At 35.0% G+C, this 144,179-nt stretch overlaps 1 protein-coding gene across 2 annotated transcripts; it reads right to left on the bottom strand.

The window, feature by feature from the left end:
- Window positions 1–26,809: 26,809 nt before the first annotated feature.
- PKIA (cAMP-dependent protein kinase inhibitor alpha) lies at window positions 26,810–117,889 on the bottom strand. 2 transcript variants are annotated; one of them, XM_031441437.2, is made up of 4 exons: window positions 117,694–117,889; window positions 58,995–59,122; window positions 33,409–33,586; window positions 26,810–30,263 (listed from the first exon to the last, which is right to left on the bottom strand). In XM_031441437.2, exons 3-4 carry the CDS (start codon window positions 33,557–33,559, stop codon window positions 30,184–30,186), a joined length of 231 nt encoding a protein of 76 aa, XP_031297297.1. In that variant the 5' UTR covers window positions 33,560–33,586; window positions 58,995–59,122; window positions 117,694–117,889; the 3' UTR covers window positions 26,810–30,183. The 2 variants fall into 2 exon arrangements, with proteins under 2 accessions (XP_031297297.1, XP_010977708.1); XM_010979406.3 differs by lacking the exons at window positions 58,995–59,122; window positions 117,694–117,889 and adding an exon at window positions 40,076–40,158.
- Between the last annotated feature and the right edge of the window lie 26,290 nt (window positions 117,890–144,179).

Here is a 144,179-nt window from a genome sequence, read left to right as displayed (position 1 = left end):
TCTTTTTATAAGTCCATCAGTCTATTGGAGTAGGGCCACACTCTTAGGACTTCATTTAACTTAACTACCTTCTAAAGATCCTACAACCAAATATAGTCACATGAAGGTGGGGGTGGTTAGGGCTTCAGCATGTGAATTTGAGGGGAGGAGTCTATATATTCACTCTATAGAGCATTTATTTAGACATACTATTAAAAAGTTAAAACGTGACACAAAATGTTTATGGCACTGTGATTTATAATGACTAGAATAAAATGGCTATAATAATTGAAGATTAACCATAACTCCATGACTTTCTGACAGTTAAGGTTACCCCAACTAAGAAGAAATAAACTGAATCACAAGATCTCTTTATCAGATATTAAGAAGTATTCTGATTCTTCAGAAGACTGCCTCCTAAAATTGAATTATAAAAACAATTTATACTGGGACATGAGAATTGAAGGCAAATTAGAAAATTTAAGATGACTAGTTTGGAGGATTAAAAGAATGGAAATTCTAATGGAAGAAAAGAGAAATTGGCACAGAAGTTCATTTGAAACAAAAATATACATTTGGTAATTTATAATGAGAAATTTTACAAAATGAAAATAAAGCTAAATATGGTATTTTCAATAATGCAAGAGATGTATTTGTCCAAAAAAACTTCAATTTGTGTTGCTATTTAAAAATGAATTGTTAAAGTCACTGTATTTTTTATAGATATTTCTGTGGCAAGACATGATGTAGTAAAAGTTTTAGTGCTTACTAACTAACAAGTCAAACCATTTGTATTTGGGAAATTGTAGAATAAAGATAATGAGGTCTTACTAATTATCACATGATTGGTGGGTCAATTTCACCATCCTTTTACAGCAGGAGATTCAGCCTTAAGTGAACAAATGCGTTTTTCCAAATATATCCTAGTAGTACCAATGTAGCCATGATATTTAAAGTAAATTTTATTTTGAAATTTAAAATAAGGTTTAAATATTAATACTTTACGAATGGACCTTAGGCATGCAAAAATGAAATGGGACATTTTGTTTGTGTTAGAATTTTCTTTTATTTGCTTCCTTTACACAGAATGAACCATCTTCATAGCAAACACTTTATAAGTGTTTCCTTAGAGACAAAAACAAAGAAATTTCAAAATTGCTTCTTGTGCTCCAGCTCAATAACGAGCACTTTGCACAGTAATCCTGTGAAGTCTGGCTAAAAATTACAGCAGCATCATAGCAGTTACACAGCATTAAAACAGAATTGACCTATTTGAGGTCAGTCTGTCCTTTCAGAGTTTATTTAAATTGAATATTCTTTTCTGTGGGAAGTCTTAAGATTTTTGTCAATTTACAGACTTTATAGTCTCTTAGTCATAAGACTAAGACTTATGACTCCAAGGACATAGTTCTGCTGAATTATCAACTTTACCCCTGGTGCTTGGTCTCTTCCCCATGCTCCATGGTGGTCCCTTTGTGGAAGTCAGACTCTTTTCTTTGAATCCCTAAATTGCCGTTTTCATAAATGTCTGTATGTGCAATATAGCAGCTTTGTGAAACATATATTCTTGAGAATAACACACTGAAATCACAAGTTTTGGTCACAAAACCTAGAAACTAAAATATTAAAGATATAATTGAAGATTCTTCTACAAGTCTTTAGATAAAAAGTAGCTATTAAATTTTGGTTTTATATAACAGTGTTTAACAAACTTACTAAACAGATGAAATTAAAACAGATATCTCAGCCAGATCATAGATTAATAGCATTTTGTAATCACTGGAAATTTCTGTTTTAATTAAATCACTTATTCAAATTTTAAATTTTCATGTAAAAATGAAAAAGTAAGTATCTTCTCTTAATTGTTTTAGATGTATATCTGGATAGAACTTTCAAAATATCCAAATGATTTACAGGACTTTTCACATCTCAGTGTAATGGTTCACTCTAAAAAAGCAGTGTCATCTAAGACATTTTACCTTAACTTTTAGGAATATGGGATATAAAATTGAATGAAATAAAATACTATGTTTTCTAAGTAGAAGGGTAAACACAGGAGAAGACATGCTAATGTGGTAAAGTTTCATGTATCATGAATTGTAGGACACTAAATATCTGTAAATTGATAGGATTACATAAGAATACCATTTTGAAAATAAGATTTAGGAAAACTTTATAAAAGAATTGCATCAAATAATGTTTTCTCTAGGGAAAGACAGGTTACATTCACTTTTTTCTCTCTTCTCTAATTTGTCTTTACTATTTCTCAATCCCTCAGTTTCCTTTACTGTTTCTCAGTTTCTCAGGGCAGAAATTCTAGTTGGCTATTCAACATCAGTTTTCAATTTAAGTTTGTATTGATGTTAAAGAGCATTGCTTGAAATTTCAGGAGGTAATAGAGTCAGTGATCATTCCTGGGTAATATTTTCTGGCTGGCTGTATTTTTCTATAGAGATATTTGACTGGCTGGAAATTTATCTTGTTAGTAAATTATAGGAGTTGATATAACAAAAATAAACAGTGAAAAACAACATTAACAAAACAAATAATGACAAATCTCAAATTTTAAAAAAAACCCTCATTCTGACTTTAAAAAGTATACTTTTTTCTAATAGCATAATAATATAATCACAACTGATTCTAGTTATTTGTTGCAAAGTGAGGTCAAGTTCGTAGGTCTTGGTGGAAAGAAAAAAAGGTGATTTGTGTGGGGAAAAGAAGTAGTACAGAATAGTGGTTAGACCTCTGGTCTCTCCAGCAAGGCTTGGCAAACTACAGTCCATGGATTAGCTGCGTGTTTTTATAAATAATGTTTTATTGGAACACTGCCATCCACATTTATTTACAAATGTCTGCTTTTCTGCTACAGTGTTGGAGTTGAGTATTTACAACAGAGATTGCATGGCTCACATAGCCTAAAATATTTACCATCTGGCTCTTTAAGAAAAAGTTTGCCAATCTACCTCTGCACCACAAACCTTGATTTACACCCTTCGTTTCCTTGAAAAATGGATTGAGATCCTCTGAGCCACCCATTGCACACTTACAAGATATGGATAATAGCTAATTTATGAATTATTATGTAGGTTAAATGTGGAAGTTCAGGGGAAGAACTTAGTACATTGTGAAGTGTTAATAAATATTAGCTGGAATTATGAACTTGAATCAAGCCACACTTTCTTCTGGATTATCTCACAAACTTATTTATAGATGCTTCAGTTATTAGCCAACACAATTTGTAATCATCACTAATGTTATAACCAAAAAGTTGTTAACCTGTATCGAATATTTTAAAACAAAAAAGCCATATTCATAAAATTTAATATATCATAATCAATCATTTTTCTTAACAAGTGGCTTTATTCTGATTTAAAACATTTTGAAAAGCCTTCAGTACTAGTTAAGATAGAGTAAGGACATTCCACCCTGTACCTACCACTGAATGCAGCTAAAATCCCTGGACTGATGGTATGGAACAGCTATCTGAAGACATTCACCAAGACAGACGATATCAGTAGGAAATTTGAAAGAATTGAAATTATCGAACTATATCTCTGACCATAATGAGATTAAATTAGAAATTAATTAAAAAGATATATGGAACCCCTCCTCATAGTTGGAAATTAAACAATACATTTCTGAATAACCTGGGGAAAATGCAAAATGAAACCACAATGAGATACCTACCACTACACAATATTATACATTTCTTAGAATGACTTAAACAAAAACAAACTAACAGACAGACAATACCAAGGGCTGGCATGGATACAAAGCAACTGGAAGTGCTGTATTTTGTTGATGTAAATGCAAAATGCTACAGCCACTCTGAAAAAGTTTGGTGATCATTTATAATGTTAAATGTAAATTTAACTATCTGACCCTAGGAATCCCACTAATATTTATCCTGAATAAATGAAAACCTTTGTTCATACAAAATCCTACATGTGACTTTTATACAAATTGTGTTCATAATTGCCAAAAATTGGAAACAACTGAAAAGCTCTTCAGCAGATAAAAAAGATAAACAGTTGAGACACCAATAAATAAATAAAATGGAACACTACTTAGTAATATGAAAGAACAACTATTGGTATATTCAGCAACATGAATGAATCTCAAAGCCATTATGCTGAATGACAGAAGCCAGTCTCAAAAGGTTACATTCTGTATTATTTCATTTATATGACATGGAAGAGACAAACCTACAAGGGTGGGAGGGGGAGAGTGTACAACTATAAAGGACTGCACAAGGGAATATTTTGTGGTGATGGAAATGTTCTGTATCCTGATTGTTATGGTGGTTACGTGAATCTATACATGTGTTAAAACCCAAAGAACTGTACACCAAACAAAAAACAGTTTGGCTCCATCTAAGTTTTTAAAAATTATGACAGCAAACCAAGATGCCAGTTTGTGCTTTCTTTATTTACTGCATCAGTTAGAATAGCAGTAAGTAGGAGGCAGCAGAAAGTAGGTCGAAGAGGAACTTGTTGCTTCTTCAAGCAGTATAACAGACCTACTTAGCTGACCATTTGACAAAATGTTGGCATTAAAAGTGCATTTTTAAAATGGCAGAAGAGACAAAGCCATGTGAATAACTTCTACTTGATAAAATTTTTCTCTCTCGTGGTTACATTTGGGGTTTCTTGGTATATATGCTTTTCCATTATAATTCAAATATTTTGTAAAGATTACAGTAAAATTTTCTTTTTAAATGTAAGGTTCCTGCCATAGTAGTTTGGACTTGACTTTTTAAAGATGTTTGCCAAGAGGTTCAACATAAGTGATTTTGCTCCTTTTGAATTCCAATAATTCTAGTCCAGGTTCTATCACCAACTAGCCATGTAATCCTTGAGCAAATTGTTGAGCAATCTCTGCTTTCAGTTTCTTCTCTTGTAAAACAAGCATTTTAATATTAACTCTAGGACCCTTTCCATCTGAAAACATCACATTTTGTGATTCTACTAGTATTCTGTAGCCATTTATGGAAGGAATAGCTCTGGGCAGGTTTTGGTCCAACCAAAAACTTCCTATTAAAGGCTTACCTATCCCTTGCCTGATGTATTGCTACATCAGTCAGTATAAAGCCTCATTAGTGTCAAGTATCATTAGTAATGCCTTGACTCTGAGCCAAATTGTTAAGGTTGGGCACATTCGCTATATAAAAAGGCTTTGTTGATTAATTGCTAGGTCTCTGGATACGGACAGATGCATGTTAGCATCATCACCTTATCTCCTATCGCCAATGACTTTCAACAGCCTCATCTGTTTCTGTTTCTTAACCTGTAGATAGAAGTAGTAAGATCTTTTAAAAAGGTTGTTGTGTAGAGTAAATCAAATAATACATGAATATTTCTAATACAATGCCTGGAACATAATTTGCAATTATTAGACGTATGTGAATTCTAATTTCTATTTTTTCTTGAAATTGCATAAATGAGAACTCAGAACAGTACTCTGCATTTTCAGCACACCAGACTGAAAAGCATAGCATTGAAGTTTCATCAGGAAACGCATGCACCACCACTTCTATATTTGTGGGAGGAGGGGCCAGGACAAATATATCTGTTAAAATGTGATGGAACTGAGAGAAAAACCAGGTGAAGAAATCAGTATCTTAAACTGTGAACGTTAAATCACAATTTCATTATTGGTGACATGTGTCACCAACAGTGAACATAAAAATAAAACCAAGGAAAATCTAGGAGCATTTTGGAAAACTTATCTGTCACTGACATTTCAATTAGGCCGTCTCCATTCAACTGCAAAATTTTGCATTAGTCATATTAGCAAGACCAAGCTCACAGTACTCACCATTGTGACAGGCCAGTAAATTGAGAGACGGGGTGTTGGAGCAAGGAAGAGCGAATTTATTATGAAATCCAGCAGACCGAGAAGAATGTGGACTAGTATCCCAAAGAGCCATCTTACCCGAGTTAGAATTCAGGGTTCTTTTATACTAAAAGCTTTGGCTGGTTATTGCAGACTTCCTGGTGCTGGCCGGACCGGGGAGGGGATGTGATAATCCTTTGTTTTTGCAGCCGTCCACCTAGTTTCTGGTCAGGATGCTCCTGTAAACCTCAAGAAGACAAATGTTACTCTATTCTGCAACTTTTTGTCTTGATATTAATAAAAACTGTTATACCTGTAAAGGTCAAGCCTGGGGGGCAGAGCCCTGAGATAGGGTTGTACATTTCAAGCTACAGGCAACATTCTTTTACAGAGGTGCAGAACCTGCATGACTCAGCACAGGCAACAGAGCACAGAGCTTAGCGCTAAAGGAATAGATCCAATATGGAGTCAGGTGTGTTATTTGTTACACTCAGTATACACATTTCTTATGTAAAGCTTTCAGTTTTACAGCTCTAATCATTTATGTATTTCTGGGCAATCATGATGATATGAAAGGAAGTCCCTTTGTGTCTATTTTCTAGGCTGCTGTAAAAAAAAAGTTACAACCTAAGTGGCTTAAAACAACAGACATTTAATTTCTTTTCCTCTCCTCTCCTCTCCTCTCCTCCTATCAACTACTCTAGCTCGTTCTCATCTTTGAAGATAGAGACCATGTTTTTATATTTTATTTCAGTGCCTCATTGAATCCAGCATAGTGCCAGGCCTTGAGTGTGGGTTTATAATCATTACGGTTCTATTTTATGATTCCAAAATGTTTTGTTGCATTAAATTAAGTGTCCAAAGTCCTTGAAATGGAATATTTTGAGACAGCTATAAAGGAGAATTAGAAAACTAAGAGAGGAGGAAATGATATATACTAGAGGAGGGATTCTATATAATAGTAACTCATCTGTCTGTGAGACATGGTAGGAGTACTGTGAGGATGATGCACTTTGGCCAGACCACTGCTCAAGATGCAGAGCTTCTCCCTTAATAGTAATTCTACATTTATTGAGCGGAAGCTCTGTGCCAGGCATGCTGCTTAACGCATCATCCACAGTATCTCAGCTAATCCACTGAGCAATCCTATGAGAGAGGAACTATTTATTCTCCCCACTGTAGCTTAGAGAGGTTAACTAGTTTTCTCAAGGTCACACAATTAGCAAATGATAGAGCTTGATTTCAGAGCTCAGCAGTTTGACTCCAGAAGCACATTCTGCCTGGAAAATAAGAGGATGGCATTGGCTTGTTTATTTATAATAGCCTGTTTCATGATTCAAAGTCTGGGAGAATTGACAAGTAAATTTTTTTTAACCACTTCTCTTTCTTTTTTCACTGATTTAAATAATAAATATTTATTCCATTTTTGGAAATAAAAGTCTTCCTTATTATATAGTTGATTATTGTTTCAGAAATGTCCATAGATAATTTATATTTTCACAAATTTCTTATTAAGCTTCAGACTATTGAGAATGGAAATTATTAAAACTTTATTTTTAAAGATATAATTTTTCTATTTGTGATTATTAAAACATATTTTATTAAATTTTCTTAAGCTTCAGTAAAAAGTAGAATAAAACAAAAATTTATCTCTATGCCAACCAGTTGATTACTTTTCTCAAAATAGACTTAATGTTTATTGTTGTGTCTGTTAAATTAGCACATAATTTTTCAAATGCTAGGAAATGTTAAGCCTCGTTTCCATGTTACATATTTTATTTTTAAATTTATAACTTATGTAATATATAATCCCAGAGGGAATAAAAAATGCACTTCTGTAAACAATTCATTGTTCACATTTGACCTTTATTCAGATTTTAAGATTGCAACTCTTTAATCAAATGCTTTAAGTCCAAACAAAATGGGGGCTTTGGAAATACTTAAACCTCTGTGACTAATTTGTGTTGGATTAAATTTTGTTCAAACATTTCTAGTAACTTGGAAAATCTCCAGGAATACCTATAAATTAATTTATAGTGAAACATTTATACAATGTTAGTATTATCTAAGTACTATTAGTAACCAGAGCAAGAGAAGAAAAGGAAATGGTGCTTGGTTGCCCCCTAGTGGTTTCTCATTGGGAATTAACTGGAAGAAACTGCACTAGCACAGGAACCACACAAAAAGAAAATACAGATGTATTCACATGTATATGTAAATATATATTTAATTATGTATGTAAAATGACAGTTATTGGGATCACTTGATTATATTAAACCTTCATCATATTCTAAGATGTCAGTAAATAACTGTGGAAATAAATAATAACTTAAAAAGAGCTTCTCAAAAAGTAATTTAAATTTTTCTTTTGGAAAATAAAATGTATTTAATAACTACTCATAAAACTGTCATAATCTTACTCTAAAATTACAGTTATTATGGGGTGTTTATTTTATTTTACTTTTCTTATTAACAAATTAATACATTTAGGAATTATGTTTATATTTTAATAATGTAACCAGATTTGATAGTGTCATTATTTACTGGATCTACTGATTTTTCATGCTGTTTTTTAATGAATAAATAATCAATTTTCAATGTCATTTTATACATGTATAAAATTTGAATTTTACAAATCTTATTTCTGATCAAGGTATAAAAATGCCTGAAATAAATTTTTAGGTTTTGAAAGTGAAGTAAAAACCTGTTGTATCTTCCAGGATGAAACGCTTACATTTGCCTATCACTTTATAGTTTTTGATAGGCACTTATGTTCGGCAGTTAGGAGAAAAGTTTGATTTTTGAATTCTGTTTTGGCCAATTACCAGTATGGTTTGAGGCAAGTAACGACATTATATCTCTGTGTCTGTGTTCTCATCTGTGAAACAGAAATGCATATCTATAGTGAGAAGAAGATATAATAAGGATCAGATACTTTGTACTTTCAAGTAGTCAAAGGATACTATTACGACTTTTTTCTTGAATGTATTTCTATCCATATTAGCATCAGCTTAGTTTTTTTTAAGCAAAGAGATTTGCTTTGTTCCTTAGAATTATTTAATTTTTTGATTTTCATTTTTAATTAGTGTTGTTTAGCCTATGCCCAGTGAGAACAATGAAAGATATTTATAAAATGGATAACTTGTGTTCTGCTATGATTTAGAGTTTCCAAGTTCTGCAAAAATACTCTTGTTTCAAAATCTGAGAACTTTCTGTGAAATGGAGATTTGATTTAAAAAAAAGAGTGCTTGAAGAAAGAGCGGAGGATTGTAGATGTTAGGAAAGGGTGGTAGAAATAGTATGTAACCTTTGCCAATATTTGTAAGAAAAGAAGAAAGGTGGGAAAACTATTTAGATGCTATAGTTAGAGCATTGTTCTATTCATTATTTTTTACTTTAGGGCAAAAAATTGGCGCCTGGGGTTAAAAAGAATATAGATACATCATAGAAGTATATTTCATATTTTATTTTTAGTACAGAAATCCAATAGTGGTACAGAAGATGTTTAAGAAGTGTAATCTTTAAAACTTCACATATGCTGAGTTCTCACGGTTAGGTTAAGAGTAATCATAATGCCAGCATAGTTGTTAACAGAGCTCTAGGCATTCCCATTTCTGATGGCCTGTAGGACATTTTCTCTTGAGTATCCTGTCATGATCTTAAACAAAATATATTTAAAATTAAATGTATCAAAATCCCCTCAAAGTCATTCTCATTTCAGAGTTTCCCCAATTTCTGTCAGTGATTAGTACCATTTTTCAGGGCTAGCGACCACAATCAACTTCAGTCTGTTCTTTTTTCCCTTGTGGTAAACTAATTTCAAAATAAAATTTCAAATCTGTGAAAGGTTTTAATTATGCATTTTTAAAATCACACTTGATGTAAACTTGCATTTATAACAAGGAGACCATTTGATTTGGAAGACATGTAGCTGATCCTATATGTGAGATGGTTATTAGGGGTAATTCAAATTTCTAAGTAAATCAATTTGAATTACTACTAGGAAACACTGTAACTAGCAGTAAAATTCATACTGGGAGAGGAAAGTTACTTTTTTCTACATGAAGAGCCAAAATTACTGAGTTAAACATTTAAAAATAAAAATCCTGTATTTCCATAATCCCTTTCTCCCAGCACATGGAGGAAAAACAGGAGGCAGCATCTTTTAGAATAACATGACAGACTTAGACCTTTTCCTCCCTACCGAAGTTTTCCTCCTTTAATCACACATGCTATAAGCATGGCTGTGAGGATAGTTTCAGGAACTTTAATTCAAAAACACACCAGAAAAACTGAGTGGATCTGGGAGGGTTCAATACTGAAAAGCCTAAGCAAAAGAAAGAAACAAAACACAAGGGCTATGTTGCTAAAAGCTGTCAGGACACACAGTATACTTTATTAAAAAAAAAAAAAGATATTACGGTTGCTGCCCTCAAAGGAAATTACAATTTGGAAGATGGTTGTATTCACAAATGTACAAAGGAATAAACAAACACATGCTCACAGGAGGAAACTGAGGGAAGAGAGGAGGGTTTTGGTGGGGGTGTTTTTTTCCTAATAGGCTTTTAGACTGTCAAAGCAAGATATATCTACTACAAAAATATGAATTCTTCACAAATAAGGACTAGATGATAAACTGGATATCATTTTGGTTTCCTATTGCCCACATTATTGCTCTGTTATGGTGTGTTTAAGGATCCTCCCTGGATTCCTTCTAATAAGGCCTGGGTCTGTTGTGGAGACACAGTGGGGGCACTGAGTTGAAGAAACACGGGCAACAGTTGCTGCTAAATATAAACCTGACGCCTATGCAACCATTATACCAAGGGTAGGGGGAGTTGTTTAGTTCCTCTCCATGGAGCATGTATCAGAATATTTCTAACAAACTGAATTTGAACGTACAATACCAAAAAATCAGCCTTTGCATCACGAAAAGCAAATTCAAAGATGGAGGAGAGTTTGGGGAGCAAAGAAAAGAGCAGCTTTATTGCTCTGTCTGGCTAAGGGAGTCACAGCAGGCCTTAAAGACTGTGAGCCCCTGCTGGGGTTGGTGCTTGGCGATTACACAGGCAAACTGATGGAGCACATCAGAGATACCGAATAACGGAATCTTTGTTATCTGTGTCATGGGAACTTTTGGTGGTCCCTTAAGTCATTGCCTGAGGCCTTGGTGTTATCTGGTCTGATCCTTCTGGTGTCACAGGGGCTCCTGGAGGATCTGTTCCTTCAGGGTTATTGTTTATGACCTTCTTTTTGGAAAATAGCTCCTAGGTTTAAATACAAGTTAGTTACGGATAGGGTTGGGGTTGCTAAGCATGTAGTCACTCAGGCAAATTAAATGATAGCAAGGAGGAAAACAAGTTAGTCAATTAGAAGTAACTTAAAGCTGCCTTAATGTTGGGGAAGCCATTTTGTGACTCGTTCAGGAGCTTTAGAAAAAAGAGCTCATTTCTATACATCTTAGTGTCCACTAGCTACAACACTCAGGGCTGCTGTGAGGACCAGGTGTGGAGACCTTTCGCACATATTGGCCTCTCCTCTGCTTCCTGACTTAAAAATTATTCATTGGTAACAAACTTATTTTCTTAAAGTTGTCCTTGATATTTCACGTTAGCCTAAATTTACCTGCATGATTTAGGAGCTAAGAAGAAGAAGATACCCTGTAATTTGTCCAGCAGTACTCACTGGATGGCTCTTTTTATAGTTGAATTTTATAGTCTACAAAACTTGCAAAATATTTAATCTGTGACAATTTCGGAGCAGTGTTGACAGGGTACATTTAACCACAATTGAAATCAAATAATTGCCTCAGACCTTTAATACTATTTTATCCCAAATCCTAAGGATAGTAAATTTCTGAGGCAACTATTGATAAGAGTTTCTTTCCTAAAGGGAATGTTCTCTGTGGATTTGTAGCTTTGGATTTATTACTAAACCTTATATTATTCACAATCATGTGCTTTTTTTTGTTGTTTTTTATGAAATAAATGTGGTCATTCTCAACCAAGTTTATGAAAGAATAATAACTCTGTTATTCTTTAAATTAAGATGCTTTCTATTCCCAAGCAAATAGCCTATCCTAGTAAGCAAACTGGGACATAAAGGGGCCATTTGATGTCTTGCATCACAGACAAAGACAACTGCAGGACAGCCAGGAGATAAATTTAAATACTGTTAAGAATAGCAGGAAGTATTTTGGTTGTCAGCAGGATAGCACCACTTGTGGTTTTGTTAAGCACACAAGACAAGTCAGCTCAAGTCTGTGAATTTTTTGTGTGAATGGAAACAGCTTCCTCTGTCCTAGTACTTGGCACTGGAATGCTGACATATGCAAAGCTTGAGAATTCAGATCATTTTATCGGAATCAGCCAGAGTTTACTCTGGCAGTTGAAAAAAAGGAAACTATTTCAATAGTATACCTCAGTGTCCATTTTTATGTTAGCAGAAGGCATATAATAATATTCAGAAATGTGAGATTTGGTTATGTTGCTTTCATGGTGACATAAGTACAGTATGGTAGATGAAGAGAAGAGAAATCATGGTTAGCTGTTACATTTCTTAAATTTGGCAGAAGAACAATTAAGAAATACTATCCCTCATATTAAAATTCTAGAATGTAGAGAATTTATGAATCTTAGATTAAAATTCTTCATACATTTCACTAGTACTCCACAAATTTGAACCTTTCCAAGTCTGTGACTGTGATTGTGGGTCTTTCAAGTACTTTTGGGCTCTACTTCTGTTGACTGCCATGGGCACAAATGCTGCCCAGTGGAAAAAAATCAAGTGGAAAATAGAAGTATAATTGGTAATTAAGATAAAAGTAAAAATTTATTGAGCACAATCTAAAGATTGAGAATTATGTCTTATTTGGTGGACTTACTGAGGACTTAAGCCTGGGATACAGCCTCCGAGAGGTTCCAGGGAACTGCTCCAAAGAAGTAAGGGAGGGAGCCAGGATATTTATGAGTTTTTGCAAGAAAAAAAAAATCCAGATAGTTGGAATATCAGAAAATTACTGTTGGAAGATTGGCAATTTCTTACAAAATTAAACATAGTCTTGTCTGTTTAGCCATATAATCTGGTAATTATGATTTTAGGTATCTACCAAATTGAGTTGAAAATTTTTGTCCACACAAAAACCTGCCCCTCAAAATTTACAGGAGTTTTTCCATGACTACCCAAACTGGAAGCAACCCAGATGACCTTCAATAGGTGAATGGATAAGCAAACTCTGGGTAGGGTGGAATATTATCCAGCTATAAAAAGAAAATGAGCTATCATGTCATGAAGAGACATGGATAACTGCATAGTGCTTAAATGCATATTGCTAGATGAAAGAAGCCAATCTGAAAAGGCTGAATACTATACAATTCCAATTATATGTCATTCTGGAAAAAGCAAAACTATAGATACAATAAAAACTTAAGTGGTTGCTTGTGCTTCTGACAAATAGATGAAGCACAGGTGATTCTTAAGTAGCAAAACTATTCTGTATGATATTGTAATAATGCATATATGACATTATGCATTTATAAAAACCCATAGAATTTTACAGCACAAAGACTAAACATTAATGTATGTAAATTTTTAAAAATTATTACAAAGTTAGGAGATCCCAAGGAAAGAATGCAAAATGTGATGAGACTCTAACTATATTACAAATGTACAAAACAGCCTTATTGAAGGTGGTGGAGGAAATGGTGCTGACTTGAGTAAACTTGGAAACAAATGGAGTCTGTAAGGCTAAAGGCAAAAGGAACTATACATATGAGCACTGTAGTCTAGTTGATAAATTTGTGTCCCATGTAAATAACAATTCTGATAAAGTTATATATGTAAACTGGAATGGAACAATTAAATAAATGGATGGCGGATGGTGGGAGCAAGGTTTCTCTATTTTGGAATGGGAATTTATATATAAGCCAGGAGAGAAGAATAGGAAGATTTGTGTAGTAATGATTAGAGTTGGAGACCTCTGTATGAACTCATGTTTAATGTAATATATATACTGATAATTACGTCTACAAATATGTATAGATATGTGTATATACACAGGTTAGAATGCATCGTATATTTGTCTGCTGTCTCAGCTGAGAAAGGTTAAGAGAAATGAGACTACAGTAGCAACAGGCACATTTAGCACTCAGATCTTGGTTTCTAATCCCATTCTCCAATAAAAGAACAAGGGCTTCTTGGGGAAATGACCAATTCCGAGATGGGGCAGGAAATATACAAGATATCCCTGGGTCATCTTGTAGCGCCAGAAAGGAAGTACTCAAAACTAAATCCACATTGGTAGGAATAGGTCAAAGGGGCACAGGAGCCAACTGAGAGAGTCCCCAGTGGCCAAAACTGGAATTATATAAGTAACAAGGAAAGCGGTATTGTTTTAGATTGCATATTATATATTGTATTGTTTGGAATATAACCTAAAATATAAAATAAAAATCTATGGTCCATAAATGAGACTGAATAAATAGGGAAAAGAGACAAATCTCTATGCAGAATTCCGAATGAATTATGTAGATATTCCAGCCCTAAATAAGGGGTTGCATCACTCTCCACTCAGTGTGGGCTGTGCACGATGATTACATATCTTCTTTCTAAAGATCAAACATCTTCTTTCTAAAGGGCACAGTGTGGAAAAGGGAAAGGATAAGAGAAACTTTACAAAGGAGAAGCCTGCCTAAAAGAACTATCAGGAAATCAAAAACAACAACAACAAGACATCAGCTATATGTCACATTGCTAGTATGTATCTTTGATATGATGTAATGAAAATGGCACTTTATCTTTGGGATCTTATTCCCCAAAACCCATAACCTCAATTTATGTTGAGAAAAAGCATCAGACAAATTTCAGTTGAGGGATATTTTACAAAATATCTGACCAGAATTTATCAACATTACCAAGTTATTAAAAACAAGTAAATAAGCAAGCCATAAGCAAGAAAAACAAGCCATAAGCAAGAAAAGCCTAAGGAGACCAGACAATATACATATGTGGTAACCTGGAATAGAGTTAGGACATTAGGTAAAAACCAGGAAATATGAATAATATATGGACTTTAGGTATTAATAATTTATCAATATTTGTCAATTCTAACAAAGGTGCCATATTAGCGCAAGATGTTAATATTGGGAAAACTGTGTGCCACTTGCATACAGGAACTCTCTGTACTATCTGTTCAATCTCCAACTCTAAAACTGCTCTAAAGAATAAAATCTATTATTATAAAAAGGACTAGACACTTATCAATAATTAAAATACGCAGACCTATTATGAACCCATATTCAAACTAACTAATGATAGAATCATTTGTGAGACAGTTGTAAACTGGAACAGCGACTAAATATTTGATAGTAAGACTTTTTTTCTTTAGTTATGACAATGCTATTGTGATAATATATAAAACAGTCTTTATTTTTTAGAGATACAAACTGAAGTATTTAAAATTAGAACAATGTGATGTCTGGGCCTTCCTCAAATTAATCTAGTTGGGTTGTGGAGTGTGGTAGTGTAGATGAAACTAGATTCCCTAAGAACTGATAATGTTGAAGCTGGATAGTAACTAGATGGGAGTTCATCATACTACTTTTTTATTGATATATGTTTAATTTTTAAAAAATTAAAGTTTATATTAGCTGTCATGAGTAAGTGAATGTTTGTCCTTGTAAGTCAAATAATTTATTTGTTCTCATGAATTTATTGTTCCTTCAATGAGAATACAATCCTTTTATATTCCCAAAATGATAGTTAAAAAAAGAAAAAAGAACATTTCTGGTAGTGTTTAACAAAATGTTTTACATACAAGTTCGGTGATTTGGGATAAGTTAACTTACTATGTTTATTACTTATGTGAAAATGATATTCAATTCTTTCCCTTCTGCAGATCAGCACTAATCAAAGGAGCATTGTGAGATACGTAGAATAAATTGTAATATTTTCTGTATCACTTTCCCAACTAAATCTTCATATTGCAATCAAAGGTAATTTAGGTGCTTAATCAGTCTTGAGTTAATTTATGTAAAAATTTCAAAATTACAGATTTTTACAAATTTATCTCAGCTGTTAAGATTTTCTGTTGAAATATGTTTCTTTTATTCAAAAGTATTCAGTATCATAAGCTTATGAGTATTTAATTTAAATATTTATAGTGACATGACATACAACATATTTTACTATTATTTCTATGGAGGCAACCCTTTAAAAATTGACTTAGATTTTGATAAGTCATGGTTTTAAAAATCACCTCAGTAAATTATTATTTTGACAAAACCTCCTGCATTTCTAACATAGTTTTAGTAAGCAATGCTATATTCCTGTGAAGGCATGTTTGATACTTCCCAAAAGGTTTTATTCTATTGCCAAGTAAAGGAATTTAACCAAACAAAGGAGCATACATTTCTTGGCCATATCTGATTAACACAAGAGATCTTACATCAGGAGAGTGTATATAAAGAATGTTCTATTTGGCTAAAAGTAATAAAGGCAAATCATACTGTAACCTTAGGACTTTGAGTCTTAAGATATTTGTGATGAATGTATTAGAATTATCAGGCAAACATTTTAGTTTTATCAAAACTGGTTTTCCTGAGGACTCGAGTTTATGTGCGTGTATTTATGCCAATTGAGTGAAAAGGGGGAATTGTCGTGTTCCACAATGACCTTGGAAGGCATTCATCTCCTTGGCTGCCACTGCAGACTCTTTCCCTTCCCAAGCCAACCTACCATTGCTTTCCAGAGTGAGTAGCTTTCTAAACAAAATTCTAAAACAAAATCTATTTGTTGTGTTTTAAGAGATAAAGGCTATTTTTTTTCCTGTAAGAACTGCATATGGCCACCAGGAGGCAGAAATCTATTACTTATTATTTATCAATATTAACAGAAATACAGATTAGAAAATAGAAATATAGAAAAATATAAAGGTATATTTTTAATTTACATTTGAGATATATGAATGATGGTTTAATTTTGTTAAATAACTTGCTTTTCCTGTCTGAGAAATGTACCTTATTTAACACAGAAATATTTATTCAAAGACAATTACAGTAAATGTTGGATTAATCAGAATATATATTATATAGAATTTGCTTAGGATTAAGAGGAAAGTTTATTTAAAAATTATTATTTATAACAATAACATTTTAAAAGTCAACTTTTCTGGTTTAGTAAATAGCTTCATAATCCTGCTATATGCTGGCTGAAATTTAGAGGGCTTCAGGATCATTTTTTAAAAATCAATTAAAAAATACTTCTTAATGTTAAAAAAAAATACTCCTTTAGTATGTATAAATAAGGTGTGAAAATTATATTAATTATAAATTAATACTGTATGCTAGAAATAGATACTTATTAAAGTTAGCTTTCATGATATATCTCACTAGGGGGAGAAGAGTCTCAGCCTAGAATCTGGGATAGGAGGAAAAATCTATAGATGAAAAGGGATAATTTTCTGGGTAGTGTCTCATCTCCCTTTAGAAAATCTCGTGAGTAATCAGAGGGCCTGGAGATCCTGACTGAAGTTAACTAGATTAAAATTAAGAAACCTTCCTTTAATAAGCCAATCAATCTGTCCTCTCTCTCTATTGTTAGTTACTCTTTTTGGTTTCCTTGGTGTTTACTAGACTATTTGCCTAGTCTCAGTTTTACTAAGGGGAACCAAAAGAAATGAATTTTGTCTGCATTTAAATCCGAAGTTTAAAAAGAAACTCTTAGGGGTTCCAGTAAAAAAATCAATGTCATCAAATAACTGAGTCTGTCCAGTGATACCCCCTGTTCTTCTGGTGCCGAACGCCGATGGCTTTGCATTTTATCTCCTAATGAGTACTTATGTCCTCCCCTTCTACTATCTGTTGACATTGTGAAAATGCAAAGGTAACGGTTGTAAGATAAAGTTAGTTTTCTTCTCTCTCTCTCTTTCCTCCCAGTTCAAATTTTACTCCTCAAAATTTGACTTTCCTACAGTAGACTAGAAGAAATGCTCTAAGTATGTCAGTTGCTAGCATCCGATTAAACCAGGTTGTTTTAGTCTGTGAGCTTCACATGATCAGATATCGTCCCTGTGGTTAAACCATTGTATAGTTAGCATCCTGAAAGTATCTGGCATGTGGAAGGAACTTACTCACATTTGTACAATAAGTAAATGAGTAAAACCTCTGGGCCATTGTGTGGCACTACCCATAAAGAAGTAAAAGCCATTTGACTGTTCTGAGTTACCTAAGACTTTAAATACATATTTCATATAACCACAGCAATAACAATGTTAATAGCTAATATTTATACTGTTTCAGGCACTGTTCTCAGTGCTTTATATATATTAACAAATCTCAACATTTAAAAATTCTTCTTACCTATTACTGAACATTCCTAAGGGAGCTATCATTATTTCCTTTCACAGACAAGAAACTGATACCCAGGGTAGTTAAGCAAATTGAGCAAAATCATACACTTAGTAAGAAGTCTGGGTTCTGAGCTCATGCTGTTAAAATCATTCTCTCCTAAATGTATTTGCCAGGTATTCCTTAAAATTGTCAGGTCCACTGAATAAGCAGATGAAAAATCAAAATGTCTCTCTGATATTTGGGGACTTGTGAACATTTCTGACTTCTGGTGGTGGCACTGGGTATACTCTAACGCTTCTCCCATAGGTAATAAATGACTCATTGGAAATCTATAGTGATAGAGGTGAAAATACCCTTGCCACCAGTTTTATGCATCCCTCCCCTTCAATTTCCCTTATTCCCCTCCCCCTCCCCAATACCTAGGGCTTATTTCTATACCTCCAGCAAACTTTAGATTGATCCTAGAAACTTAGGTGTGGACCTCCTTTCCTTTTTTCTCTCTGCCATATGAAGTTAGGCAATGGCTGAGGAGTGCAGAAAGTGCTGGGCAGAGGGATTGAGGGGAAAATCTGAGATTTGGAGGATGGAAAATGACAGGCAGTTAATTGAGTATTCTTGAGGGTTGTAAGAACCATGAGGCGATAAAATGGAGGCAAGTGGTGCTAAGTGAGTAGGAGGAGAGGAATGTGGAGAGACACAATGTAAGTGAAGAAGCTTAAGTGAGAAACTGGTGGAATGAGGCAGGTGGGCCGAGTAGGATGGAGTCAAAGAGGAAGACAGCTGTGTTAGGATATTGTCAGATTGAACTATGAAGGGAGGAACAGATGGTCATGTTTTCCTATTTTCAGTTGCAAATGCTGTCTTTGCAAAGTCAGACTCATTCAAAATATTCTTGTATGGGCTGGAAGTACAACAAGGCACTGTTCTGAGAGCAGGGAAAAAACCAACACTGAAGCAATTGTGATTCCAACAAGTGGCAGGCCGAATATTGCTGGGTGTTCAACACATTGAGAATGTGTTTACTTAGGATTCATTGTAGCATGGGACTCAAGGATACAATCCGTTTTCATGTCTACTTAGGTTGGCTGGAGTTAGGAACTTTCTTAATTGATTTTTTTCCCCCTAATTAAGCCAATGAGGGAACACATGGAAGACACAAATTTCAAATTTTCTTAGAAATTTATTTTAAATCTCTCCAATCTGTGGAAGGTAAATGACTAACAGGAAGAACAAATGCCATTTCCAAAGAATTGAATTTATAGAACCAGAGGGTACATGTGGTAATGAGAAGGGCTGGAGCAAAAGTTTGGGGAATTAAGTACCAAGGAAAAGGGTATAAGCCTGGGACTTATACTAAATCTTGTTCAGTAGGAAAGTGAAATCTGTGTTACAGACTGCACTAAGTTGTATCCTAGTATCAGACAGCTAAGAAGGGCTGAATGGAGATGGAGCCACTGGTTCAGGGCTGAATGGAGATTGGATCTGCCTGGACCAAAGGATATAGTGGTTTGAAGAACCTGTGTTTTCTTGGGTTAAGATCATTTAAAAGACAGATGGGCTAGCATGTGGTTTATTAGTTCTGGGGCTCCAAGTTGACCTGAGAAACCTGAGAATAAAGCCCTGCAGAGAGTAACCTGCAGTGAGCAGTAATGTATTAGGTGATAGTTCTGGGCTGAACCCCAGGGTCTGCTCTGTAAGAACAGATGTGGATTCACCATTTTGTCAGTCTCATGGGATGTAGTGCTTTGCAGGGTGTCGTGACTAGAAGGGAACCTGATGGGGGTTTCTAAGGTGTTGGAATATTCTGATCCTTGATCTGGATGAAGGTTACTTGAGTGTGATCATTTAAAAAAAAAAAAAAAGAGTGCACTACTTATTACACTTCAACAAAGTTAAAACATATTGATGCCTGGACCTTACCTTGAAGTAAAATCAAAATCTAAGGAGATGGAGCCACGTTCTTAGTATGTTTAAAATTATTTTCCAGATAATTCTGACAGGAAGCCAGATTTGAGGATCACTGAGAAAGAACTACATACATATGTACCCTCTATACCCCTATGTCCCAAAAGTGAACCCTTTCTCTGCTTAACCCTTGGGAAGCAGAATAGGGTATATCATTTGTGATGGTAGCCAGACTACTTGAAATGTAGCTAGCCTGAATTGAGATGTGTGTAAAACAGACACTGGATTTTGAAGAATTGATATCAAAATTAAAAAAAGGAATGTATCATTGACTTTTACATTGACTATATATTAATGGAAATACTTTAGATATATTGGACTATTTTACTGCTTTCTTTTTATTTTAATGTGGCTACTAGAAAATGTAAAATTGCATGTTTGGCTTGTGTTCTATTGGACAACTCTGTTATAGTTAAAAGAGCATGAAGATGGATATAGGTTTCAGTCCTGGCTTTATAACACAGAAACCACATGGTCTTGAACAAGCAACTTGACCTCAGAGCCTTGGACTGGTCATTTATCAGGAGATGGTATAGTCATATTTCAGAGGGATTGTGAGAATCGGAGGTGTATAACCAAGCATCCAATACATGTTCAGAACAAGGATAGCTATTACTATCCTGAGAAAAGATCAAGAAGTCTTCCCGCTTCCTGTGGTGCTAAAAAGACCTTTTCTCCCCCTCATAGTTGCACCACATGTCGTCCCCTGAGAAGTAGGGTGCCTTTAAAAAAACTGAAGAGTACTTCAGGGCATGAATAGAAAGTGTGGATAAAGGACAGCAGCAGCTGCTTTGCCAGGCAGGGTCCTGTCTGTTCCTAGTGCTACGCATCTCTGCTGCTTCTCTCTTTTCCTCTGACGTCTGGCTTTTTCAGCTGCTGGATTCTTAACCTTGGAATAAGTCCTTGTGTCTACTTTCATCTCGAAGCCCTTAAACTGCCTTCTAAAACTTAACTTTCACTTTCAGAATTCGTTTGTTTCTGTGTTAGGCCCCTTGGTTTGGACTCCGTCTGTGTCTCAGGGTCTTTGTCCCTGGGTCATGCCCCAACGCCCACACTTTTCCCTATAAGTGATCTCTTGAAGCTGGTCTGCCAGCACTGATGGGCTGTCAGCCACAATCTTGAGTTCACAGTGACTTTCATCAGCTTCTGGGGCTTCCAGGTCCCCTTCCTTAGGGTCTCAGATTTCTACTCCTCTACCCGGCTCGGTGTCTCTCCTCTGACTTAACACGAATACTATGCTTTGTCTAACTTGGATTATTTAAAAAATATATGACCCCATGTCTTCCTACCTGTGAACATCAGTTTATTCATTTTTTTCTTCTGTGTTGAATGCCTACTCTCTGTTTCTTCAACAAATAAATATATTAAGAAATCATTCCAGTGTTCCCTGTGATCCCCAGAATCTACATGGGATATGCCATGTGCATCTATTATTGTTCATTATACATAGATATTTCTTATAGATATGTCTGTCCTTGTCTTGACATTACTGTAAATGAGTACATTTTAATAAACCGTAGGATCCCATGTAACCCTGTCTTTGTACGGAGCCACATTCAAAAGGAATCTCATCTAAAAACCAGAAATAATTGAAAAATATTCCCAATACTAAATGTACCTCTTTGAGATTATTAAAGAATGTCTAATTCACAACCTATAAAAATGCTTTTTTCTGTCCTTCCATCCATGCTATATTGATACATTTCTCTTTTTGTCTTCACTGAGGCCTCTTACTTGGCAAATCCCCTAAAGTTTCTTTTAGAAACCCGGTTTCATATCCTCTAATTCTTGCCTCTTTATTATACAAATTGAGTTAAACATGTTAGCGTGATAGTTGTTTTGGTCTGCATTCACCATTAACTGATTTCTTCCCAATAAAGAATAATTCTGGTCCTGTTTCTTCATGAAATAAACCATCTTTTTCCTCTTAGCACTCTAACCTGTGTCTGGATCTATCCTCCCACTTTTGTGTTACAAAGGCCTGGGCGTCAGCTGAGCAAAACGTAAATTCTCATTATAGAGTGAAATAGAAGAAAAATTCTTTATAATGAGGAATGGAGTGGTGATGGGGAAAGCTGGAAATACTGATAGAAAAAAATATGGTCACTATCACATATTTCAGTTTCTAGTGGTCAGAGATTTTGTGGTCTTTTTAAAATTTCACTTCTTACTGCACCTAGCACAGAGACTTATACTTACTAAATGCTCAATAAATATTTCCTAAATAAATCTGATGACTTACCAAATTTTATTTAGAACCATCTGGAAGGCAGGTTCTGTTTAAGTTGTCACTGCCTAGTGATAGCTATTTTTACATAACTTTTTGCTCTTAAAATTCACAGTTATATATTGTTTTATGGATTTCAAAGAGCGTGTGGGATAAAAGAAAACTTAGGAATTCAACAGGATAGTCATAATAGTCACACCATCCTACTCAAGTGAAATGTGTAAAATGAATCATGGTAGCCAAAGTGCAGACATGTGTTCTGTTAAAAATTACCTACATCATTACCTTGGCCATTCTTATTTCTTAGTTTCAGAGTCAAAAAGTATATAATACTTCTTTAGTCCTGTTAGAGTTACAGTGTTAATTTGATTATCACTATTTTTCTGTTTTTTCCAAATGATACAATATTCAGGAAAAAGAATTTAAGGTTCTATATATAAAACAATGTACTTTCTTCCTTGAGTCTGTAACAACATGTTTCTTGTATTATTTTTCCTTTTTTTTCCTATGGAGTCCTGCTATTGAAATTCATTATATTCTTATCAGAACTCCCATTTCTTTAGGCTATCAGAGTGTACTAGAGTACATTTCTGTAAATCATATTCTTAGAAACTCCAGTGTACCTTTGTTCAAGGCCCACAAATGTCTTCCCAGAGATTTTCCTCTCTGGCTAATGTGTTACTTAGGCCAGCAGATTAAGATACAACCTCCTTCTTTGGCTAGTGTGAATTCCAGAAAACTGAAGGAAATTTATACTACACAATGCCAAGAACCTCCTTTACCAAGGTCACTACTTAGCTGAATCGCATACTCTGACTTGCTCATTTGTTTATACATTGTACTATTGATCATCTCATCTCTGTAAGTCATATCAAATCTTGGTATGTATTTGTATAAATATATAGCATAGAGTTTGAGAATTAAATTTTAAAATAGTTACTCTATTGCATAGACCAGGAAAAAAGAGTGATAGAAATCAAGTGTTTATCTTCTGTAATGCAATATTATGCAGCTTTCACTATTTTCAAACATCAACTTTATCGGACTTGCATTTTCCCTAATAATAGATCTCTGTGTAAATCTGTCTCTTAACTATATTGTGAACTTCAGGAGGGCAGACATTTATTTACAAATATTGATTGAGTATCTAATAGACAACAAGTATACAAAGATTAATAAAAGAGGGCTCCTGCCCTCAAGGAGTTCAAATTCTAGTTGGAGAGATACACATGAAAACAGATAACTGTGATCTAGTGAGGTCTATTTGCAGACCAAGTCTAGTGGAGCAAAGAATATACAGCAGTTAATTTCCTAGGGTGGGCCTTGGGAATGGGGTTGCAAGTCAAAAAGGCTCTAAAAAAAGAGTGAAATGAGGCATAATCTGAAAGGATAAATGAGAATTTGCCAATAAGCCTGAAGAAAAACATCTTGGGAACAGGAAAACAGCTAACACTGAGCAAGGAGTTATATAAAAATAAAATGTGGCACTTATACCAAAAAGTGTTGTCTGGTTAAATTTAAGTTTTTTGTTTTTTTTTTTAATTAGAGAAGTGAAACCATCAGACTTATATATTAGAAAGATATTTCTAGTTGCAAGATGGATAGAAAGGGTGTCAGACAAGGCAGGCCATTGCTTAGACATTATATTGGATAAGTGATGATTTAAAGGGGTGAAGTGTAGGTAAAAAGAAGTGGGCAGCTTCAAGAAGTAGTTAAGAATTAAAACTGATGGACTGAAAAACAAATTGGAGGAAGAAGGGTTAAGAATTTTGATTTAACCTGCCAGTGCTACCATTATATGAGATCTGTAGCATATGAAGAAAAGCAGGGTCTGGAATGGTGTCATATACCGGATTTAGTGTTGGAATGTTTAATTTTAAGATGCTTTTGGGAAATCCATGTTGAGCTATCCAATAGTTCAGGTGATTAGGAGTGACTTCTAGCCTGAAGATGAGGATATGAGATTCATTGTGTAAAAATGGTGGTTGACGTCTGCTGTGAGCCTGAAACTAATCCTAAACAATAAAGTCTATTAATTAAATTTTTTTAAAAAATGGTGGTTGATGGTGTTAGACTGGAAGAGGAGTGAAGAATAGGATTGGAGAAGAGGAATAAGGATGGAAGTGCATTGAAGTAGTAGGGAGGTAGAGAAGGAGGATCTATCTAGTCAAGGAGATTGAGGAGTTGCCAGAAAGAAAGGGACAAAGGATAACTAACTAAATAAAAAAACAACCTGAAGAAAAAAAGGAAGACAAATGAAGCAATTCAATAACTGTTCCGTGGTGAATAGGATTAAATGTCATTGGTTAGGCTAATAAAACATATATAAACTATCCATTATATTTGACCATTGGTACTGATGCACTTGTTTAGGTCTAATTCAGAGAACTAGAGTGGGACCAGCACAAAGAAGTCAAGTGGTTTTGCTTGTATGTGACTGCTGTTTGGAGGAACTAGTAATATCACTGGCAGTCGTCTCTGGGTATGATGAAACACAAAACTCTAAAACATCACAAAATAATCTTGTCCATCTCGATATATGAGCCCAAGGTAAGTGCCTATATATGTAACAACCACCCCTATGTAGAAATGAGCACTGTAGGATCTGGGAATGTAGCAAACATAATGGGAAGAATGTGGTTAAAGAGAAAGGACACATCTATAACTAATGGAAGATGTGAACCTAGAGGAGAAGACAGACTTTTTCTTGAAATACATGGATTTCATCCTTAAGAAGACTTTATTAAGCAGCTATACCCTGTCATACTAATATCAACCTAAATTATATAATTATTAACCTTGATTTTAGGTAATGCTTGAGTCCTCTATAACATCATCAGTTATTAATTGCCACATTGTCCAGGGCTTCAGTGACAATTGCTGAGGGTCCAGGAGCTACTAATGACGTCATGATAATGAGAAAAAAATTACCTGGAAGTCAGATTGCAAAAGGATAAGAAATAAGGAAGAGAAGCATGGAAACAAGGAGCATAGGTTGCTATTTTGAGAAACTAAGTAGTGAAGGAGAGAGGGGAACTAGAAAACTGGAGCATGTTTTTGGACAAGGGTAGTCAGTGAAGAGAAAAGAATAATTAACACACCTCCTGTTAAAGTCAGAAAGAAAATGGTTTAAAAATCTCAGATGAAGGAATAATCTTAGACAGGAAGTGGTAAATGTCCTCTGTCCCCAGGGACATGAAAATAGAGAGCTGTACAGCACTTGTGTCTAAGCTAAGGTTGCAAACAATGGCTAAACATCGTTATACACTTTCTACAGTCATTCAGAAAACAAGTAGAGAGAAGGGAGATGGTTTGGTTGATTTTAATTGGACATTGGTGACAAGAAAGCAAGGAAATTGAAAGCACTGAAGAGAAAGATTATCAGGATTTCAGACTGGAAGGAGAGTTGCTGAGGAAATGTCCATCTTGATATGATCAGAAAGTAAATGTAATGCTAATTAGAAAGATAATGGGTGATAGTCAGGTGGTTTGTTAATTTCAACTTTACAATGAGAGATGGCCAGGATCCCAAGTCCCCGCATCCTGGATTAGACAGATGCAAAACATTTACAAGAGACAAGAGAAGCTAATATGAAGTGGTTGCACTGTTTGCTAGTATTTTGTCCCAAATCCCTATGTAGTGTTTTATCCTTGTGACCTGAGTAAGAATTTAAAGATCTACATCCTCTTATGCCTCTTTGACTTAAGTCCTTGCCTGGATTCAGGCTGAGTGCTATCTGATGCTTTTCTCCTCAGCCTCACCCTGGTCTCTGCTTGACCTTTACTGCCTATATGGTAAAAGTAGTATTTTGAAAAGAGAGCGACACTAAGATAAAATAACTTAAACTCTCTTTGCTCCTCTACCCCAAGATGTTATCCTTAATGTGGTAAAGCTCTACATGTCTGTGAGCAGGTTTGTTGATTCATTTTAAAACTTTTCAGTGAACAGGATGGGTGCATCAGGGAGACATGCACTTCTTCTGGGTCAGTGGTTCTCAAGTTGTGGAGGTGAAGTTGGGAGGAAAAAGGTATGAAAGTCTCACAGGGAATATTTCCAAGAGGTACAGAGTGTTTGTGCATGAATGTATCTCTGTGTGTGCGAGTGGAGGAGGGAGCATTGTAAAAACTTTCAGAGGATTCTGATAAACACCTGTCTTTCTTCTGGTTAAAAATCCCTGTCCTGCAGGTGAGCATGTAAGAATGCGGGAGTGATATTGCTGTTTAGTGTTTAAGAGGTGGAATGGCTCTGGTATGAGATAAGGTCCAGAAGTGGGCTACCAGAGTGGAATGGAGGTGAAAATTCTTGGAGCAGAGGCCAGGAAAAAGTGAGACTGGGATGCTGAGAATGTCCACCACAGGAGGGCTGAAGCTTGGGCTTTCTCTGTTATCACCCACAGCACTTTCTTGAGCACCAAGTACATAGTGTGTGTTCAATAAATACTCTTAATAGACTCTGTACATTTCAGAAAAATGTATTACTTTTAATATCAATTATGTGAGCATGCAACATTGCTAAATACAAAAGTCATACAAGCTCACAGATGACTTCGGAGACTGCCACTCTTTTAATTAAAGAACAATTTAAGGCCTATTAAGACATCATAAACATAGATCCTTTCCTGTTTTCACTTAATCACTATACATTTTCTCCCTATTACTCTTGGCTTCACTCAGAAACTTGACTGCCCGCAGTTACATTTCTTTACCCTTTATTGCTTCTCTGAAGAGAAATAGCCATATCATTCACCTCCTAAAACGGTCCATTTGTACTTGTGTCTGAGTAAGACGCAAGTGTTGGGCATTAACAGTGTGCAACTCTAGGGATATAGATTAAAAATTGGAGGCTTCCTGTCTGTTATCTGTGGGAAAAACATTTTTGTGAATTTATGGTATCACTATATCAGCATAGGATGCTTATAATCAATTAAAGATAAATTTGAAAAGTTCACACTTGTTGCAAGTGAGTCAAAAAACTGAAATCATCACATTTCTAGTCAATTAAATAAAATGAGTAGCATGAAACATAAAAAATCTGAACCATGCTAAGTTTACAGACTTCATGTCAGAAAAATGTCTTCCAGGAAGTATAACACAAAAATACATTTTAATTAAATGTACTATTATTATTAAGTAAAAGTGCTAATCACATCTGTGTCATTATTCATCCAGGTAACCTTTAGGAAAATCAGTTGCCCTTTCTGGGACTCAATTTCCTCTTCTAAAATATGGAGGCTGATCTAGTCCATCTCTAAAAGTTCCCTTACAGATAAACATGCTCTGTAATTAGCTTCAATTTTAGGGCATGTGCAGTAGAAAACTCCCTGCAGACAGATAAACACAGGTTCAAATCTTATTTTATCACTTATTAGCTCTTCAAACTTTTAAAACGTATGCCTTATTGAGCCTTAATTTCCTGATTTGTGAAATGGTATAGACTTCTTCTTTAATCAAATTGTTTGAGGATTAAATGGGAGAATATGCACTGTGAAGTGATGAGTATAAAGTCAGTTGGTTAATAGGCATTCAATGCATATTATCAAACCAATGCCTTAGTTTTCCACTCTTTTCTCCTTAAAAGTTCAATTCCATGTAAAGATATTATAATAAAATTTGGAAGCTACTATGAACTTTTGCTGAGCAACATTTGCAGAATGTGGGTGTTTTGGAAAGTTGATTTTTATTTTCTGGCTTGGGAATAGTTCTGGGTTTGAAATATAGCAGACAAAGTAGCAGTAAGAGGTCAAAATAATTCAAAAGCTCCATATGACTTCACAATTTAGCACTATTATCTATTCAAAGACAAGCATGATACCACATGCATTAATAATAGTATATCACATAGGAATATAAATCCTCCACATATACTCAGCACTAATCCTAAACTTTACAAAGTCACATGAAATCAGTTTAGAATTCCACAACTTTAAGGATGAAGAGAACTTTACCTACATTCACAAGAAAGCTATGAGGATATTGAAAAAAAATGATTGTATGGGTTGAATGTTTTAAATGGACTACCAGAGATTGTCTAAAATAACCTCAGGGACCTCTTTTCCCACTTGTGAGTCTATTAATAGGCAAATTTGTTTGAATTTTAACTGGACATCTTAGATCTTATTGGCCTAGACAGAAGGAAGTACTCTAAAATGTAATCTTCACTCTTTCTATTTTCTCAAAGACTCACACTGTTAACATTTTTTTCTAGTAATATATGATCGAGGACCAAGTGATACCCAGGCCCTTATCCCGCTCATTCAAAAAGTACTGTAATCTGAGGGCAGATTCACCATTCATCCTTTATGTGACTACAAGGGAGGCCTGAGTTCCTGGTATGTCCATGTAGATCACCTGTTGAAATGCTGCTTAATCTACTTCACATGGGACTGTATCTAAGACCTCGAGGACAGTTAAGTGGGTTCTTTATTGTAAAGGGTCTTCCTGTTGTCTGCTGTTTGTCCAGTAATTCATAAGCCACTGGCATATTACTGGTTCCTTATTTATTACCACTGAGAAATGATTTTGTAATACTGACCGGAGAGATTACACAGCTCACAGGACTTTCCATATAAGAACCATGATGTCAAAAAACAGGAGAGGCCATCAACGGTATTAATGAGAATTTTGTCAGCTTCTAATGATGATTATTATTGTATCAGAATGCAATTCACACTAATTATTAGTAAAAGTTTACAAACATTAAAAAGTGCATAATAACATTTGGATCTGATAGGGCTGAAAAAAGACATGAAAAACACAACAAAAGGGCTTTACTTTTGTGATTGGTGTTCACACAATTGCAAGATCATTTTCTCTGTCTTTTGCAACTCCATGGAGATAAGCTGTCCTCCAAATTTTAACAGTATCATACAGCACTATGGGAAATTATATTCCATAGAAGAAAATATGTTGATTGCTTGGATTTTCTTTCCTACCTTCCCAATTCTCCAAAATCCTCATAATTAAAAATAAAAAATATTAGTTGGAGAAAGTTCTCTGGGAATAAAACAAAATTTGCAGATTGAATTCTGGTGTGTGTAGACATTAAACAGACCAAATTCAGATAATATTCACTTAATGGATATTTTCAAATGCCTGTATAATAAGCAAAGAAGTCTTGATGAATGTTAGACTTAATTCATCAGCAGTGAATTAAGGGAAAAGATTAAGTTTTAAAAATTGTGTTCTATCCTGTGTACACCACCACACTATGGAGCAGAAAAAAAGGCAGCCCTTTTAAAAATGAGTGGTATAAAAATTCACAGTAACGTACATCATTTTTGTTTTTCATAAGCAATCAAAGAAGGGGGCAGTGCTGAGCATCTATATTGTACAATACAAAACAGTGTAAATAACACAGCAGGAACACACAGATACATAATGCTAAAAACAGTGCTTTCTGGATGGTTCTTTTACTGGGTGAATACTTGGGCCAGAGATATTTAAACTCTGGGGTTCAACCAACCCTTTGCGATTAGACACAAGTAAATCCTCTGACATTGTGAGGGGCCAGATGCTACAGGAAGAATCATCATCTAGGTCAGTGCTACTTTCTACAAGCATTTCATCATATGGTCAAGTGAAAGGATCCGTACAAAAACGACGTCCAAACACAAGCCACATGATTTCAACCATTGCTAATGCCAGAGGTAGAGAAAAGTCTGTCTGCAGCCACAGCTTCTGCCCCCATTTTTAACATGATAACACACAGGTTCCTGCGATGCAGCACAGCCTCTTTCTTTTCCCCCTTTTCACTCTTGGAAATAAATGCATTCCAGCCAGGCCTGGAGATTTGAGACATTGTCAGGTGTTGATGAAGATCAAAGTGGAGTGTTAGCTTTCAGACTTCGCTGCTTCTCCCTGGGCTTCCCCACTTTGTTCTGTCGAATTCCGCTGTGCATCTTCTTCACCTTCTGTTAGAGACATAAAAAAGGATAAAGGCAAAATGGAAACTAAGGCTTACACTTACTGATTCTCAATATATCATATTGGAAATTTCAGAAGTACTCAAGAGGTTGAAATCCTCACAAGAGTTTTTTCTTGGTAATCAATTTCCCATCAAGAAAACAGCTTAAGTGTTTCAAGGGCTAATTCTGGTCCTGGGACAGCATGTCTCAAAAACAAAATAACAACTGAATTTTTAGAGTGGTTAGTGACGCTCCATGCTTTTGATAAGTCCTAGGAAATTCATGGCATGGCATTTAGAGTTTCACAGGTTGCAGAAATCACAAGTGTCTTTAGGCAGAAGTCAGAAATTGGGGGCAAGTTTACATTTTGATGCCTGTCTTATTTTAAGAAATATTTTTAAACTATATGTTATATTATTTTGAGCACTTGATGATAACCTCACTGATTTCTCAGAGGTTTAATTAATTTAAATTAAAAGCAATGGTGGAAGGACATTATGTGTGCTGGTTAGTCCCTTATCAGATAGTTATGATGGCCTCTGGCCTGCCCTTGTAGAACATATGTACAACTCTAATAAAACCACTTTCATAACTGCACCCCTAGCAATAATTTCAGCCAGTGACAGAGTAAACACTAAAATTAAACAATGCTTTCTCTCCATATTAGGTCACTTTATCTGGGCGCAAGCTGCAGGTAATCATTCAAAGGTTCAAACGTTTGCATGTGTTAGTTTGTTACTAAACAACCAATATAGCTTAGTGGACAAAATATTTTACTGTGTTGCAATAATGTATATTATATTAATTTTTGCTAAGAGTTTATTACCATAATTTAAATGAATAGAGGTAAGTGGGGTGTCCTCTTTATTCAGATGGCAATATTGAAGGCAATTTCTCCTTACTCTTAAATACACACAAAACATCTCACCATACACCAAACTTTAGGGAAATTAAAAGCAGTTTCTCTACATAAAAATTATATTCTGTTCTAAAAGGGTTCCAAGAATATCACCATGCATTATTTATAATTTTCATTATTAGAGCAATGAACAAGCCCCCAAGATGTGCAGATGGCCTGAATCTGAGATGTACAGATTAGCATAAAACAAGAACTTGATAAATAGGAGGAGCTCTTGGTAACCAAAGGAATGAAGTCATATTAGGGCAGATGCAAGACAGTAGAATATTAAGGATGAAAGTGACTGCATCAATACAAGGTGAGGAACTTGACTCCCGTGGGGCTTGGGATTTCTAAGTATCCAGGGACGCTGCTCAGGGCTCTGAATAATGCTATAAACATGGAACTATGGCTAAATAGATGCTTGTTAACAAGTCAAGATAAACATGGGGCAACAATATTGTTGAGCATAAACTAAAAAGAAGCTGAAATACTCAGAAATTACAAAGGAAGTCCCCCACTATCTCAGCTAGTGATATTTAATTTGCCACTATACAGTTGTCATTTTTTATATTTTAGACTTTCAATTGCACAGTTATTATTTTTAGCTCTTTGTACTTAGAATAAGAAAGAAAATCAGTACTGTTTATACTTTGCCTAGTTCTGGACTTTGTGATTTGAAGAGAAACAGAAAAATTTTTTCAAGGGCCTAGAGAATTGCAATTAACATGTAGAAATGTTTAGAAAATAATACATTTGGAGGCATAAAGATATCTGAATTATTTAAATTATTTAATTATAACGTTAATGTAAAATATAAAATGCATTTTATTGGTATCAAATATCAACTTATTTAAATTATAACATAATAATATAATATAATCTCTTGTATAAGAAAGGGCTTGGAGCTTATTGGGTCTCAACTTCAGTGAAAACAAAAAAAGAAGAAATTAAACTACACTATAAAAAAAGTCCTAAAATTAAGGGTGGCCATTATCAATGCAGATTATTTAAAATAGAATATTCATATAAAAATAAAAATACAAATGTATGAAAAAGATTGGCAAATTCTCAAAGATTACAGAAAAAATATATTTACTCAACTTATATCACCAAATTGGAGTAATTTCCTGTAGCCTTTCTCAGATCTATTTTGAAAAGTTAAGTCCAGTAGTAATAGAGAAACAATGAAATCTAAACCATACATCAGTCTATATGTTCCATGGTAGTGACTGTAAAAGTTTTATTTTCAACCTGAATTTGAAAGGACTGATCTATGACTTGCTGACCTGTAGTCACTGAATAAAGTTCTATCCCTAGGTATTTCAAGGTGATGTTGCTGAGCTATTTCATTAACACATATAAACTCTGACTCAACTTTCCAATAACTGGAAGGCTTTGCCATAAAAATTCTAATAGCAAAGAAGTATTGAGTGGTTTCCATGAGTCAGAAACTAAGTGATTTTCATGTGTGGTTTCTTAATCATGAACTACATTTTTTTTCACTTTTAAAGATTATTTTTGCACAAGTTTTTCTCAGGGAAATACATTCAGCTTTGATACTTGCAAAAGCTATGGATGGAAGAATTACCATGGGATTCATTCAAATACTCAGAAGTACTTTGACATGTCAAACCTGTTTCACTTTTTCATTGGTAAAGTTAGACTTGGTGGGCAAGAGTTCAAAGCCCAATAATAAGACTAATTTTTCAAACAGTCTATTCGTGAAAGGAAAACTAAAAGAACTTTTTACCTAAGGCATACTCATGTAATGGACTACTGTACTCCCATTCTCAATAAAATTGGTCCTGGAAACCCTTTTCTGCTGAAGTAGTTCTTAGAATTGAGACTCGTCAGACTCATCTGTGAATCTTGTTAAACATCTAGTGCTATTAAATGTTACAGGTGGCCAATATTGTCAAAAGTCGGAACTCCAGCTTTGTTAAATATTCTACATAAGAAATTTCAGAGCTTTTATAGAGATTAGGATAAAAAAAAAATGTGTTGTATTGATTACATTAGAGAAATCAGATTAAGGACTCTGCATTTGTGTGGGAAACCCTGTAAAGAGAAGTCACTGAAAACAGAGGGAGTGATTAAGAGATTAGTCCGTGACTTTCATCTTGCTTTTGATTGTTTATAACTTTTTCTATTAGGTTACTTTCAAAGGTGTTTTTTCATCCCTTAATCCTAATTAGTGAAATGCTGTAGGTCATTCCATGTGCATAGAGAGATGGGTGTCAAATGACTCACCTGTCTTGTTGATATCAAGACCTGCTAATTTCAAGGCTAATTCATTGCTGTTGCCACTTGCAGAGGAAACCAGGATATCATGTATTGCATTTCTTCTACCTGTTCTTCCTGAAGCAATAAAATCTGCATATGTAGTTTCCACATCAGTCATTGCTAACAAATATCCACATAGCAGGGGCTACAAAACAGAGAAAAATTAATAAGTAAATATAATGTCGGTCAATGGTAAACATTTAACAAAGATTATTCCATAAAGGTCAAATCATTTTGGACAGCTAATTTTGAGTAAAGACCTGATCAAAGAGGCAGTGAGAAACATTTTATAAAAATGTGTGGAGGGATTGTTGTTGTTATATGACTAGCCTGCAATATGAATGTGAAATAATTGTCCACAAAGCAAGTAAGTAATGCTTTGATTCTTAATCAAGCATCAGGGAATATTTTCTGTAAATGGCCTGATAGTAAATATTTTACACTTTGAGGGCTATGTAGTCTTTAGCCAACTATTCATCTCTGTGCTTTAGCACAAAAGGAGTCAATATATTAAATAAATGTAATAAACTGTATTTATAAAAATAGGTATAGGGACAGATTTGGCCTGCATGCCATAGTTTGTGGAGACCTCATTTAGATCATAAAGTTCTCATTCTCTAATAACATTGTAATCAGTCTTCTCTGGAGAGGAGAACTTGAAATCAGTTCTTTATCTTGAGATCACCAAGGTAATGAGGGGTGAAGTGGAAGTGGTCCATCCTAGAGGTAAGCAGTACCCAAGTGCATTGTTTGCAGAGTCTAAAAACAGTAATGAAACTGACCAAAATCCAGTTTATGCTTTATTATCACCATGCCAGCAATTCTAAACAATGTCAGTAATCAAATACTGCTCCCAGTCCAGGAGGACAGCTCCCTTGTTGCCCCTTTAGCAAGTCATTGCTTGAGAAGAAGAATATTCTTGACAGAATCTTTGAAATAAAATCTTCAGATTTACAAAGGACTCCATGAAAGTTAGTTTTCCCAAACAAACTTGGTAACACACACACTTAAAGACTTGAAGAAAATGTTTTTGATATAAAATATGAGGTACATGTAGTAACAAAAGACCACCAAATGTAAATCTTTAATTTCTTTTTCTACATTAAAAATGTATAGTCATCCCTGAATGTCAAAAGAGGGATGAATAAGATGTGAAATAATGAATTTCTGTTGGGTTAATTTGTTTAAACACAACTTTAAAATAACATAACTTTCCTCCTATTCCTAAGCATTCCAATTACATTTTACTATAGTTTAAGATTAAAAGCCCATACCAATCATCAAAAGAAAGGAGTCTTTTCAAAATATAAGAACTAAAAGAAGAAGCTAAAATGGTGGAACCCAAACATCACTATGGATATGCACTCTGGCACTCTGAAATAACTTGATGCCATTTACAGTGCACTTTAGGATGGCAGTCAGCAGCACATTCCTTAAGGCTTAATTCTTCTCCCAATGAATACTGAAAAGAGAGCAGTTAATTTAATCCGTGGAAAACTTTTATCTTCTCTCTTCTTTAAGAGGAAACTAAAACAGGAAAGAGGGAGGAATAGCATAGTACAAGTTTTAAAATAGGAGGTATATGAATACTACATGATTTACTGTGACTATATTATGAATAACATTGGTTTCCATTCACTTGACTATATCTACCATTCTTTTTTTATGGGTGTATGATTTAATGGTTGTTATCATGTTTTTTAAAATTTCAAAATACTCCTCAGAAAATCCTAGGTTTAGTCCCAGCTCTGCCATTGGGTCATGGAATAACAGCCAGAAAAAATTACTTGAACTCCTGGTCTTCCATTTTCTAATAAGTAAAGTGGGACAGCTGGATGACATAATCATTAATGGCACTTTAAGTGAAAGTGTAAAAACAATGATCACTCAAAACAATCTCATTTCTAGAATCTTGAATTTTGGAATTCTCTTCTGTGACTGTAGCCACCTATTCTTTTTCTCTTCCTCTTACTCGAAATGAATCTGTCCTTCCCACTGGTCATATCTTTAATTCCTTTAATCCTTTTAATTTCTGTTTCTTCTAGGTCCAGTTGAGATCAATTGCCCACCATTTCATGTAGCTTCTTAGTATCCAGAAGTCCCTTTGCTCCACTGTCACCTTGACCTGCCTAAGCCTCACCTGGAAAAACAGCACAGTGCACTTTCTCTGATCTCATTACTGGGTGGCTGAGTGTTACCAGAAAAAGTCACAAAATTGTGCCAATTGGCTCAACTAAACATTTTTTACTCTATTATTAGGATACACTCTGAGTTGTACAGAAATTCTTTTGTTCACCTCTAGCTGACTCTTCCTTATGCTTCTCTCTGTGGGGAGGGTTCCAAACCCTTTCTATTCCCTACAACTAGACACCACCTGCCTTAAGAGATACTTTGCATCTTCCTTCTTGGAGAAGATATAGGACATCTGTTGCAAGTTCTCTAAAATTTCGTCCTTTCTCAAATAATAAATCACTATTCTTTCATTTCTAGATAATCTAGCTGCTTTCTTTTTAAGCCGTGCTATTCCTTCTATTTCTTATCACCTCCTGTAGGACCTTGCTCCATCTTTTTTTTTTCTTTAATAATTTGAGTCTTCTTTCTCCTCTTAAGTTTAAAAGCATGTTCAGGTGTTCCCTTACTAAACAAAAAATGAACCAACCATTCAATCAAATACCCTTTCCTCAACTTTCATATATCTTTGCACTACCATCTCTTTCCTTCATTAAACATCTCAGAAGGGTTCAACTACTTTTATTTTCTCACTTTCCTTGAACAAACCTTTAGAAGTTTTGAATTCCATTGACTTTTATACAGTATGTTTTACAGAGACTACTTTCTTATAGATCACTGAAATGATGTGTATTAACATTAAGTAACTGCTCATTGTTAAAGGTTCTTGTGAGTGTCCATCCTCTTTGAACTCTCTATAATACATGACACTGCTAGCTATAGTCTCCTTGAAACTCTCCCAAGTTATAGAGGGGAATAATTATAGAGATCAGACCTACGTGTATTTGAATTTAGACTTCCCATTTACTTGTTATGCTCTGTCTAATTCCTCTGTACTCAGTTCTTCATCTACAAATTGTGATAAATATACTTAGTTCTCAAGATGGTTATGAGAATTTATTTGGATTATGTATTTTAAGAGCATAACACAATGTTTGACACATGGTGGGTAAATGCTGATTTAAAAAAAAAAACAGCTGTCACTTTCTTAGCTTTCATGATACTTTTTACTATCCTGGCTCTATCCTATCTGAGCTTTGTATTCTTCACAAATTTCTCTTGCTAGGGTCACCTTTTGAAATACACATTTTGTAGGAATTTAGAATTAGTCATTGACCTTCTTTGCTTCCTGACTTGACTAACACATCTAATCCCAATGCTTCTAATTGCTCACTATGGATAATACAAAAGTATCCATCTCTTATTTAGACTGTTCTCCCAAGGTCCTCACACACAAGAGCAATTGGCTGCTGAACAGGTTTTACTTGGTTTTGCACAAGCATTTCAAATTCAGTAAAACAAAATAAGAAAACAACAAAACATACAAGTAGAGAAAATTGGCCTCATTAATACGACATGTTGGAGCATATTTTTACTTATTTCTCTCACTTGATATCCATGTCTAATCATTTGCCAGGTCATGTCGGTTTTTTATTTGATGTCCCTCATATTTATTCTCTGTAAAACATGGGAAAAAGCCTTACCGGGATTATTGCTGAGTTTTTCCACAATCTGGAAGGAACTCACTTTTGCTGCTTTAACTTTAACCACTCACTCTCATACTTGGTATGTTGCAGAAAAATGCACAATATTTTCCTAGAGCTTCTCTGATAGTGCATTTGTTCAAGTCTGCTATTCCACCTGGAATGCCTTCCCCTGACAAATCTGCTTGTTGAAATGGATTTAGTCCTCAAAATTCAGCCAAATGCCATATTCTCTTTGTCTTCTTGCCCCTATCTCTTCAGCTAGCATTCTTACGGACCTGTATACAGGGTGCTAAAATTCTAACTAGCATTATTGTTGCCTTACCTTCTACTCAGATCACAAGTTCTGCCAAGACAGGAACTGCATTTTATTAATATTTTAACTACATACAATTCCCAGTAGAGCCTTTTGCACATAATCAGTGCTAAATAAAAGTCTGTTGAATAGAACTGAACAATGAGGAAGAAATATATTAATCACCTTTCACTGGTAGTCACAGAGAACTTCTCTATTCCCTGGTTATACTATATTACCAAATCCTAAAAACCTGGAAGTTTTTACAGATGAAGAATCTGAGGACTAGACAGTTCAAGTGATCTGCCTGTCTTCACATAGCTAGTTAATTGTTTGGAATGAAGGTCCGCAAAGTCCCAGTCCACTTTTTCTGTTTTACCAGGTTGCCTGTCTGCAAGTAAGGTACGAGTTTGGATAAAGTTTTTGACCTTGGAATAATCAACTGCTGTTAGTTATAACGATATTTTCATTACCTACACCACCACCATCACCATTAACCAACAATATTTAGTTTCCATGTTACCTTAAAGATTTAGAATTGGGCATCTTTACAGAGTTCTTTTTCTAGGGTCACCATCTGAAATAAGGTCACATTTTGTAGGAATTTAGAATCAGTCACTGACCTTCTTATATCTAGCAAATATATCTGATAAAAAGGGGAGGTGGATTGCAGAAAAAAGTTTATTTCACAGTCACCATTATTGCCTTTTACTCTTAGTCTCTTTATGGCTTTTTAAAATATAGGCTTTAAAACAGCACAATTGCTATTATTTCTCATCTGATAACAATGCTATGAAGTAGGCAAAAATATCCTCATTTTCAGTTGAAGAAAATAAGTCTCAGAGATGTTAAATGACTACTAAATAACACACAAAACTATGACTTAAATCCAGGTTTGTGGGTTTTGCATAAAGGACATTGCATTTTGTAATGAAGTCCTTGTTTTTTTGCCATTATCATTTTTTAAAAGGTAAACTGTCACAATAATACATGTGTATGTGGGGGTTTACATCTAGTTCACTTTGATGATAATAGTTTTAAGGAGATTTAGAATATCAGAGTGAGACAGAAAAAAGGGTGACATTTTCCATGAGAAGATATGAATTAAAAGATGTGCTGTGTTATAATTTGTATATCTGGGAATGTTCATTCCTGATGACAGTGGTAATTCTACTTGTAAGAGGGGAGCCAACAACTTACTTTGAATTTCACTTACTGTATGCCTAAGTAATGAGCATGTGGAAGAAGAAACAGGGTTGTGAAAGATATATTCGTGTGGTGTGTTCACCTTTAAAATGTGTATGAATAGCTTTCAGCTGAATTGAGTGAAAGACAATAATGACAATTGTGAGATGGAATTATTCCTGGAAACTCCTTTTCTCCTTAAGCTTTTATGAAATAAAATTTGCTAGATTGCTGTGCATCCAATTTTAAACCTCCAACATGACATAGCAACTAAGTACTAGGCCCTCAGTTATGGTAGTCATTATAATTAGTATTATAATAATAGTACTATAAAGTAGTACTTCATTTTTATTACATTTGCTTTCTCCAGACAATAGACTTATTTTTCTGTGACAAGAACAATAGCTGATAAATAGCACATATGTAAATACTTAGATGAAGGAAGAATATAATTACATTTTTAACAAAATACATAGATGCTATGAACTCTGTATCATTTTCACTCTCTCCATGATTATAGTTCGTAAGTGAATTTCCATTAGGTGCCCCCAAATAGTAATTTTTACATGCATGGCAGCTATGTTATTTTTTTCATTCAGCTAAACACTTAGACACAGCTCTTCAATTCAATGGTATGACAACCACAGAGTGGACATGTTTTACACCAATATATCACTGTATAATGACTTGTAGTTTGCTTAGAAATTCTGGGAAAACTGTTGCCAAATGATTATGTCTGACAAGTATTTGCCAAAAAATGACAAAGTCCAAAAAAGTCTAATAAATGTCAGCAGCTGGTAGAGGTTTAATTAAAGTAGAAATTAGCACACTTTCTGGGCTTATATAAATAAACTAATCAGAATAAAACTTAGAAAACTTACCAAAAGTGGGCTTTGATTCTTCACAAAAGTTTCCTGGTTATGTTGCTATAATTAGAATTTTATAGCTATGACAAAATGGTCATATTGGATATAAACACCATAATGTGATATTATACTTTTTTGTATCCAGTTATACAAAAGAGCCAATTACACTAATATCCAAAGTCTGATTATAGAGGAGAAAGATCATTTTATTATTTAAGTATTTTACTATTTAAAACTAGATTAAATTTTAAAGCATAGCTCTCTAAATACCGGTATGTAAAAGTCCAATGAAAATTCATGACTAAGAAATAAGCTTGTTCTTTCTTTTCTCCCTTCCTAAAAAAGTCTCACTTTCTTCCTCTTTAACAACAGAAGCAGTATATTGGTATTCTAAAAATTCTTTGTGTAATAGATTTCTAAACTGAAATTCATAATTCATGTTGGTCTTTTCTTTGTTTATGCCCTTTATCTTTTTAAATATCGTACACACATATTGAGAGAATAAATTAGAAGACTGTACCCTAGTAGAATTTATAGATTTAGATTGCAAAAGGCTAGAAAAAGTATGTACTTACGTCTCCTATATTAAGCAAATTGAAGTGTTCCACATAGATGTATCCTAAAAGAAGTTGGGTCTATGAAGCTGCTTAAATGATTTTTATAGTGACATTGAGTCATGAGCCAAATGGTGACTGGATAACATGCTAATTTTACTCCTGTAAATGGGGACGCATGAAATGAGACTCACAGACTTGGAAGAAAGAATGGAGAGAATGTCATCAGCAGGCACTGAAGTCTTCTCTCTAATCTAAATGGTATGATTACTTTTAAAAGAGAAGGAAAATTCTTCCTGTCCCATAATTACAAATGCAATTACATGACTTTTCAATTGTTACTTTATGAAATAATGTGAAGTTTGTTAAGAGCCCTTGAGTAGTTTACTATGTACTTAAGGCTTGGTCCACATTAGTGTTTCTGAAACATTTCTGTTTCAGATGACCATTACATTCTCAAAAATTATTGAGAACCCCAATGAGATTTGTTTATGTGGTTATATCTGCCAATATTTGCCATATGAGAAATTAAACTGGAAAAAAATTAAATATTTATTAATTCACTTAAACTGTAAATAATAAGCCCATGTCATGTTTCCATGAATAATATATTTTTAGTGAAATGAAATATATTTTTCAAAGCCAAACAAAAAATAGTGACAAGAATGGCATTATTTTATATTTTGAAATTCTCTGGCTTAATTTTGCAACTGTCTGGCTTAATAAAAGACATCTGGTTTCTCATATCTGCTTCTGCATTCAATCTGTCTCAATATGTTGTTTTAGTTGAAGTATACAAAGAAAATCTGGCTTTACACAGATTTTTTAGTTGGAAAAGTGAGGAGAATTTTAATAGCTTTTTCAGACAGTTGTGGATTTTTTTTTTTTTTGCAATGTGGAATCTAAAACCATATCAATATGCTTTCCATGATGTTTTATTAAAATCTATTGTCTACTTTGCTCTTTAAATGAATCTTTTGTCCATGCATATTTTAAAAAATATCAGGCATTAGTCATTTGGAAAAATATTGATTCACTGGGTTATGCAAAATTTCCAAATGGTACCATATTTCATTATACAATATTACATTTGTTAGTAACACTGCCTATTTCATCAGAAAAGTTTTTAAGAAGTGGGAAATCGACAAGTTCACGGGGCAGATAATACATTTTCCAAAACTCTAATTTTTGTTTGAAAGCTCAGATTTTATCATTGGCAACAGAGACAGTTGGATTTTGCTTCCCTTGAAGTGACAAGCTCACTTTGTTCATTTTCAAGAAAACCTCTGCCAAATATTCAGTTTGAAAAACCACAGTTTGCCTGTCAGTTGTTCTTTCAAATAAAAATGGTGATTCATGAGAAAAGTAGCTAATTCAGTTCTCAACCTAAGCATAAGTACTTTACTTGAGACAACCATGCACTTCAGTACATGGCAAAAGTGCTCCATGTGACTTACCATTTTATCACACAGACTTATTAAAAGACCTCTACTCAAGGGTTGAGACTTGGCAATAATATTTTTTTACTGCTTCCTCAAGTACTTTCTTAGGTAAATTTTGCATTTTAAAAACATTAACTGTGAGTGTGTGGTGGTGAAGAATACCAGGGTTGCTGGTAGAGTTTGGGGCTGCTGACTTGGTTCATGCTAAGGTGTCAGCCATATTCCCCACCGCGCTTTTGTACCACTAGTGCAAATGTAAGCCAAGTGAAAAAGGTAGATGGCATCAATATTATTATGAAAATTATTTTGAACTTGTGAACCTACTGAAAGTATCTCAGGGACTGACTGAAAGGGCTTTGGGGACATGCAGGAGTCAGAGGACCAAATTTTGAGAACCGCTGATCTGCATAGTAACAGGAAGCTATCTGATAAATATTACAGGTTACAAAAGGGAACCCTTTTGTAAACCTAACCAATAAAGTTTTTTGATTACTAAAATATTCTGAAAATATTAGCTATTTCCATGCTAAGTACTATCTTTTTCTCTTTTCCTGTATAAGAATATTAGTTATTTATCTAATTCAGGCTTATAATCAGTCTAGCTTATTTCTAAAACAACACCTCAATCTCACAAATCAGAGGGCTTCAAATTAAGTCTCCCGAGCTCAGGACAGGGTGCCAGAACTTGATGCTACCATAATTCCCTGTTTCCTTGAATTGGGCTATCTTTTAGTTACACTTTGGAGTGAGTGACAGCAAAGAAGAAATCAACAACCACATCCTGTTAATAGCAACAATTTGAAGATTTTCACAAAAGTCTCCTCTGTTAAGGCAGAATTATAATTCCTGCACCAGATCATGACATTGCATGCTCTAGAATACCATTTGGTATAACGGGACCTGTGTTGTCCTTTAAAAGAATGTGGATAATGTCCTATCAAAAGCATACTTTAAAAAAGTAATCTCATATACTGAGTTGTATCATAGAAAGATGCCAATACACATTAACTCTGTCAAGTCAAACGCTTTTTGTTCTAAATCCAAAGCATTGATCTCTTTAGAACAAAAACATTGCTAGAATAAATTTTGCCTAACATGAGAAAAATTAGTCTTTTTATGGCTTTCACAATAAGTTTTTGACTAATACTACTAGAAATAATAACCCATTTACCTTTGTTAGGACAAGTTCTTCACTTCTTCCCTGATTTTCAGTATATAATAAAAATTCTCAATTTCAAAAAGTTCCAGCATTTGATACTAATAGTTACTATGCTCAGTCTTTTTTCTGTCAGTTCATCTCTGATCCCCAGTGATATGACAATTGTGATCCTTATGCCTTCATTCAAGGTTTTATAGACGTATTTTTTCCTTGTTTTGACATGTGCACATTTTCATACTGTTTTTATAAATTCATGACCTAGTCAATTGTATTATTACTTAATTTCTTCTCTGAAACTTCCTTTAGCCCAGATTCAAATCTTTTTTCTTTTCTTTCCACAAAGCTAAACAAATCAGATCTTTGTAATGAGAAATCTAAGCCTAAAAATGTTATAAAGCCAGAAGCACAGGCCATCTTCCTTGAGGAAACATTTTCACTGTCTAATTAAGGCAACAAGTGACCTCAGAGCTACTCATAAATCCCTTTGCTCATTTCTAGCTGACTTCTTTACCGTCTCTAACAACAGTAATTTTTTTTTTATTTTTTGTGTTTCTTAAGTCTTATTTATATTTCATTTTCTTACTCAATAGAAAATCTTGCCTAATGACTTTATGGGAAGATCGAGGTCCTCCTACATAAATTCCTTTAATTTCTCTTTCTTTTTCCTCACATCAAATTTGTCCATATCTTTGAGTCCTTTCGCCAACGTTAATACCTGACTAGTGTTCTTGTTTCTGTCTTCTCTCCTGTTATTGTTTCTTCAACTCTGCCTTGTGCTTCTGGAGTCTCTTCTTTTCCTTGCTTCACCAATGCCTGTAAAATTGTTTACATTTTCCCTTGTTGTAAAATATATTTTTCAGCTTTTAACTCTATGTTCTTTATGACACTCACCTTTTACTTTCATTTACTCCCAAACTTACAGAAAAAGAGGTAGGTACTAATTTTCCCACTTCCTCTACATTGCTTTATTTTTAATTTTGCAGTTCAACTTACATATCTATCAATTTATCAGAATTGTTTTCTCAGAGAACAACCATTACAGATTAATCACAAATCAATAGAGTTTTCACAATAATTGTCTATATCAAATTGTATATAACATTTTACATTGTTATTCCTCTCTTCTTGAAACATTTTTTCTCCCTTGGCTACCATCTACTCTTGGTACCCTCATAGTCATCTTCTTGTATTTCTTCTTGCTCTTTCCCTTGCTTACCTATCAAGTAATATTTACCCCAATTGTCTTAATTTCCACCTGGGTATAGAAGACTATCAAATCTATAATTTGGGGCGCTGATATTTTTCTGAAGCATAGCTTGAAAATTTTTACTGCCTATTGGTTACTCCACCATGGTTGTCCTTAAAAACTCAAATTCAGTAAGTTCAAATGTAATCTCTGCTGCATCTCCACCTCTTCCCCCAGAGCTATTCATTTTCCTCATTATTTTAGTGTAGATTACCACTACTTTCTTAGGCATCTATGATAGGAATCTTAGAAATTGTGTTCAGTTATTCCACCTCACTAGTTCTTCACATCCAATCAATTCTCAAACCTCATTGTTTTAATTCTATCCACCCAATGTTTCTTCAGGATTCTTCATTTCCATTCTTTCTTTGGTCACTCCATTCATCATCTCTTTTTTGAGTATTGTAATTATAGGCTAACTATTTACTTATCTAAACTTACTCTTCTCCAACTTACACTTTATACTATCCCCAGAATTACCTTTATAAAACATTAAGGTACTCAAAAATTTTCAGTGGCTCCTGGGAACCCACAGAACACAGTTTAACTTTTTTGCATGGCCTTCTAGAATTAGAAGCCAACTTTATTTACTAGCTTCTTTCCCTACACCATCTCTCCCGTGCACACTAAGATGTGATCTCAACAAGCACTTGCAATACCTCTGGTGTTCTCTTACTTGTTTCTCATGCTGTTTTTCTCAACCTGGAGTGCCCTTCTCTCCCAGTGACAACAAAATCCTTCTCATCTTTCAAGCCCAGTTTATTAGCCAAATTCCCTCCCCAGCCCAAGGTATGATGAATAATTTTATTATAGTATTTATTTAATTTGGCACTATGCAAGAATTAATTATTTCCATGTTACTCTTCTTCCTACAATATATTTTCCTTAAGATCTGGGTCTTTGATTTTTTGAGACCCCCAGAATGCTTGGCACAAGATTTTGTATGTTGTTCTTACATCTGCAAAAAGTATATTGTAGATTTGTTTTTAATTATCTTACTCAAGATCCTTATTGTTAAAGTTAATTTGCCAAGGTTATACCATTATCAATAGTAAAACTAGGCTCCGAAAACATGTTTCTTTATTCTTGTTCAGTTTATTTTCCTCTCTCATAATACTTTTCATCAATTTAAGGAGATAAACTATAATCATTTCCTCTAATACACTTTCTCTTTTGTATCTTCTTAATTATGACAGAAGATTTTAAAAAAAATAACAGCAATAGACAGCCCTTTAAAATTTCCAACTAATCTATCTGATGTTCACTTTGTTGAGGGCTACCTAAGTTTTTTAATAAAATATATATGACTAAAGTAGCAAATTAATGCATGGAATGATTTGTTCTGTCCTTCTCTTGTTAAGGTTTTTTATATCCTTTAATATTTCAAAGGTTTTATAAATCATTTATCAGCTAATCTTTGCAATATCCCTGCTGAGACAGTCAATTAGCTGAAGAAGTACTGCTGGTTGGCAAGTGACAAGTAATAAGACTTGCATATTACAGATGAAGAAACTAAAGCAGAGAGAGGTTAATCGACTTGACCATGTCTTACACAGTAAGTGGTAGTGCTGATGTCAGAATGGGGACCTGGGGTTATTCACATCAAAATCACAAAATAACAAAAAAAACTTAAGAGCCTGGGGCTGGTGCTGTTCTTTATTATATAATGCTTTCTAAAGCTTTTTTTTTTTTTTTTAATCTCCTTTTCAGGCTCTGTATGAGTCCAAGGAGGAAAGATATTTTTAAAATCTTTACCTTCTCATTAAACTAAGATTATTTTTCCTACATCAAATAAATACTTAGCTTTTGAAAGGATGTTAGAACATTGACACATATCTGCTCCAAATAACTCATTAACTTTTCCATCTTTAAAATCAAAATGAAAAGTCAAATCAAGCTCAGTAGTAGTATTTTCTGGTCTGTTCCAAGTTGTAACAATGATCATAATAATGAAACAGCTATTATTAGTGCTTCTTTCAATAATAGTAACAAAAATATTAAGTATTTGCCAGATACAATAAGTTTATGTTAATTATGTAATTTAAATTTATGAACACATCTATCAAATAGGTATTCTCACTATCTTAGTATTAAAGATAAAATAATAAAGGTTTAGAAACATTGTCACGAAACTGATAGGTGATTTAACCACTTATAAAACCAGTTGCCACATTCCAACATTCATTTTGGAGCATATTAAGCTTCATTTTTTGTTGACAGTTTGCATCAATATTTCTTTTTAAGCACGTAAGCAGTTCACATGCTGTGTTGAGACATTACTGTTTAAGGTGATATTAAATTGACATCCCAAAAGAATTTGGCTTTTTAATGTTATCATCTGATACACATCATATTAATTGAAACTGCTATTTCTTCCTTGATTTCTGTATTTCTATATTTTTTTTTCTACAAACACTGTGCATTCCAACATATCTGGTTTACTCATCCATGTAATGGTCTCCATCTTCAGACATCTTCCTGTCTGTGCTGTTCAGCCTTGTGACTGTAAAAGCACACTCATTAGGGACTAGGAATTTGACAAAGACTTAGAAAATTGTTTGACACCTGAAAAAATGGTTCCAAAATATGAAAAAAAATTGCAAAACTGAGACAAAAACTTGTTTATATTTTCAACATCAGCATTAGTACCAGTCACCAGCTGCAATGTTACTCAGCTTCCATAGAGTTAGTTATCTGTAAATTATATTGAATTTGTGATTTGGGTACATTTTAATGCATTTGATAAGATTTAGGTTGAAGCTTCCAAAAGTGCAATTGCCTAGTACTGAGGAAGGTTTACAAATGGCCCTGCTCACAATGAACTAGAAGTGACTTCAACAGGAGGCTGAGACAGTGATGCTGGGCTTGGAGAGTGACAGAGCAGGCCTACATTGGAGAGTTTCTGGTATAGGAGAGCCAGGAATTTGTGACTTACTGAGTGGGGAGCATGAAGGCAGAGGACCCTGACATGAGAATTCTGTGATTGCGTCTAGATTTCTAACTTGAATGAATGACAGGATGGTACTCTTTGGCGAATGCTTAAGGGAAGGCAACAGCAGCAAATGTCTAAGAATGGAATTTTAACGCCTCACAATGCTGCATTTAAAGTAAATTTGGCATTCTTTTCTTTTCTGAATGAATGAACATACATTAATTAAAAACACCTACATTTATACACATGCTATTATCTGCTCTTCTGCAATCATGTATTTTCTGCATAGTATCTAAATATCTATTCCAGTTGAAGTAGTGCTTAAACACTTCAATATGCCTCTTTTCAGCCAAAAAAGAAAAACTTTCTATGACTATGTTTCAACATATTTTAAATATATGTATAATCATTGCCAATTTATCTGCTTTGCAGATACTAGTTTCCTATACAGTACTGAATATTTCCCTTTATTGAAAATGTCATTTCTAAGTATTATAATTGATAGTTTTCATTTTTATTATGTCTGAATATGAGAATTATTAATTACTCTCTTTATTAGTGGAACAATCTTCAGCACAATGTTTAATAATCTTTTTTACCTTCGTTATATGTTATTTTAACGATTTTCCATACATATATTTTAAGTGGGACTTTCAGATTTTTCAGGCTTTTTCAAGCCAGTGGGATGGGCTCCACAGAGAAAAGGAAATACTGAAGAATAGCAATATGAATTAGACAAATTTATGTAATTGAGAAAGAAATAATCTATCCATTGAGAAATATATATTAGTATTTACATAATATATAATGGATATATAAATCAATACTTTCAAAATGAGATAATCCACTGAACAAAATATCTTAAAATATGAATTAAAAGATGTGGTAAAATCACTATATGAATAAAATAAGACAATTTTTATGAGCTGGGAAGATAATTAATAAGTGCACTTTTCTCCAGGAGACAAGTTGTTATCTGGAAAATCTCATGACATTTTGTAGATTATCAAATTCCCTTTACTATCAATCTTGAGCATTTCTTCTACCAACTCTATTATCAGTATTGGAAAGTACCATTATGATTCTATTTCATTATCAGGAACATTCAAAAAACTATTTAACTTGCTAAACATTGGTTTTAACAAGTGAAAAACATCTCATCTGATGAAGATCTTACAGTGAACTGAGAAATTAAAAGATCTCAAAGTAGAGAAATTTCACTGGGAGCAGTATAAACTACTTGAGGGTGGAGAGTTCCTATTTTTCTTCTTTGCCCTCCAAATTTTGGAACAGTGTTATATACGTGGAGTAGGATCCTAAGGAGATACTTAACAAATGAAAATTATTGAATTCATTACCTTGTGGTACAAATTAGGATTTCTTTCACACTGACATAACTAGAAGATTTTAATTTTAGCATTATGAACTACTAAGGTCTTTATCTAATGCTGAAGTTTGTGTCAACCAGACTTATCTGAGTGATAATTAGAAGACTTCATGCTTATTCTATCTTACAGGATTTCATTTTTGCATATCACTTCATTAATTCACACTTTTGATATTTTTATAGCACAACCAAAGACTATAAAAACACATAGAGCAAGCACTTGCCAAAGAACTCTAAATAAAACAGGTCTCAGATATGAAATTTTTAGACCCATGCTTGGTTATACTTCCATCTAAGTGCTTTATCTAAAGAGATACCTCCCAGGGTGACTTTTAAACTTACCAACGGCTGGCCCCACTATCCTGTCTGATTTTTGTCTAGATGGTAATAATTTTTTGATCAAGAACTTTATCTTACTCGTTGCAGAGGCAACACACTAGTTGATAGCAAATGTGCACACACACACATACACACAATTCTTAGTGCTTTTAAAAATTGTGGGGCAGAATTTATCATAACTATTGAGCTTAAATGCCATTTACCAACTTATTAAAGTGCAATCAAGAAGGGAAATAAGTTAAAGACAAGACTTTTGCTTTTTAATTTATTTTAAAAAGTTTTGTAGAAACTTTTAGGAAATTAAAACAAAATGGTGGTACACAAAAATCTTTTTGCTTTGTTTACTCCCTCATCTGTGGCAATGCAAACAACAGAAGTTAACCTGGTATTTAAATTAAGGAATTGTATCGTATTAAGTTTAGCCAAACATTGTCTAACTTGCCATTATATTTTTTTCAAACTAATAAAATTTCTATTCTTTTCCTCTCTTTCCCTATCTCCCTTTAAAGTATGTCAACCCTAACCCACCCCCACACCGTGTTGCCTCTGACACTTATCTCCTCTACTAGAGGTGTTTCCGTACTTACTGCTATGCAGTAGTTCGACAATAAAAGATAATAAATACAGGCAGAGGTGTTTCAAGAAGGAAGGAAAATGCCCTTATGCATTTTTAACATAGAAATGACATTTTTCAAAAATGAGTTACAAAACAGCAAAATTTTTGAAAAATAGTTTTAGCTAAAATTTGCAGATAATGTTATCACTCCTCTTAAGAAAACAAGAGGAATAAGGTACAGAAGGAATGTGGTGTTAACAGCAGTGAAAAATAAGCAGTGAAAAATATGCTGCCTTTAACGGGTTTAGAAGACAGAGGTTTGCGTGCCGTCATTATTACTTGTTTGGCATCTGATGCTGGGCAAAATGTTTAATTTCATTGGGTTTAAGTTTACATGCCTCTAAAATGTGGGTTCCCAGGCTAAATCTTTTCTAGGTCTAAAAGTCACTAACTTTTATTATGACTGTGTACTCTTTATAAAAAGGCCACATTTCACAAAACATAGCATTCTTGTAAAACACCTTTAGAGAAAGGGGAAGCTATATTTAGAAATTCCACTCAGTGTCCAGGGGTGTTCTCAAGTCTTAACTGCTATTTATAACCAGGTGTAGGTCTGTAGGACAACACACTTGCTTTAACTAATAACTGCCCAGTTTTCTTGGAGTTAAAGATAAGGTTTTCACTATTCTAAGTGTTGGCCTAAGAAATTATTGAAAACAAGAATTGTTTTAATTTACTTACTGAATTGACCAGTTGATACATGGCCTGCCATGAAATGTGATTGAAAAGGTTGCATTTAAGTTTGGATATAAAGTCTTCATCTTTCTGTTTCATCATAAACCTCTTACAGGATAAACATGTGCAACCATTTTGAGTTTCTGAGTGTGAGTGTTCCTTAGTTTTTTTCCTTATAAATTTTGTACTGACTTACTCCAATTTGAATGCAGGTAGAAATTTATAAATTTCTCCAAGAACTTATTTTTATTCTTATGAATCTTACTGATTTTATTTTAATACAGATGAATTTACCAAGTTCATAGACATTTGATGGAATGAAAAACAAAAGCATAATTAGGAAAAAACAAACAAACAAAACCCCTCAAGTGCAAAATAAGATGTTATGGTGTTCGTAGCAGAAATTAGCACAAATAGACTGAGAAGCTAACTACTGTTGGCTACCATTGTAAACTGGGGTTTTTAACTGCCAGTTGCCAGGAAAAGGAAGATTACCTGACTCAGGAATCTTTTCTTTTTTCTTTATATATATATATTTTTAACAATCTTGAAAATTACAGAAAATTTGAAATGACAATAAAAATAATTTATTTCCCAAACCATCTGAGAGTAAGTTGCCAACACAATGCAAAGTCTCCCCCCGATTCTCTAGTAGTCCTTATAAACATATACCCAAGTATAATAATAAAAATCAGGAAATTAACACCGGTACATAACTTCAGTGCTATCTAATCCTCAGATCCCCTTCAAGTTTGTCAATTCTCCCAGTCATGTCCTACATAATAAAAGGTTCAGCCCAGAATCGCATATTGCATTTAGTTGTCCTGTCTATTTAGTTTTTTAATCTGAAAATTTTTTGCAGACTACCCTTGAATTTCATGAACTTGAAAAATTTAAAGATTACAGACCAGTTATTTTGTAGGATTTAGCTGTCTGTATTTGTCTCATGATTAGATTCAGGGTATGTGTAGTTGGCAGGAATAATGCAATATTGAACCTCTGTTCTCACTCCTCCTATCAAACAATTTTTGTAAACTTTTAACTTGTAACCTTACTGGAATAATATTTTACTCATTTGATTAAGGGGTATTGTCCAATCTTCTCCACTGTAAAGTTATTTTTTCTCCTTCATTATTAAAAATTTTTACAGTAGGGCAGTTTGTAATTATTTAAATGTCCTGTTTCTTATAAAACTTATCATTTATTCAATTAAATTATTGATTTCAGTATGAACTCACAGACTCCTATTTTAGTCAATGGACTATAATCAGTTTCTACCATTATTTATTTTGAGGCTTAGATTGTCCAAGATTTGACCAGTGGAAACCCCTTCAATCTGGCTGATATGTCCTTTGATATTTACCCATTATTCTTTGATACCTCCCTGACTTCTTGAAAGAATCACATGTTCTAGGATTACCTTATACTTTCCCTACAGTAGCTCTGGAATCAGCCACTTCTTCATCAAAGAGCTCTAGTTCCTTCAATTGAAGAATTGTATTTAGAAACCAAGATATGGACACTACGTGTGTTCATTGCTATTAGGAAGTAGCAGTCCCAGGTACTCTCAATAGGCAGAGCTATGGGATTTATGTATATGTATATGTATATGTATATGTATATGTATATGTATATGTATATGTATATGTATATACACACACACATATGAAAACACATATTCATCTATATTTATATACTCATACTAACATAAACATTATGTCTCTGTTTCTATAATGTCTATATATTAAAAATCATGAGTTCACATTAATATCCTCCATTCCCTTTCAACACCAAAGAGTTCATTCTAGTTTTGCCCATGTTATATTTTAACTTCCTCCCTAGATCCTGGAAAACGCTGATTACCATATCCTTACTTATTTGATCAGTCTTCCTGTATTTAATCAAATACTTGTAGCTGCCACCCTCCCATCCCATACATTTTCTCTATCCAGCACAGGATATGACTATCTGTACAGAGTGGTTGCTGTGGCCACTTCCTCATGTGGATGCCCTTTTCACACCAATAAGACTTTGACAGCCCACCCTAGGCTCCCCTATATAGACATCCTCTCCCCTTTCTTAGGCTCTGCAGCCCAATGCCAAGCCATTGTGGTTCCCTGCATGCCCACCTTCCCTATGACAACAAAGGTTATTTACCTCACCTAATGGACTAAATTGTTCAAGAAAGGAAGGGACAAGAAAGGGGATGAGGAAAGAGAGGTGGGAAGGGATGAACAGATAAACAGGTATCTTTTTTTTCTAAATAATATTTGAAAAGGTCCCTCATTTTGAAAGTTATAAAGATTTTATGAAGTATAAGCTGAAGAACTGAACTTAGACTACATCTATTTACATATCTATATGCCCTATATCTATGACACATGTACACATAATTTTACAGCAACAGAATATATGTAATGAAATTTATGATGCTTATCTATTTATTTTAATATCCAGAAACTTAAAAAAAAAATGTAGTGCCATTTGGCTGTCAGCTATCAGTCCATTTATGTGAATAGATTTGTAAAACTACTAGCCAAGAGTGCTTGGGATAGCATCCATGCTGGTCCTAATTGGACCCTTTTCCCCTTTTGTCACTTAGGTTTGAAGCCATCTATTGTTCCTTGGTTGCATCTCATTAGTGAGTTGCATGATGATTGGTAATCATATCTGGTCTCCTTGTATCTGAGCAAATACACCAGCCTGGTATCTCTCAAAGGGCTGTCTGCAAACCATTTGCAACAGAATCAACTGTGGTACTTATTAAAATTCAGGTCCATGGGCCCTGCCCTGATTACCTACTCAGAACCTCTGTAAGAGATAATGGGTATTTGGAAAACACCTCAGCTGATTCTCATGCGTTAAATATTGAAACCATGGTGTAGCTCACATGTCTACAAGTCCTCAAAGTTCAACGTTTAAAACACGTAGATCGCACCAAATACAATTCTTTTGTTTTAGCTTTATCAATTTATATTTGTTATTTAACTAACTTGGAAAGTATGAATAGTCTCAGAAGTAAAATGTATCTATCTTTTGCAAAATGTCTTCTACCAAATGTTTCTACAAAATGAAATGTAAATGACTTCTAAGATCTCATTTGGAGGAATCTTACAGATTTTTTAAATCTTTCAGGTTTTAGGGAATAGCAAGTGCAAAGGCTCTGGGATGTTGGGAAAGCCTTTGTGGAAGAAAATCTGGATGTGAGTGTGTAAGAGAATAGTGTGTTTCAAAAGTAAGGCAGGAGAAACTTTGAATAAGAGGATGTAGGACACGTAAAAGAGTTTAATTTTTATTCTCAGAGTGATGAGAATAGGTTTTGAGAAATAATATGATCTGATTTATGTGTTTTCTAGATTATTCTGGTTATTGTACTGGTTATAGACTGTAAGGACCAGGGCAAGAGAGGAAGCAGGGAGGTTGTGGAAGGGGCTGCCTATTGCATTAGATGAGGCAAACAATGTTGGCTTGGAGTAAGGTGAATAGCAAGAGGTAGATGGATTCAGAATGTATTTTCAAGTTACAGCTAGCAAGAATTTCTGATGGACTGGATGTAGGAATTTTAGGAAAGTAGACTTTAAGGATGAATCCAACATTTTTGACCTGAACATCTGGATGAGTTATGGAGTCAGGAAAAACTAGAGTGCAAGGGTGGATCAAAGCAAAGTACTTTCTTCTATTTGCTGAGTCTGAAATGTCTATTATGCATAGAGTGGAGATATTTAGTGGGAAATTGGAATTAGGAGTCTGGGTGAGTGGTTAGGATAAGAAGTATGAATTTGAAAGTCGGAGTCATCTGCCCGTTAAAGTAATGGGACTAGATTAAAACTCATGAGTAGTTAGGATTGACGGAGAGTGAAGAGAGCCAGGAATGAACATTAGGGCATTCTAACAGATGTTGAGGAATGGGAGGCATCACCAAAGTATGCTGACAAGGAATTGCAAGTGAGGAAGGGAGAAATCTGAGTAGAATAATGGTGTCCTGATAGCCAATGAAACAAAACATTAATGCTGGAAATTATGAAGCTCATTTTCCAAAGGTTCCTGAATAAATGATAATTTGAAACTTGATATTTTAAAAAGAGCTTTAGCAAACAGAAAAGGGAATAATTTTCTATCATGAGTGATTGATTTCAATAACATGGGGAACAGAAAAGTTGTGAAAAGGGAATCAACAATTTAGGTACAGCACAATTTGCAATAAAAGTATTCAGTTAAAAAACAAGTACACAATATTTAGAGATATATTTTGTCTTTGTGTTAATTTCAGCTACAGTATGCTGTATGTGAAGGATTACAGCTTAATACCAGATCAGGGAAAAAGGTGAAATACTTGAATGATTTATAGATTTTTTAATAGATTTCAAAACCTCTATAGGTTTTTGAGTATTATAATATTTTAAACATAATTTTCTAAATAAATAGAAATTAAATTTCCACATGGATAAATATGAGATTTTAGGAGAAAATAATAAAAACTGCATTTATAAGGTCGTGACACTAGCTAAATGAAATAAAGACAACTATCATGGGAATAGTATATAATTTTGAAGGTGAATTTTGAATATGAAGACTGATACAGATTGACATCCAATTACAATAAAGACCAGATAAGGTAGGGTAATAAGGGCTTCTTCTTCCAATCACAGCTTATAGGAAGAAGAGAACAATGTCCAGCATAGTATCCATTAGCCTCATATGGCTATTGAATACTTGAAATGTTGGCTAATTTGACTAAGGAACTGAAATTTTAATTTTACTGATTTTAATTTACATTAAAGTTTTTTAAAAAACAGGTGACTAATGGCTATAGTATGGGACAGCACTAAAAACATTTCCATTACCACAGAAAGTTCTATTGGCCAGAGCTGACCCATAAATTTAAAAAAATTACATTTATTCCTCTTTGCTAGGAAAATTCTCTCTTATTAGTAAGCAATCTTAGCAAGGTGGTTAGAGAGAGGTTCAGGATGCAAATACCTATTGTATTTCTATAGAACAGCAACAAAGAGAGAGCTTAAAAGTCATTTAAAATAGAAAAGAGAAGTTACCTAGGAATAAATCTAAATAATGATGTGCAGAACATTTATGGAGAAAATAACACAACGTTATTGAAAGAAATTAAATAAGTCTTGAGTAAATGGAGAGATACATTTTGTTTATGGATAGAAAGATTCATCATAATGATGTATATTTCCCCAACTTTATTTATATGTTCAATATAATTATGAAACAAAAAATACTTAACAGAGATCCTGCAGAATGGTTAATTCTGAAATTTATATGAATGCTCAAATAGACTAGATGAGATATACCTAAAAAAATCCATTCATTCTGAAATGGCCTTGGAAAACTTAATTATTCTAAGGAAACAAAGAAATTGGATAATACACACAAATCAATTCTAGATGCATTAATGGCTTTGAATACAGAACAAAGACACATAGAACTCTTAGAAGAAAATTTGCTCTTTCTATATAGCTTAAGCTAAGAAAGGACATTTTAATAAGAAAAAAAGCACTAACTTAAAAGATAAATTTTATTTCATTAATATTAAGAGCTTCTATTTATCACAAGACAACACTAAAAAAGTTAGAAGACAAATCATAGCTTATCTGTGACTAAATATAAATGCAACTACATATGGTTGACAAAGAATTATAAGCTTGTATTTAAAGAAAAATAAGAAAATAGTAAGAAAAAGATAAACAATAAAGAAATGGACAAATGATGTTCTCTGGAATTTCACAGAATAGGAAACATAGGTAACTATTAGGTAAGTGAAAGGATTCTCAACATATCAGTAATTAGGGAAACACAAATTAAAACTGTTACGGACTGGATTGTGTTCCCTAAAAGTCATATGTTGATGCCCCATCTACCAACGCGGCTGTTTGGAGATAGGGCATTTAAAAACATAATTATGGTTAAATGAGGTCCTAATGGTGGGGCCCTAATCTAGTATGACGTGTCCTTGTAAGAAGAGGAAGAGACCCCAGAGCTGTATACACACAGAGAAAAGGCCCTGTGAGAACCATAGCAAGAAGGCAGTGGTTACTGCAAGTCAAGGAGAGAGGCCTCAGGAGGAACCAAACCTGCCAACACCTTGATCCTAGACTTCTAGCCTCCAGAACTGTGGGAAGATAAATTTCTCTTTTTTAAGCCACTGAGTCTGTAGATATTTTGTTAGGGCAACCAGAGCAGGCTAAAGTAAAGACCAAAACAGAATTTATACTGACTAGATAGGCCATTCTAACTGGTAAGGCTACAGAACAAAAGGACTGAAAATTGATTCCATGACTTGGGAAAACATTTTGGCATTATCTTTTAAAGTTGGATATTTGAATTCACTCTTAGTATGTCTTCTCTTATGTTAAAATAAATCTTGCGGAAGTGTACCAGGCAACATTAAAATAAATGTTCATGGAAATACTGGTTATAATAGATCCAAAACAATCCAAATATCGTCAATGCAATAAGAAACACATTTTCTATATTTATACAATGAAATATTATACAGTAATGAAAATGAATGAACACTAGTTAAAGCAAATGGATGAACCTTAGAAACATAATGTTGAGTTAAAAGAGCAAGCCCAGAAGAGTAAAGTATGGTATCAATTTTATAAATCTCAATAATAAGTAAAATCACATAAAAATTAAGTGAATGTTGAACATAAAGCCAAGGTCAGAGTGATTTTTTTTGCTGAAACCAGGAAGGTGGGATCAGGGTAGAGTACAGAGAGAAGATTCAGCAGTTTTGATTCTAGTTCTTAGTTTTGGTGGTGTGTTTGCAGGAGTTTATTTTATTATTTCTCATAAATTACATACATTTGAATATATTCTTTTGTATATTATCTAATAATATTTTAAAAATCGAAGTCCAGTAGTTACCAAAGATAACCCCTAGACCTTAATTATAAAGAAGAGAGTCCACTTTGAAACAACATACATATTTACTCATAAATCTTCTGTAATTGGAAACTGCAGCAATGAATTTCTTCCCCATTCATGTGAGGACTTTATGTTTCATAATGAAGCTTTCTACTTTGGGACAATTTTCCATCTTTATTTAAGTGGTACAAGTCCTTTGGCTGCCTAGAAATTTTAAAAACAACTGATAGCAACATTCCTGCCCCTAAGAGAAAACAGGAAGAGGATGCAGCAGGGGAGGCAATGTCGTACATTATGGATAAATACATACAAAGACAATATGGGTACAAAGCTATTTCTCCATCTAGCAACTCTGAATTTTATCAACAAGTACCTATACATGTCAAACACTAAAAAATATAATTCATCAAGTATAAGTAGATTTCCTGTTATTTTGCGATGAGTTCCAGGGTAATTTTAGATTATTACTTCATATCTGAGAGAGTTTATGTATGTGCCTTTGTGTGTGTGTTTGGTTTTGTGGAAGCTTCATTATGCTAAATTTTACATTTCTTTCTTGAGTTAAATGGCTTTTATTCTCCCTTGGGAATGCAGAAGAGAGTGATAGTAGATTACTACCTACCTGTGGAAAAGTGTAAATAGCAATTTTAACAGCTAGTGATTCTGAAATTGCTCTTAACTTTGTCATTATAAAAATGCTCCCCAAAATCATGTTTTGCATGTCAGGGGATTTTCTATCCATATTCAAGTCATTTACAGGGACAAAGAATGTTGCCTTCCATATCAGAAAACAAAGGATGTTGTGGCCATCAAGCCATCAGCCACTGCAGATGCCCCATCCCAACCCTCCTGGCATTACACCCTCAGGGGGATTCAGGATGGAGAAAACAGGATACTGGCCCTAAATAGTGAAGATGCATATTAAAGAAATGATTTCAATGAGCCCAGACTCTTGCATCTTCTCATACATAGAAGAATGCTAATTTCATTAACTTGATATGTCTGGTTTCTTTAATTAACAGTAATGGTTTGATGTTCTGACTATCTGGTTTTTGTTGCAAAAACTCCTATAAATACTGGCTCCTCCTTTACCTCTTCAGAACAGTCCCTCAGAGCTCTCTGAGAGGCTGTATCCCAGCTTATGTCCTCAGTACGTCCCCTGAATAAAACATAGTTCTCAACTTTTAGGTTGTGTATTTTTTTTCAGTTGACATTTAATAGTATGTCTTATGTAGCTACTATGCCTAAATGTAATGGGATGAGCTGTAAATGATTAAAACTAGATAAATTCTGTCAGTTCTATCAGTAGTTGGGATCCAGACTTTCATCTCGTGGATACGTCTGCCATAGACCTTGGCAAATATGGGGTCTGTGTTGGTCTTAAAATTATCCTTAGACTCATTCATTCTTTCAGCAGATTTTATTGCTTACATTTGATGTGTCATTACAGTGCTGGGTCCTGAGAATACAGAAGTCAACACACAAGAAAATAAAAAGGCTAAAACACATGTTCCACCATATTAACTTTTTTTTCATTCACTCATTCATCTGTAAGTCATTCAACATGTGTCTTCATATTGAGTACTGATTGGGAGTCAAGTGCTGTGCTGAACACCAAGTATATAACTGTAAATGAGATGGATAGGCCCTGATTTTGATCTTTTGTCCTGCCATATAATGGGACATCTTCATTACTCCCTTTACCCTAAGTTTTTATCACAAATTGCTAATGAAAGTAAAACTATTAGTGGAGTTTTGACAGGTAAAGGTAAATGAAACAGAACTCCTCTTTCCATGTGCCATTTTCCTCCAACTCCCTATGTGAACACACTTTGTGCCAAGACCAAGAAGATGTGCCCCAAAAAGAACAAAGCTGATTTCCTCACACCATTGACTGGGGCTGTTCTTCACTTAGAAGGCTTGATGCTTAATGATTTGTCTTGGGAGAAAATATCAAAGGAGTTAATCTGCTATTCTACATGCCTAACCTCCTGGGATTAACCACAGGCACAAGGATCGCTAAGTGTACTTGGCAACAATGAGCTAAAAATGGAAAAAAAGCATCATACTGTTATTTTATTCATTTTCCCCCAAGGTACTTTCTGAAAAACACCACAACCTCCAAGGGATTGGGACCAGCTTCCTTGTAATGGTAGGTTATATATCCATCTTCTTCCAAGCAGTTGTATCATACTCAGTTATCAGCATACCTTATTTAATGTGGTTGAATGTATGAGATTGTGTTCCTACCTGATTGGAAACCTTCTTGTCCTTACTTCATTGGCTGTACTGGATCTTTTTTTCTGGGGTCAGACCTTCAGATTTCTACCAGAAATTGCTCCTTTGGGGAAACAAGGCCTTCCCCAAAACTCAGGAAACTGAAACGGAGACAGCAAAAGAAAAAGAAATTACTTGTATAGATAGATCTCAATTTTTAAATTTTAAGTAGATATCCAAGCATACATCTTCTAAACAGTATAATAACTTAAGGGAAATTCATGGTTTATAAGTTTAAGTACTCAAAAACAGAACATATTATGATAAAAGTACAAGTTGTATTTTTTCCTCAAGTCAAGCAGACTTCAAAAAAGATCCAGTTATCCTTTGTTCATCAAGGCACAAAGTAAGGGCAAAAAGGCAAGTTTCTAAGCATTTTTCTTTAAAATGTACTTCCTTTCTTAAGTCTTCACCAAGATCTTCTGGAAATTATTAATTTGACTAAACTTAATTATTCATAAAATAAACATAGGAACCTGCAGAAGGATATTTCACAGAGACTTGTAATGTACAATACCCATTGCATACATGCACCACAAGCTTGTATTTTCTAGCATCGTCATACATAAAAATGTGTGTGTGCCCATGTCTGTCTCTTTTTGAGATGGGGTGGTGGGGATAGGATAAATCTGTTGGCTGTTAGTGATTTAGAAAGATAATTACTAGGGTAAAGGGAAAGCTACAGCAAGTAAAGCAATAAAATCTTGAGGTTGTATTTCCATAATAACGATAGCAGTTTTCTGAGTAACCAAGGGAGCAGTCTCCTCAAATTTATGGTAACACCTGTTACAGACCATCTGCTCATAAATTTCACACTATCATTAATGGAAAACAAATGGCACTGTCTCTCCTTCCCTTTATCCACTGGTCATTCTCACATAAACTATTTTTTCTCTTCAAGGTCATGCTCTTTCCTATCTGTTTAAAAACATTAGGATCTCGGAGGAGTGACACATAATGTGCCATGCCTTGATATTTTTACCAGTGATGGTTCTGTAAAGAGCACTGGATTGTTGGGAGGTTATAAATTGTTGGAGATAGTCTTAGGTGGAATTCCCCTAGAAGCAGAACCTGAAGCAAGAATTTGATAGCAAACTGTTTATCTGGGAGATGCTTCCAGAAAACTCAGAAGTGGAGTGGGAATTGAGAGTAGAGGCATGGAAGGAAGCCAAAGGAGGTGCATTACTGAACAGATCGTCCTGCAGGGAGCTGTTGTCAGTCCTTCAGGGGAGTTCTTGTGAAACTCTACAGAACATGCCTAGGAGCTATCCCAAGGATGGGTGAGAAACTTGAAGTACTTATCTTCCAATCCCCCTTTGTCCTTGGTTGAAAGCTCCACCCAGATACATTAACTCCTGGACACTCCTGGCCTGCCCTAAGGTGGATAATTGCAGCTGACAGCATGATTCTATCAATATACACTGGAATGATGAGTGCGGGGGAGATACGAGTGGAGCACTGGCACCATCTGATACAATGGGGACAGGAGATATTAATCACTGGCTTGCAAGTCCAGATGGATAACCTTAAGTTTCTGGGTTAATGGCTTTACTTTGAGGTATTTAAGCATGATGTATCAGTAACAATTTCTTCTGTTAAATCAAGTCTAGGTTGCTAAGTCCCTAATCTTCTGGAAAACTGTGTGTATCTTTTGACAGTCTTTTAAAAAGTAAAATGATTAAGATTTCAAGTTGACCATTCACTCATTCACTCATTTAACAAACATTTACTGAACATGTGAAATACGCCATGGGTTAAGCTAGGCACCAGCGTTACTGTTACTAAAATCATTATATTACTATCTCGAATTCAATGTATTGGGACATCCAGATAAGTAAATCCATAGTTACAGTAAAAATTATTACAGACTGCTATAGGAAAACATAGTGGGACCTTAATTCACATTGTAGACAGTAGTATATAGGGGATATCAGCAGGGCTTCCTATAGAAGGCAATACTTGAGATGGATAAGTAACATGAAGGAGAGGTACATTTTTGAGGCAAAGAGAAGATAAATTCATGGTTGCAAGGAAATGAATGGTGAAGGATCAGACCATAAAGGAGTTTCAGGAGTTCCAGTTACAATCAGTATAAGAAATGTTCACTGGAGTATAAGAAAAGAAGACAATGCAGATAGTGGTAGAAGCCAGCTCATGAATGGTCCATGTATGTATAGTAAGTGCTGTGGTCTAGTCTTTGTGTCTCCCTCCAAATTCATATGTTGAAATCTTAATTTCTGTAAGTGATAGTATTAGTAGGTGGGTCCTTTGGGAGGTGATTAGGTTATCAGGGTGGAGCCCTCATGAATGGGGTTAGTGCTCTTATAAGAGACCCCACAGGACTCCCCAACCTCTTCTGCCATGTGAGAATATAATGAAAAGTCTCTGACTCAGCAGAGGGACCTCATCTGACTATACTGGCACCATAATCTTGAACTTCCAGCCTCCAGAACTGTGGGAAATAAATTTCTGTTGTTCATGAGCCATCCCACCTATAATATATTCCTATAGCAGCCCAAATGGACAAAGAGTTAGGATGTGAGATTTTACTCCAAGGACGAAGGGTATCCATTGAAGGATTGTAACTGGAAACTTAGAAGAGAAGAGAGAAAAGTTGTATAACATGATCAATTGTTTTTATAAGAAAAATTCATTTGTTTCAGTTTTAGAGATCCCTCTGGAAATACTGTGGCTGGATTGTAGGAGAAGGCTGATGGCAATCCTGAATATAGAAAGATGAATTAGTAGTGGCCCATTAATGTGAGTCAAATAAGAAAGTGAATATAAAATGTGTGAGTTTGTGACTGACAGTTCTTTTCCTTCAGTACTTGAAAAATGTTATGCCAAGGCTTCTGACTCCGTAGTTTCAAAATACAGATATGCTGTCCTCGGAACTGGTGTTTCTCTATAAGTAATGCATTGTTTCTCCTTGTCTGCTTTCAAGATTTTTTTTCTTTGTCTTTACTTTTCAGAAGTTTAATTATGGTGTGTATCTTGGCAAGGGTATATTTGTGTATTTCCTTTTTGCTCAGATTCTTAAGTGTGTACATTTATGTCTTTTAAAAAAATTGAGAACTTGCTCTCTCTTTTCATTCTGGGACTTGGGTGATATGAATGTTAGCTCTTTTGTTATTGTTTACAGGTTCTCCAGATCCTGTTCCTTCCCATTCCACCTCCCAGTCTGTTTTTCTCTGTTTTTCACATTTGGTACATTCTTTTGTTCTCATGTTCATGATTCTAAGCTTTGTCATCTCCACTCTATTCTTGAGGTTGTCTAGCAAGGTTTTTATTTTGATTATTGTATTTTTCAGTTCTATTATTCTCATTTCTTTTTACTGTTATAACTTCTAGTTCTTTGCTTACATTTTCTATTTTTTCCCATTTCTTTCAAGAACACGTAATTGCTAATTGAAGCATTTATGTGATAGCTTATTTAGAATCCTTGTCAGATAATTTCAATACCTGTTTTGTCTCAGTGTTGATGCATGCTCTTTGTCTTTTCTCACTTATTTTGTGATTTCCTGGTTCTTGGTATCATGAGTAATTTTTGGTTGTATTCTAAACATTATGAATATTAGATGATTCTGAATCCTATTTAATTTTATGATTCCTTTTTTAGCAAGAAGTCCCCCTATACTGAGATATAGTAGGAGGGCTGGGTGGGGAGATATGTACAGTTTTCCACTTGGCCCTGCTGACAATACCCCAGCAAAAGTGGGCACTTACGTTCTCTTACTGAAGACAGAGTAGAAGTTCAGTTCTCCTATTGGCTCTTCTGAACCTTCCCCCAGAAAGTGGGACCATTCATTTCATCGTGCTGCTTCTAAGTGGGAGTGGAGGTTCAGCTTCCCAATAGATTTCTTGACACCAGAGGAGGGAGAAGTGAAGTGTTAGCTGTGTTTCTTCCCACCACCTCATTCTGTCTTGTTGATGCTCGGTGTGGGCAGAGACTCAGCTACCTGCTGGGTCCCACTGACACCAGGGTAGGAGGAAGAGAACTGCCAACTAGCTTTGCTTTGTGCCATCTCATTCTGTCTTATTGCCTCAGGATGAGTATGGGGATTCAGCACCCCACTGGGTCTCACTGACACCAGGTGTCAGGGGACAGTGGAGTGCCTACTAGCTCCAACTTGCAACACCCTATTGTTATTGATGTCAGGTAGAAGTGGAGTGTAAGCTCCCCCATTGGACCCCATGACTGTGGGGCAGCTCAGTGGTAACTGGCCTGTCAGGAACCACCTTTTTAAGTCTCTTTGATGATGGAAAGGGATGGAGGCTCAACTCACAATGGACCACATGGAGACAACCCTGGTGGGGGAATCAGAGCACTGCCTCTCCTAGAGGGCAGGAGTTGGGTTGTGTGGAAGATAAATCCTCGTTTGGACCAACCGCAACCACAGGGCACAGGGGATGGTTGCGATATTTCCATTGACATTTGGCTCAAGTAGTGTGTGTATTGCCAAACAATTTTCTGTTTTTAGCAACCCCTTTCCTCATACTTTGGCAAGGGGAAACAGGGAAACAGGTTTTTTTTTTTTTTTTGAAGCTTTTTGTCTGTTCTATTGGTAGTTATGGATTAGAGGCTCCTGTAGTACCTGCTCCAGTATATATAGGAAGTAATAGGAAACATAGGGGACACATCACCATGTTATTCCCCAGGTCCCAATGTCCCTAGTAAGTCTACCTTCTCATTTCCACCTTTCAATGTCTTCTTATGCTTGATTGTTGTTATGTTCAGGGTTTTAGTTTTAAGTGGGAGAAATGGGCTACTTCATCTTCTTGGAAGCATAAGTCTAGAGATCTATTGATGTTAGAAAGTACTGCTGACTGTAAATTGAAGTTTGATGATGTACAGTTTGCCCTTTAAGAATTATCCTGCTAGATAATGTGGCTTCCCAAAGTTGCTACAATTTGATTTTCAGACTTTTAAAAGTCAAATATTTTGCTGGAGTTAAAGATTAAAGAGAAGCAAGAAATTAAAATTATGTGGTAATAATTAAAGTAGGAAACATTAATATACATGCATATTTGCTTAATATTGCTTAATATTAGTTTAATGCACATGGTTATAGAGATATTTAAAGCTATGTGTATATACATGGTTAGTATACATATATACAGCTCTTTGCTCTGTTAGCTGAGAAGACCCATAAACAATACATAGCAGCAACTAGCACACCTCACATCCAGACCCTGGTGTCTTACACCATTCTCCAATAAAAAGATCTAGTTCTCCTTGAAGAAAGAGCTGGTTCTAGGACTGGAGCAGTAAATATGTACAAGAAGATCCTAGACCATCTTATAGTGTCAGAAGGTAAGGAAAGCACTAAAAATCAAAAATAAAAAAACCCCATGTAGATGGGGTTACATCAAAGTAGCACAAGAGCTAATTGAAAGAGTTCACAAGGGTCAGGAGTAGGACAATTTGAGCAACAAAATACATAAAGTAGAATTAGATTATAACCCAAAGCATAAAATAAATATCCATGAGTTCTTTTTATCTAAATAAACTGGATACATAAATAAATGAGAGAGAATAGACAAATTTCCAGTGCAGAATTCCAAATAGTTCATTAGTATGAAAAAGGGAAAAGAGTAACTTTGCAATAGAGAAACCTGAAAAACACTACCTCAGCCAGGTGATCAAGGTCGACCTGAGCATTCATAGTGCATATTATATGATGTACACTTGATGTGATCTGACAAAACAGCCCTTCTACTCTGTGGTCTTCCTCCCCGAAACTGCCAAGTATCCATCGACCAATAATTTACGAGCTTCTTACTATAAAGATAATTGTTAATCATATGGCCAAACTAAGGAGCTCTCACTTTTGAACTAAGAAATCTAAAGGCTTCCAGAAGGTGAGTCCAAATTTTACACTTACGTCAGAAACCTATTACATAATTTCATAACTGAAGAGCTCTGAAAATACTGGCATCATCCATATTAGTATGATTTCATAATGCAGATAATAGGGATTTAAGAAATTGGCAGATACATCTGCAGGCTCATTTGTTATCATTTCTCTGAAGGGCAAGATAAATGAATAAAAATGAGAAAAGTGGAAAAATGGCTAGCAATTTTAGGCAGTTTGCCCAATCTCCATACTAGGAAAGACTAAGCAAAAAAAAAAAAAAAAAAAAAAAAGATCTTGAAATTATATTTTTAAAGCACCTACTAGTATTTATGATCTTTTTATACAAAATAACTTGGAAGTATGAACTATCAACTAAGTAATCTTCTCTGATGATAAAATCTTTGATTTATTTGAAACTATGAAATGTAAAATGAGGTAATAATCAGAAAGTCTTAAGAAAAAGAATAGGAAAAAAAAAACTCTGCATTACTCCTCTTAAAAAGCAAAATTATAAGAAGAATCACGTTAAACATATTTTGAAACAAAGAGAAAATCCCCATTACTGTTACAGATCTTTTAAAACTTTATTTTGCTTTAATTTTTAACAAATATTGATGTTTACAAAGTTACTGTCACACAGTGACACAATTTTAAGTTAGCTTTCTTCATTCTTTCTTCTTTAAGCATTATTCAATTTTGTTTCATAGTCTTCTAATTATAATATAATAACTGTGTAATTTTCTACTAAGTGGATATAATTTTCTAAACTATTTTCCTGTTGTTAACAATTAAGGTGTTTCCAATTTCTTGTTATTACAAATGACATGATAACGAATACCTTTATTTATGTAATTTTCTAGATATAAATTATTTATTGGCAGAAGCTTCCAGAATTAGAATGAATGTATAAAAAGCTATTAACATTTTTATCTTGCTAGACATTGACAAATTACTTGTCAAAAGATCAAACCAAATTATATTGCAATGAACTTTGCCAACAAAATACATTAATATAATTTTTAATTTTGCTAAATTAATAAACTAGAAACCCATGTTCCATTTCTTTGAATTTTTTGATAGCTATTGAAATTGAATATCATTTGTGTATTTAAAATACTAATTGTATTTCTGGAAATATTGCTATGACTTACCAGTAACTTCTTTCTAATTCTCCTTAAGAACTATTTTCTTAGAAACTTTACCCACTCTCCTCAAATTTCCCTCCATCCTCTCTACTTCCTTCACTATCAGCTGTTGAGCTACCTTGTATCTCATTAAGAAAATAGAAGTCAGTAAATAGTCCTCTACCAAGTCCATTAATTCATTAGCATTTGCATTGATCTTTGTATTCCCTTTTACTATGGGAGTTAAAGTTAAAAGGCTGTGAGCACTACAGACAGTATTTCATTTTCTCTCTTCTTCTCAAGTACTTCACAGTACTGCATTTTCTGTAACCCATCTCCTTTTATGAGTGATTCTCACCAAAATTCACACTTGTTCTAGACTAATAACTCCTACTTATAATGCTAAAAAAAATACATGCAACATGAAACCCTCCCCTGACCCTTCCATATCTTCTTCATCTAATTCATGGCTGAGCTTTTCAAAATTATCTTCATATATTGTTTCCACTTCCTCATGTCCCATTGACTCTATAATTTACATCTATCTAGTTTCTCTCACGGCAACTTCTTTGCCTACTGCTCTGAAATTTTACTTACGAAGGTCACCAGTGATCTCCATGTCAGTACAGCCACTGGATACTTTTTGTCCTATTTCTAGCCTCTTTCCTTCTTTAAAAAAGAAAAACAACTATTTGGTTTTTTGCTTCTGTGCTTTTACACCTTCATTATCTTCTGCTTTGGTTTATTTTACTGGCTCTCCTTTAATCTGATTTTTAAATATTCTATTAGTTTCATTTATCTTCAGTGGAATATACCCCTATATGAAGGATTATTCTCAACATTTAGTTCTCGTAATAACAGTACATAGCAGCAGTCAATACTTCTGTAATGCTTACCATGTGCCAGACACTGTTCTAAGACATTGTTTTATATACACATTTATAGACACACACATATATGAGTTTATCCTCCTCATAAACCTATGAGATAAGCCTATTATTATTCCCATATTACAAATGAGAAAACTGAGGCACTGAGAGGTTAAGTATAATTTGCCCAAGGTCACACAATCAGTACTTGGTGATGACCCTGCTGAGTTGATGCTGGAACTTTAAAGAAGTTAAATTAATGTCTCAGAGATTAGTCTTAAAATGAGTAAAATAACTTAATGACTTATAAAGTATCAGGGAAAAAATGTAACATTTTAGACTGAATGGGAACTACTAAGTCATGTATCAGTAACTAAGAATGATTGATTCTTACTGAAAACATTATTTTTCATTACTCCATTCATTTGAAATAAAACTATTCTTGTATTAGTGTTTCGCAGTTTTTATCCTTTCACATATTTATTCATTTATTCAACACACATTTCCTAAACACTTTCCATGTACCAGTGTCTGTTGCAAGCCTTGGAAGATTCAACAAAGCACAAAGTCCTTGCTCGTAAGCAAATGCCCCAGAGGTGGAAGGAGGCAAGTAAGCATGTAAATGAATGTCGTACAGTGACAGAAATATGACTGCGTTGTGGGATGGAGAGGCACTGAAGAGGTAGGTCTCTTTGGCTGAGATTGTGATGGTAGCATTTGAACTGAGACCTTAATGATCAGAGGGAAATAGATCTGGATAGAAGGATTAGCCAATCCAAAACTGTGAGAACAACAAATAGAACTTGCTGGATCTGAGGGCTTGAAAAAGGCAAATGTGCCTGGAATCAGGTGAAGAAGGTCTGGGAAATATGTAGGAAGTGGACCAGAGTACATGGTGCCTGTAAACCTTGCTATATGTTGAACATTTAGCCTCTTCACAATAGATAGCCTTTAGAGATTAGAAGCAGTCTAATGATAACATCAGATTTGTGCTTTTTAAAAGATTACTTTCACTGTTTAGTCTTCTACAAAAACAATATACCTACTACATCTCTATGAAGTATGGACAGTAAATTTTAAAAAGCCCAATGAGCTCATAAGCAGTTTGTTTACTAACTATAATTATTCATCTCAAATAGGCTGCATTAATATAAGCTTGGTGACCTTGGGGTCCTGAGACAGATTAGGGAAACCCAGCTATTTTCAAATAGTGTGATTTGAAACTTCTCGTACTTGTTGGGGTTTAGGAATATTATTTTATTGCTGGGGTTGGTTGTGAGGTTTAGAGTAAGAAAAGAGAGTATGATGGCTGGCTTCCATATATTCTCCCTTTCTGTGAGAGAAGTGATGGGTGGGGGCAACTACCCTGCTATTGGCTCATTGCTTAAATTTCAGAACTAGTTCAAGCCAGTAAACATTTGCTGAAAAACTACTATATGTTAGGCACCTAAAGAGCCGGGCACTGTACTAATGCTTAACGTGCACCATCTCATGTCATATTAATTTACAATTAACCATATGGGGTAGGTGCATTTATTATAGTATTTTCCAGATGGAAGTCTGATCTTTTTAAGGGGCTTCAGTGATTTCTTCAAGGTTATACAGCTAGTTAGGGGCAGAGGCAGTATTTGGACTCAGATCTGTTATCAGTGCCAATTCTCTTAACCATTATGCTCTACCGACTGTAAAGACCCTAATTGAAAAGTTCAGAATTATACATACGTGGGTACAACTAACCCCAAGGCTGTTTGGGACAAACTGGCTGCTTGAAAAGGGCTGGGTTTATTAAGATGCACTTATTAAGAAGACTGTGAGGGAGGGTCCAAGAACACACTCTCTGCACTAAGGGGCAACAGAGTAAGAAAGAATTAGCCTACAGCAGTAGGCAGGCTAACAGCATGATGCTGAGGACCAAGAAACAGTTTTCCTCTCCCCTTTTAAAAAATAATTATTAAATTATTTCTACTTCAAAATATCAGAAAGAAATCCTAGTACTATGGACAGTTTGTGGAGCCACTTTAAATTGAATCCTGGCAAGTGTAGCCTTCATAGTACGCCACTGGCACCTAGGTGTAGTTAAGTAAGGTTTCATTTTTCTTTAGACCTAAAGCAAAATAATTTTCTCATAGGTATAATTTAGGAAAGTCTTCAGAGAAAATATTTAAAGCCCACCATCTCAGAGGGAAGCAATTTTGCGAAAAATCTACCAGCAAAAGCAAGGCCCAACACACCAAGTGTTTAGTGAGATTTGCACTGTTATAGCATTGCTCATGTTGTTCCTTTACGCATTTTTCTGGAAGAAGGCTCTTAATGTTTATCAATTCTCAGAGATATAGACCCACACTGATGTGTCAGAAAGAGCTTTCCTTTGGTTTTGCTACTTACTAGAATTTGATAACTTTCTTAATCTTTCTGAGTCTGTTTCCTATCTGCAAACAAGGATAACATTGTACAGAGGGAAGTGGTTAAATTAAATGACATGTATAAATGTATATAACCTTCCAGACAGAGAACATGCCTAGTAAATGTTACGTGATCTGCAAACACTCTGCTTCCTTGAAACAGATGAAACTTGTTCTCATGTTCTTAACCAATGGACTTAATATCAAGGCAATATTTAAAAATTGTATTTGTTCTTTCACTGTCTATCTACATTTCTAATATATTCTAACATATTCTCCTTGATGAATTGTGTCAATATGAGTAACATTTATCCATTTAAGCTATTACTGTTCATAGGTTTGAGATATTTCAATGTGAGATAAGCCATTACTCAAAGGGATGACTAAGTCGGCTTTGTCAAAGATTTCAATGAGATATAAATACATCTCACTCAGAATTAACTTTCACAGAAGAGGAGAGCTATGATTCAAAATGTGGATAGGAAAAACTTTTCTTTTTGTACAAAATATTATTTCCATTTGCTCTACTAGGAAAAAAGAACAGCTTATAGTTAGTCTAATTTACACTTTATGCTTAGTCTAAAAGAGTCACATACATTTAGAATGATTAATCAGTTTTCTTTAATCAGTAATGCATATTTACAAATATCCTTTTCTGAAAAGCGCCAAAAGCAAGCACTGTTTTGCCTGTAAGTTCCCAGCCTCCACTCTAGTTGTAAAGGCTAATAACTCTAAAATGCAAATAGAATCAGAATGCTACATGTGGCAATCGGGAAATGATTTGTGCACCAGCTATTTTAACAAAGGCTTGCAAACAAATAAATGAATAATGAAAGGCAAAAGAATGCCAAATGCATGTGAAAGCAGAACATACAGAATTATTAATTATCTTTGGGGATTAATTGTGTGACTAACTCTTATTTAAAGAGCATACACAGTGGGGGAGGGTGTAGCTCAAGTGGTAGAGCTCATGCTTAGCATACACAAGGTCCTGGGTTCAATCCCCAGTACCTCCTCTAAAAATAAGTAAATAAATAAACCTAACTACCTCACCCTCCAAAAAAAAAGGTAATAAATAAAATAAAAAATAAAGGGCATACACAGAGTCAGGTGATCTAGGTTATCATGTTGATGCTATTACATAACCAAAAATCTTCATGTGAAGGAATTTGTGGTAGGAATGAATAAAACATTACAGGAAGAACTAATTAAATGAGTTAAGATTCCACAATGTGATAATCACCTCACACCTATTAGAATGGCTATTACCAAAAACACAAGTGAGGATGTGGAGAAAAGAGAACTATTGGTAAGAATGTTAAATTGGTGTAGCTGCTATGGAAAACAGTATGAAGGTTATTAAAAAAAAAAAAAAAAGTAGAACTACCATATGATCCAACAATTCCTCTTCTGGTTATATATCCAGAGGAAGTTAAATGACTATCTCAAAAAGATATTTGCACCCTTATATTCACTGTAGCATTATTTACAATAGCTAAGACACGGGAAACAGCCTAAGTGTTTTGAGAGGTGAATGGATAAAGAAAATTGGGTACATACAATTGACTATTGTTCAGCCATGAGAAAGAAAGAAATTCAGCTATTTGTGACCACATATGTGGACTTTGCAGGGGGATTATGCTAAGTGAAATAAGTCAGAGAGAGAGATAAATACTTTATGATCTCACTTACATGTGAAATCTAAAAAACTGAACTCATAGATAGAATGGATTGATGGTTGCCAGAGTTAGGGGTTGGGGTGGGAAAAATGGGTGAAGATAATCAAAAGATAAAAACTTCCAGTTATAAGATACATGAGTACTGGAGATGTAATGTATAGCCTGGTCACTACACTTAACAATACTGAACTGTATGTTTGAAAGTTCCTAAGAGATTAGATCTTAAAAGTTCTTATCACAAGAAGAAAAACTATAATTATGTGAATTAATTAATGTTAACTGAAGTTAACCATGGTAATCATTTCACAATATATACATATATCAAACTGTCACATTGTACACCTTGAACTAATATAACATATATCGATTTAAAATATTTCATTTATACTTTGGCATAAATATATCAAATTGGGTTTCTTGACAAGATTAATAATAACTATACATAAAAGGAAATAAGATTTTTTTGTTGCTGTTGTCTGTTTTTCCAGAGCATAAAACACTAAAAAAGGTGAGGATTGTCTATGGACTTTCAAATACTGTCCCATGGATTCTAACTCTGATAGAAACGTTTATTCCAGACCTGAAAGAGAACTTGAATCATTCATTTCAACACATCTGCAAAACAGTCATGTTCAAATATAAAGAGATGAATAGATACCAGTTAATTATTTTTCACACTGCAAGACATCTGCCTTCAGTTTTCATCAGACCCCAATTTTGGGGTTATCAGGGTCCACAGTTCTTAAGCAAGCAATAAAATGCTTACACCAGTGCTTTCTCCCTACTATGAATAACTGTTCATTCTCCCCACTAGTCCCCATCCCTTCTCTCCTTAATGTCTTGGCCAAAATTCAACTATCAGCCCAGGAAACTCTTTCCCAGTTTCATTGCCTGTACGTGATTGTGTTATTTCAATCACCTTGGCACATTTATATTACCTCCTTCCTAAGGCAGGTAGTGTATGTGTGAGATTTAAATAAAAGAAAGCGTGTAAAGTACTTAATGCTCAGCTCCTAGCACAATACTCAGTAACCGCTAAGTAGCATTATTATTATACCATTTACTTTAAAACTAACCTGTACTAGTTCAGGTAATTGCTTTACCATTCTACATTTCTGTCACACACCTGTATACTTTGTCCCCAGCTGCGGTAAAGGAAATAAACAAACGTTTATTGATTATCTACAGTAAAAAGCAGTGCAGGGTAAAGAATTAGTACTGTTCAAGCCTGCATTTGAATTCCAGCCCTCTCACTAACTTGGACTTTTCTATTCCCCAGTTCCTTTACTGATAATTAGATAATAGATATTTCAGAGAATATTGTAAAGATTAAAAAGAACTGCAACAGTGTTTGGATCCAGAAGAAGCACTTATTACCTCATTAAGTGTAAACTATTAGATTGTTTTATCAAGTTTTGAGAATCTGGTAATGCTCCGCATCCCTTCCCTAGAAGTAAAGATAACTAACAACAAATAAATGAATAGATAGAGAAATAGAGATAGATAATTAGATAACCACATACTTCCAGGGATTTGTTAATATGAAGATCAGTCAAAGCCTTCAGTTGGCACAAACAACTCAGAGAAATTGTTACAGGGGCAAGAATTATAGTTCTTGTAAATATAAACTCTCAACATGGAGAAGGACATTTTAATGTGATCAAAATTTGAGTCAAAACTACATGCTTCCATAGTGGTGCCTCCACCAGGTCCTGATTTGACTGGAATTGAAATTCCTAACATTACTGTCCCCATCACAGGCTTGAAAACCTGGCAGGTGATCAAGTTCAACCTATGATTAAAGAGCCTTACTCGCTTGTCTATAAAATGGGTATGTCAGTACCATTCTGAAAAGAGCATTATGTAGATTAAGAGAGCACAAATAAACTCTCCTAGCACCTAACAGTCATGTAATTCACCTTTCAGCTTTTTCACTTTTTTTCCTTTTCTTATTTTCTTCCCTGCACTAGTTCTCACTTTGTTTCACATCTCACAAGGCTGAAATCATAATGCTTTTACTCAGATAATCTCATGTAACAAAGAAACCCTAAGAAATCATTAAGGTAAACAGTGCCGTTATTACATTAAAACCTGATTTGTCCAGAAATGTAACTATGTAATTCTCCTTTACTTCTAGTTATTCACCATCCATGGGCACAAACTGGATGTGTATCAAATACATTAACTCCTTGGAAAATTATCTGTGGTGCCATTTTGGGTTCTGTTTATATACTACAGCTTTCCCCAAACTATCATTTTTACCCCTCTTCTGTTTTAAAACCCTCAAAATATAACTTCTAATTAATAGTTATACTAATTGGCATTATATTCATTTTTCTTTGCTTTTTCTTTGATTATAACAAGTATGATCTGATTCTTAAGTTAATAAAATGAGTTTTTTTGCATATGAAGAAGTTTGAAGAGGAAAATAGGATGCATAGTGTAAGGAGATATTCACTGTAGAATTAGAGAAAACCTTAGCAGTTACAAACATAGTGAAATTGAAGCTAATTAATTAGTAGTCAGTGAAATTTTGTCATGTGTTGCCATTAATTGGCCAAGGAGAGTAATTAGGCTCACAAACAATAGACAGCGAAGAGTGGAAAATCTATTGTTCTCACCAGCTTTTACTGCTTGTTATCAGAGTCATCTTCAACTGGTTTATAAAACAATAACAGTTTAGTATCCAAACCTAAATGTCATTGATACAATATGTGGAGATAAGTGAACTCTACTATTCTTTCTTCATAAATCTAGTGTTACAGGATCATAAATTTCACAGTAGAATGATTTAGGAGAAAGGTAAAATTCATGCAAAGTATACTAATTGTTTAAACTTTTAAAAAAATTAAAAAGGATTTCTGACTATGTCTTGGCATACTTTTCTTTGTAGAGTATGTTAGAGCCAGTCTTTTTTGGATTAAGAGCTACTGTTCTAAAGTGAATACTTTTATTCATAATCATCAGGCAGATCAGTGAGCTGACTTCCCTGTAAGTCAGTAATGCTTTTTTCCTCCCTTCTTAACAAAGAACAGAACATCTGATAAGAAAAATAAAGTGCTTCCTTTTTTTATTTAAGTATGGATGATTTACAATATTATATTAGTTTCAGGTGTACAACAAAGTGATTCAATATTTTTATAGATTACACTACATTTAGTTATTACAAAATAATGGCTCTATTTCCCTGTGCTGCACAATAAAATCTCTCTTTTGTTAAAAAAGTAGCAAATGATGGAGTTAGAAAATTAATTTTTTTACTTTCCATGAATAATGATCAAAAACTATGAGATAGTGGCCCATGCAAGTTATATGGATTCTTCTTTTTTCATATGATTCTGAATACAAAATGTACCCATAATCAGGAATCATTTTCAAAGCAAATTTTTTTTTATAACTAAATAGCTATAATGGGTAATAAGATCAGTTTGTTTTAATTTACATAACTGCTAAATATAAACTAATAAGGTGTAAGTTTTTTTCACTTTTTCATTTTAATTTCGTATATGAGACAGAGAAAACAAACTACTTTCTATCATATTATAGTTTTTGCTCAACTACAACTACCAAAATTCTTGAAAGAACCTGTTTGTGTCATTTCAAAACAAGCCCCATAAAAAAAATTCAGTAGTCTTGAGGGACCTTTTAAGGAAGCCATTGTTATTGATTCATCCCTCAAATATGACCCAATTTAGCAATGAAATGACGTTAAAGTTTATCGTTTCTTCTCAGTGCATTACTAACTTTGGAAGGTGTAAATTTCCTTTCCTAGATGACAGAGGTGACTTCTTTACACATATACAACGGACACATACACATGCATATCATCTTGATATCCCCTGTCCACCTGTAATTCCACACTGAACCTTCCCTGCCATCAATCCATAACCAGTGCCACATTACTCAACTCCTTTCCTCTGCCAGCTGGTTTGGATTCAGGAAACAGGGAGCAATTTTAGTGCCCTTTTTAGTAAACCCTACATCCTATTTATGAACTAAGAAGAAATGGTTTTTATTTTTATTTTCTGGTGTCTTGATTCTTTCCTATGATTGCATCTCTCTCACTATATAGTTTCAGGACTAGTGTTATGACTGGAGTTGTGGAAAAGTTCTGATGCCTAAAAATGTCTTCCCATCTACTAACTGATGGTTGGCAGTCAACTCTCATCCCTTTATCTTTGAAATCTCATGCCTTTAGCTTAAATCTTTCTTTCCCGTTGAAATTCAAATATTAGCTGTGCTTTAAGGTCTTAATCATTTTGACCTCAGTCTGAATGATCCAAAAGCAAGTTTAGATACATGAAGGAGGGAGGAGAACTTGAGGGCATAAGGTTTCTGCAGAGGGTATTTGGGAATAGAAAGGATAGAGTAATAAATAGCCTCACAGGGGAAACTCAGAAACTGGAGCTTGATGAAACAAGAAAACAAGGTCTATTCTAATTAGTTGGAAAAGAAAGTTCTGAAGGTGACGGTTATTCCTGTGTAAAAGCTTGCCTGAAAAGTGTAACGTATGAGTGATTTGTGCCTCTGCACATTAGGGATGCATAATGTTATTCAAACAGTGCAAGGAAAACACAGATCATGACATGGCCTCAGCCATGCTCCGTTTTGTTGCCAGCCCACTTTGAGCATCAGAAAATGGACTGTAGAAATCTGGTTCATCTTATTTTAAACTTCTTGTCCCCAAATTTGAAACAATATTTATTTAAACACCAGGCTCTTTAAAAAGACCACAAAAAGACTACAAAGTTATTCATTTACTACTGTAGTACATCATGTACAATTTATTGGCTATTTCTCCTGTATATATTTATGTATTCCATAATCTAAAGTGTATGTTAAGTATAACTATAATATGATTCTGGTATCAACTATGAAAGCCTTTCTTACAAACTGATGAAATCCTTTGCTACAAAAATATGCCTCTGCCTTATATTGTTGTTTCAATATTAGTTTTCACATTTGCCAGAAAGTTATTTTTCATCCTGGTAAACTTCCAGTATGCCACTTCCTTGAATCATGGATGAAATACAAATTGCAGAGAATTCTCCATTTCTGTTCATAATTTAAAAATTTTAACTAAAAGTATAAAGCCTTCCTCAATTTCTGAAGCCTGCTCTTTTCCTAAATCTACTTGCTTCTTATGTCAATATTAAGTTTCTGGTTTTAAACATCTGTGGCCCTCCCTTAAAGGGTTCTCTATTAAAGGCTGCTTCTCCCTTTAGTTTTACTAGTAGGGAAGTGGTATTTTTGTGGGAAGAAAACAGCTACTACTCAGCTGTCAGGACAGTAGGGCTACATCCTCAGTTACAAAATCAAAATCCTGGCCTGGCATCAACAACTGAGATTACAAACCACTTTTTCACTTCCTTGCAATTAAAATATTTACATCAATTTCTCTTTGTTGTAACAATGGCATATAGAACCAAGTGCAGTTGTGGCTTGTGATTCTGTTTTTCTGACTCATGATCTTAGACTTCTTGCTTCCAGCTTCCTGATGAGTGCTCCCTTTACCAATTGCTGGGGGGCCAGATTTCTTTGCTGCTGTTGGTTCCCGACAGTTAAGTATCATGAAGCTTATCTTGAAATTATTTCTTTGCTGTGTCTACAAAGTAGTTCTCTCCCTTGCCCTCCCTCCACTCTTGCGTTCTGTTGCTCATTTAAACTTAACATCTGTAAATAGTCCACTGGGTTTACTTTGTTGGTGAACTGGCTGTTTTCCAAAATTTTGTTGTTGATCTTGTCTGACATTTTAAGGATGACCTTTTGGTGATGTTATAAAACTTCTCAAGAAAAGGAAAGCAGATGTGCTCATCTAATCTTTTTCTAAAGACTGTGCAAAAAAGCCAGTTGTTTTAAAACAGAATGGCTTGTGATACAAAGGGCTGCCACATATTTACATCTGCACCTGCGTGTTTTCTAGCTTCCAGAAACTAAAAATCAGCTCTGCAATATATAATCAGACACAAAGACAAACCAAAAAAAAAAAAAGCTGGTATTGAAATTCTTCTGCCTGATATTTGAACGTTCTGGTGAACAGGCCTGCTACTTCTAGTATTTCCATAAAGACAGTGGTCAAATAACCAATTCAGTAAAACAACCAATTCTTCCATGAGAAAAAAAGCTACTTAGAGTTGATGGATATAAACTTTAGGAGTTTTAGACCTGGAAAAAGTCTTGGAGATTTTCTTTTACAGATGAGGAGTATAAGATCCAGGGTGGTTAAGTGATTTGTGCAAGCCAGAGACAGGACTAGGGTTGGAGTTGGGGTTTCCTGCCAGGATATTGAGCTTATTCTTTGATTGGACTTGCTGGGTATTTACACATTACATCACGACAGCCCATGTACATCAGATTTGTTTACATCTACTAAGAGAAGCAAGTCAGTGCTTTTATAGGTATTGTAGTATAAGGTCAGCCTATTCCATAAAAACTAGTCAAAAATTAGTGAATCTGGTATTCCCAAAAAGACAATACTTTGTAGGCTTTTTTTTTTTTAAACTGGAAATGGGACTCAGATAGATAATGCATGTTTGTGTGTATGTAGTTACATAAAAACACATACACACACACACACACACACACATATATACTTATATGTTGTTCAAATTTAAAATAAAACAATTTTATTTTTATTGTCCAGTTATATATGATGACAAAAATAAAACACTTGTAGTTAATCAGATATATTTGTAGTATTTATTTACATAATTTTCTTTATATATCTCTACAATTTTAAAGAAAATGGGACAGCATAGAAATATTATGCACTTTCAAGCTAATACTGATAAGTAGTGTTTTGTAAGTGCCTTACATTATGTATAGACTAAAAGTACCATTGTTCTATCTATTCTTTGGAATATGGTTGATGTTTAGCTATGAAATAATGCTGTACCAATCTCAGGAAAAAATTCTTAGGTTAAAAACTCATTCTCCCCCTGATGTATTGTCTTTTCACAAAGATTTAACTCAAAGAATTTGCCTTTGTAAGATTTCGATCATTTTCCACCATTGTTCTATGCCCGTTCCTGTTAAACGTGCCTGATTCTGTTGCTAAGCAACCTTGCAGTCTTGTTGGGGCATGATGATGAACTAATAATCATTTTACATATGTCTGTTTGGATATAGTCTTTTTAAGAACATCCTGATATTTTTGTCTAAGAGGCTGTGTAAGAGGGTTCTTCATTTCAACTTACAGTTCTACAGGAATATAAGTAATAGAATTATGTTTTCCAGAAGAGTTCGAAGAACACCAACAGTGCACTAGAAAATCACAAGGTCTTATTTCCTTACATTATGTGTCTTTCTGGGAAAGGGTAAAAATCAGTCAGAACACAAGTCAAGAAATTCACCAAAAAATTTCAAAGACATACGAGGAACATAGACATTCCTTGTATTGACTAGATTAAGTTAACTTTTTTCTTCTCACCTCAAATTCTTAAGAAAAATTGTCGAGCCATATTATATTGAAAAATAAGTTCCATATAAGCCTGACATGGGTATTTGAATTTTATCAGGCTTTCAGATCAAATTAAATTGTTGTTAATCCTCTCCATCCTGCTAGCTATTCTCCCAGACATCCCTCCCCGGTTCAGGAATATCCTCCTTTAAACAGTTTATTTAACCAGATGGGGCTGATACCAGTAGGCTTAATAGTTCCTGTCTGATATATCAGGATATAGAAGGGGACTCCCAGTACTTCTCTAGCACAGAGACTTAGTAAATAGCATTCCCAGTGTGTATCTGAAAAAACAAAAAGGTTGTTCCTTCAAACAATCTTTTTTTTTTTTTTTGGTGATAATGCAATCAGATAAACAAAAATATCTCATTACTAAAGAATCACAGAGAATAGCCTAAGTATAAGAGAAGAGTCCCTCTAATGTGATCTCAGTGTCCATCTAACCCAGTAGCACAGAGCGGACAGTGCTGCCAAGAGACAAAGTCTATGTGCTGACACCATCTTCAAAAGCTTTGGGAGGTACCCCCAAACAACACCTGTTTTCTTTACAACCTTCCTTGTCCCTAGTACTTAGGAGACATCAGATACTGTATTGATTCTATTTCTAGTTTGAGGATGATCCCTTCTTAGTGCTATATCATCTAATATTGTAGGCATCTCTAACATGAAAAGATTTGAACACTTTTCCCTTCCTCTAAAACTTAAACTATTATAATTTATGTTTAAGGCAGCCAAGTTTAATGGATTTATGACCTGGGTTTAAAAAAGTGAGGGTTTAAATCTTGGTTCACTGTTTTGTAGATATATGGCCACTCTAGGTATCGGTTTCCTTACGTATAGGGTTTACAATGCTTTCATCAGAGATAAAGGATTAAATTTGGTATGCTAACATGGTGTGTACCATACAGTGTACATTAAATGTGAGCCCCCTTTCCTATCTTCACTGGGTGTAGCCCACTTCTAGTTTTCTAGGTTTTACTAGAAAATTTCATAACCTTCTAGGAATATATGGCTTCTGATCATATTCCCTTACTATCTTCATTGTACCAAACTAAAGGCTTTTAATTCTTTTGTAATTCCCATATTCTCATTTCTCATCTCAGTTACCTTTCTCTAAAATTTTAGAATTCAGTTTATTTTAGCAGGCATTAATTGAGGTGAGGGGCATTACAGTAGATCCTGTGGTTACAAGTATAAACAGGATCCTTGCCCTCATGTACCTTAGAGTCTAGTGTCAAGATTAGTAAATGGACAAAAAAATTCAATTTGACCTGATAAGTTCTGTGATATTGGCAAACTTGTGGCAACACAGAAGTAAAATATCTAAATCAGATTAGGAAGAAGGGAGATTCATGTACTTGCATGCTTTTCTCTAGAGCTGGCAAACAGATCTATACCTGTGTTCCAGTTTTGGATTGACAAAAGACAGCCTTAACATTCCTCTCAGCTTTAGACAGGTTTCTTCTTGACTATAGACCCCTGACCTCCCCTTATTTACAGCATTTACTCTAAAAAAAACTTGCAACTCTAAATTCTTTTTCTGCCCCTTTGACACGTGTATCTTCTTCCAGTGATCTTGCCAGTTTTACAATCAAGGAATGTCTTTCTCAAAGACCTGGGAGCTAGTTTTTTTTGGAAATGTAATCATCAAGAAAGATGGCACCCCCACCCTCTGTGTGAGGAGGCCAAGAGTCTGACTTCAGTAAGTGCTGATTAGCAAACATAGCCTAATCACACTGACCAGTCTCCCCCAGTGTCTTCCCATACTATCCCACTAGCTCACCCCAATTGAAAAACTCTCCTACCTTTTGTTTCAGCAAAGTTGAGTCCAATCTCTCGCTTCTATTGCAATAGTTTTGAACAAACATTCCCTTGCCTTTTTGATTCTTTCCTTTGACAAGATGCATCCAGGTTTTGTACAAGGGGGAAAACTGATTTTTTTGCCCAGTATTCTACTCACTGACACCTAGCACTTGGTCAACCTTTGTAATTGCTGATTAAAATAAATCCATCATGTCCATGTCTGGGAGAAATGTTTTCAAAAGCTCTAAACTCTTTCACCAGCAATAAGTGAAACCTCAGAGTTCACCAACTTCTAATTGTAACTAGAATTATTTTTCCAGAAATATATTTCTTTACACTTATGCACAAAATGTGCCTTTGCTTTAAAGAGACTCTGAGTAAGCTGAAGTATTCATTCTTCATAATAGCTTTATACTCATTCTTTTGGTATTTTGATTATTTCAAGGGTTCAGAATCATGAATAAACGGGATCAATTCATGACATTCATCATCTGTAAATTACTCAACAATGGGTCTCCCTGCTATGCTCACCATGAAGCTCTCTATAGGATTAACTCAGGTACTGGCCTCATGGGCAGTCTGGATTGAGACAGGATTTCAAAAAATTGATGGTTTTAGCCAAAATTTTCCATTCTAAATATGGATGTAAATGCTAACTCAATCATAAAAAATTACAAATTTTCTTCAAGGAAGATGGCATAATAAATATTTCTAAAGATTACTGCAGAAATTAAGTTTAAATTCAAATTTAGTTCTAATGTAAATAAAAATATTTACTGCATTTTGGTACTTTTTTTTCATTATAAAATTTATAAAACCAGAATTTTGCTTCTCATGTGCACATTTGCTATTTCTCTTTCCAAAAAAAGTTTTACTAACTTAAGGACATATACAACATATGGCACCCTAGAATTAAGGAAATATGGGAGAATGATTTTGATTACCTCCTCATGCTACATGAAAACTCATTACTTCAGACTTTCTTGGACAGTTTTTAAAAAGATGTCAGTCGTCTAATTCACACAAACATCCATATACATATGTACATCTTTATTGTTGGGGAACAGACTTATATTAGTGTAAATAAGTAGTAATTAAAGTTAATGTGTTCACTTTTTATAGTTATCATTTAAGATACAGTAGAAATATGGTTTGAACGTAAACATGTTTACCTTTTTTAAATACGCTGGAGACATATAACCACCTCACAGTGCATATATTTTGTCTATTATGAAGTTTAGACTATGCTTCACTACTTAAATGAATTGGGTATGATATTTTATAACTATACATTTGCTTTTATCACGTATTGTAGATTCAGAGTCTTTGGTCAGAAACATAACCTCTGCATTATAATAATATCACCATAGGAAAATGCAGTATTTTAATATATAATTTAACATGAAACAAGGACAGATTTTCAGCAAAACAAGGGAGTTGCATACACTTGGCTTTTGTTGGCCGACCTGTTTCTCCCCAGTAATTACCCACTCTTTACATATGCATTAAGGTTCAGTGCTTTTAAGGAAATATAGCTTTATTTGCTCTTTGATCTTTTCTTCTCACAAAATACTTGGAAAACGCATAGCTATTAGTGTGATATGAAGTGGTTGTATATATCTTTTTTTTTTCACAAGTCAGTTTAACCAAGGTACAAAGGAATTTTTCCAGAATCCAAAACAAATCAGTTGAAGAGCTAAGTGTGAAAAAATTCTTTAACACACTAGATTCCAGTGAGCCCCAGTTTTAATTTGTATCACTTAGCAAACTCAGATTGGGTCTCTGGATCTTTATGCAAATGCTTAAGAGCACACTTTAAATGCAGTTACACACTGAGACCATGATAAGAAATACAAGAGGAATACAGGCAAAGAAGAAAAAAAAAAAATCACTCACATATGCCCTGATTTTTTCTGCCAAAGAGAGAATCTGAAAACTCCATAATGAGAATACTAATATATTACTTGTTTCTGATAATAAGTTCTTATCTTTTGAGAAAGCATTAAATGTTATATTTGTGCAGCTTAATCCTTCTTAACTTGAGATATACCTTTAGAAATAATATGTTGTTACTATAACATTTTGAGAAACTTCAACTATTACACAGCTATTTATCTAAATATTTGTGTGAGATAAGTATGAAGGCATTTTATTAATAATTTTATGAAGAAACTGTACTAACAATTTAGTCTTAGAATTTTAGAAAAGAAATAGACCAATAAAGGTACTTCTCCTGGTTCAAATTATACAAATGAAAATTCTGAAGCTAAGTAAATTAGACAAAGTATATTGCTGTTTCACAAGTTAAAGAAATTGAATTTATTTAGTTAAAATTTTTAAAAAATTTATTTATATTTGATTGGTTTATAACACATCAGTTTCATATGTGCAGTATTATATTTTGACATCTATATACACTACAGTGTGCTTACCACCAAAAGTTTAATTTTCATCTGTCATCATATTGTTGACTCCTTTACTCATTTTGCCCTCCCTCCACCCCTACCCACTATGTACCACTACTCTGTTCTATGTATCTCCTTGTTTGTTTCAGTTTGGTTTGTTCATTCATTTTGTTTTGTTTTGCTTTTATATGCCACACAAGTGAAATCATATGGTATTGGTCTTTTTCCATTTGACTTATTTCACTTAGCATAAAACCCAAAAGATCCATCCGTGTTGTCGCAAATGCCAAGATTTCATCTCTTTGCGTCTGAGTAATATTCCATTGTGTGTGTATATATACGTATATACACACATATACCATATCTTCTTTATCCATTCATCCATCTATGGGCACTTAGGCTGTTTCCATATCTGGTCTATTGTAAATAATGCTGTGATGAACACAGAGGTGCATATATCTTTTCAGATTACCGTTTCCATACTCTTTAGATAAATACTCCTACATAGAATAGCTGGATCATATGATAGTTTTATTATTAATTTTTTGAGGAATCTCCATAGCATTTTACATAATCGGGGCATTGATTTACATTCCCACCAAAAGTGCACAAGGGTTCCCTTTTCTCCACTTCCACTCCCAATACTTGTTATTTCTTGTCTTTTTGATAATAGCCATTCTAATGAGTGTGAAGTGATATCTTGCTGTGGTTTTGATTTACATTTCCCTGATAATTAGTGACGCTGAACATCTTTTCGTGTGCTTGTGGCACCTGTATGCCTTCTTTGGAAAAATATCTATTCAGCTTTTCTGCTTATTTTTTAATTGAATTGTTTGCTTTGTAGTTGTTGAGTTGTATGAATTATTTATATGTTTTGGATATTAATCCCTTATTAGATATGTGATTTGCAAATATCTTCTCACATTTGGTAGTTTTTCATTTTGTTGATGGTTTCCTTTGCTGTACATAAACTTTTTAGTTTGATAATAGTCCTATTTGTTTAGTTTCGCTTTTGTCCCCTTGCCTGAGGAGACATATCCAGAAAGACAGTGCTAAAACTGTCAAAGCAAATACTGCCTATGTTTTCTTCTAAGAGTTTTATGTTTTCAGGTCTTACATTTGAGTCCTTAATTCATTTTGAGTTAATATCTGTGTATGGTATAAGCATGGTGTACTTTCATTCTTTTGCATGTGGCTGTCCAGAGAAACTAAATTTAGATGACCCCCATTCTTTCATCACATTTTAAATCCATTCAGATTAATCTGGAAAATTTCATCAAGAGATTTGAAGGTAGAGAATTTTTTACTGTCTGGCTGATTTTTAAGAGTGATTAGGGCAGAGTTGTAAATCAAAATAGAGCAAACAAGATCCTGGCTAGTCATGTGAGTCACTTTCCTAAATTTCAAGGTTATTAATTACTCAAATTATGACTTTAAATTTAGAAAACCTCAAATTAGCAACAAATTTTCACATGACTCAAAGCCGTAGGGGTTTTACAGAATGATTCTGTTAAATTAATTTTTTTCCTCATGGAAACATAGATAATTAAGATATACATTAATTTACTACAGAAAAGTCATTATTTTTCAATGGAAAATGTCTTCCCTTCTGTACTCCCTAGGGCTTTTTGTGTGCAAAATTTAACAAATATTTGTTCCACTCTTTTTTGTTTTTCTGATTCAGAACTTTAATATGAGTGACCATTAGTTGCATGACTAATGAGACAGTAATCTCAGACATTTTTTAACCCATTAGTACAGTCTTCTATATGAAGCAGCAGCTCAGTAAGTGTTGAATGTCACTTCCCATTCATTACTATCAAAATGGACAGATCCCATTCAGACAGAAGACTGAATTCTTTTTTAAGTATCTGAGGTTTAATTTTGTGGTCAAATGCTAAAAAATAGAAATAGAAGTCAAACTTCCTTTTGATTTATAACATAACCCCTGTCCTCAGTAGACTGTTAAAAAAGTTCATTTCACCAGTGGCTTCAGAAAATATACTCATAAAACATGGTGGGCAGAACCATGATATTTATGGTATATATTTGATTGGTTTGAGATCAGAGTGAAGAGATACTGCTTGTAAGGGCAGTCTGGTGCCAGTTTCAATGATGAGGCCTGAACTGCAGGGATTTCAAATTCAGCCCTACTCCTTGCTAATTCTGGCTCAACTCATAATGCTTCCTGATGCTGCCACACAGCCCCTTATTTTGAGATAATAAGTGTTTGACTGTGTTTTTTTAATGTTACATGGGAAGCTAGAGTCAAAAGTTTGCATGTGGTAGGAGAAATATGATGCTTTGGCTATGTTGTTATTTATGATAAACCCAGATTTACCTAAGTTTACCTCAAATGGAAAAAAAAAATGCTAATTAGAATTTTCCCCTTAAGTGTAATTACTGACAATCTCTTCCTCCTTAACCATATGGCCCCATATCTAGGCTGTTTATTTGGGAAAGATACCAAAGTGGTTACTACTGGCAGAGGCAGATTTTCCAAATGAGGTCAAGAAACCACTCAAGGTTTTAGCATTATCATAAAATTAGCAATTTAGGGCATTAGTTGCTATATTGAACAAAGCCAGGGATGTCATTTGCTATTGAGGAAAACCTTCCTTGTATAAAGAGAACTTCCACATGACCAGTGGGCTGAGTCAGTATTTGCAAACTACAGGAAACCTGGGTTCATGAAATAATCTAAGTGGCATTCTTGATCTAAACTCAAACAGAATGGGGTTAATACATAAATCCTGGCAAGAAATCTAGACACTGAGAAGATCTGTCACTTAGGATGGCAATTCAGTGTAACAAATGAGCAATGAGACTGATGGAATATGCCTTCTTCAAGGAAGACATTACAATGATTTCCACTGATGTGATCAGTGTTTCCGCAGGCCTCAGTTTCCAGAGGGTTATATATAGTATCACAGGAGAACACTAAGAACAGATAATTGAGCCTTTTTAAAGAATCAGAAAAATATATTAAATGTCTCTTCACAAGGAGAATTGAACTCTTTTATTTATAATAATGATTATTATCATTATATAATTGTTATATTATTTTTCATATCTTATTATTAACTAAATAATTATTATCTGCAGGAAGGACAGATTGGAATCACATAAGTGTTACATCACCAAAAGCTAATCAATGCACAAAATGTGCTAAGCCCACACTAGGGAGACTCACCTCTGATCTTAAGTTTATGCCAGTTTACCCCAATTTCTCAACAAAACTCTTTATCAAACTTATTGTATCTAATCTCTCACTGTATCAGAACTATTTCAAATGGATCTTGTTAGTCATCTCCTTAAAAGGAAAAAGAAATCCAATCCATGCCTTTTCTATGAAATCTTTGGAGGTTGCTATGACAATGTTATTTCTAGCTCGGCCCACAATTCATATTCTTCAGCTCTTACCCAAAGTAACCTGGTTCTATTTGCTAGGTGTCATCTCCTAAGACTCCAAAAGATATTGCCAAAGTTTCCTCCAGAGACTGGGATTGGAAAAATGATGACATTATTAAATGCTGAACTTTAAAAAATCATTTCTATTTTGAGTACTCTAACATAACTATCTTCATTTTGCATAATCCTTTTTTTTTAACAAGTATGAGCATTTTTACATGGTTGCAATTACAGCAAACATACAGCTTTGCTTTATTCCTTCACTATTTCCAATAATGAAAGCATATTCCATAATATTACAGTTTGGGAATTATTTTAATATTAAAGAACATATGACAGTTACTGAATAGAATCAATATTTAATTTAATCAGGTCTCTATTACTAGCTATTTAATTTGTGTTCTTTTTTCCTTATTACAGGCAGATTCACAAGTAATATTACTATGAATATTTTTTCCCCTCAGTGAATTTGTTTCTTTAGAATGAGTCAAGGGGCTATGGTTAGTTTGGCTTGTATGGTAGTATTTATAAAAGTGTAAATCTGAGTGTGTTTAGGTTAATATGTAAGTACCTATATTTCCCATTACTTTCCCTCAGGCCAACACTGCACATTTAGACTACTTGCCTGACCCTGAAAGCATTTGAATTTTTGACTCCTGGATTACTGAGTCAGACTGTAAGTATTTTTATGACTTTCAATAATAAATATCATTTAAGTCCTCAAAACCAGTTACACATATATTTCAATGTCATCAACTTTCATTCATTCAAGTGCTTTCTATATGCTAGGTGCTATACAGCCATTGGGGACACAATAATAAGACAATAAACAGGGAGTACAATGCAGTGTGAATTAACAGAACTTAGAATAGGGTGCTAGGGGAAACCCATAAGAAGGGTGGAAACAAGTCTTCTCCAGACAGGGTCATTACATGAGGAAGTGGTGGCAAGTAGGTAAAGTACAGAGGAAGGAGAGAATTCCAGGCAAAGAGAGCATCACATGCAATGGCCTAGAAAATATAAAGCAAAGCACATTTTAAGTATTATGAGAACGTAGAGGGTGAAGTTAGTTTTAAAAGACATGAATATGTATGACTGTGTGTATATATATATGTTGGTTTTATAACAACATGGTCGTCATTAGGTGTCGCTTAATAATAATTTTTTGTCTAGTTCATTAATTGTACTAGCATATTACATGTAAATTAGACTTAATATGCACTGCATCTGAGAAAATCAAATTCCTGGCATAATCAAAAGAATGAAAAGGGACACAGAGATTAGAAAACTCCGCAGCATTTGAGGGAAGAGAGGTTTGTGCAGTTTGATGGCAGCACAGGCCTGTGTGTAGACAGGGAGGTGATGGAGCTGCAGTGATGGGCTGGAACAGCTGAAGTATCTGGAGTGCCAGGCTCAGGAGTTTACTTTGGGTTTACTCAATGGTCAATGAAATTACACAGAGATTTTTGAAGAAATAAAATTGTAATTTAAGGAAACACTAACTCCTTTCACTAAAGCAAAATTCAGAACATCCTGCTTTTAGCACTGGAAAACAATCTCCCAGGTAATTGAAGCAGGGAAATCAGATCCACTTAGGGGTTCTCTCATTTTGATTATTACTGCTACCACCATGCCAGCTTCTAGGCCTCCAACCTAACACTTTTGTCCACATATGGAAAAAACAAAAACATCTTGGTTGGTTCACTTTAGTACAAATGATCTAGAACAGACATCAAAAGTATTTAGGAAATGATAAAAGAATAACTGGGAAGGAGAGAGTGTGAGAAATACATAAACAGTCCAGTTTACAAAGAACCAGTTTATTCTTTATAGAGCATTGTTAGTCTGTAGTCCATGGAACTCTACATTCGACTCCAAGTATCTGTTAAACCTATGAAATGAATTAGTAAGACATTATGTGCGCTTGTGTAGTCTTTGTATGAAGAATGAGCTAGAAGAGGACCTCTACCAATAGAAAAGAAATTCTTGCACTTGTCTGTTATGCAAGCCACAAGGGGATTAGGCAATTTGGCAGAAATAATACTATACAGGATAAAAGTAATTTGGTCCAAGTACACAGCTCTGTGGGTTGCATTAATCAAGAGTAAATTTTAGAATGTCTGGAAACAGAGTTCTTAACCCTTATGCTCAAGATATACAGGGTTTCTGAGAATCTCTCTGAAATCACACTGTACATCTTGTGCACATGTATATGTGTATGTATATTTTCTGAGAAGTCATGAAAAGGCTCATAATCTCTTCTGTGGCACTTCCTCATTTCAATTCTATGCTGGGCCTCTCCATTTCTGAAGGCAGAAGCTCCAGCCTCTGACATTTTGGGCACAAGTCAGCAGGTGGTGACAGCTTTCCCCCCAACACTCTGCATCTTTGAAGTGTTCTTAAGAAAGCAAGCAGCCATAGTTATGAACATCATTCAGATGATGTTCTATATGTATGAACTCTATTTCACATTAACAGATGGAGAACTGATGGGAGGTGAGTAAGACAAGAGACTAGGGCTTAGATGAAAATGACAGAATCTAAACTATGATTGTAACTGAACAGAACCCTGTGGGGCCTTGCTGGGACCAACTCCTCCCCTATATCCTCTGCTTTAGCTCCTCTCAGACATACCTAGATAATCGTATCTGAGGCACATTTCCTGAGTTGTTTTACAGATGCTAAAATCACCACCAAATGGAAGAAATTAACTACTTGATGACCATGAGCACATAGCCCACAGGCCTACTGGCACCTAAGGATTGATAATGTTAACCCCTGTGACACTGCCCTGTTACCTCACCATCAGCTCATCAGAGAACTGTGCACAAGCTGATCACATACGCTGGGACACCCCTCTCTTACCTTGCCTTTAAAAATGCTGAAACCCATTGAAGAGTTCAGGCTTTTTGAGTGCTAGATGTCCCGGACTCCTTGTATGGCACCTGACAGTAAATGATGCACTGTCCTTCACCACAACCAGGTATCAGTAGATTGGCTTTACTGTGCATGGGCAAATGGACCCAAGTTTGGTTTGGTAACATAATGGGATGATTGGGAATACAAAAGTGAGAATGGGCAAATCTTGGTATTTGATAGATATATATCACAGTATTTTTTTCACCAATTTGTCATTCTGTGTTTGGAAAACAAATTTTTCAAAAATTGTCACTAATCGGGAAAAAAAATGAAATCAAAGAGTCAATCAGTGCTTGGCATGTAATAGAAACATAATAAATTTTGGAAAGAAGCAGACTACCATGGTGAAACTGCAAATTTTAGTATAATCATTTACTAATTTACAGAACATATAATACTGGACTTTTATATTACTAATGCTTATAATACTTTTTTTTATTATTGTTGCAATGGAGTTCTAATAGCTTGAATTTTGAGATGCGAATGAGAGATGAGGTCATGGCATAGATGAAGATAAGTAATAAAATTATAAAGATGGTAAGAAGCTGGGAAATTGTAGTTGACCTCGTTCAGGAAGGTGTAAGTGGGCACTGGCTCTGGAGGATACAGGAGTGGCTTGAACAGAGAGAAGGCCAACATTACTTCCTAACATTAAGTTAGAATTAGGGGAATACAGAGATGATAGAATAATAATCAGAAAGTGGCACAAATGTAACAAGTAGACTGGCTCTTCTTACACTAGAGAAAGAGAAAACTAAATGTCTGTTGGAGATGGTAGGGGAATCATTTGAAACAATCCAGGTTTCAATTGAACTGAAAAGTTCAGAAAATATTAAGGATAAAGAAAGCTTAGTTTATTCATCAGGAACATGGAAATTAGAGTTAGTGAAAGCCAGTGTTAAAACATGGCTTTGCCATGCATTATCATTTGATAATTCTGGACTCATCAGAAAAAAAATATAAGTTGTAGTGCACATTAAGTCAATGTTGAGGAAGGTGATATATTTATGAAGTGCAACTTGTTGGTGTTTTGCAATGCTTTAACAAAAGTACACATTAACAATATATATACTTTTATATATAGTATATTATAGATACAGATATCTGTATATATACTTTTTAGCATAAGAAATCACAAAATTTAAAATAAATGATTAGATCCCTTCTCATAAAGTTCTGAAATTAAAGAAAAAGTTATGAAAATATAAACTAAATTCGCTGAGTTTCTGAAATAATCAGAAAGTTTGAAAGAGAGATTGTGTTTAATAATGATGTGTTGTTGCTTGCTTCAATGGTTAAAGAAATAGAAAAATTTAATGAGACTACTTTTCCATTAATCATTCCCCTCTGGTGGCTGGTGTAATAAGGGAGCCAATATTGGCCCCCCATTTCCCTTGAATAGGGTTTAACTTCCTCGGAGAGGGTTTAACTTCAAGGTTAAGAGCATGGCCTCTGGGCTCAAACCCTTTGTGCCTAAATCCTACACCTGCTACCTGCTAACTTTGCAACTTTTGGGAAAGTACTTACCCTTTCTCAAGTCTCTTTATCTTTACTTATGTGATGTGGATAATACTTGTGAGGATTAATTGCCACTGACAAACAGGAACTGTTATATATTTAAGTGCCCAGTAAGGAGGAGTTTGGAAAGTAGATGGGGATAATAGATGGATTCATAAAGGAAATGCACAGATGTTGAGGTTGGGCTGAATTGGGTTGGAAAAAACAGTTTCAAGAAAGATAACAACTGAAAGGAGACCCCCTTCTCCTTCAGCTGCCAGAAAAAGAGGCGTGGTTAACAGGACAGAGAAAACAGTTGAAAACTGGTGGTCCTGTTGCATTTGAGTAGGGAAGCATGTTTGAAGTGTTCTATACACACAGACAGAAGCAGCCAAAATCTACCATCCAAAAGAGGTGTGGATATATACTTATGTATGTTTGTAGGTCTGTTTGTACAATGTTTCTCTTGAGAAGTCAGCAGGACCTTTGAAGACAGAGTCCCATCCTCTTTGACACATGTTTGGGGCAGGGCAGCATCAGGAGTAGCAGAGAAATCTCAGAGTGAAGACAACCTAGGATACCTGCAGGGACAGACTTACTACTCCCCCACTTTGCTCCTAGCACCAGAGCTCTCAAAGTCATTCGCACCCTTTCATTGCCTTATTCATTCTCCCCTTGCCTCTTCCACAGTGAGGCTTCTGTTTCACATTTTTACTTCACTTTCTTCTGTGATGTTGTAATTGCAAAAAGAAGCAAACTTGCCTCAATCTTCTTTCTTCTTGTCCTCAGTGAACTATGAACTGGTATTTTTTTTTTTTTTTCTCTTTCCCTTATCTAGAAACCCACTCTTTAGGGTGTGAAATCCTATAATGCGTAAGACCAAATTGTTCTCATATTATATTTGACTATGTATATATAAATCTTCACATTCATTATATATACGATATTCCATTGTTATTCATTATTTATTATATTCATGTACATGCACAGATATATAATGAATGTGAATATTAAAATTATCCCTTTAAATTTAAGCCCTTCAAGTGATCAACATTTTTGTGTTTAAGAGCTACATACATCTGTCACATATTCTGCTTTCTTTTTTCTTTTTCTTTTCTTACAACCTTTTGAAAATAACCATTCTGAGCCCAAGAGTGGATTTGGCCCATAGGCCAAAGTTTGCTTACTGCTGCTTTAAAATAAAAAAAATCCTGAGTTTGAGAAAAATGTAACAAAACTCAATAATCAGTTCTTGATGTTGGATATTGTGCATTTTAATGCAAGTGAGAGACAACAAGAAGTATGTGAGAATATGCTTGTCAGTTTCCAACAAATCTGAGAAGTAAAGGTAAGTTATGTAAATGGAAAATCAAAATGGAGTCAGGATTGCTAGGGAGAGCTCTCCAAAATGGAGCCTCTGGGGAGGCCACTGAGGAAGTGTGACTTATGCACATCTCAGCTGGGGTGGAATCTGAACTTTGACCACCTGTTGTTGTCTTAATGCAGGCATCCAGAACATCTGCCCAAGTCTCAGAAGTTCAAGATACTTATCAGACCCTCAGCCTAAAATGAAACAGAGTATCCCTTAAGGACAAATACTTGCTTTGCTGCGTCAGAGTCCACTGTAACTTCTGCCAGGCAGCTTTAACAACCTTGTGCCTTTTATTTTCACAAGCCCCTGACTCCTTCTCTTCCATGGAACACTCTTTGAGTTTCACCCTGAATCTATGTCTCCTGAATTGCAATTCTTCAGACCTCTTTATTCTCTGCAGCCTCGATACTGGTTATTGTTTGACAGTTGAGCCCCATCATTTATGAATAAATGAGGCAAGTTATTATTTCCTGGTTCATGCCTCTGAGACTCCCTTTTCTTGTTTTATTTAACTTTTATTTCCTAACAATGATTCCTTCCTTACATCGAGGTCGAGTTCTAATTTTCCCCTTAGATCTAGTCATGTGACAAAGGAATTATTTTACTCATTTTCTCAATCTCTTACGGACTGCATTCTATTTTGATACAGCAAAAATGTTACTATTGAGAAAATTATTTCTTTTGCCTGCTAATTTGATCTCATCAACCTTTTCCTGCACATTTTCTATGCTACATTTAATCAACTTAAATTACTCACAGCTGATTTTCAGGTCTATCGGTATATCACTTCTGCCTTTCAATACTCACTCACCTTGCTTCTCTGCAGTTTTTTTCTATCATTTTTGCTTCAGATTGCTCGCATTTAAAAGTCTTCTTTTGATATCACACATAATTCATTCACAGGTGTAGGAGAAACAGGTGTAACACCTTTCTGCCAAGGCAAAACACTCATTCACAGTGCCCAGTGGTTTGACAGGGCTGGGTGTTTATCACCTTCAAATGTGCAAGACTAAACCACATATACTACATTAATCTCCAAATTCTACCAGTTTCCCAGGCTATACGGGTTAGAACAAGCTTTGACTCTTAAGCATCTGCTATGGTCTGAATGTTTCATATGTTGAATTCATGTGTTGAAAACCTCATGCCCAATGTGGTAGTATTAGTAGGTGGGCCTTTGGGAAGAGCTGGAGCCATAAGGGTGGAGCTGTCATGAATGGGACTGGTGCCTTATGAAAGGGGCTCCAGGGAGATCCCCCGCCTCTTCTGCCATGTGAGGACACAGGGAGATGGTGCCAGCTTATGAACCGGAAAGAGGGTCCTCACCAGGAGGCAACCATGCTGGCACCTCCATCTTGGACATTCCAGTCTCCAGGACCATAAGCAATAAACTGCGTTGTTATAAGCTACGCAGTTGGTGGTATTCTGTTAGAGTAATGTGATTAGAATAAGACAACATCTTCTACCCTAGGGGAATAGTTCTTAAACTAATTACATAGTAAAATTTGTGTATTACCTCAGCATACACCAAATGATGCAGAAACAGGGTTGCTGAAGAATTTTATCATGCTCTCCTATCACATACCCGGGAGACACTACACATTTCATTTTTACTAGGAGCTTCCTATGGCAGTGGTTTTCTCCATGGCAGTGTGGACACCGGCATCACTGCTACTTGCTCCTCCTAGAGGAGCCTGGATGCCTCTCTCCTCTTCCTTGTTTGAGAGCTATTTCAGTTAGCTTTGACTTGGCTCATCTTCAAGCTAGTTATCCTAAGTGCCCATTCTCATACTCGTTACGCTCATATCACTCAGGGCAATTTTTAGCAGTTTAGAGGAATGAAGAGTAGCTTTTTAGGACAGTGAAAAATAAGGTGGATTGTTGGTCATTTATTCAACGTGCATAAGTAGTTGTCATGTGCCAGGCATTTGGGCATTGTGCTTCTGGTATCCGAAAGAGCCCCTGCTTTCAAGTGGTCTGCGGTAAGGCTGGCATGAGTTTCCAGTAGACAAGAATAGTATAAGGAGTGGATAAGTGGCAGGACAGGGTGCCAGGTTGGGAAAGGGGACACAGAGAAGGAACAAGCTTATCTTTAAATATTTTTGAAGAGCAGAACACCCGATTTGAATGAAATGAACGAAATGTAGGAATTTAAAAGACAACAAAAACTTTTTAGAGACGAACATTCTAGACAGAGGCAGCAGCAAGATTTAAAAAGCAAGGAGGGCATAAAGAGCAATGGTGGTTCTAAGGAACCACCAACAGTATGAGTGGCATATAAGATCCATTTGAGCAAGTGATGAAAAAGTAATGCCAAAATTCACAGTGGATAATCAACAGTAATGATATAGCACCCTTCCTTTTTTTTTTTTTTTCATTCTTGAAATATTTACTGAGTGGCTCTTATGTGTCAATGATTGTTGTAACCAATACTTTATGCTCATGGAATTTGCTTTCTACCTGGAGAGACAGAAAATAAATCAATACCAAAATATACTGTTTGGCAGATGGGAATAAATATATGGAGAAAAGTATATCAGGGGTGGGATGGCTCAGTGTGTGCACCTGCATGGGCAGGCACAAAAGTTATTTTTTATAGGATGATCAAGGCCTCACTGGTGTGGTGACATTTGACCAGAGGCTTGTAGTCTTATCTTATTTACTATCATACCTGCTAGTATAATATTCTATTTATATGTGTATGAGTTACTTTTCTAGAACATTTCTAGAAGATGAATTTGTAAATGCAGGGGCCTTGGGATGGGAAAATGCCGAGTGTTGAAAACACAGAAATGATGCTGGTGTTCCTGGTGTGGAATGAGAAGAGCAGGGCATACACAGTGGAGAGCTGGTGGTGGAGCGGGGTGGGGTGCAGATTAGATAGGGTTTTTTAGAGTCTCTTTGAGCACTTGTTCCCTGGTGGCTCCTCACCTGTTAGGCAGAGTCAAGAAAATATATAAACCCATATAGTAGAGAACAGGTATTTGGCATTTATTGCTAAATAGTTCAGCTTAAAACCTTAAATATTTATGGAAAGAAAAATTTTGCTAAATTTTTGTAGCTCATCTTGGCTACATTGGGGTGGTGGATGGGTAAATCCAGAGAACTTTCCATATCGGGAAAGACCATAAAGATTTGTGTATTTTTTGTTTTGTCTTGTTTTTTAAAAGTAGGGGAGAGAAATTACGATTACTATTTTAAGTCTGAGAAAGACGAGCAAAGAGAGTGAAATGGTTCATTAACTGCAAACCTGGGCTTAAGAGTGGGAAGGTTAGGAGTTCCACACGCTGCCCTAGGCCAATTGCTTACAAAGAGGAGAGCCATTTTCCTCGAATAAGTTCCCCGGGGCAGTAGTGATTACCTTCCCAAAGAGCTTGGGCCACTCTGTGAGCTGAGTTCCCTGAGGTTGCCTTCAGCTTTTTATCGCTCTCCTTTTCCACTTCCTAAATTCCCATTCCTTTTATTTGAGCAGTCAAAGTATCTCCTAGAAACTTGTTAAAAATGCAAATTCCCAGCTGAGGCCCTGGAAATCCTTGTTTTGACAAGCCTTCTGATTCGCACTAGAGCTTGAGACCCATTGCTCTCCTGGTCTGAGAGAGAAGGAGAGAGGGAGAGAGGGAACGAGAGCAAGAGGGAGAGATAGAGAATCCCAGGAAAGTATTCTGGAAAGTAAATTCAAATAGCTTTTTATATTGAGTTTTTACTGCGGTCATTTACGAATGATTGAAAACAACCACAAATCGAAACATGTAGTTACTTGAAGGTCTCTTTAGCAGAAATCAATCTTATATCATGACAGTTCTCCTATACTCCGATCTGTTACTTAATAGATCATTTCCTCATAGGGTTGACTAACAGCAATTCAACAGAAAATGCTCTTTATATTTAAATAGCACTTTCTGTCCCAAGATGTCAAAATGCTTGACAAGTAGTCAAAATGCAGCTCACTGATATTCTCAAACCCATGGCAGTAAATAATCCAGCATCTACCAACACTGCTATTTACTGGTGATTTCTTGGCTGTGAAAGTGGAAGTGCCTTGGCTCTCTGCAGAAAGTCAATGACTAAAGGAGGAAACATCATTCATCTTGGTTCACAAATTGATAAATTACTCTCTGACTTCTATTATTGCATCTAAAAGACAGATAACGATGCTCATCAAGGACAAATCCCAAAAAACATTCTTGCGCTTTCTCTGATTAAACCTGATTTTTGAAAATCATCTGGCTCAATCTACATTTAATTATGGTATGAATGCTACTTAATTCTTTATTACTTCTGATTGCACAGGATCGATGGCACTTGAAGAGTAAGAAGCAAATGCTCACTGGGGTCTCCTTGGGAGCCAAGTCAACTTTGACTCCCTAGTGACCAGCTTCATATCTAGAATAATACATGTGATCAATAATTATTTCTTGAATGTATGAGATATGAATGAATCAAGATATTTTTAGAGTTGGAGTCATGGATCAAGAGGAGGAAAAGTAGTTTAAAAAAAAAAAAACTATTACATTCTCAAAACCCACTGCTGGAATGAATGCTAATAACAACTTGACAATGTCCTCTGTCATTGCAAATAATGTAATATCAACACGTACTAATCAATCAGAAAAAGACTTTCAGAATTCAATTTCAAATGTAAGCCGGGAATTCCTCTCACCTACCTTTTCTTATGATAAAACTAGGAACTGTAGGGTCAACAGATAATATGCCAGTTTTTCATTTAAAATTGGACAGTTTAATCCAATTTTGGAGACATGAAATAAAACTGATGCGCAAATATTAGAATTTTCACCAATGAAAAAAACTGATTTCCAAAATGCTAAAGGATCGTTCCTCAAAATATTAAAATTGCCTCTTATCATCCATCAAAGCACCCTATGTTTACTAAATAAGGAACTATAAAGTTGCATAATTACTGTCAATGATTTTTTTTACTTGGTTTGAAAAAAAATGGCTTGTTTCAAGTAAAACAAAGTTCAACTTGACTATAAGTATCATTAATCTTGTAAAACTTTTGCTAGATTTCTTCTATCTCCAAAATGCCAACCATGCATATTAAACTGACTTTTTTTTATTGTGTATGATTTCTGTACATTTGTCCTGTTTGAATTTTAATGTTAAGAACTCTTTCTTAACAATCTTGTTGAAAATTAGAGTGTGGATTGTAACTTCTCTGTTTAACTCATCACCCATACCTAGAAGATTGCCCGCTACATAATTACCACTTAAAATTTCTAAACTATCTTAATAAGATCCATCCTTATCCTAGCTTTAAGCACATGACGACAGAAGCAGTTTCCAGTGGCATTAGAACACGTGAATAATCCAGAGTAAATGTTAACTATAAATAAAGTTTATCTGTTGATTAAGATACAGAACATGTCTGAGATTTGGAATTACTTCCTGATAACCCTGAGTCAGAGTTGTGGTAAAGGCTTACTGGGGGCATGTTACCATTTTCTGAGTACATTCTGAAGAAAGAAGTTGATGAGAGACCATGCAAGATTTTCCAGGCTCAAAACGGAGCTGCATGGAAATAGCCAGTGAAACACAGAAGAGTCCATTGTTCTGCTGGATTAAGCTCACCCTGGAACTAACAGAAAAGAGACTGAGATCTAAGTTTTGAGCATCTTCACAGTACTTCCCTGCTCTCATAGGACCAGGCAGTAGACAAGACAAAATCTGGGAACCGTCACTGTGTACCTTTAAACAAACACAGGTGACCCTCTGTAATAGTAAAATGTGACTCAGTGAATGTTCAATTAAATCTGAATAGTAAGAGTAACTCCTTCTTTCTTGTTCTAGTAAGTCTGATAGAAGTGGACAGAGCTGGGCATGGCGTGGCAAGGGGGATTTTTTTCCCTTCTCCTACAGGCTTTAAACTTCACTTTTCCTATGACTTAAGCCTAACTAAAATTTATGGACTTTTGAAAAAGGGTAGGAACTAAAATTAAATAAGCTGAGTTTTGAGGGTGAAAAAAATGATAATAATTTTAAGAAAAGGTAGCATTATTACTGTGAGAATTAATAGAACTGTTTTTGTTCCAAATATGAGCATGTTATAGCACTTTCATTATGATTAGAATTAAATAGAATTTCACTTGCTATCCCCCTCTGATAATATTACCAGAGACTTCACTTGAGGAAATTTAAAATATTTATTCTGTGTAAATCTCTACAAATCCTTAAATTGAATCTTATTATGAGCTACATAACACATGGTATCAATAAGTTGGCAGGATTTTGACAATTTTCCTGCCTCCCTCTAGTCCTCCTTATTTTCCTGTTCCCTTTGCTCCTTTTCTCCCTTCCTCCTCCCTCCCTTTGTTTCCACAAAGACAGTGGGCATATAACAAACAGTAGGGATCGAAATCTTTTATCCATTATAGGGGTTGGGAACGTACACTCTCACCAAAACAGAGATTTGATTTTAAACACTGTATCTGTGCCTTACTAGCTGTGTGATCATGAATAATTTAATCATTCTGTGCCTCAGTTTGTCCATCTGTAAAATAGGTAATAATACCTATTTAGGTAATGCCTACCTCTTAAGATTGTTGTGAGGGGGAATTCCATTTGGTTCTAAAACAGTATTTAGCACAGAGGAAGCATAATAAGTATTATTTTTCACTTCTCAGAATATATAAAATGTTTAGTACCAGGATTCATAGCCTCAAAATCTAACATTCACTGATGTGACTATCTGATTAGCCAGATGTAGGAAAAAAAGTGATAGTAATTATTTCTTTAGTTTCTCAGTTTGTTTTTTTAACTGAAAACCAGAATCACAATTTCTTGGCATTATCTATTATTAACAAATAATATAAGACCATAAAATTATTTTTGAGAAGGCCTTGAATATTTGAAATGAAAGAAGCTAAGGAATAGTAGTAAATAAACCTTTTGATTTTACTAATCCCAAGTGAAAGATGAAATTAATGATACATGTGAAAACTCTGGAGAAGTCATACAGAAAGAACCTCAAGTACTTACAGAATGCTTGAAATGCAAATGACAGCAAATGACTAATTCTTAAATCAAGAACCTTTCACTAAAATTAAAAACATAAATGCTTTCTTTTTCTTGCTTTCTTGTAGGAGGTAAAAGAATTCTTGGTAGGTGTCAGACTATTTTAAAAAGCAGGTTATAGTGATATTTCAGGAGCATAAAAATACTAAGACAGATCTCATAAATGACCCGTTTAAAATAGCTTTATATTTAACAGAAACTTAGTGAAATACACTACAATTGTCCAATGTAGTTATAGGAGAGTTTTCTGTGAATTTTAATTATTACTTTTTAAAATAAGAGATTATATGGCCATGTGTTGCAATTACATAAATAATGTTCTAGCCTGGAGGAAAAATTACTACTTAACTTAGACCTAGTTAAGTGTCTATGTGTGTGTATGTGTGTGTAAATAAAATGATATCATCTCATGAATGTCAGCATTATGTCAATGCAAATTCAGTTGGTATATTATTTAATTCAGGTTAACATCAACATTGTCAATGTTTGTTTATTAAGTAGTTTGATCCCTTAGGTAGGAGGCATGGTTCTTTGGAGAAGTTGGTAGACACAAGATACACAAACATGGTGGAAAAAAACAGACATCATAGAGTTTTTAAAAATTAAACCTAGAAACTTATTTAACATGCCCATTTCTTTGGACTGAAGAAAGAAATCCATACAGATTTTCCTAGTTCAGGCTCTAGTGAGGTCTACAGGTAAATTTGTAACTAGTTGCAGATTCTGGCCTATTTCCATTTTTGCGATTATCTCTAAACATGTCCAGTTCCTACAGCATAGAAGAAAGCAGATTGGCCATGGCATGAAACAGGCTTGAATTATGACCCTGCAACTTAAAAACTGTGCACTGCTTAAATGGGCAATTTGCTAAACTTCAAGAACTTGGATACCTCCCATCTGCAAAATAAGTTTTATCTTTTTTCTCCTAACTCTAGAGAGTTAGGATGGTCTGATGGGAGTATGTATATAAAAATGCTTTGAAAATTATATAGTGCTTTAAAAAATACTACTTATTATCATTATTTCAGGATGAGGGAAAATTCCCCCTCCTCTAATATATTCAGTATTTTTATGGCCAGCTTGGATCTTTCAGAAATCTACATAAAAATTGACATTTTAACAACATTTGGCAATGTTTAGATTTTAAAAAACTCATCCAAAGTGGCATATTTCTTAAACAGTTTTAAAAGTAATACATAGATATTGCAATGAATTTGGAAATACAGAATGAGATCAAAAGGAAGTAAAGATAACCCTTAGTCTACTTCTTGAGTAAATGATTGGTAAATGATTTTTAAATTTTCTTTTGAGTCTTTTTACTGTATGTATGATATTCAAAACCAAGTTGTGAATATGCTGTATTTATTTTTAACACTCTTTTCACTTAACATTCACAGAAATAAATTTTAATTTTAGTTTCTATATTGTTTCCCATTATAAGCATCTTAAAATACTTAATAGTGAAGATTACCTGTGAGCTATTATGTTAATAAATAAAGTTCAGCATAGATAACCTACATAAATGTATTAGAAATTCATGCATTCTAAAGGACACCCCTATGTTTTTGTGTTTGATAATTTCAAATACTGCCTACACAATTCCAATATTTATATTTGATTTAAAACTGTAAATTTTTTTAGTAGTTTTTAAATTAAAAATGTTAAATAAGGACTACTTCATTTAAAAGTTGACATAAAAGCTTTAGAAAACTTCCTTCTAATTAAGCGAGGTGGTAGATATAAAAGCACTATAGACATACAGATTGTACTTGACTTTAAATAAAAGTCTGAATAAATACTACAGCATTGTTGCCTACCTAATATTCTGTTAATAATTGGTAATATGCATATTATGGAGAATGACTGAACATTGAGTCATATGTTAGCTATTTAGATCATATTTTGTGTGATACAACAAATTTGCAAAAGTAGAATATCAGGTATATTTTATTGTCAAAGTTTGCCTGCTAACCTTTGATAAGTCATTTCATAAGCAATGCCTTAAAATATATCATTTACTGATATCCAAGAGACATCTTAGTTTGTGATTGATAGAGCAGAAACTCTAAGCCAACGATATTTTTGTCTTTATAATTTATTAATTTTTATAGTATATATAATTATTAATATTTATAATTTATTAATTAGAAACCATAATAATACCAATAACCTTCATTAATTTTGATCCTAAAGTTACAGTAATTTCAAACAGAAATTAGTATATATACATACCAAATTAAAATTTCTAAACCAGTATTACTATTGATGCAGTGTTTATATGAAATATTACATGTATAATACATTCTTAAATTAACAAAGTGAAAACAGAAAAGAAATATCATAAATGTTTGTATACTCAAAAGGATTTAGGAGGAATTTCTGGTAATATAAATTAATACATGATTAATCATATTGCCTTTATTTATAACACACCCAAACGTACACACTTCTATAAGATTATATGTCTTTAACATTAAGAGAAATGTATTAGAGTTAATTTTTTTTAATTGTTTTTATTGTGTTTATATTTTCTAATTTAGAGGTCTGGCCTTTAAGCATTTTTAAATCATAGAACTAATCAGATGAAAACAGGAGAAAACCCAACAATCCAACTCACAGTGTTTGTTAATAAGCCTCTGTATAAAAGTGTTATGAAACTAAGATAAAATGAAAAAAATAGACATGATTAATCAAGAAATGGCTATTTTAAAAAATCTAGTTAATAGTATACCACCTGAGTTAGGGTGATGGGGAAGACTAAAATAAATGCCAAAGTTTTATTCTCTTACTTAAAAAAATTAATGTATATTGGGTCTATGTCCTAATTTGGGACTATGTAACTGCCACTCTCATATTTCTAGTTTTATTATGAGAGTGCATTTTTCTTAGGGGTTAAGTTTAGAAAAAGAACTGGAATGTTCCATACTACAATTTTCTTTCCTCCCTTTCCTGAATCATTTTCCAACAGAAAAAATGAGAAATACCTAATGAACAGATCTGATGATTCAAAAAGGGACAAGTCTCTATTCTGAAACACTATTCAAATAAGAACATTCCAAATTAGGATTTTGTGAGACACTAGAAAATTATGGCATGAAATATAGATGTAGAAGAGTAATTTCTTATGCATTGTAAAATGTATTCCTCAAAACAAAAAAGCTGATGGAAGGCCAAAGTACCTACCTAATGGACAAAATATAATTAAATGAAACAGAAGCATGTTCCAAGCCAAATGGCAACTATACCACTGTTCTCACATAATTGGATAATAATTACAATCCAGTAAGATCAAGTTTAAGAACATTTAAGTATATAAATAGAAATATATATACACATACACATGTATATATAACATATATAGCAACCTGAAATAGGTAAATACATATTTATATTCATATCTTAAAGAATCACTTTGAAATTTAAAAAATACTCTTTTATCTTTTGAAAAATAAACAGGCAGTGAAAAAATAAGTTTTCTTTGTAAAACTTTACTCTAGAAACAAAGATTCTTCAAATGCTTCTTCTCCAGGAATGTATCTGTTTATTTTAAATGAAATCTAACTAAAATGTAATCAAATATTTGAAATTGAAGGAGAACATTCATGAAAACACATATATACATGCATATATGTATATACATATTTATTCACACACATAATTGGTTAAATATAATTAATGTGTAATACATATAAAATACAGCTTTTCTTTGACTTACTATGGGGTTACATCCTGATAAACCCATCGTCAGTTGAAAACATCGTTAAGTTGTAAATACATTTAATACACCCAATCTACCAACCATCCTAGTTTAGCCTAGCCTATCTTAAGTGTGCTCAGAACACTCACATCAGCCTCTAGTTGGGCAAAATCATCTGATACATGTCATGTAATTTATTGAGTACTGTAGAGAAACTGAAAAACAGAATGTTTGTTAAGTGTCCCTGTTGTGATGCCGTGGCTGACTGGGAGCAATGGCTCACTGCTGCTGCCCAGCATCACAAGAGAGCATCAGGCTGCATGTCGCTAGCCTTGGAAAAAAATCAAAACTCAAAATTCAAAGTATAGTTTCTACTAAATCCATATCACTTTCATACCACTGTAAAGCTGAAAAATCATAAATCAAACCATTTTAATTTGGAGAATGTCTGTATATAAACTTTTGTATAATTATGTGTATATATTCACATACTTGTATACTTATTTAAAAACAGGTATTTTCATTGTATGCAACATCTCACCTTAGAATAAGACTATGCCCAAAATCTATGCCTCAAACCTTTGGTGAATAGCTAATAATTTCAATATTCAAACAGGGATTAAAAATATTGGTTTGGAAATTTAGCACAAACTTACTCCTACACTGTATATATGTTTTACACTTTTTACTTGAAAGAATAAAATTAAATATACATGATTAGGCTCTACCAGGTGAAATAAATTATTGAAAATTTGGCTGGAGTTTTTGATTACCACAAAATTCTCACTTGTGACCAACTATGGCTTAACATGTTAAATGGAAGGCTCTAGGCAGTTTTTATACTTGTTTCCTTAAACCAAAATGCTCCATATCAATCTTAAAAAGTCATATAAGAAAAAACATAAAATTATGTGCTTTTCAAGCCCAACAAAAATTCTTATCATACTGAAGCACGTGTGTGTACTAACTGCAATTTTTATAGCAGGTGTTGCTGGTACTAAATTTTTTACATTAATTGAGGCTGTATTTTTGATTTCAGTTTAAAGGTGTTGCTACTGATTGAATCTCATCAGTAGCACATAGTAATGAACAAGACAATATTAAAATGCCCACATGTTCTCTCTAAATTCTTTGAGCTGCAGTAAAATAGAAAGATAGCACATACCAAAAAGAGCCCTCTGTATATAATGTACAATGGAGTTGCAGATTAATTTTCCTTTTTGGACAATTTAATGATATGCATTAGCAATAAGAAACTTCTTCAATAGTTACATATTAAAAAAAAAAGATTCTGGTATAAAGCAGATAATTAACAAGATTATCTTCAATGGCTTTTGTTAGAGGAAGTGAATGTTAAGAACTCTTTTTAAATTAAAGTTGACCTTTCCCAGGAATTTCAACACTGTATTACAAAAAAAAAAAAAAAAAAAAAGACAAAAAAATTGTCAACTATTGCTTTTAAAAAAGGGAACCGTCACATTTTCTATGACATTTGCTTCTGAAATCAACACCCTCATTCAACAACCTTGATATTCTGAAAATGAGTCAGTGAAAATAGTGATTAGACATATGGTACAATTCAGAAAGAAAAGAGGATGAAGAATTATTAGACAATTGACTTTTCCCAGGGCATCCAATCAACTACTCGCAGAGTTAAAAATAGAAACTAAGTCTAATTCCCACAGCTACCACCACATCAGAGCCTGACAACTTCGCATTGTCAGAGCCTCAACTTCTCATGCCCCTGGGATTACGTGCAATGAAACATCTTCCCATGAGGTTCAGAGTCATTTCAAGGCTTGGTTTAAAATGAAGAGGGGTAGGAAAATGTTCATAAATTTGGGGGAAAATTTGTGAAAATGAGATCTGGTTGTAAACTGCCCATGAGAATTACAAAGATAAAAACTGTAAACATTTATTGACCCTTAACTATGTTTCAAACACTGCGGTAAGTTCTCTTTTTATGTTATCTTCTTAAATCTTCACAACAGTCCTGTGATTTTCTTGTTTTAAATATGAAGAGACAACTCACAGAGGTTAAGTAACTGACCCTAAGTCACATAGATATAGAAAACAGGAGAGGTAGTATTCAAACTAGGTAGGATTCAAAGTTAAAATTCACTTCCTGAAAGACATGATTTGGACATAAGTAGCCAAAAATCCCCAAAATAAATAAAAAAATAAAAATAAAGAGAGAAAGGGAAGGAAGATGTCTAGTAATCAGCATACCTTCAAGATAATATTTAGAGATTTTTGATTGATGTTAAAAATGACCAAAAGCTGCCTGAGAGCTCTAAGAATAAAAATTTTTATCAAATTAAAAAAGAAATGTAGATTTTACATATACATATTTTGAGAGTAACCCAATGGCTTTGCTTTTATAACACTGTACTGCCATTTTATTTCATTTTCCATTTTATTTATTAAAGGGTAATTAAACACAAGTATTTTGACTGAATAGGTTAGTGATTTTTTTTTTCATGTAAATAATGACCAAGAGGACAATCTTCCTCACCTTATTCAATGGACTATTTAGTGTCAGATCATTTTAGTGTCAGATTTAATTTTGGGGGTGAAATAGTGATTTTACCAACCCTGGAAGATGTTATACGTCCACTATCTCAAACCTGCATGCAGGTGGAAAAAATTTTCAACTGATAGAGATTTTGCTTTTTCTATGATTGTGTTCTTCACAATCAATGAGATTGAAAAGGACATGGAGATAAGAGAACTGCTGACTAATATTTTCTTATTAAAATCTGTGTCTTGCATTTTGAATTTTCTAAAAGTCCAAATCCCTTGTGGTTGAAGAAAGAAGAGTAATGTCATAGGTTTTCCTGTCCTGTGTAAAAGGACCGTGCTTGGTTGAGTGTCTTGAACTGTCTGCCCATCATGTCTAATTTTCTAATTTCCCCCTTACCAAAACCGCAAAGGGAATAGAGTATGGTTTGGCAAGAAAAAGGGAAAGGATAGTGCCATGGCTAACTCATTCCCAGCACACCTACAAACATAATCATAATCAGCCTGTGCAGACTACCAATTATTTTGTATTAGGAGGGCAGCTTTCAAAACAAAATAGTGTGGTTCATTTTGCTGTTCAGCAAATACCTTGTAAATGTCTATGGTAAACCCAAATACCAAACTGACTGACTGAGTTGCAGAAATTTTTATGCCCTTCATATTTCACTATTTTAAAATTACAGTTTACATTTGTGTGCTTACCATAATCTATGATACCCAGTAAGCTCCCTAGAAATTAAACATTTATGAAATATACCAAATGCTACTACTGTCTCATGCCTTACTTTGCAATTCTGGGTTGCTCTCTAATATGGAGAGGATGTAAGAAATGTAATTTGGATATCTCTTTTAAAGGCTCACCAGCCATGTCTTAACTAACTTTTATCAATGGAGAATCTCAGGAGGTACATATTTGTATATTATAAAACCCTTCAGCACTGACCATTAGGTAATTCTGGTAAACGTGGGTGTGTCACAATAGTTAAGCACGTCAGCCTCATTTCATTTCAGCTTAATGCACTGCAGGAAAGCACGAATTAGATGAAAGCAATTTCCCCAAGAACGACTCACTTCCTTGAGATGAGAGATGAACTTGGATGAACGGTGATTTCTCACAATCTATTTTTGAGGGTAGTGGTTTAAAAAAGTGCTAATGTAGTCTTTTCAAAATAAATCCTTCTAAAATGCATTATTCTTCGATTAATATATCTTATAATTGAAAACCCATACATACAATTATACTTTTCTAAAATATATACATATAACATATATTACATATCTAGCAAATATTAAAATCTTTACAACCTTTAAAATTTACCTTTAAATCTGAACTTGGATTCGGTGAATCTGACAGCTTATTCTCAGTGATTCCATTAGGTACCCACCAATTCAAATTCAACATTATTTCTGCAAGTCCTAGTAGGATTAATTTCTCTGGCTGGATAGACGGTGTTACCATCCTGGTTGTTTTTCACTACATTTCAATTACTAGAGAACCCGCATGTAAAAGATCATGAAATGGCACTAAAGATATCACTGATTTCTCTCTATTTACTCAGATTCTGCAACATACAACAGAAGGAAAGAAGCAGGTTGTGTTGCTATTACTATTGAAATGACCAGAAATCCTCAGTCTCGTAGCCATTGCCGTCCGTTGTTTAAGATCTGGGTTTGTTGTTGCTTATTTAGGCGAAGGTCAGAATGCTTATTTGTTTTATGCCTGTTGTTTAATGAGGATTTGATCAGACAGTTGTAAAGATGAAAGTAAATAATAGAAGTGTTTAATACGTCCCTTTATTCCAATTAACCAAAGAAAAGGCATACCTTAAAATAGTGTTGTGAAATGTCTAGGGTGTGTCTGTCTGTGTTCTTGCAACCCTTCAGTTCTAAGTAATTTTCAAAAGTGTGTTATAAACATGTTGCTTCATCCTTGCCCTTTTAACATGTTAATGTCTAATTCAAGTAATACATGATGCAATCCCCAGCAAGCTCTGTTTCTCCTTTCTGGGACAATGCAAATCAAGACAATCTTCTAAGGAGTGTAGTTAAAAGTCTTGCCAATTCTGTTTATACTTCAGATATTCCAATATTCTATAGTTCAGCTTATATAAGACACTCTCATCATTGGGCTTTAATTATTCTGTTTCAGAATAAATTATAAAGGATATGTTAAAGAGAAACTAAGAAAAAACCCAACAAAATAAAAGATTTATGATAATGGAGGTGAATAAATTTGAACTAAAATATAGTTTTAGATTAAAAAGTAGTCTAACAATTTTTTTAGTTTAGGCTGGATACAAATGATCAATTGCTGAAGCTTAAAAAATATATATAGCTATAGACATTTCCAGTTTTCTACACTGTTGTTACAAGACATAACTGACATCTGTGATGTACTCTGTAATATTTTTGCAAAGATGAAATGTGTGATTGAGAGACTTAAAATCTTTCAATACTTATGCATTGGATTTTTCTTCCATGAACTAAAAATGAATATTTCCTTGCTCAGATCATGTTACATGGATTCCCTTATATTACTTGTATTCATTTTTTAAGATAGAAATGGTCACAGAAAATACAGAAATACTATGTGTTAAAACAGTTTATGATTTTTATCATCAGTATACATACTCAAATTATAAATGTTTGTGCATAATTTATGATCCAACAATACCACTTTGTACCACTCTTAGAATTCTTCCATCAAAAGTTAAAAGCACCAAAATATAAAGACACACTTCCATGTCCATTACCACATAGCGTGAAACCATAAAACAATTTCAGACTTGACAGATGTTTATCAATGGGTTTTGATTGAATAAAATTATGGCACACTCATGGTACACATTACTGGGCAACTAACAAAGGTAACATAGTAGTGTTATATGCTAGATATCTTTAATGTAATACAAGCGCAATGCAATGAGAGTATTTTCCAACTAAAACCTAACATATATGGTATATATATAATATTTTATCATAATAAAAAATAATAAAAATCTATAGCATAAAATACAAATTTGCCTCATATTAAGCATATTATGAAGTTTCCATGAAATTGCACTTACTTAAATAGCTTATACAGTTATTATCATACATTGGGAAGTGTAAAGAAAGAAACAGTTCACATTGTCCTCTTGAGTCTTCTCTCTCTCCATCTTTCCATCTCTGCTTTTTCTAGACTGATGTTCCAGTCATGCCTCTCTTCACATGGATCAGCAGGAACCACGCTAACTAGTACTGGTTTCCTCAAGTATCAGCTAAGAATTTTAATGCATTTTTATGCTGGTAATTGTTTTGGAACCTAGGAGGGATGAACATAACTTTTCATTCTTTTCTTAACTTGGCAAAAGCAAATATATTATTGTAGATAGAATTACTAGAAAGAAATAGTAACTTCGAGGCAGACATACGTCCATCCTAAGATAACTAAATATATTTCATAGTAGACTACACCACTCAACTGCTGGCAAAGTTCTACATATTTGGCAGTATAGTACTCTTAAGTCTGAGAACTGTTTCTTTTTTGTAAAAACGGTTTTGATTGGAAAACTTTAAATAAGTCATCTGGAATGTATAATATTCAGAGCTCCTTCTGGGATTCTTTTTCCATTAATCAAGGTTCTTTGACTCATTATCCTCACTGGCACTTGCTTGCTAGTCATGTCAGCTGCATTGGTGCCAGTGCTAATGAAGAGCTCTCATTTTAAGTCCTAAAGCATGGAGAGCAATAGAAAGGGAACCTCATTTCAGGTACCAGAAATGTCTGGGCTAACTGAAGGGCACATACATTGTCAAAGTGAGTCCAGAGTAGGGTGGCATCACCAAGATGGTGAAATAGGTCATTTTGGGCTTTGTTCTCCCTCACAGAAGGAACAACTAACAACTATTTGGGAATAAGACACCACTGAGAGAATCCTAGAACATGGGGTGAGACTAAAGCATTCCCTTGCACCAGAGACCAAGGCAGACTGCATTAGAAGGGTGGAAGTGGCTGCACATTGCCTGCATTGCCCCTCTTCCAGGCCTGCACAGCACCACACAGTGAAATCTGCCCTGAGCTTCTGGGAAGAGAACCTGCGAGGACAGCCAGCACACCCCCAGCATTGGGGTTACTTTGTAGGAGCCCCTGCTCTGATCTGCCCTAAAGGGTTTACAGGGGGATCTGGAGAGCTTGGCCACTGAGTTAGACTGTGATGAAGTAGGGAGGGATGTGCAACAGCCAGTTACAGGGACTGTGACAGAATGAATTCACACCTGCAGTGCCCAAGTAGTGATCACAACCAGTGGCTTTGCTCATCAGAGCCAAGTTGAGGGGTGAACTATAACCAGGGAACTAGGTGGGGTACAGATTTGCCTGGCTGAGCAAAGGTGGGAGGACAGAGCTGACTGCTCCCAAAGCAAAGCCAATACCAAGTGTAGAAGGTTCCTGTGCTATGCACAGGCAGGAAGATTAATTAATAGCCAAGGCTGAGAGTAGCTCCCAGCCTCTCCTGACTGGGAAGCCTGTTTAACAAATTAAAAGTAGCCCAGAGTGGCTGCCCTCCTCCTACCCAGCCAAAGGAGCTGAGATTAGCCCCATCCCACCTGCTGGGAAATGTGTCTTCTTGTCCCATCTGACTAGAAGGGCTGGTGATAACTCCTGGAAAATGTGCAGCTCAGCAGTGCTCAAGCCTAAAGAAGGGTAGGCAGAGCTGACAGTTTGCCAAGCAAAGCCAGTGGCCCTGTGCAGCCAGGGAACTTGAGGTTTGGGTCAGCTTGAGTTAGGACAACAAAGAGCTTTAGTGGTCTTAGAGCTGCTTCTCATGCTGCACCCAGGCAGGAAATCTAATTCACAGCCTTGCTCATTGCTGAATATAGCTTTTAGCCTGTCCAAACAGGAAGCCTAACCGGAGCACATGGGAAGCTATGTAGCCCATTCAATAGCCCTACACTTGAACAGAGACCACAGCCTGTGGCCTCCTCTATCTACAGAGCAAACCCAGTGTCCTTATCTGACCAGGGAATTCAGTGCACATTCTGGCCTGATTTGAGTTCCTAAACAATGAACTATGCAAACCCTGATTCCTGTCCTGCTGCCCAGCTAGGAAGCTAATTCATAGCCCCATCCACTACTGAATATAAAGTATTCAGTAAAGTCTGGAAGAAGAGCCTGATTACTCAAATGTGCAGATACCAATGTAAGAAATCTAGGATTACCCAAAATCAGGCAAATATGTCACCACCAAAGGAAACTAATGAAATTCCAATATCTGATCTTAAAGAAATGAAGATGTATGAACTATCAGACAAAGAATTTAGAATATCCTCATAAAGAAGTTTAGTGAGCTACAAGAAAACATAGATAACTAAAGGAAATTAGGAAAACAATATATGAACAAAATGAGAAGTTCAGCAAAGAAATAGCAACCATCAGAAAATTCCAAACAGGAATCCTAGAGTTGAAAAATATAGTAACTGAATTGAAAAATTCAATAGAGAGTTTCAAAAGTAGATTTGACCACGAACAAGAAAGAATCAGCAAACTGGAGAACAGGACCATAGAAATTATCCAGTGAGAGGAACAAAAAGAAAAAAGAACAAAAAAGAGTGAAGAAATCCTGTGGAAATCCTATGGAAATTATTAAAAAGAAACAATATTTGCATTATGGGAGCTCCAGAGGAGAAGAGAGAAAGGGACAAAAAGTACACTTAAAGAAATGATGGCTGAAAACTTTCCAGATTTGGGGAGAGAGATGGATATCCAGATCCGTGAGGCCCAAATTACTCCAAATAGGTTGAACTGAAGTAGGGCTACAACTGAGACACATTGTAATTAAATTGTCAAAAGTCAAAGATGAAGAAATAATTTCACAAGAAGCAGTAGAAAAGAGAGAAGTTACAAACAAGGTAACCCCCAGAAGGCTACTGGTGAGTTTCTCAAGGGAAGCTTTTCAGCCCAGGAAAGAATGGAATGACATACTCAAAATATTGAAAGAAAATAACTGTCAACCAAGAATTCTATACCAGGCAAAGCTGTTCTTCAGAAACAAAAAAGGGATAAAGGCTTTCCTGAACAAACAGAAGCTGAAAGAGTTTATTACCACCAGATCTGCCTTACAAGAAGCGCGAAAGGAAGTAATTTGAGTAGAAGTGAAAAAAAAAATGCTAAATGACATCATAAAAACATAAAAAGGTAGCATAAATCTCACTGATAATTGTAAATATATAGTCATAAATTTGCAATATGGTAATAGGGGTGCATAATTCACTTACAAGTTTAGTTTCACAGTTAAAAAATAGCAAAAATAACCATAACTACAATAATTTGTTACTAGTCATACAGCATAAAAAATAGATAAGTTGTAACAGCAATAACCTAAAATGTAAAAGGGAGAAGAAATAAAAGTGTAAATTTTGCAGATTCTATTGAATTTAAGTTGTTATCACTTTAAAACAGGGTATTATAAGTTTAAGATGTTTTATGTAAGCCACATGATACCCACAAGGGAAAATCCTATAGTAATAACACAAAAGAATATGATAAAGAAGTCAAAGAATACTGATACCAAGAGACTGCAAAACACAAAAAAGAAAAATAAAAAACAAGGAACAATGGATCTACGAAACAACAAGACAACAATGAACAAAATGGCAGTAATAAGTCCTTGCCTATCAATGCTTTAAACATAACTGGATTATATTATCCAATTGAAGACATAGAATGGCTGAATGGATTTACAAAACAAGATCCAATAATATACTGCCTACCAGACCCTCACTTTTGCCTTAAAGACTCATATACTATGGGTGGAGGAATGGAAAAAGACATTTCAAGCAAATGGCACTTAAAAAGATACAGGGGTAGCTATACTTATATCAGACAAAACAAAATAGACTTTAAACTCAAAATGATAAAAAAGAGAAAAAGAAGGTCATTACATAGTAATTAAGAGATCAATACATCCAGAAGATACAATTGTAAATGTTTCTGAATAACCAATGGCTCAAAGAAGAAATTAAACAGGAATTTAAAAGTTACTTGAGACCAACAAAAATGAAAACACAACATACCAGAACTTATGGGATTCACAAAAGCAGTTCTAAGAGGGAAGTGTATAGCAAAAAACACCTAAATTAAGAAGCAAGAAAAATCCTCAATAAACAACCTAACTCTATACCTTCTGGAACTAGAAAAAAAGAACAAGCTTAGTCCAAAATTAGCATGAGAAAGGAATTAATAAATATTAGAGCAGAAATAAGTGAAATAGAGAACAGAAAACAACAGAAAAAATTAACCAAACTGAGAGTTGGTTTTTTGAAAAGATAAACAAAATTGATAAGCCCTTAGCTAGACTGACCAAGGAAAAAGAGAAAGAAAGGATCCAAATCAACAAAATTATAAGTGAAAAAGGAGACAATACAACTGATAACATAGAAATTCGAAGGATTATAAGAGGCTACGATGAGCAACTATATACTGACAAACTGGACAACCTAGAAGTGGAAAAATTCTTAGAAACATACAACTTACCAAGACTGAATCAGGACGAAACAGAAAATCTGAAAAGACTAATTAGTAGTAAGGAGATTGAATCAGTAATCAAAAATCTCCCAATGAAGACAATCCTAGGACCAAATGGCTTCATTAGTAAGTTTTACCAAACATTTAAAGAAGAATCACCACCAATCTTTCTCAAACTCTTCCAAAAAACTGAAGAGAAAAACTCATTTTGCCAGGCCAGCATTATTCTGACACTAAAACTAGAAAAGGACACTACTAGGAAAGAAAACTACAGGCCATTATCTCTGATGAATATAGATGCAAAGAATCTATAAATAAATAAAATATTAGCAAACTGAACTCAGCAGTACATTAAAAGGATCTTTCACCATAATCAAGTGGGGTTTATTCCTAGGATGCAAGGATGGTATGATATATGCAAATATGCAATGAGATACAACACATTAACAGAGTGAAAGAAAAGAATCATGTGATCATCTCAACAGATGCAAAAAAAAAAAAGCATTTGACAAAATTCAACATCCATTCATGATAAAAACTTTTAACAAATACAGAATAGAAAGAATATACTGCACCATAATAAAGGCCATCTATGATAAGCCCACAGCTAATATTATACTCAATGATTAATGGTTAAAAGCCTTTTCACAAAAAAAGTATTATTTGATCTAATTTATATAAATTTGTATGTTTGTGTGAGAGGGAAAGAATACAAAAACACAAAAAAGTTATTAAGTAAAGTAAGAATGTGCTCAAGTTTATATCTCAATCTATAACAATTAACTTTTTAAAAAATTTTAATAGGTACAAAAATAAATATTAAACACTGAACAAGCAAAAAATAAAGTAGATGAGTAGAAGTCCTTAAACTGTTTGTAAAGGAGGGCTTTATCAGGTCCTTAAACACCTGTCATTATATACAAAATTCTGTGTGTGTGTTTGTGTATGTACTTGGGGAGTGGATGTATAGCCCCTATTGAATTATCAGTGGGGATGTTAGGACCCAAAAGTTTAAAAAACACTGGAAAGACTGATCACAAAACAATTTTAAACAACTCTGATGGCTTGGGCGGTATGTTTTTTATCATTTTCCTTTACCCTGTTACACTTCAAAGAGCAGCATGGTAATGGGGAAAGTATCTCTGTGATTTAGGTGACACTTCTGAGTCTCATTATAAAAATAGCATACAGTAGAAGGATGAAATGAGATACCATAGATGAAAGTACCCAGAGAGGGCCTTAAAACTCGATAAGCACTTATATATAAAGGCATCTGCTCATGCTTAGTCTTTTTCAATAGAACACAAGCATACTGAAAACAAGTACAATGTCTTCTTTAAAGTTTTGTTTTGTAACGCTTACCATGCTTTTTAATATGGATGAGCTAATACCCATTTAAGAGCATGTAGGCTCACAATAACTTTTGTTAAATGTAACTGTTTGAATATACTTTCACTATATTTGTTATTATATAAGGATTTTAAACAACTAAAACGGTACTTACACACATATTTAGAGCCTATCTCGACTAGTTGAGTAGGTAGATGTACACCCCTGGAAAATACTGAACTTGTTCACTTAAATCAAATTGTTGAACATCTGTCTACCTTGCATACACATAGCTAAGCACTGTACTATGAGTTGCAGATAATAAAAAGTTATTAGTCACAGACTCTGCTCTCCAGGGCTCTTTTAGAAGAGCAAAGCATGTTCACAGAAAAGGACAGACCAAGATAGAAAGTGCCATAGGAATTTAGACAAGGGTGAAACACATTTGACGCAAGAAGGAAGGTGGGTACGGGGACGGCTTCACGGAAGAGGCAGTATCTGATGTGAACAAAGTTTCAACATGCGGCAGAGTGAGTGAAAGGAACAGAAGACATACAGGCATGCATCGTGGGGCACAAATGGGAAATGAAGACAGGTTGGCTTAGGCTGGTCATGGGGTAATTTAAGGGGATTAGTGAGAAGCTAGATAAAGAGATATCTCAGTGCCTGATACATATTGACTATTGATAATACTTTTACAAGCATTTAATTTAAAACAAAAAAAGAACATAGGAGAGAACTTAAAAAAATAAAGACGATGAACAGGGTGAAACAACACAGAAATCTGGCAGTGAAAAAACCTTTGACAACTTTCAAAATAGCACTTTTTTCTACCCATTCTCAGTGGAGGCAATGATTAAATAGAAATGACAATTCTTCAGCGTTATTAATCCTACTTTTCTTTTTCTTTTTCCATTTTTCAAAATCTCAGAATAGATCTCTTTCAATTGTAACTAAGGGCAGCAATACAGCACCAGAATATGCCTTTTGTTAGGAGAGGGCAACTTTGACTCCAAAATTTGTACCCTCTTAAGTTACTAATAACACCTGACCATGCACCAGACTAAATATTTTTTTAAATGTAATTAGAAAGCCACAGATTGATTTCAATTCTATCTTGTTAAAACTACAAAAAGTTCCTACGGTTCATTTAGCACCTAACAGTGCACATTCTTCTAGTTTGTATTCCTCCTTCATTTCTTAACACCAGGCAGTTTTTCCTTTCTCCGAGAAATGTTTAAAAAAGGGAAAGAAACTTATCAATCAGTTTCAGTCAGGAAATCATACAAACATTTCTTCCTAGGGCTCTGAAATTGGGAACTTTCTTCTAAAATTGTTTAAATATAACCAAGTCCAAATTCAGAAATCCTCTAAATTTAATTATCTTAGTTACACTGAAATGAGAAATTAAATTTTCTGTTTTCTTTATTCCCCAAAAGACTTCTCCAACCCAGTCCATCACTAAATGTATGCATCTTAGCTGTAAAATACTGGCAGGTTTGATGCCAGCCTAAATAGCACCAGTCCCCTAATCCTCACTCATTTCTTGCCAAAGAATTCAGCTCCTCCAAAAACCAAGTAATAGACACTTTTAATGTTTAACAATCATTAGGATATTTTCATGCATTATTCTTCAACATAAAGATGCTTTTTAAAATTACAGAAATTTTCATTATACTTAAGATCATTTGCACTAATCTCTATTTCATATGGTTTGGGATACTTTCTTAAAAATGAATTAGTATTTTTACTATTTTTTCACTTATTATTCAAAATAATGATTCATATAGTTCAATATTTTATGATTAGGCAAGAAAGGGGATACAAGAATGGGTTTTGCTGTTCTTGTTCTTTGTTCCCTCTTCTAGTTGGTGGGCCTGAGTTAAAATTTTAGAATCTTGAAATTTTGGTATTCTAAATCCAAACAGCATTCAACAGATTATAATAACAAAAAGCAAGCCAAAAAAAAAAAAAAAATTGGTCCTGAGAGGTTTTCAAGGTCTAGGGAAACAGTTCCTGAATTGGGCTACTTGGAGTGGGATTTGCCCACCCCCTCCATTCCCTCTGCCTCATATACTGAAGGTAGAGACAAAGAAACCAACTCAAATCTTTCCAAAGTGCATTTATAAATAGAGAATTCATAATCAGAAAAACAATAATGATATATAATAGAATTAGCATGATTTTTCAGAACCAGTATCTTTGTCTAAAAGAAATATTAAAAAAGGAAAATAAGCAGAGGTAATTTTTTTAGTTGTAAATCCTGCCCCTCTTCTCACTGATCTCCTGTTTTGATTTGCTAAAATAAAATTACATGGCTGTTGAGTCAGACTGTCTCTTTAATTTCAAATTTAAAGATAACCAATCTCCCTTCAAGTAGAATACTGGCACACAGACACCCCCAGTCTGGCTTATTGTAACTGTTCTCCGTTGGTGAAGTGGCACATTTGCAATCCCCATCACAGCCATCTTAACCATTTCACAGCATATCATTCAAATGTAAATCTCTAGGTGGCAACAGGAGTAGGCACTTGCGCTCAGAAGCAAGGCTTCTGTGGCAAAATCCTAGGTCAGAACCCCTAAAAGGGGAGACTAACTTGAAGGTGCTCAAATAACTTGAGGCTTAGATTGGCCAGTTCCACTGGCTTGCTAACTGCCTGTGGGGAAAGCCTCTCTGGAAACTCTTTCGAGGTTACTGGGGAATCCTAGGACAAACACACTGCTTGCTTTGGGGGGAGGACTAGCCCCATATTCTGCCCAGGTAGGTGACTCACAACCCCGCTGGACTTAAAAAAGCTTCAAGAAAAACTGGATAGACTGACATTCTCGTTTCTACTTCTACCTATTCCTACGCACAGGGAGTGAAATATGTAGGTATAACCCTCTTTCTCACGCCCCATCAGATTCTGCTGTCCCCTAAACGCCTCTGGTAGCCGCAGTGACTACAATGAAGGGAGTTATCGGAAACCATGTTGGTACTGGGCTAAAAGGATTTTTTTTTTTTTCATGCTATGTATTTGGGGGAAGGACACAGGTAACAGTGTATAGAGAGAATACCAAAAGTGGTGTAGGGCAATGCCCTTTCTGGGTGCTTGACAAAATCAGTCATGGAACAGAGGTGGTAGACAGGAACTGACAAGAGTTGGCCTGTGAATGGGCAAAGCATCCCTGAGGGGGGTAAAAAATCAATGAAATGATTGACAGACAAGATGGTAAATGAAGGGAGAAGTGGAGACAAGTGCTGCTCAACCCAAGCTGAACTCCAGGAGGTAAGTTTCTCCTCTAATTTGAGACTCTTTCTAGAGATTCAGTATTGAAGTGTTTGACATTGAAATGTGCACAGACCCATTTCGATAACTGGAAAGGGAGAAGACAGAGGGAGGCAGGAGAGGGAAGATTTCTGATTACTTCCCCGGGCTGCTGTCAGGGACCTGCGGCTCCCAAACCAGCAAACAACCAAGTGAAGGTTGAAGGTAGCAACGTAAAAGTGCAACTCAAATTATTTTACATTTTGAATCCTCTTTCATTCTCTAAGCGAGTCTGGCATTGCAATGGTCGATCATCTTTGAGTACAGAGGGCTGACCGCCTTCTTTGTTTGCCCAATAACACTGCTCCTCCAATCTCAGGCACTTGGCTGATTAACATTTCAATTCCAGTTGTTGCTCCTTTTCCCACTGCAGAATGCAGCAGGGATATTTCCCTTTCTTCCCTCTGTAACACAAACCCCTTTATTAACCGAGCGGAAAGCAACGCGCATGGTGGCGGAGGCTCATAATAGCGGAGCCGCTTACCTTCTCCGGATCGAGTCAGCGCAGGTCCCCGGCGCCCGCTGCCCCGGGGCCGCAGTGCCGCCGCGCCGGGCCCTGAGCGTGGTCAGCTCGGCCGGCCCCCACCCCACCTGCCAGCTGCAGCAGCTGCTCCCGCCGCCGAGCTCCGGCCGCATGAAGTCATCCCCCTCCCCGGGCCGGATCGCCACATTCCGCGCCTGCCACGGGGGGAGAGGGACCTCTCCCGGCGGCGGGGAAGGACGCCTGGAAACTGCGCGGGACGGTCGCAACCCGTCCCGGTTTTAGGATTATTTTCTATGAATGCTTTTACAGAAGAAGCGTCGCCGGATGATGGCCCGAGAGAGAAGAGCCAGAGAGACTTTCTCTGCATCTCGCCTTTCCTCCGAGCGCTCCCCTGTCACTTTCGCCGCATGGACAGCTCCATTCCACTGTGTGGGTTTCCCACCCTCTACATCTTCCTTATCAGTATTGTTCATTTTACTGAATTTGAGAGTGGGATTATCTTTTAAGGTAAACATTCGAACACTCCGAGAGTGTTTCAAATAGACAATCAGTTTTTCTAAACCCCTTGTAGGAGGCTCCAGTTCCCCCCAACATACACACAATTACGCGCACGTACACACACAGCCAAACCACTCACAATTATGAAAGCTGGGACCTCTCGCCCTCTTGCCTACGTAATGGAACAGGAAACTCCCAAAGGATTGGAGAAGTAGGACTGACTAGAGAAAGAACTCAAGGAAAGAGAGATGGGTCGCCCTAGGATTTTTTGCTGTTTAGTGGTGCACTTAGTGGACAGATGTTCCCTCTCTAAACCCCCACACCCCGCCCTACCCCAATTGGGATGGCTGTTCTGGTGACAGCTATAACATTTGGAAACAAAGAAGCTGAATCCACATTAACAGATGGCTGTATCTCTCTTTCCCGAAGGTATCAGAATTGGCTTCAGGAATAATACGAGCATATATGCATATAAGCCTTTCTCTCTTTAAATTGGCACCAGCTATTAACAGGTCTCTCTGTCTTTCGTTCTGTCTCAGTCTTCCTCCCTCCCTCCTTACCTCTTCTTGCTCTCCTAAACTGACCAGATCAGCAGTTTGAGGATTTAAGGGGGGAGTGGGGGGAAGGTCAAGGATGACCTGTCTTTACAGCTGAACCAGAGTTTCTTTTCCCAATATTGAGCCATTCCCAAGTAGAGAGGCTCTTTGACACTAGGATTCTGTGTGAGTGGAGTTCTCACATTCAACTTGCGTTTAGAATTAATTGCCTGTCACTAGGTCTGGGCCAGCTTTACCCTTGGATTTGCCCAGCAACCTAAATACTGCAATTACACAGGACCGAGGCAGTACTTTTGATCTATGAGGTGTTCCCAACCCTCTGTTTAGCAGTTCCAAAATTGGGAGATAGTATAGTAAACAGAGTTCAGCAAAACTCAGTAAGAAGTCTTGACCCTGGAATGCATACTTTTTGAAAGCTGAAACAACCTAATTCATCAATCTGAGCTTTACTTTCATAAAATTAGTCCATAAATATGACCAAAAAGCAGGGGGTTCTTAATATGCATCAAAGGGTATGTGGAATCTGGAAGGGAATATTGCATCTTTAATTTCACTAACGTCTAACTGAAATTTAACATTTCCTCTAAATATAAATGCAGACAACAAACACAGTAATATTAGAAGTATGTGTGACTTTGTCACCAATAGATGTCACAGATAATTTCCATTGCATTTTTTTTTTTTTGGTATCTCAAAATATCACTACCCTAATGTTACAATGAAATCATTGTTACCTTTTTTGTTTTATTTAATAGACTTTTATTTATTTATTTATTTAATTGGGGTATAGTCGTGTCAATTTCTGGTGTTAAGCATAATGTTTCAGTCATAGATATACATGTATTTCTTTTCATATTCTTTTTCATTATAGGTTACTATAAAGTATTAAATATAGTTCCTTGTGCTATACAGAAGAAACTTGTTTATCTGTTTTATATATAGTCATTAGTGTCTGCAAATCTCAAACTTCCAATTTATCCCTTCCCACCCCCCATTCCCCTTTGGTAACCATAAGTTTGTTTTCTATGTCTATGAGTCTGTTTCAGTTTTGTAAACAAGTTCTTTTGCGTCTCTCTTTTTTTTTTTTAGATTCCACATATGAATGATATATGGTATTTTTCTTTCTCTTTCTGACTTAAATTTACATAGAATGATAATCTCCATGGATGGGCCTAGACTATATATTTTTAGAATGGTTTTAGATGTACAGGAAAATTAAGGAGATAGTATGGAGTTCTTACGTATCCCATTCCCAATTTCTTCTATTATTAACACCTTATACTAGTATGGTATTTTTGCTACAATTGAAGAACCAATATTAATGCTACAATATTAACCAAAGTCTGTACTTCATTCAGATTTCCTCAGCTTTTATCTAATGTCCTTAATTCTGTTTCAGGTTTCCATCCAGGATACTGCATTTCATTTAGTTATCAAGTTCCCTTTGACTCCTCTGGGATGTGATCATTTCTCAGGCTTTTCCTGTTTTTGATAACCTTGATAGTTTTGGGGAGTGGTGGTCAAGTATTCTGTAGCATAACCCACTAATGTCATGTGTCTGATGCTTTTTCCATGATAAGACTGGGATTATGGTTTATTGGGAGGACAACCACAGATAAAGGGCCATATTTATAACATCGTATCAAGGGTATATACCATCAAAGTGATTTGACCGTTGGTGTTGACCTTGATAACCGGGCTGAGGTAGCATCTCATATTTCTCCACTCTAGAGTTACTCCTCCACTCCTTCCGCACTGTACTTGTTAGAAGGAAGTCACTCTGTCAAGCTCACACCTAAGGAATGGAGAGTTATGCTCAACCTCCTTGAGGGCAGAGTATGTACATAAAGTATTCAGAATTCTTCTGCAAGATTTGTCTATTTTCCCCTAAATAGTAGTTTATTCAATTATTTATTTGGATCAGTAGAGATTCGTAGGTATTTATTTTATACTTGGGTTAAAATCTAATACCGCTTTACTTTGTTCAAATTATTCCAAAATTGTTCCAGCTTTGGCCTTTAGGAGTTCTTTCTGTTGGTGCTTTTGCTTCTTTGGCATACTCCGTTTGATGTGTGTGTGTGTGTGTATGCGTACTATTATATGTGTTTACATTTCCTAACCTTCTGGTACCACAAGATGTTCCAGGCTCATTTTGCATATTCCTCCCCAGTCCTAGACTCAGTCATTTCTCCAGGGAGCCCTGATTCCTTTTATTGGAGAATGGTAACAGAAACCAAGATCCGGGCTCTAGGTGTGCTAGTTGCTAATGGGGTATCGTTTGTTTAGGCTCTCTTAAATGAGAGAGCAGAGAAATATATGTGTATGAACTCATGTATATACACATATATGTAACTATCTATGTCTATATTGAGCTAAGTGAGTGTATACTGATATCTGCAACTATAACCCATTAACACAGATTATTTTCGCTTCTTCCTCTTGCTTATGTGTAATTCACACTTCAATAGTGAGAAATGTGGCTATCACCATCCACCATCTATTTACTTTATTGTTCAATTCCAGTGCATGTGTATCAGAATTGTTAACCCATCTCCCAACATCACTATTTCTTAGTAGTTCATAGAATCTCTGTTATATCTTGCTATTTAATGAGTCTAAATGCTCATATATTTCTATATCATAAATTTGGCTTTTAAAATATTCTAATAACTGCATTTAAAAATTAGCAATTAGTTTCCATTGAAATTCTATATACTTTATGAATTTAAAAGTGTTATTTTGCAGGGAGGGTGTAGCTCAATGGTAGAGTTCCTGGGCTCAATCCCCAGTGTCTTCATTAAATACATAAATAAATAAACCTCATTTATCCCCTTCTAAAAAACAAACAAAATAGTTTTAAGAAAATGTTATTTTAAGAACACTTAAGTGGACCGATCCAGATTGTCAGAGGGAGCCACGGTAAAAAGAAGGTGAGGATCCCGGCCACAGGAAGTTATTGTGTGGGGCTGTGATGAGTGTGATGATGTGAAATGCCTGGTACAGATGTTACGGGGAGCTCATACTTGATAAATGTTATCTTTGTCCACTTGAGCAGGCTTCTAACTCCTTTAAAGTTCTAAATACCTTTGAAGAGAGAACATGCTAGTTTAGTTGAAGGGCTTGCTAGGTGTCAGGTGTTGGAGGTAAAGATTCACATAAAGTTAAGGGGGAATGAGAAGATGAGGGGAACCAGAAGACTAGGATGACTCTGAAGGTCAGGGGTTTTGTAGGTCAACAGACAAAGGTTTGGATCTTTCCATTCATAACCCTACTGTGTCTCATTTTTGAAATAAGGAGAGCAATGGCTATTACATAGGCTTGTCCTTAAGAGTGAACGTAGATGTTTAATCTTTTCTTTCAATTTATGTGAGGCAGCGGGGAATTAGTGTGGTGATCTGGGACAGTCCCAGAACATATTGTATTGTCCTTCCTGGTAGAGTTTGCATTCTGTGAAGCCAGACTTACTGGAGGTTTAGACAGTTTCTCGTGATAACTTAGGTTCCTTCAACCATCAAAGTACTCTTACCAGATTCTTTCTACTCATGGAGGACAACTGATGTTGATGGTGCTAGAGAAAAGACAAAAATTAAAGATGTTCAATGGCAGGAATGAACTGCTTCAGATTCTACACCATAGTGAGAGGCATAAGGGAACTAGAAAGAAAAAGAAAAAAAAAGAAATGAGAAATGTCTTACGTCAACATATTGGGTTTGATTTTGTCTGCTTGGAACTTGACACACACCAGAAGGCCAGATAATTTAATTTAATGAGTAGTGACTAGAGTGACGTGAAAGAGATCAATTTTTTACTCCATGACTTTTCATTGCACAATCCTTTTAAAAACAAAACAAAACAATCTTCAGATCATGACTTGAAGGTCTGCAATTCTTCCTTTCTGATATGCTGGAGTTAGAGATCAAACACCCTAATGATATCATAAGTCTCTGCAATGACACTCTGAAACCAGAGCCAGAGGCCCTGTATGAAAGCTGCCAGCATTCAAACCACCCCTGTAGGTTAAGGAGTCCTTCCAGAAAGGTCCCATTTAAATGCAAAAACACTATCAAGACGAGTGACTGAGTACTCAGTATCTCATTAGCAGCCATTAGCAATGTAGCAGAGATTAGGTTCTCAGATTTATTATGGAGAGGAGCTGTCAGGGTGATTTGGCCCAGCGTCTGTCACCCACTGACTGCCAGGTTTCACGCTCTTATCACCACATGGGGGGTCTGCCTAAAGCTGGGAATTTAGTTTACTAGAAAGAATTGGGCACTTAATGCACAATAATCAATATTGTTTTATGTAACTTTGACTTACGTGAAAGGGTAGAGAAGAATTTTTATAATAATAGCACCTTTGTGTGTGTTGATTAATCATGCTCTACAGAAATCTTAAATTTTATGATAAACATCTACTTTGTCAATGAGGTCAGAAAGTACATCATGTAAAATATGCACAGACGTAATTCAGGGAAAACAAAGCTATGGTAACAGAAATAGAGTTGCATTCAAGGAATTACAGATAGACTAAAAATTTCCTGCATTAATATGAAAACATTGATACAACAGTGCGAGAAAATGATCGTTCACATGAAGCTTGGTATGTGATATTGAATATCTGTGACAGAGATAGGAACGTGAAAGGAGAGTAGTGACTACAAACAGAACAGCATCTGTGTCTTTAGACATTGCTAAGAATTCACGTTGTTTTTACTGGTAGGAGCTGACTGACGTATCAGTGTAAGACAGGTAGTATCCTGTAATTGGAACTCTAGACTTAGTTGTGAAATGCATATTTGCTTAAGTGACATGCTTGGTAAATGGCATATGATACATTCAATAGTGTGATGTAAGAGATTCTCAAACAAACCCTTGTGTAAAGCATCATCATGTGGGGTCATGAAGTAAAACCATCCACTTTGGCAATACTCTGAATTTTTTTAATTTTAGGTCTTTTAAAGAGTTTGATGAAACCAATACATCCCTTCTGCAGAAAAGTAGACTCTACAGAAAGCTTTTTGATTGTAATCGGTAGATTATTGAGTAGTATTTATAAAGAATTATGTCCCTGTAATTATTCATTTTTTTCAAATCCAATTTAATAAAAAAAAGGAAATTTAAATGTGATTAAAAAGTAAGTTTCAATGAACTGTTGTTTGGTCATCAGGCAAACTGATATTCATTCAGCAGATATTAATGGGGTGTCTAATATGTGCTGCTGTTCTAGGCACTGGAGACACAGGAGTGAACAAAGGAATCTCTTCCTTATGGATCTTATGCTCCAGTGGAAGGAGATGAGCATAAATGCATAGATGTAGTTGGTGGAAAGGACCATGAAGGAGCAGTGTAATGATGCAAGGGTGGGGCGATTATATAGGGTGGTCAGGGAACATTTGAGCAGAGATTTGGAAGAAGTGTGGGAGCAAGCCATGAATACATTGAAAAAGAGGTTTGGCATATGCAGATAGACGGGCTTCTGCTTTATGTGTTTCAGAGATGGGCAAGTTAGTTTTGTTTGTAGTGAAATGACCAAAGGGGAAATTGATGAGGTTAGAAAGGTAGGTAAGTGGAAATCATTTAGGGCCTTTTAGGCAATGGTCAGGAGACATCTTTAGGGGACTAGGAGTTTGTTTTCGGACATGCTAGGTTTGTGATGCCTGTCATATCTTAGTGAATCCTGGAAGCAGACAACTGGATATACTAGTCCGAAATTCAGCAGCAAGAGATAGCATGGCTATAGATGAAAGTTAGTAAATCATCATGGTATGAAAAGTCTTTGAGATGAAATCACTTTGTAAGTAGGTATAGGCGGATGATAGATGACTTTGAAAGACTGAGCCGTAAGATACTCCGATATGTAGAGGATTCTCTAGGAGGGTACGAGAAGGGCATGGGAAGAAGTGAGCAGGAAGATAAGAGGAACTGTCCCATGAGCCAAGTGGAAAGCTGTAAGAAGGAAGAGGGAGTGAATATTAGTCCTCCTAATAAATTAAGATGATAGGACTTGGAAACATAGATGTAACTGATAACGTTGAGAAGAAAAGTTTCTATGTAGTGGAGAGGGCAGAAATAGGTAAGTGGGAGAAAAAGTGGAAATGTTAAGTAGAGCTATCTTTTTTGAGTAGTTTTGCTATAAAAAGGAGCAGAGCGTGGGGCAATGATTAGAATTTTTTTTTCCTTTAAAATGAGAAACATTAGATCTTTGTATACTGATAGGAACATCTAGTAGAGGGCAAATAATGGAAGATGTGTTACGGAAAAATCGGTCACTGCACCCCGAAAAGTGAATTCAAACTCAGAGGCAGAGTTTTGGGAGCAAAGAGCAGCTTTTTTGCTCCATCCAGCAAGGGGAGTCACAGCACGCTAGTGCCTTAAAGACTGTGAGCCCATCTCGGGGTTGGGGCCTTGAGGTTTTATAGAAAAACTGGATGGAGCAGAAAAGGTGATAAAAATCAAGGCATTTTATAGGGTGCTCCATTCCTCTTAACCTCAAGAAATCTTCAGGAGGAACTCGGGAGGGTCTGCCCATTCTTCTGAGATTATCAGCCTGTTATCTCCTTCCTGGAACATAGCCTCTGGTTAAAGTGTTTCTCAGAAAAGAACAAATCAGCAAATGGTTTTCGCCTCAGGGAAGTCAGTTTTTCAGTTTGCTTTGTACTCCTTCAGGTGCAGGGAAGAGGAGACACAGTAGAAGAGAAATCCCTCAAGAGGGGAGACATCGAGTGCAGAGTGGAGGGCTTAGATTTAGAGGACAAACATTTCTTCTGCTAAATTAGGATGGAAGGTAGAACAGGTGGTTTCAGGTAGACCCAGGTAGGTTAGCAGACTTGATGTTAGGAGCTTATGGATATTCTATTCTGATCCCTCCCGTACTGAGAGTGAAATAAGAAGCAGCTGAGAATTTAGATAAAGAGATGTTGTAGATGTAAAGAAAGAGGAGTTATGAAATTGTCGTCTAGAACAGAAGAAAAGAGAATTAAGAAGTCAGTTTTCCAGTAAGCACTAAGTTCACAAGGGGTAAGTGGCCATGAATTTAAATGAGATCAGTTAGCGCTGTTGCTTGTTTTATAATCCAGCCATGTTTAGGGGCTTGGCACAGTGGCTGAGTTGGCCTAAGATTCTATTTCACTAGGTCGGGCATTTTGCAAGGCCAACAGAACTGAGAATGAGGGCCGAGGAACTTCACAGAGTCTACATGGAATTGTGATTCTAATGATGGACCGTGGACTCTAATCAGGAGAGGCAGAGAATTGAGGAGTTAGGCCTGGAGCACTACACTTGGTTTTAGCTGTATGTCTGGGTCACAAGAGCTGAAAATCTTGACTGACAATTATGACAAGAGCAAACACAGTGATAACCCCCACAGTTCACTCAGTTACACAGGATCTCTGTGTGTTTCTTTCAGCTGAATTCCTGTCTGTAATTTCTTGATCCTTAAGTCGATGACATTATCTGAGATGAGGTAAGCATTTTTGATAAAGTCTTTCAGAAATGAATTTTACAAGACTATTTTTAATTTTAAAGTTTTTAGAATAGAAATTTGTATAACAGCTTGCAGTGATTTCAAGTGCTTTGCTTCTCTGTGAAGAGACATTAGTCTGTTACACCTGGCTCCAACCCCCAGGAGTGCTTCCTCTGGCACTGAAAATAGGAGTAAAGTGTAAACATTAAACAAACATCTTATCTTTAAAGCATATGTAGCAGTGTTTCCTTTCTAATATGGGTCAAATGTCACTATTAACTCCACTTCCATTTTTTCCTCAGTGTAACTAGTTTATTACCAAGTTTCTCTTCATTGTGTGTATAAAGCATGTTTGCCCCCTTGTGGATGTTTCTGGAACTGTCGCTGAACTTTTTTCTTGTTTTTGGTAGGGGAAAAAAAGACTGAAAGTGCAGATATTGTGGTCAATAGGAATTATTTCTGATGAAACCCTGAGGCTGACCAAAAGCGGTTGAAATCACTAGGTGTTTACCTTCTTCTAGTAGCTTCAAAACTTGGGCTTATGTTAAGAGCCACACTTTAGCTGAATCTGGAAGAAGAAGATAGTTAAAAAAGTTAAAATTTTGACATTATTTTAAAATATGAGAATATACAATTGTGAAAGAAAGCTAGTCAGTCTCTCCTTTATATAATGTTAAAATGCTTAATGTCTCTAGCTTAACCCGGAAGGATCAGATGGCTTTTTTTAAATTAGTTTAAGATTACATAAATATAAATAAAGCTTGCCATTGATTAATTTCACTTGCTACATACAGATTTATACAAGTTATGAGAAAGTCCATTCTTAAGACTGCGTGAACATCAACAAGTCTGAATTTTCAATAAGAGTTTTCCTTAACATACTGGAAAAAATAACTTAACTAAGCATTTATGACATGAGCTGGTACTGGTTTAGGTTCTGGGAATAAGACCCAGTTTCTTTCCTCAAAAGAGTTGCAAGCTGATGTAGAGACAAAAATTGCAATAAAGTGTCATACATTCCACTGCAGAAGTTTGTACTTGATATAAATTGATAGAAATGCTAGCAAGTTATTTTAAGTTTATTCTAGAGAAGTAGTTCAGAATAGCTTCATAGACGAGAGGACCTGAACTATCTTGGGAGATCTTTAAACACATGAGGAATGGGAACCGGAGGTGAGAAGGCAAAGGCAGCCTAGCCTTAGAAAGGAAATGCACACAGGCATGATCCTGTGGCTTATTCACCCATTCTTACAGGCCTAATAGGGACACCTGCTGGTAGCTGCATCACTTTCATCATCATCACCATCATGTTAACAATGAATGAATACTTGTCGTCAGGTAGGGAAATGAGCTCTTAACACCTAGATGTTTTCTACCACCTACCTTATGAGTTCAATATTGTAATTATTCTCATTTTACACGTACAAACATGAAGGCTTAGAAAGATTAAGTAATTTGCTCAAATTAAGTGAGTACACTTCAACTCCATGCTCTGGACCTCTGTGCTTAACAGGCTAAAATGACTGGCACATATTAAGGGCTCAAATATTGGTTAATAAGTATAATAATCTCATAAAAGCTGAAGTGATCTACTTTGAAGCATATGATGCAGTTTGGTGAATGCACTTGAGTGCACATAGATGAATAGTACAAGTGAGATACACACAAAAACAGAGAATAAAAATTCATATATGTATATCTGTTTGGAACAAAGAATATTTTTTCATGTCTAACTTCTTAGTAAGCAGCAGGATATCCCACACACATTGCTAGGCAGCATCAACAGGGCAGTGTTACAGATGCACAGAGAGAAAATTTACATTTCCTGCACATTACAGATATGTATGTGCTCTGATCACTTCTTAAGAATGAAATAATTTGAATTTTTAATTTTACTTATCAATGGTGTACATGAGTCATGTTAGGTGAAGAGTTGTTGGTTGATTGGAAATTTTATGTTTGAATATTTTACAGAAAACAGCAAACAACTCCTTTTAGTCTTAAAACATCACATTCAACAAATGAGCAATTATGCTGAAGAAAGTGGCCAATTCAGTACAGTGTCTGGGATCTAAAATATATGATAATTACCTGAAGGAACTGGGAATAGATGAGATAAGGCCAGGAGGGAGCTAGGTGGTGGCTGAAGCTTTTAGCCCGGGTGGCTGAAGGTTTTAGCCCGATAGCCAGGTTCAGGTTGGTAAAAGGACGACTATTTTAACAACTAGAACTTCTTAGCGACAAAGTAGACTGCATTTTACAATCATAAACTCCCTGTCACTGAAGTGGTTTAGCAGAGGTTGAAGTTAAGAAGTCGGAAAAGCAGAGCCTTTTTACAGTGAGAAAACTCTATGATTCTATGGTTTCGCAACTCCTCGTAAATTTGTATAGTTCACACGTGCCACTCATGGTGACACTTAAGTATATGATGTCTTGAGATGGCCATTTGAAGTTGTTTCCTGTGCCACACTCTACAAATGTCAGGACTGTTCCTGTGCAAATCTTATTTCCCCCACTGAATCAGTATTATCCCTAAACAAGGGGCTTTCTTCCAGGAGGACATGAGAGAGCCGTTCAGAAGTGTCCAAACTGAGTTTTTACAAAACTGTGTTATCAAATTTTGTTTACAGCAAAATTTCAAACATAGCATTATGAGTTCCTGTAATACCCTTTACCCAGTTTCCCAAAATGTTAACATTTTTTATTACCATAGTACAATGATTGAAACCAGGAAGTTTACAATGACATCATACTATTAACAAATTTATAGACTCACATTCAGATACTGCCTATTGTCTTGTGGCCCAGGCTCAAATATAGGGTCCCTTGTTGCATTTACTTGCCATAGCTCCTCATTCTTCTCCAGTCTAGGATAGTTCCTCAGTCTTTCTTTGTCTTTTATGGCCTTGAACTAGTGGAAAATCCTAGCCAGTCATTTTGTAGAATTTGTCTCTGTTTGGGTTTATTTGGTATTTTCATGTTTAGACTGAGGATATGTATTTCTTGACAAGAACACTTCAGGAGAGATGCCATGCCCTTTTCAGTGCACTGCATTAGAGGAGCAAGAAGTCTGCATGTCTCATCACTGGTGATGGTAACTTTGATGACTTGATTATAATGATAGCTGGAAAGTTGCTATTTTTCCTTTTTTGTAATTATTTGAGGTTGTTTAAGTATCCTGCTTTTTGTTTAATTTTCCCACATTAATTTTAGCATTCATCAATACTTCCTGGCTCCAACAATTATGTGGCGTTTGAGGAACGATCATTTCCAATTCTGATCATTCCTTCTACATTTATTAACTATAATTTGACTGTAAGGAAGATTTTTTTTCTTCTCCTTCATTTATGTATTTACTTGGTTATTGTGTGTGTGTATATGTGTGTGTATGTATGTGTGTGTGTATATATATATCAGTGTGAACTTGTGGATATCTACTCTAGTCTATGGGTTAAAATCCATTACTATCACTAATTATTTTGTTTCTCAGTGTTCCACATTTGGTCATTGATACTCCTTCAGGCTGTCTTCTGTGTTTTTCCTATGTGGCCATTCAATTTTTGGAGTAGTACTTTACTTTCTGGCACCACAAAATGCTCCAGACCATCTTTTACTTTACCTTGTCCTAGTCTTGTATCAGTCATTTCTCCATGACATTCTTTTTCCCTGCATTAATAATGGTATTTAGAAACCAGCATGTTGGTATGAAGTGTACCCATTACTACCTAAGCTACTCCATTGCCCTTTTAGCAGATAGAGCTAACAACACATATACAAATACATACACATATACAAATATATCTGTCTATTTTCATATTTATCTAGTGTGTGTGTGTGTGTGCATACCCACACAGGCACACGTACACATACATATGTAACTTCAAATTGATACATGAGTTCAAACTGATACCTTGATTCCAATTCAACACCAAAAGGTTTATTCTAGCCTTCCTTATCCTTTCCTTATTTGTAACTTTTTTCTCTACCAATTAGAAACCTAATTCTCCTATTTACAATCTATTTACATATTTGTTCAGTTCTGGAATACACATAAAATACTTTAATATCATTGACCTTTACACTTATGAAAAAACAATTTACTAACAAATTCAGTACTTGTGTACAGTTCTTTTTGTCTTTAGCTTTTCAGTGTATATTAAGTGTATTTTTAATTACAGTATATTAAAATGCTGTTTTCCAGGGTTAGTTAGGTCAGTTCTTCCCTGCCTCCTTCAGTGTGATTTTGTTATTTATTTGTAAAAATCTTAGGTTTATTTGTTACTGTTTGTGATCCAGTTGGTGATCCTTTCAAATCCTGCATGATTTTAATTATTTGTTTACTTGTCTATGCAAAAAATGCTCATAGATTTGGTCAGAACTGTTAAAAAAAAAAAGGCATATTCAAGTGTCATCCCCTCCTCGTTCTTTCTACCTCACTCCTATTCTTCCTTTCTTTCTGCCCAGTTCCCATCTGCTTCCTGAGACGTTAGTCACACTAGTCTCTGGTTTATCCTTCTTGCATTTCTTTTTGCACTGATGAGTAGATACATGCGTTTTCTTACATGAAAAATAGCACACTATACTCCTTTGAACTCTGCCTTTAATATATTGGAAATCACTCTGTATCTGTTGATAGAGATCTTCTATATTCTTTTTTTCCCCCTGTAGTGTGAAAAAAATCCAGCACTTTGTGCTCAACTCAGACTACTGAACCAGAATTTATGGCAGAATATGTGATAATCCATATATATAATAAGCTCCCCAGGTGATTCTTTTCCTTGGGGAAATTGGAGATACACTGCTTGGCATCTCTGCAATTTACCTGTCTAAAATGGAAACTTCAATTATTTCTTCTTCCACGCCGTTCCATCCTGGAAATCCCTTCTTCCTTGGTACTATGATCCATACAACACAAAAACCTAGGAATGATCTTCAGTTCCTTACTTTTCTTCACTTTCTATATGTGTGTATATATTCATACATATACACATATATATATTTTTCTTCATATTCATTGCCATCATCTCAGTCTGAGCCACTACCATTTCTCCTTTGTTCTATTTGAACAGCCTAGTAGCCACACAAATCTGATTATTTCAACTATGTTTTCAAAATCATTCAATTGCTTTCCCTTGCTTCTAAGAGAAAATCAAAATCTTTAGCTTTATAGATTCTGGCCTTGCCTTTTCTTCTTGTATTTTCATACTTATAAACACACACACTCACACACACACACTCACTCACACTCATACACAGATACATAGTTAGTATTGTTTTTTTAGTCTTTGTTTTCCCTCCCATCCTGGCTTGAGAAAATTAAGAAACAAACTCACAACAAAAAAATTAAGCTTTAAAAATAAATTGGAGTAGTGTCCCTCCAGAACACGTCTCTGAAGTAGTGCTGGCATCACTGGCAGCACAGCCCAGGTTTTTTCCCTTGGGCATAAAAGTGTGGTGAAAACGTCTCACTAGAAATCAGAATCTAAGCTTTCAAAGTCCAATTCTATCTCCAATCTTCTGCAGTATGCCTTAAGGATTAAAGCACAGGAATTAGAATCCGAGGTCTGGATTGAGTCTAACCTTCTTTCATATGAATTTTTTTTACCTTAGACAAATCATTTATCTTTTCATGCCTCAATTTCTTCATTTATGAATGGAGATGTTAAGAGTATTGATATTCAAGGTTAATGAAAATAGAATGAATGTAAATACCATTACACAGTTTTTGAACACCTAAAGTTAAATGTGGGGGGATTGGTAAGAATGTGGAGCACCTGGAGCCCTCATATACTGCTTGTGGAAATGTAAAATGGTGCACTCACCTAGGAAAACAGTTTGTCAGTTTCCTAGAAGGTTAAATATGTATTGACCACATTGATGCATCCATTGCACACATGGGTATTTACCCAAGAGAGAGGAAAGCATAGGTCTATAGAAATGTACATGGACATTCAGGCATCTTTATTTGTGACAGCTCAAAACTGGGAAGCAACCCAAATTTCCATCAACAGGTGAAAGGATAAACAAATTTGGCATGTCCATCAAGTGGAATGCTATCCATGACAATAAAAAAGCTATTGATACAAAATCACATGGACGCATCTCAAAATAATTATGATGAGCAGAAGAATTGAGACAAAAAACTAATAAAATGTCAGAATGCTTAAGCTAGTCTATACTGACAGAGAGAGCATTGTATTCCTGGAGGTGAGCGGTGGCAGTGAAGGGAGGGAAGGAGAGGTTACAAAGGGCAATGAAGAAACTTTTGCGACTGAATAATATGTTCCTTACCTTGATTGTGGTAATTATTTCACAGCTGTATACATATGTCAAAACTTGTTAAACTTTACCTTTAAAGGAATATAGTTTATATTATGTTAATTATACTTTTATAGAATGAATAAAAATGTTAGTAATAGCCCTCTCGGGTGCTTAGAAATGATTATTTTTTATTTTTAAACTTTTGTTTCTGATTTTCCTCTAAAGTTTCTTAAAATCAAGATTATTATTTCTATACTATAAAAATGAGCAAATTTTAAGAAAAAAAATTCATTATTTAAATTCCTGTCTTCTTCTAAAATCCAGTTAGGTGTTCTTTCATTAATTTTTTTTTACTTGAAAACATTTTAAGCAATACAGAATTTGCCAGGATAGTACAAGGGAGATCTGCATACTCTTCACCTGGATTCAGTAATTCTTAACATTCTGCCACATTTGCCTTAATCTCTGTCTCTCTCTCTCTCTCTCTCTCTATATATATACACACTTATATGTATTTATTACGATAATTATTATTATTTTTCTCAAACATATGAAAGTTATTTCTGGATATTATGACGCTATCAGACACTATGACACTTTGTCACTTCCACACACATAGTCTGGCTCCACTAGTTGGAGAGGGAGTTCCAAAATGGCACCTACCAGCCCTGTGCTTAGCCAGGGAGGAAGAGATTGCAAAAATGCTGTCACCCTGTGTCTCTGTCCCTGGAAACATTTCCAACATTTTCCTGTCTCTCTGCTAGATACTCCAAGATTAGTAAGAGGGTCTCCTTCACCTACAGTCTAGGCTCTTTTCAAACTGATATTTTTGTGCTGGGTCCTAGGGCGAGTATGTCTGTGTGTGAGCCTTTAAGAGCGGGTTCTCTGTTCCCTACAGTTTTATGGTTTTCCTGAACATATTTCCCATTTGGTTTCAGAGACAGGTATTTAGAGGTCGTGTCCATCCTGTACTGGATCTAATGATTGGAGTGCCTGATGTGGAGCACAAACCAGTGCTCCTCAAGGAGAAGTTCTGCATTCTGAGATTCCTCTCTATTGTGAATTGCTATGGCTGGGATGGTTTTTTGTTTTGCTTTTGTGTTTTGGTAAGACCGTGTCTCTGCCTCTCCTATCTATCTTGATGCTGCCCTTTCATCCTTCGTTGTGGAGGTTCTGTTCATCCAGTTTTCAGGTCTTTCTCAGAAGAAACTGTTCCATATACAGTTGTGGATTTGTAGTGTCTCTGGGAAGAGGTGAGTTCAGGATCTTCCTATGCCACCATCTTGAACCCTTCCCCACATTCACTCTTGAGTTGAGGTGAGCAGGAGGTCTCCTTTATAATTTTTATGAGGTGATTTTCTATTTAGTTTTGTTCCATAGACGTTAATTAACAACTGCCAACACAAGTCCCTGAAACATTCTTTCTTCTGGATTTCTATTCTTCTTCTTGCAATGCTGACATGTCTTCAAGTGTCTTCTCTTTTGAACCTTCAAGTCTTTTCCTTTGCAAGCCATTCTGTCATGGGGGACATGTTTCAGAAATTCTTTCGTGGCCTGCCCACATCACTAGAGCTCACTATTCCAAGTCAATCCAAGCTATAATTCCATGTAATATCCAGAGGTTTTCAACTAGGTATAGCAGGCTTAAACAGTGATCGAGTTGAGATAACTTACATGTTTCCAATCTCTTAAGTATGCTTTCCTGCTCAAATGGTTGTTAAAGTAATTAAAGGTATGTGTCTTCTAATTTCAAACAAATCTGTCCTTTGAGTGAATTTAGCTGAAATTTGCATATGTTCTTGACATCCTCTCTCAATCTGGAATTAGTTGCACTGTATTTGGCAGCTGTTATCCATAGATTATGCTACAGGCTTAGGACTATTTTTTAATTTCATTAAAAAAAGAAATCCTTTATTTATTTTTCTTTATTATTATTTTTAGTTGGCACAAATTAAAAGAATAAAGACATCTTTGTGTTGAAATCACCAAGATTTCAGTCATCATTTTATTAATGAAAACAGATACATGAAATATTTTTATGTATTTATTTGATGGAGGGGGAATATATTATTCTTGTATTTAGATTTATTATTTGTTTTACATTACTAACCTATAATTTTCTTTTCATTCTTATATATATATATTGCATATATGTATTAAATATCTAATGGAATACTTCAGCTTCAGAATTAAATTTGTTTTATTTTATTAGATTTCGGATTTGGAAGTGAATAAGCATTGGTACAACATATATCAGTGACTTAAATGAGAGGTTTTATTGAAACATGATTTTAAGCATGTTCAGTCAAGTTTAAATTCCTCCTCTAGGAATTCAAAGCAAAGTTATTTTATTTGTTGTAAGCTTGGAATTTTTAATTGCATCAAGAATCAAATTGTGAATACACTTTGGATGACTTATTCTCAAATTTATTCTTCAGAGAGTTGTGCAAGTTGGTTCTGATGCTCTAAATCCTAAACAGAATTATATTGTAATTGCAGATAAATATTTGTATAATTATCAATATCCTAACAAATAAAACACACATAAACATTCACATTTGTATGTGAAAATTTTAATCATTGCCGATATTAAACTCAGTCCTAAATGTTATAAACAGATTATTAAATCTACTTCTAAGAGCTTTGCCTTCCAGAGCACGTGGCTAGAAGAGTAACCAATTTAAGCAACAAGGAGCAACATTATCTTGTTGCCACTGCTCCAGCTACTCTTGCTAAAATGCTAAAATGCTGATCCCACTTCTATCTTACTTTTTTTCTTTCTTATTTCCCTTTTGTACGAAGCCTATTTGTATAGTTTTTTCTCTGCATATGTCTTTGGTCTCATACCTAATCAATCGTTGCTACTTAGTGAATATTAATACTATTCTAACCAGTAACATTCTATCTAAAGAGGAAGTACGATGTAGTGTGGTTGGGTCCACCTATCTGCTGGATTAGGCAATTCAATCATTTGAATTTTCTGAAACTCAATTTTATAATCTTTAAAAGTAGGAGATTAGATAATCTCTATTATCTATTGTAGCTCTATTACTTTTGTAGTAATTTCCGTAATATAGTCTTGTTGGAGTCTTACTTAAAAACAAGTGGCGATTATTTATGATCTTGTAAGTAAGAAACAGAGGAGTGAATGCAAAATCACTCTCCAACTATAGTCCCAAAGAATCCTTTATACCTCTATTTTTTACCTTATAGTTCATGTAAATGATATCCATCACTTAAAATTTCATAAGCAAAGACCATCTGGTCTTTATAAATGCTATTTCTGCTTTACCAAATATTGATAAATTGGGCAGCTTTGTGCTGCCAAATACTTAGGCCTCTTTGTCATGGCTTCATACCAATTTCAAAATGAATATTGAATATGATTATTTAGGGATAAAAGAGTGATAGTAAATAAAACCATATGCTTACTATTAAAGAATTTTATTTGAATAACTCTTAGTAGCATGTTTTCAAAACTTGGTCCACTTGCAGTACTGGAAGGGTCCCGTTTTCATTTGATTCTGAAACTATAGCTCTTGGGCAATAAGCCCATCTGTAGTAATGGTCCAGGCTGAATTGAGCTTGATTAGTATTTGAAATTGATTCTGTCCAGATACCAGATGGCCCACGTTGGTATTTTATTTGTCACTTTCAAAGGAAAAACATTTTTTTTTTACCAGTGGGAATGAACAGATTCAAGATGATGACTGTTCTCCCCCAGGTTTACAAATAATTGTTGAATGTTAGTGCAGGGTTCATTGTTAACTGATGGCTCTACTCCAGCTACTTATGCAATGAATCGTTCTCTTTGTCGTGTAGCTTCTTTAGATTTTACCTTTCATTCCTACTCTTTTAAAAGTCTACTTTTTTAACTAGAATATTATAGCAAGTCCATGCTATAAATGTATTCATAACCTGCCTTTTAGAGAACACAGTGAAGAGTCAACTGACTTATTGACTGGAGTGGAGGATTTATAAAATGATAGTAGAAGCTAAGATGAGAACAGCTAATGGCATCTAGATTTTTTTTTTTTCAGTGTAGGAAATAGCAACTCCTCAAAAATTGTTTTCAACAGGAAAGTGGGAGAATAGAGCTGGAAGTAAGGGTGGAGAGATATTTGTATTAAGCCAGGTGAGAGATGATCAGGATTTCCGTTTGGCAGGTGTCTGTGGCAAAGCAAAAGAAGGGGCAAGTAAGAGTTCCTTTGAAAGAAGAATCAGTGGCAGATATGACATAGATGATGAGGGGGCTGTGCTGCCGTCTTGGCCCCTCAGCTTCTCACATCCCGAGCAAAAATACATGGAGCAGGATAGATTTGCTGACCCCCTTTTCCACAAGCTCCCGCAGGCATTTTGAAGGAAGTGCAGAAAACTTTTAACAATAAAAGTTGAAACTTAAGCGGCAGTCATTTTCCTCCCAACTGCAAATAAAAGTAGTCAGGTGGGAGCAGAGAGCTGGAATTTTCTCTTTCAAACAAGGGGAGATTCAAATTCATGATGTACCAAATAATAGCGTCCTATTTCATTTTATAAAATTCTCAAAATTTCAAAGCAAAATAAAATAAAATGCACAAAGGAGGAAATATGTTTGGATATACTGGAAAACATGCAGTAAATACATTTCGCCCCTCCTACCACTTCCTCACTCTGATGAAATCCCGTAGCACAGTCTGTTTTACCGGGTGGTCACGTGAGCGGGTTTGACGTGCAGGAATAGTAATGAACCACAGGGGCAACACTGACCGGTGAGAAAAAGGTGTTGGAAGAGCCCTCTCCTCAGTTTTCCTTTGCTGGACTGGGGTTTCTGCAACGCTTCTTTGGAGGTGTATCTTGCCGAGTAAGCACCGGGCTGACCGTTTTGTGAAGACTTGTCCTGCTTCCCCTCCTTCTCTGCTTTGCTTTTTACTCACTCCGTTAAAACTGCGTTTCTCTCAATAGCAATATCCTTCAAACTTAGTGAAACTGAGAATTACCTAAAGAGATTTTTTTATACCCTCGTATCTGAGCTCCCCCTAGATATTCTGATTCAGCATGTTTGGGGTGGGGGCCCAGCCCTTGTAGTTTAAAAAGCTGCAAGGCAACGCAGACGCAGCTGGTGAACAGACCACAGCTGGAGTGCTGTAGATCAGAGCATTAGCAATTAAGTTTATCCTCAGCCTCTAGGGTTTTTGTTTGTTTGTTTGTTTGTTTATTACTATTGTTTTTAATAGTAATTGTACATATTTAAGATGTACATCTTAAGAAATGATAGTAAAAAAAATAGATGGTAAAATGATTACTGTAATCATTGACTAGAATATCCATCTCCTCAAATAGTTATCTTTTTTCTTTTTTTGTGCTATACATTAGATTTCTAGAATTATTATTATTATCATTCCTCTTACATAACGTAAACTTTGTACCTTTTGATCACATCTCCCCGTTTCTCCCACCTCCTCAGCTCTGGTAACCACTGTTCAACTCTCTGCTTCTATGTGTTTGACATTTTTAGATTCCACATATCACTGAGATCATTTTATTTTCTTTCTGTGTCAGGCTAATTTCACTTAGCATAATGTCCTTTAGCTTCATTCATGGTATCACAATGGCAGGATCTCTTTATGTTATAAATGTATATTCCACTGTATAGCCATATCACAATTTCTTTATTGATTCATCTATCAATGTACATTTAAATTGTTGCCATCTCTTAGCTATTGTAATAATGCTGCTATGAGCATTGGAATGTAGCTATCTCTTTGAGGTGCTACTTTTATTTCCTTTAGACATATACCCAGAAGAGGGATTACTGGGTTATACGGTAGTTCTATTTTTAATTTTTTAAGAAGCCTCCATATCATTTTCCATAATGGCTGTACAATTTACACTCCCACCATCAGTGTACAAGGATTGCCTTTACTCCACATCCTTGTTAACACTTATTTTCCTTTTATCTTTTTGATAATAGCCGTTCTAACAGATGTGAAGTGAAATCTCATTGTGGTTTTGATTTGTATTTCCCCCAAATTAGAGATGATGAGTGCTTTTTCATATACCTGTTGGTTTTTTTGTATGTCTTTGGGAAACTGTCTATTCAGGTCCTTTGCCCATTTTTCAGATACGTTGTTTGTTTTGCCATTGAGTAGCATGAGCTCAAGCTCTATTTCCAAGTAACCTAAGACAGCATTAAGAGCAGAATTATAAATTGCCACCCTTATTACTAAACCTTTTTACATATAGCTAATTGTGATGAGGTAGAGGTGGAGGTTAATATATTGGGAGAAGGGAAACCACTGCATATACCAGATGTGAGGGAGATGATAATTATACGATTGTGAAGTAGGTTGGTTCTTTTAAATGGCATTGAAAATGAAGACTTCCCCTCCCCTCAAATGATCAAATTCGACCAATTAATTACCAATTTAAGGCATGCTTGAAAAAGTCAGAGGGCACTCTGACGTCACTAAAGGTGATTCTCACTTCCTCCAGCCCTTAGTGCCTCATTGCACTGAAAATCAGGTCCAGAGTGTTATAAAGTGAAAAGAGCTGCAAAGATTAGATGCATGGTGTCTACAGACCTTCTGTGTCCAAGTCGGGCCCTGATAAGGAAAGAGTGTTACTCTGAAAACTCATACAGGACTCTTTTGGTGATCAGAAGCAACCTTTTTTGACTTTATCAGAGAATAGCAACTTCCCATTGCCTGGAGAACATGAAAAGAAAAATGTTACTTGAAGCAAGTGCCTCACAAGATGACACTGTTTTTCTCAAAGCCCACCTCCAACACTCCCATTAGGTATAAGACTTTAGAATCCAGACGTTCTCTTCTGGGAAAAACATAGTAATATGTCAATGGAATTTGAAGACATGTGAGCAGAGAACAGGGGAGTATATAGAAGAATGGATCTTCAGGGTCTTAGGACACTTTTGGAAATGCACAACGTAAGACTGCATATGGAGAATTCCTTGATAGGACACTATTCATCATTAATTCAAAATTCAACATGGAGTTGGTCTCAATTATTTGCTGAGATGACTCCTTGAATATTGGGCTTAATGACCTATATTAATAGAGGTGTTAGAACTTTCTTGGAAAATTATTGTAGAAGTCGACAGAGGATGCAGAGAAGGTGGAAATATTGGAATGCATTTGTTGTGTGAAAACTAAGAAACCTTTGAAAAGTCAGTATAAAATACACAGTAGATTCTGAAGACTTAACATGAAAAAATATATATAGCAGGCTTCTTTCAATTCTAAAATTTCATGGAGAATGGGGAAGATAACAAAAAATCTCATTTAGTCCAAGTGTCTTACTGTCCTCTAGTGGTTAAATATGGTATAAGTGCAAAGAGAGGAGAATGCCATAGTGCTTTACAGCAGAGAAGAATCTTAGGGAATATTTAGCCCAATGTTTCTAACATTATGGGTTTTATGAAAGTCTTAAAAGGAGCAAAAAAAATTCTTATGATTTCTTTGGTGTTGACAAACTATTTTTATTATCACACTTCCTAAATATGATTAAACATAGGTAGTATACTTATAAATTCCTATAAAAATTTACAACCAATACAGATTAAGATAATAAACGTTTTATTGGGGGTTTCAATTAATGACATTAGTGTGACATATTATGTACAACATTAACATGATAGATATAGTTCTTTTGCTAAAGCTAGATTTTGTCTCAAACCTGGAAATGGTCCTGACTCTTGTTATGTATTTTTTTTTTTTGCCTTAGGCATATTCATATTGCCCATGCTAATATATAACTTGAGAAATCGCAAGTCTTCTACAATAAAGAAATGGTGGAATGGATATAGATACATGGAGGGGGACACACAGAAGGTGGAGAGGAATATTTAAAGTTGATCACACTTGACAGTTTTAGTTATCTCAGTAAAACCTGAAGCAAAAATATAACCATTGTTTCTTTCTTTTTTTTTTTTTTGACATTTTTGACCTTGAATAAAAATAATTATTGGTATATTCCTAAGTGATTTTTATTGATTTTAATATTAGCCTTCTATCTTGACAGAAGATACTACTTTCCCATTATTAGTAGATTATTAGTAAAACAAAAGTTCTTGGATAATGTCATTTAAAGATGAATTCAGTTGAAATAAAATAGCCTGAGAGTTCTGATTTTGCTTTTGACTGTCCCCACTTTATCAAAAACCCTCTTTGCTGTAAACCATTAGAAATTATGCTTTCATCACTGCTGAAAGATGTGTTTTCATTACTAGCAGCAGGGAATAAAATGGGAAGCTAATTTAGTTGAAAATTATTTTCACAGTAACTCCATTTTAAGCAAAGAAAAAGAACAGTTTATCTTTTAAAGTAGAAATTAATATTAATAAATTATACATTATTCTTAATTGCAACATGTCAAAGAAATTTTTAAAAATGAATTTTTTTTGGTAATAAAAGAAGTCTTTTGATTGGAAAAACCAACCATGGATTGTTCTCAAACAATAATGCCTAGCACAAAAGGGAATTATATGAACCAAGGGAGTTATATACTAGGCATTTATAGCTTTTCAGGTTTTTCTCTTTTCCTTCTAACACATACCCAATGACACATTTTTTTTTTTTCTATTTACCCAGGGTTCTTTGCCAGTCCTGAGTTAGTCTTAACCAGATCCATTCCTTCCAATTCCTCTGTTCTGCTCTGGGTCTTGGGAAGGCTGACTCATGCAGGCTGTGTAACTAACACTCCCTTGTTGAGGGGTTATGGTAAGTTTGCACAGTGAGAATCATTGGCCAGAAATTGGAAGGCAGCAGGAAGGGAAGAAAAGCCTCAGGTGTACCATTTGTGTCTCCAGCTCCTTATGGAAAGGAATGATAGGGTTCCACCCTCTACCAGGTGACATTATCCCCAGGCTTCTCCCACATGGTCTCACCCATTTGTCTTTTCCACTTAGGGATTAGTAGTGGTTCCCTGCTGTTGGTAGTCTCTGAGTTTCTTCCCTCTTCCCTCTATAACTTGTGTAACTAATTTTATGCATTAAATAATTTCTGTTATAATTAGACTCTTTTCTTAGATCCCTTCTGAATCAGGTACTCAATTCTCTCCTAAATTTCTTTCCCTTCTCCAAAACTGCATAATGAAGTAAAAGCAAAAGATGATGTCATTGGAGTAGAAAGGAGCCATCTCAGCATGTGAGATGAATAGAATTATGATGAGGTGACATTTAAGTATTTGGACACTGGAAAGCATTTACATATTTGAACATTCTTTGACATAGGAATAGCCTTGTCCTGCTCCAAGGAGGTTATAGGTGATCACAGCTCTTCTTTTCATATAAAATGATGATGGCTCCCAAGCTTCCTCCCTCAGACTGGGGGCCTTTGAGAATTTTATCAGGGCAGAAACCACATCTTTTTTTTTTTTTTTTTTTGGTAACTCTTGCTGGTAAAAGGGGCCTTTGATGCTATTACTGTGGAGGGAGATTTTACTTCCCTTCATCCCAGGGATAATGTTAGAAATAATGATCCATCTTGAGCAACGTTACAGGGGCCAAATGAGGGCAACATATGCCCAAAGCCAAGCTGGGATTAGCACTGTGATTCTACAGAAAGAATGCTGGAGGCCAGGTCACAAAAGGAGATCACCACTGACTTTAAATGAGAACAAATTATTACATTTCTACATATAAAATCTGTCTCTGAGACAAGAGAAAGAAAAGAAAGCAATTCAGGCTGCCTTTATTATAACTGAAGTTGATGGTGTTTCTGAAAATATGATGGTAATTCTGAAAATATGGAAATACTGCATAAAAGTGTGAGGTATGAACAAGATGGGAAAATGATGTGCTAAGAACAAAAGCCGGTAAAAGTCAGTTCAGCAGTTTTATTTTTTCTCTGGCTGTGGCTTTTCCAGTAAATAAGAGAAGCTGAGCTAAGCAAGACATATGCATACTGAAACTTTCCAGCCCTTAGACAGAGAGTCCATACCTTACAGGTGAAATTTGTGGGGCTTTTCCGCTTCTAAATGTCACAAAGGTAAAATGAGAGAGAAGTAGGTCAAATTTTGAAGACCGATAGGAAGAAATCAGATTTGGCCTGATCAGGCGTCATTTAGGGACCATATTTTCATCATATGAGAAAACTTTAACCATTCACACACAAAAAATTATATGGACTAAGAAAGTAGATGAATAATGAATATTTTGTACCTCTATTGATGCCTTTAAAATAAGGCTAAGAATGGATGTACTATGAGTCAGGGATAATGATACAGATAAAACACAAATAGCAGAACAAGTGTATTTGGTAGAGACTTTTAACAAAACATCTTTTTGTAATATTTTAAATGTACTTTGTAAAGAGTTCAAATACTGAATCACCTGATAGTGATTCATACTTTGATTCGTCTAGGTGCAAAGTTCTTAAATAGCATTAGTTATTCTTTCTGAAAAATTGCTTTGCCGCATTCTTTCTATTGTCATTTGTCCCATTCCTAAAATGGCATATTCTCTTCCTGTGACATCATAACATTGTGCTTTGAGATCTCTGAGGAACTTTACCATACATGCTGCCTTATGACACTGTAGCATAAACAAATAAATATTTGAAGCTAAAATATTGATGTGATTGATTTAAAACACTCTAAAAGCTTTAGGTCATGGCTATGTAACTTCAAAATATGAATATTTTATTGATTCCAAATTCACAGTTGTAATTTCACAGTTGCTTAAAAATTTAAGGTACATTTTATTTCACTCAGTGAACTACCTATGTAGACATATGAGCTATGATTTGTTGGTTGGATGGTTTCAATTATAGTAAAAGTAATTATATTTCTTTCTGAAATAAACTTTCATTCTCTGGATAATTACATTTTGAGTGAAAAGAAAATATCAAAACCTTGGGTTACCCTGGAGATCTACTTTTCTCAGTACTTTGTTATTTTGGCCTCATGATGGCACCAAAGGGTAGGAAATGCCTTTTGAATTCCCATTTACTTACTGAACTGCCATAAAAAAATAAAATTAGCAGATGACAGCTGAGTTTGCTAAACCTTTCACTTCAAATAAGGAAGGTTGTGGGAGTTGTTATGGTTTTGGTATGCCCCCTTTGGTGTAGATGTTTACAGTTCCCTCCTACTTTTCTCTGTGCAAGACACTTTCTCTCCTTTTTCTCCAATTATTTTTGTTCCCTTCCTCTTATCCCTTCTTCCAATTCATCTCTTCAGTTGCAGCGAGGAAAATGTATTGATGAAAATAAAATGGCTAGATTTAATCATAACAAGAAATTCGTGTCTGAATAACTTTGAAAGATACATGATTAGCAGATGGCCAGTTAAGAAGATGACTCTAAAAGGAAATACACACCGTAAAATAGAAAAAAAAAAAAAAATGCCCTTTAAGTTGATATCTCACTCATTTTCCAGTTTCTTAGAGAATCAAAATTTAGAATCTAACTTGACACCATAATAAATCTTACTTAAGCTTAACGGTAGCAATCTCAGCTGTTGTCTTATATTTCTCATTGGTAGATGAGACATAGTTAAGGTGTATGTTCAAATGAATGCCCTGCTATGTGTGCACCTCTGTATATCAAGCCTGTGCTCTAGGTTTCTGTTACATATTGAGAGGGAATCAAATAAATGTAAGATGTGTTTTTTTCCCCTTCAAAGAGACTTGCAACCCCGCTTGAGTGACAATATATCTAAAAATAACTAATAGTAATGGTAGATAGCAATTTGAAGGCCTTGGCTATTAGGAAA

This window comes from Camelus dromedarius, chromosome 30 (genome assembly GCF_036321535.1).
Source record: "Camelus dromedarius isolate mCamDro1 chromosome 30, mCamDro1.pat, whole genome shotgun sequence".
Classification (NCBI taxonomy): domain Eukaryota; kingdom Metazoa; phylum Chordata; class Mammalia; order Artiodactyla; family Camelidae; genus Camelus; species Camelus dromedarius.
Note: the sequence above shows the minus strand (reverse complement) of the source record. Positions and strands in the feature narration are given on the sequence as shown.

Bases quoted from the DNA above. Each gene is read 5' to 3' on its own strand.
- PKIA (XM_031441437.2), bottom strand. From the start codon at position 33,559: ATGACTGATGTGGAAACTACATATGCAGATTTTATTGCTTCAGGAAGA. The intron at 30,264-33,408 runs GTGAGTCATTTG...TGTCTCTAACAG, and splicing joins TCTTGATATCAACAAGACAG to AAGGTGAAGAAGATGCACAG.